Consider the following 120,322-nt stretch of genomic DNA (forward strand, 5'->3'; position numbering starts at 1 on the left):
ATATTAAAAAGCAGAGATATTACTTTGCCAACAAAGGTCCATCTAGTCAAAGCTATGGTTTTTCCAGTAGTCATGTATAGATGTGAGATTTGGATTCTAAAGAAAGCTGAGTGTCAAAGAATTGATGCTTTTGAACTGTGGTGTTGGAGAAGACTCTTAAGAGTCCCTTGGACTGCAAGGAGATCCAACCAGTCAATCCTAAAGGAAATCAGTCCTGAATATTCATTGGAAAGACTGATGCTAAAGCTGAAGCTCCAATACTTTGGCCACCTGATGGGAAGAACTGACTCATTTGAAAAGACCCTGATGCTGGGAAAGATTGAAGGTAGGAGGAGAAGTGGATGACAGAGGATAAGATGGTTAGATGGCATCATCGACTTGATGGACATGAGTTTGAGTAAGCTCAGGGAGTTGGTGATGGACAGGGAAGTCTGGCATGCTGCAGTCCATGGGGTCACAAAGAGTCGGACACAACTGAGGGACTGAACTGAAGTGATAAAATAGAATTTTCATCTTCTTTGTGATACTTCTCTCCCCACAGCCTCACAAATAGGTTGACTATTCTGTAAGATATTATCAGCCCAGAATGATAACCCTGTTTGGAGGAAGAAAACAGTGCACAGGACTCAACAGAATTAGGAGTTGGTGTAACTCAGGGCTGTATATTGTTATCTCTTTTTCAAAAGTAATTATCTAAATTGATGAAGTCATTATGTCCTATTGCTTTCAGCGCAGGTTGAAAATAGTTACAGAAATACTGGCATAACACCTTACTTATTTAAAAAGCTATATGTTAATAATTATAGTTTAAAATAAAGTATAGAATTAGCCTTTAATTCTATGATTCCCAAACTTATTCTTTAAAATTATCATGGTTTTTTAAAAATACATACACACAAGGAATCCATTCCAGTCTAATTAAGTCATTCTCTCTAAGACTCTTTGCATTCTCTGATTCCCTGTCTGTCCCAATTCCTTTCTCTGCCTCAGTCTATCTTTCTGCCTCTTCCTCTCTCTGTCTCTCCTTCTCTCTTTCTCTACACAGAAAGTGTCATAAAAACTTTCATTTATACAGTGTTTTGATAATGCTGCTTTTTCTCTTTTGCCACTTCTTAAATTGCCATAAAACTCAATAGTAAAAAGATTGTTTTACTAAAAAGTGAACACTGTATGGGCTTCTCATGTGGCGCTAGTGGGAAAGAACCAGCCCGCCAATGCAGGAGACATAAGAGATGTGAATTTGATCTCTGGGTTGGGAAGATCCCTTGCAGGAGAAAATAACCCACTCCAGTATTCTTGCCTAGAAAATTCCATGGACAGAGGAGCCTGGTGGGCTACAGTCCATGGGGTCACAAAGAGTTGGACATGACTGAGGTGAATTAGCCCCCACGAACATTGTACATTTGTAATGTGTACCCATTTGCCCAGTAAGGCCAAAATAAGACAACGTATGTTACTTAGGACAAATCCACCACTAGAAAAACACACAGCTTCATTTATTTACATTAGAGTCCCAAGAAATAGGACTTGGTGGCTGGTGAAATAAGTTGTCAACGCTTCCATGAACCCATCAGCATGGTCACCTTCATGAAGATGCTACAATTCAGTTCAGTTCAGTTCAGTCGCTCAGTCGTGTCTGACTCTTCACGACCCCATGAACACCAGGATCATTTCCATCTCCTACCTTCCCCTGCCCTGTCCTGTTTTACTTGCATCTAGTGACTCATGTTTTAAGGGAAATTAAAGAAAGCTTCTATTTCCAGAAAGGGCTAAAGCTGTAAGTTTATATGAAAGATAGCATGTCAAAAGTGTTGCCAACAAAAATTAATAAATCAAAATAACAGATGGGTTAGCCAAAATGAAAAAAATTAGAACTCTTGGGTGTCACACAAAACTTATGGAATGTCTGAAATTTTCTTATCCCCTCCTTTTTAAATTTTGGTTTCCTGCAGGATATCTCTCTGGCTTTTCAGCATTCTCATAATTTCCTTTGTCAACTTCCAGATTTCTTTGTAAAATATATCTGATGACTTTCAATGAGGACTTCACAGAAACAAAGCAACATTCAGATTCAAAAATGTTTTAAAATCATGAGAATTTGAGACACCATAGGAAAGAAAGTTGAAGAACTGTGAGCCACAAGTAATACCAGCAAAAAAGCAGAGATGAGGAACTGTATTTATAAATTAAGTAAGTTTAAATGCAACATGAAGACAGGACTAGAACTAAACTGGGTCTGTAGGAGTCAATCAGCTAAAGAATATGTTGTTTTTCTGAACAGACAAAAAGATGAAGATTTTGCTTTGGTCTTTGATTTGTTTTCATTCTGGCAGTTAACATCTATTTTCTCTCAGTACAAGACAAATACTATAAAAAAATGGCTTTTGATTATGCAAGAGTAGGTTGCTTGTTTACCTTTTCAGGTCAAAGTTAGGGAAAAGAATTGCTGCTTCATTAGATATCAGACAGCTCCATACAAAGGGACTTTTAAAAGAGGAAAACCAAAGATGTAAGGAAATAAGAAGATTGGTTAGGTTAAAAAAAAATAAAGTTTGGCTTGACATTTCCCAACATTGGTTTGAAAAAAAAAAAATTAAACAAATCCATTTGAAGCAGGTATGGCAAAAAGTGAAAGGATATGAATGACCTTAGTTTTAACTCTAACCTCTCTGACCCTATCAAAGCCTAACGAGGTCAGGTGACTTTCTCGGGATCATACGGAAGATTGCAGTCTTCATCAACTCAGTCTGGTTCTCTTTCTGTTGCATTATATGCCTAACAATTGTTCTTCAAAATATCATTAAGGTAGATACTATTTCTGTCCTCAGTCATCAGTATGGGCTATTGGATTCTTTATCATTAATAGAAGTTAGCTAACAATTATATGGAAAATTCTGAATTCACTTTTATAAAGTGTGTGTGTGTGCTGCGCTCAGTCGTGTCTGACTCCATGGACTGTAGCCTTTCAGGCTTCTTTGTCCATGGAATTTTCCAGGCAAAAATACTGGAGTGGGTTGCCATTTCCTACTCCAGGGGATCTTCTCGACCCAGAGATAGAACCTGCGTCTTTTGCATCTCTTGCATTGGCAGGCAGATTCTTTACCACTCTGCCATCTGGGAAGCTCTTATAAAGTATGTCAGAAACATTAAATATCTGGAATTATATTACTTGGAGATATGAATAAAAATAGTTATACAATGTCATGAATGATAATCAAGGCCCTTACCATTTTGTGGACCATAAATAAACCAGAACAATTTGGAAATTGCTGTTCTAAAAGAAATGACTAGTGATGTCTTTTAAAATACATTTTTAACATTCTTAAGTACCTTTTAAAATTTGTCAAATATTTCTGAAGTAAAACCATCAAGTTCTCAAACAAAGTGAAGATCATATCTCAAGCCTAAGTAAATGTTCAGTCATTCTGTCAGGAGCAAATCATAAAGAAAACCTATAAAGAAAATACCAGATTGGTTAAATATGTTCCATATTGTTGGTTTACTCTCTGAAACACTGTTCATGATTCCTACCAGTCCTTACTGCCTACATATTTCTTTTTAATTTTTCCTTTTTATGTTTCCCAAGTTCACAATTCACACAAAGTACCCACTGAAGCAGATGGAAAAATGATATGCATAGTTCAGCGTTCTTTGGGGATTCAGATTGTTTTTTATGATTAAAGCCTTGATTACTCAAAGCACATAGAAGAGTTTGAAACTTGACATCAGGAATACGGGTGGGCCAGTTTGAAAAGTGATAAGGGAGCCTTGTAGGGTAAGTGTAGTGTGAGTCCTCAATCCTGGAACTCAGGCCAGAAAAAAGCCAGACAGCACTAGACACAGAGGTAGGGGGAGGAAAAAAAAACAAAAGACACTTGGAAAAGATGCGCAAGGTTGTGGTTTCCTGATAAATGAAGATGACATAGTACCACAGGGCTTGCTTCATTATATTATTGTGAAACTTGGACTCAAATAGAATGAGGCAAATTCACAAGTTAAAGTGTTTTTAAAGTGGCTTAATAATAATCACTTTGAGAAGAACAGAATACCCTTTCAGCAGTGTGACTGGAACTTTGATCAACGAACAGCTAGTCTTCTGTGAACAAATCCAAGAAGGACCACGTGGGGGTGGGCTTGGAGTGTACTTAATCCTAGGAAGATGCCTTTCTTTTTAATTATGATAGCTGGTGGTAGTGTTACGTGATCCAGTGTTTTTCAGGGATTCTGTAGGAAACTTGCCTTCAGTAAAGGATTTATAAAGGTTATAGGAGATAAGGCAAAGCTATTTGATCTCTTTTAAAAAATCAAAGGTATTAAATTTTTTAGATCTCCCCCATTTTCCTTCCTTATTCAAGAATCAGCTGCCAAAAGTACCAAACTCCACCTGGGCATACTGCCAACTGAAATAGAACTTTTTTTTTTCTCCATTTTCGGGCTTCTGGATTACTTGATGACCTGATTATGTATCATTTCACGCTGGATGATTTCGATACATGATTGGCTAAAAAGCTGGAATTTCTGTGTTGTGGGAATGAGAGATAGAGGAAGAGAGGGAAGGAGGCCACAGCCCATCTTGTGGTTGGTGAGTTTCCCCACCTTTCCTTATGCTGTCTGTAAATTTCATGCAAATGTAAGCTCATCCTACATTTGTAATTGGATGAGACTGTGGTGGGGTGGAGGGTCTTGACCACAGTTTGTGAACCATTCATCTACCACAGCGTCACATGTCTTCAAATGATTCTATCAGGGCCACCTGCTGGGCTGAGGTACCAGCTCTTCCTCTGAATTCCTAACCCATTTCTTTAGCAAAAAAGTGCTGTTTCTAGAACTATTCCAACAATTATTCATGTATTTAACCATGTATTTAAAACATTAATTTTTTTTTTTTTAGCACCTGCAATGTGTAAGGCCCTATTCTGGCACTAGGAATGCAGCGTTCAACAAAATAAGTCACTTATTTCACAGTGTTTACGTTCAGGTCAGAACAGTTCATTTTGAGAATAGAACATTTCATAAAATGGTAACATAGTTAATGAAAGTGTTCTGGCCCAAGGTTGGGATGCCAGCCTAGAATGAGTTTCTTGTATGGTTAGGAGTTAATGCTCATTAAGCACTTAACATGTGCCAGGCATTATGAATAGTACATTCACTTTTTCATTGTCTGGAGAGCTAAACTGGATACTTTCTACAGTACCCATTAAAATTCAGATTACTTGGTTGATCACTTTATGATTGACTTTCCTTTCATTTTTGCCTAAAATTTAAGATGTGGCAAAAAGACGTCTATATTCAAGAAGTCTCTTGAAATGACTTGAATTTGGGGGGGTGGAGGAGAGAACTTTCTAATAAATTATGTAGTATAATAGAATGAAGAACTAAAGATCCTCTTGTTGAAAGTGAAAGACGAGAGTGAAAAAGTTGGCTTAAAACTCAACATTCAGAAAACTAAGGTCATGGCATCCAGACCCATCAGTTCATGGCAAATAGGTAAACAGTGGAAATAGTGAGAGACTATTTTGAGGGGCTCCAAAATCACTGCAGATGGTGACTGCAGACATGAAATTAAAAGATGCTTGCTCCTTGGGAGAAAAGCTATGACCAATCTAGACAACATATTAAAAAGCAAAGACATTACTTTGCCAACAAAGGTCCATCTAGTCAAAGCTATGGTTTTTCCAGTAGTCATGTATAGATGTGAGATTTGGATTCTAAAGAAAGCTGAGTGTCAAAGAATTGATGCTTTTGAACTGTGGTGTTGGAGAAGACTCTTAAGAGTCCCTTGGACTGCAAGGAGATCCAACCAGTCAATCCTAAAGGAATTCAGTCCTGAATATTCATTGGAAGGACTGATGCTAAAGCTGAAGCTCCAATACTTTGGCCACCTGATGGGAAGAACTAACTCATTTGAAAAGACCCTGATGCTGGGAAAGACTGAAGGTAGGAGGAGAAGGGGATAACAGAGGATGAGATGGTTAGATGGCATCATCGACTCGATGGACATGAGTTTGAGTAAGCTCTAGGAATTGATGATGGACAGCGAGGCCTGGCGTGCTGCAGTCCATGGGGTCACAAAGAGTCAGACAAGACTGAGCGACTGAACTCAGCTGAACTGATAATAGAAAGATCTACCCCTATGTTCAAGTCCCACTTCTTCCACTAAACTTTCTGAGCTTCTGTAAGCTGGAGGCAACTCACTCCTCTCAGCATTATTGTGAAGATTAACTTTATTTAGCAAATATTTATGGCACATTTACTGTGTGCTAAGTACTGTCCTTTCTACTGAGGACATAGTAAGTAACATTAAGTCACTGCCCCTATGAGGTGCTTTAGCTCCTTGCATCTTTCCTTTGTCTTCTATTTTTGGAGGAGGTCATTTGGTCACTTGTGGTAGAACACAGGGTCTAGTTTTGAGTGAAACCCACTGGCCTTCTCCAGGTGACCCTGACCGTGTGAGACTTAAGTAGGTAGAGCCAGTTCTGAGCCAGATCTGTGACCTGTCAGGAAGGGAAAAGAGATGAGTATTCAGAATCCAGCCAAACCTGTTCCAGGAGTGGCAGTCACTGGGAAGGGTTTCCAGATCTGGCCGAATGGCCAAAACCTGTTGAACACAAGGTGAAATCTATTTGCAAATCTTAAGCAATGTGGTTTTAAAGGGTTTAAAAGCCCTGAATACTTAAAATGAGTAGACTCTCCTTTGCCTCCCTCCGTTATTCCTTCTCAGCACAATGACAATATTGTTCTAACCACTATACGTACTTCAATATCTTACTTATCTTTAAGAAGATCTTAAGCATAAGAAAAAGTTCATTCCTGGGGTGAATTAACTATATTTTCTTTGAACTAGGGCTATATAAATGTTGAAAAATATTAATGAATAAAACATAAATATAGTTCAAATTTTCTTTTCTATGATTAGAGAAACTTACCCACACTAAACTCTGTAAAACATACTGAAGAGATGACAATAGGAATGATGCAGTTCATAGAACTCAATGGCTTCTTAAATTAATGAACACAAGATATGTGAGGTCTTTTTTTCCCCCTCTTATCTTTCAAGTTCTTTATTTACACTTCACAAGCTCCATATTAGTGGAGTTTAGTGCTCTTGAAAAAGGATTTGCTGAATTCTCTGCAATTGTTTAATATGCCTAGAAGCATCAGATCAGATCAGTCTCTCAGTCGTGTCCGACTCTTTGCGACCCCATGAATCACAGCACGCCAGGCCTCCCTGTCCATCACCAACTCCCGGAGTTCACGCAGACTCACGTCCATTGAGTCAGTGATGCCATCCAGCCATCTCATCTTCTGTCGTCCCCTTCTCCTCCTGCCCCCAATCCCTCCCAGCATCAGAGTCTTTTCCAATGAGTCAACTCTTCGCATGAGATGGCCAAAGTACTGGAGTTTCAGCTTCAGCATCATTCCCTCCAAAGAAATCCCAGGGCTGATGTCCTTCAGAATGGACTGGTTGGATCTCCTTGCAGTCCAAGGGACTCTCAAGAGTCTTCTCCAACACCACAGTTCAAAAGCATCAATTCTTCGGCGCTCAGCCTTCTTCACAGTCCAACTCTCACATCCATACATGACAACAGGAAAAACCATAGCCTTGACTAGATGGACCTTTGTTGGCAAAGTAATGTCTCGGCTTTTGAATATGCTATCTAGGTTGGTCATAACTTTCCTTCCAAGGAGTAAGCGTCTTTTAATTTCATGGCTGCAGTCACTATCTGCAGTGATTTTGGAGCCCCCAAAAATAAAGTCTGCCACTATTTCCACTGTTTCCCCATCTATTTCCCATGAAGTGATGGGACTGGATGCCATGATCTTCGTTTTCTGAATGTTGAGCATAAGCATGTTAAAAATTAAGTTTAATAAAAGAAGAGAGAGAGAGAACTGGGCTCAGTGAGATCACCTCTAATCCTTCCTGAAGTTAATCTATTGATTATCTGTTCTTCTATCTCTGAAAGACGATGGCCATTTCTAAGAGAACTTGGTGATGCTGCAGACAGAATAGGAAACTGGCAAAAGGTGGCAATGTGGATGACTTGACCTTATTATGAAGCAACTAATTTGAGTACATAGAAGTCAAACAACTGCGGATAGTTTCCTGATTGTTGACTTTTACTCATTTTTGTATCCGTGCTGGAGATGAGTGTAATTTAGAAATTGGATGGACTTTGAACTGTGTTTTTCACCTTTTAGGCTAAGAATTGAACATGACAATTAGGGGTGGAAGGGCTCATGAATGATTTTGAGGTCTGAGTTGAGTTTTGCTTTCCTTTATTTTATTTTAATTTTCAAGTGATTGAGGGAAAGGGAATCAGTTGTGTTTTTTATTTGTTCAAGTTTCAGGAAAAGAATCTTTGTTTTACATCATGTTCTGGGACTTTTTCAACAGAGATGAATCAAAAGGACCCAGGGAAATGTGAATTGACTTTTTTTTTGGGGGGGGGAAACAGATAAGAATCTGATATCAAATGTTTTTGTCCAGAGTTCCATGTTGATGATAAGTTGAGCTGCTTCTAGAATTCCTGGGAAATAATTATGACCAGATTTGTTTTTGTAGTATTCACATGCCATCCTATTTCCCCACCACTCATCCACTCTTTCAGCCTTTCCATCTCATGGACGTCTTTTTTTCCCCCAAGAATAACCACATATTAAAAAAACAGATTCAAATCAGGAACATCAGAATAGTCAAAGCAGTCCTTTCTGAAAGCAAAATCCTATATCATTCTACTTCAACCCTGAATGAAGGATGTTTTTCTTATGTTGAGCTCTGGAGGATACATATTCTCAGACACTGAGCCAAAAACAATAGATTTGCCTTTCTTTCTATGGAACTTACACTATAGCCTAAGCTGCCCAAACAAACTCTGAACCATAATCCTGTTGGCCTCTTAGACAGAGATGGTGGAAAGCAAGGTTTTGTCCCTCCAACTTGAGGATTTTTTTATTTTCCCTTGTGGGTCTTAAAATTAATACGAGCAATATGAAAACACATTGACAGTTTAGTACAGCAATCAAAACTATTATATAGTAACAATAGAAAAGAACTCATCATTCATAATCGTTTCCATTTTTCAAGTTGAAAATTTCAGAGTTTGAAAAAAATTGCATCAGTTTTTTCCTGTAGTCCAAAATATCCTTCCTTGAACAAGAAGAACTATTGTATACCACTAAATTAACAGTAATCAGAAAAATCATTTGTTTCAGATAAACATCAGACTATGTAATTTCAAATATTTCCACGAATGCAATGATTAAAAAGATAATTTTGTCTTTCTAAGGCAATGACTATCAGAATAAGAGGTGGCAATTCAGACAAACCCCATTTTTCAAACCTCCATTTCTGTCTCCCCTACCTTCATTTAGCAAAGTCCTTTAGTCTTGTTTTACAAAAAAAGGATAACATAGCATAAGAGATAAAAGTGGGGACTTTCTAGATTTACACTTCTTCCTAAGCTCTAATTCTTAACACTTAGGCACTCCTGGGCCAATTACTTATCTTCCTGGTTCCTCTGTTTTTTTAATTGTGGAATGGAGCAAGTTGTGTCTGCTTTATAGAATTATTATGGGAATTATAAGTCTTTAGAACAGTACCTGCAACATGGCAAAGGATGATTATTTAAACTTCCCAATTCACTTTGTAACCTCTATGCCTAAAATGAAAATCCAGGAATAGTTTAAGAAATGTCTAAAATAGAACGTTCTCAACCTCAGTATTGTTGCCATTAGGGCTGAATAACTCTTTGTTGTGGGGGACTGTTCTATGCATTGAAGGAATATTTAGCAATATCCCTGGCCCCTAACCACTACATGCTGGTAGCCCCCTCCCCTAGTCATGACAAGCACGACAGACTCCAGACAGACGTGGTTAAATTTCCCATGGTGGAGGAAGGGACAGCTGTACAATCCCTTCCATGAAAATGGGCACTCTAGAACACTCCACAGTATAAAAAGTGCATATCTCCAGTAGATATTCTCTGTCAATGTAATTGTCTAAATGATTGCCCAAAGATTCAAATCAGCATCTATTTTCTCTTTAAAATTTAATTTTGAATAGGATAATTTAGTTACCTTTTATTTAAAAAAAAAAAAAAACTTGAAATAAGGGGGAAAAAAGGAAGGAAGGACGGAAAGAGGAAGATGCTTTATTATACAATAAGAATTCTTTATCATTTGAAGTCCAGTTTCTGCCTGTAGGCTACGACACTTTCAGCTTCTAGTAAATGAAACTTTCTCTAAAAAATGTTTTATTTAAAAGAGTAAAGAAAATATCATTAAATGGTTAAAGATCTGGGAAATTGCATTACATATTACATATGAACATTAAAAACCAACTACTCCTGTCAATGCTCATCTCCAAAATGAATTTTGTTGGGGGAAAGAAAGAAAAAAGGGAACTGGAACAAACTTGTTTATTTTTTTCATGAAAATTGACTTTATATCCTGCTCTTTCTTAGACAGAACCTTCATTATTACCTTAGTCTTATTCCTTTTTAGACAAAAATCTTACATTTGCTTCTGCTGCTGCTGCTGCAATGATTTCAACCAACCTCACTAGGACTCAGATTCACGTCAAGCTAACTCAGCAGTGTAAATTGTGGAGACTGAGTAGGAGGAAGACTTCATTCTATTCAGCAAAATACAACTCTAATCCCAAAATAAGACCATTAAGTCCTTGAGACAGATATAAAATGCATATGCAAATTTAATCTAAATAAAATGATCCACTCCAAAGTCAGTGTTGCATTCAAGAAACATTAGCCTAACATCTACAAGTCACTGAAAAAGTGAATCTTCCCTGGAAGTTATGTTCACATTGCACTACAGACCTCTTTACAATCAGTTTTGTCCATTTACTCACAAGCATTGCTACCCACAATGCAGCAATGGCTTCCGGGAATTTCTCCCCTCTCTCTGAATCCCCCCTAGAAGTCTGCCTATAACTCAGCCAGTGTAACTTCTCTTATTTCACTCATCCTTTCCACTTTCCCCATGTGTTTGTTTTCTTTGCACTGTAGTTCTCTGTCTTTTCCATGTCTATTTAGGTGTAAATTCCTAACTTTAAGAAGCCATCAAGAAGGGAAAGACAGAATTTCCACCATTTAGAGCAAAGGGAAGGAGCTGTGAATACTCATGAAACTAGATATATCATCAATATGTATGTGTATTACCCATCCTTATTACAAATTAAAGTGAGGGAGTTATCTGAATTATAGAATAATAAAATATGGAACTAGGCCTAGAGTAGGATACTAGATTGTGAAACTTGTATTAAAAATGAAGATAGTTTTTGTGAACTTTGCAGGAGGTGGCTTGGCTCAACTATGTTCCATCCATACTTTTATGACTGCACCAATAGCAAGTAAGAGGAAGGCAAGAATCAGTGCAGCTGACTTTGTTCAGTGCTTTGTCCCCCGTCTGCTTTGAAAGCATCAGGAAGATGCCAACCTCTACTTGATATTATTGTTATAGTGGCTTTCAACAATCACATAAGTGGCTAAAAGTCTTGAAGAATTACAGATAAATGGTTCACAACCTTTTAGTTTTTAATATATTCTCCATATATGCTTTGTGCTCTGAAATATTTGTCTTAAAAAAATAACTGCTTTACCCACTGGACACCTTCTATTAATAGAATGGCCAAAGTCTGGGACACTGGTTTTTATGGGAACGAAATTTTGCCCCACATGAATCTCTTTGGCATGAAGATTAACTTAGGCTGATTATTTTTAAGAAACAAAAGACTCAGGAAGTTTTTCTTTTTACCGCCCCCTTAGCTACCCAAAGAATATAGACAGAGGACCTGTTCCAGGAAGGGAGCTATCACTGTAGATAACCACAGTAAGAACTAATTGTGGTAGACAGGGAGGAGCCTAGCAAAATCTGTTAAAATTCCCCTGGTGTCGCATTGTCTCTACATGGCCAGCAAACATTTATTTACCAAACACTACCTTTTTCTGTCTCTATGTCAATTGCCTTTTTCCCCTTTGAAGAACCCTCCAACCCCATCCATGACAACCCCCAACAGCTACCCCCAGCATCCTTTTCTGTCTTTAGCTGAAGATGATATTCAAGGTGAGGACTTTTGCTATTTAAATAAGTTACTCAGTTTTCCTGGGTCCCTCTCTCATGTATACATGTTATTAAACTTTTGTTTGATTTTCTCCTATTCATCTGTCTCATGTCAATTTTTTTATAGAAATGTAGTCGATTCAGAATGTTGTGTTAATTTCTGCCATGCAGCAAAATGATTCAGTTAAATATAAATATATATATATATATATATATTCTTAAAAATATTCTTTTCCATTATGGTTTATTGTAAGATACTGTACATAGTTCTCTGTGATATAGAGTATCATGTCAATTTAATTCTTAGAAGTGGAGACGTCCCTGGTTGTCCAATGATTAAGACTTCGCACTCCCAATCCTTTTAACTGGTAAGACAACTTCACATTTTAAAAGTTACCTGCTGGTTCAAAGCAGCTACTGGAGCTCCAGGCGCATTGCCTGCCTTCCGTACAGAAAAGCAAAGAAGAGCAAGTAAGGTGCATGCTCTCCCCTTTAAGGACCCTTTTCATAAGCTGAATATGACTCTTCCATAGATACCTCACTAGCTAGATGGGTTAGTGCTTAGTAGCTAGAAGGGACGCTATCAATACACTCTTTATTCAGGATAGCTGTATATTTAGCTAAATATCAAGGGTTCCATCACTGATAGAGCAAAAAGGAACCACAGAATAACAAGTAGAGTATCTACCTATTACTCTTTCAAGCAAATAAAGAGAAATAAAAGAAATTCTACTCAAAGATTCATTTGGCTTTAAAATGCATTTCTCCCTCACTGAAAGATTAAGGATTAACAGTTCCAGCATTCGGTGGTAGAGTGAAGAATCAGAATCACCAAACCTACTCTGTACACAGGGATCAGCACTTTCATGCCTCAAGCACACAGGCACAGTCTATAAACAAGCTTGCCTCATCAGATAGCTAAAAGTCTCAAACATGCACTAATTACAGGGGAGTGCAGAGAGATGGACAGATTAACCTGATTAATCAACTAAAGGGGTCAGACCACTGTTTCTCTAGAAACATAAATTTATTTTTGGAGAAATCAGATTTTTTAGCAAAGTAATAACATCTCCATTCACTTTTCTAATAGAGAACATGAATTTATCTGTTACACCAATTTCTCAAATATTCAAAAAGAATAAAGTGGTTCATATGAGAATCCATAAAATCTTCAGAACACCAATCAAAAATACAGTATTACTACTGTCTTAGGTGAAAATTAATGTTGTTGCTCAGTTGCTAACTCATGTCTTACTCTTTCGACCCAGGAGACTGCAGCATGACAGGCTTCCTTTTCCTTCACTATCTCCTGGAGTTTTCTCAAACTCATGTCCATTGAGTTGGTAATGCCATCCAATCATCTTATCCACAATATTAAATATCCAGAAAAGATACATTCATATAGGAAAAAAGCAGATTATAGGCTGCCATAAGGAGAGAGTAGAGGAAAGGAACAGGGAGTGAATGGTTAATGGTTATGGATTTTTTTTTTTTTAGAGCAATGAAAATATTTTGGAACTAGATAGAGGTGATGGTTATAAAACATTCTGAATATACTAAATGCCACTGAATTGTATACCTTAAAATGCTTAATTCTGTTATGTGAATTTTGTGCATGCGTGCATGCTTAGTGGCTTCAGTTCAGTTAAGTTCAGTCGCTCAGTCATGTCTGACTCTTCGCGACCCCATGAACCGCAGCACGCCAGGCCTCTCTGTCCATCACCAACTCCCGGAGTTCACTCAAACTCATGTCCATAGCATCGGTGATGCCACCCAGCCATCTCATCCTCTGTCGTCCCCTTCTGCTCCTGCCCCCAATCCCTCCCAGCATCAGAGTTTTTTCCAATGAGTCAACTCTTCGCATGAAGTGGCCAAAGTATTGGAGTTTCAGCTCCAGTCCTTCCAAAGAACACCCAGGACTGATCTCCTTTAGAATGGACTGATTGGATCTCTTTGCAACCTAAGGGACTCTCAAGAGTCTTCTCCAACACCACAGTTCAAAAGCATCAATTCTTCGGTGCTCAGCTTTCTTCACAGTCTAACTCTCACATCCATACATGACTCTTGGAAAAACCATAGCCTTGACTAGATGGACCTTTGTTGGCAAAATAATGTCTCTGCTCTTGAATATGCTATCTAGGTTTGTCATAACTTTCCTTCCAAGGAGTAAGAGTCTTTTAATTTCATGGCTGCAGTCACCATCTGCAGTGATTTTGCAACCCCCCAAAATAAAGTCTGACACTGTTTCCACTGTTTCTCCATCTATTTCCCATGAAGTGATGGGACCAGATGCCATGATCTTCGTTTTCTGAATGTTAAGCTTTAAGCCAACTTTTTCACTCCCCTCTTTCACTTTCATCAAGAAGCTTCTGGTTCCTCTTCACTTTCTGCCATAAGGGTGGTGTCATCTGCATATCTGAGGTTATTGATATTTCTCCCAGCAATTTTGACTCCAGTTTGTGCTTCTTCCAGCCCAGCGTTTCTCATGATGTACTCTGTATGTAAGTTAAATAAGCAGGTGACAATATACAGCCTTGACGTACTCCTTTTCTTATTTGGAACCAGTCTGTTGTTCCATGTCCAGTTCTAACTGTTGCTTCCTGACCTGCATTTAGGTTTCTCAAGAGGCAGGTCAGGTGGTCTGGTATTCCCATCTCTTTCAGAATCTTCCACAGTTTATTGTAATCCACAGAGTCAAAGGCTTTGGCATAGTCAATAAAGCAGAAATAGATGTTTTTCTGGAACTCTCTTGCTTTTTCCACGATCCAGCAGATGTTGGCCATTTGATCTCTGGTTCCTCTGCCTTTTCTAAAACCAGCTTGAACATCTGAAAGTTCACGGTTCATGTATTGCTGAAGTCTGGCTTGGACAATTTTGAGCATTACTTTACTAGCGTGTGAGATGAGTGCAATTGTGCGGTAGTTTGAGCATTTTTTGGCAGTGCCTTTCTTTGGGATTGGAATGAAAACTGACCTTTTCCAGTCCTGTGGCCACTGCTGAGTTTTCCAAATTTGCTGGCATATTGAGTGCAACACTTTCACAGCATCATCTTTCAGGATTTGAAATAGCTCAACTGGAATTCCATTACCTCCACTAGCATTGTTCGTAGTGATGCTTTCTAAGGCCCACTTGACTTCACATTCCAGGATATCTGGCTCTAGGTGAGTGATCACACCATCGTGATTATCTGGGTCATGAAGATCTTTTTTGTACAGTTCTTCTGTGTATTCTTGCCACCTCTTTTTAATATCTTCTGCTTCTGTTAGGTCCCTACCATTTCTGTCCTTTATCGAGCCCATCTTTGCATGAAATGTTCCCTTGGTATCTCTAATTTTCTTGAAGAGATCTCTAATCTTTCCCATTCTGTTGTTTTCCTCTATTTCTTTGCATTGATTGCTGAGGAAGGCTTTCTTATCTCTCCTTGCTATTCTTTGGAACTCTGCATCCAGATGCTTATATCTTTCCTTTTCTCCTTTGCTTTTCGCTTCTCTTCTTTTCACAGCTATATGTAAGGCCTCCTCAGACAGCCATTTTGCTTTTTTGCATTTCTTTTCCATGGGGATGGTCTTGATCCCTGTCTCCTGTACAATGTCACGAATCTCCGTCCATAGTTCATCAGGCACTCTGTCTATCAGATCTAGTCCTTTAAATCTATTTTTCACTTCCACTGTATAATCATAAGGGATTTGATTTAGGTCATACCTGAATGGTCTAGTAGTTTTCCCTACTTTCTTCAATTTAAGCCTGAATTTGGCAATAAGGAGTTCGTGATCTTAGCCACAGTCAGCTCCCAGTCTTGTTTTTGCTGACTATATAGAGCTTCTCCATTTTTGGCTGCAAAGAATATAATCAATCAGATTTCAGTGTTGACCATCTGGTGATGTCCATGTGTAGAGTCTTCTCTTGTGTTGTTGGAAGAGGGTATTTGCTATGACCAGTGCGTTCTCTTTGCAAAACTCTATTAGGCTTTGCCCTGATTCATTCTCTACTCCAAGGCCAAATTTGCCTGCTACCTCAGGTGTTTCTTGACTTCCTACTTTTGCATTCCAGTCCCCTATAATGAAAAGGACATCTTTTTTGTGGTGTTAGTTCTAAAAGGTCTTGTAGGTCTTCATAGAACCATTCAACTTCAGCTTCTTCAGCGTTACTGGTTGGGGCATAAGCTTGGATTACCATGATATTGAATGGTTTGCCTTGGAAACAAACAGAGATCATTCTGTTGTTTTTGAGATGTACTGCATTTTGGACTCTTTTGTTGACCATGATGGCTACTCCATTTCTTCTAAGGGATTCCTGTCCACAGTAGTAGATATAATGATCATCTGAGTTAAATTCACCCATTCCAGTCCATTTCAGTTCTCTGATTCCTAGAATGTCAAGGTTCACTCTTGCCATCTCCTGTTTGACCACTTCCAATTTGCCTTGATTCATGGACCTGACATTCCAGGTTCCTATACAGTATTGCTCTTTACAGCATCGGACCTTGCTTCTATCACCAGTCACATCCACAACTGGGTATTGTTTTTGCTTTGGTTCCATCCCTTCATTCTTTCTGGAGTTATTCCTCCACTGATCTCCAGTAGCATATTGGGCACCTACCGACCCAGGGAGTTCCCCTTTCAGTATCCTACTATTTTGCCTTTTCATACTATTGATGGGGTTCTCAAGGCAAGAATACTGAAGTGGTTTGCCATTCCCTTCTCCAGTGGACCACATTCTGTCAGACCTCTCTACCGTGACCCACCCATCTTGGGTGGCCCCACACGGCATAGCTTAGTTTCATTGAGTTAGACAAGGCTGTGGTCCATGTGATCAGATTGGCTATTTTCTGTGATTATGGTTTCAGTGTGTCTGCCCTCTGATGCCCTCTCCCAACACCTACTGTCTTAGTTGGGTTTCTCTTACCTTGGATGTCGGGTATCTCTTCACAGCTGCTCCAGCAAAGTGCAGCTGCTCCTTACTTTGGACAAGGGATATCTCCTCACTGTCGCCCCTGCTGACCTTGAACGTAGAGTAGCTCCTCTCGGCCCTCCTGCACCCTCACAGCCACTGCTCCTTGGATGTGGGGCTGCTCCTCTTGGCTGCCTCCCCTGACTTCGGGCGTGGTGTAGCTCATCTTGGCCGCCTCCCTTGACCTCAGGCGTGGGGTAGCTCATCTCGGCCACCTCCTCTGACCTCGGACGTGGGGTAGCTCCTCTCGGTCACTGCCCCTGACCTTGGGCGAGGGGTAGCTCCTCTCAGCCACGTTTCTTTGCAGTCAGTCGCAGCCGGCACGCTTCAGCCAGCACACACCTCCTCACAGCCCTCAAAAAAGTTAGCAAGAAGGCAGCTGCAAGAATGAAGATAGAACTAATTCACATTGTTTCTTCACTCGGATGTTTCTTCTTTGTTGGTTTTTGAAGATCTTAGCTAATCCAGAGCACAGTGAGGTCCTTCTAGAGTCTTGCCAGAGATTCCTTGGGATAGGAGGTGGGCTTGTGAATCCACTCAGGAGAGGAGAGCCATTAATGTGAATAACAGTTGTTGCTATTGTTCAGTCGCTCAGTCATGTCTGACTCTTTGTGACCCCATGGACTGCAGTACGCCAGGCTTCCCTGTCCTTCGCTATTTCCTGGAGTTTGCTCGAACTCATGTGCGTTGAGTTGATGATGCCATTCAACCACCTCATCCTCTGTAGTTAACATTTATTGAGTCATGTCTGAGGCAAAGAGACATGACTTAAGTAATTTCCCCAAAGCTGGTAAATCACAACTTAGTGTTGGTAAGTTGTGATTCTGGGTTCAGCACCTGGGCAGGTTAGGCATTAACCACTAGGCATTTCTGCTTTCCAGAACCAGTAACTCCTAGCGTCTAGCCAAACCAGAAGGAGCAGAGAAGGCTTCCTGGTGAAAGCTATCCCTGATACAAATGTTGTAGGCTAAGTAGTGGTTTGGTGGGTGAAGAAGAGGTGGAAGTCTGGCCCAGAGCAAAGACCACCAGGAGCAAATGTTTCAAGCTAGTAGATAGCACAGCAAATTCAAACAATCTCAAGGTAAGCTGTATTGGCAGACCTAAGAGAAAACAAAGGAGTTTGGACCTATGGAGAAGAGACCGTAAATGACTTTCATGATCCACAATGAAACTTGCATTTTATCCTAGAGAGAGAGAGATCTGAAAGATTTTAACAGAGGGAATTAAAAAGGGTTTGGATCAATCCCTTTAATGACAATGTAGAGAATATGAGATTGGGGGTGGCAAAATTGGAATTAAGGAGATCAACTGAGGGCTATTGTGAAAGTTTAGGTGAAAGAAGACAAGAATGTGAATTATGGCACTGGAGAGGTGGGAACACATTTGAAGAACATTTGGGAGATGATTCAGTAAGATTCAGTTGATGTGGGGAATGAATAGATGTAAAGAGTGATTGACAACTTTCTGATGGGACCTTGGATAATACAACAAAAGAAGTGGGGCTGGGTGAGTCCAGCTTGAGCTTTGTGGGTTTGGAAGTTTTGTGGAGGATCTAACTGAATTTTTCAGCAAGTTCTGGGGTCTGCAGGTTAAAAACTCAAGAAAAATCCAGGGCTAGAGACAGATTTATTAGGTGGTACAAATGTAGTTGCAGTTTTGGATCACGAATTTTAAATCATCGTAACTAGGCACAAACACATCTTTATTAATCAAAATAGGAACCATTACAATTGACACATTTTTGCCAACAAGCAGTAAGTTTGTTTATTCCTATAACATAAAAATCTATGCTTTATGCTGGTTGTGGAAGCATTTTTCCCGGCAAAAAGTTGTTGAGGTGCTTGAAGAAGTGGTAGTCTGTTGGCAAGAGGTCAAATGAATATGGCAGATATGGCAATACTTTGTAGCCCAATTTGTTCAACTTTTGAAGCATTGGTTGTGTGACATACTGTCAGGCATTGTAATGGAGAAGAATTGGGCCCATTCTGTTGACCAATACCGGTGTTGCAGTTTTCGGTACATTCCATCAATTTGCTGAGCATACTTCTCTGATGCAGTGATTTCACTGGGACTCAAAACTGTAGAGGATCAGACCAGAAGCAGACCACCAAACAGTGACCATGACCTTTTTTTAGTGCAAGTTTGTCTTTGGGAAATGCTTTGGAACTTCTTCTTGGTCCAAGCACTGAGCTGATCATCACTGGTTATTGCATAAAATCCACTTTTTCCTCACATGTCACAAATCCAATAGAGAAATGGTTCATTGTTGTTGCATACAATAAAAGAAGATGATACTTCAAAATGATTATTTTTTTTTTATTTTCTGTCAACTCATTAGGCACCCATTTGTCAAGCTTTTCACCTTTCCGATCTGCTTCAAATGCCGAATGACCATAGAACAGTCGACACTGAGCTCTTCAGCAATTTCTTGTGTGGTTGTGAAGAGGATCAGCTTTGATGATCCTCTCAGTTGGTCATAGTCAACTTCCAATGGCCAGCCACTGTGCTTCTCATCCTCAAAGCACTCATCTCCTTTACAAAACTTCTTGAAACATCACTGCACTGCATTGTACTGTATGTTCGTTAGCAGTTTCTGGGCCTAATGTGTTGTTTCCAGTTGTGTTAAAGTTGTCTGCTTTACAAACAAGTCCATTTTGAATTAGAATAAGAAAATCGGTCAAATTTGCTTTTTGTCTAACATCATTTCCCTAGTCTAAAATAAATATAAAATAAACATAGAGTAATAAGCCATTAGCAAAAAAAAAAAAAAGGCAAGAAATGCACATTAAAATGATATATAACAAAGCCGCATTTAAAAATGTATTCCAATATCAAATGGCAAAGTTAAATGCAAAGCCACAATTACTTTTGCACCAACCTAATATGAGTCATCCATCCATTCACTTACTGAATGTTCATTGAAAAAAAAACAGGTTGCTACTTTAACAGAATGGAGGATTTTATAAGTCATGATAAGGAGTTTAAATTTTTCTTATAGCCAGCATGGATGAATGATAGGATTAAGCAGGAGAGAAAGATGCTCAAATTCAAATTTTAGAGAGATCTATTGGACAAATATATAGAGTTAGCCATGTATACATACCCAAGAAAATAAAGTGTATAAAATATGAGCAGCAACTTTTAAAGAGCAGCGTCAGGGATCATCAATATCAATTTAAGGGGTGGGCAGAGAAGGAAAGTTCACAGAGATGACAAAGCCAGAAAGATTGAGAGAGCTTGCATTATCATGGACATCTAGGGAGTAGGGTACCAAGGAAGTCTACATCTTTAGCAAGTCAGACAAACGACAGTGAAGGGCCCAGGAACCTAAGTAACAAAATATATCCACAGTGCCTAATGATAACGATTTCCTTGATAACTTTGGCCAAGCTACGATGGGCAGAGGCATGAACTGTGAATAAGAAAGTAAATATAAACTGATATTTGAAGAAGCTTAGTTTTACAAGAAGAGGGAGAGATGAAGAATCAATGGCTACTTGCCTTAGAATGGAAGAGACTGGAGCATTTTTATAGGCTAAGAAAAAGAATGCATTAAAGAGTAGTTAAAGGAAAGAAAAGGGATAAAAAGGCAGGAAAACGGGTTGGTTTTGTCTAATGGCATCTTTTTAGACCTAAATTAGACATTCACTTCCCAATTAAAACAACTGTATCTTTTGTAGGCAACTGGAGCAAAACAGGATATATTTATATGGATGTATCACAGACTGATCCTGGTTCTGGACTCTACCTTCCAAATCTTTTTACAACTCTCTACTACACTTGTTAAATATTTTTGGCCTGCTTCTGTTTAGGAGTGTTTGTGGGTATGATGGATAGATTCCTAGCTTCCTTCTAGACCTTGCCCTTCTCTGAATCACTTCAGATCCCAGTCACTCTGCTCTGCCTGTTTCCCACTATTTGAAACATTGTTTTACATTAATGTTTGTCTGTAGTTATATTTTATGACAAATGTGGGAAATGCTAGTACTAGCTGCCAGAATCATGGAAGAATTTCCTGTGAGAAAAGTAGTCCAAGAGGGAGAATTATACTTCCTCAGAGGCTCCACAAACTTCTTTCTGTGACAATACAGGGTCTTCTGAGAACAGGGAGGGCTGCAGTTCCTGGAATGTCTGGGTGTGGTGAATGTGATAAGGGTAGAAATGAGAGTCCCAGTAGTCACTTTTATTGGTGAGGTAAAAAAGTCATTTGGGGGCTTTCTTGGTGGCTCAGATGGTAAAGAATCTGCTTGCAATGCAGAAGACCTGGGTTCGATCCTTGGGTCTTGAAGATCCCTGGATAGGGAATGGCTACCCACTCCAGTATTCTTGCCTGGAGAATTCCCACGGACAGAGGATCCTGGCGAGCTATAGTCCGTGGAGTTACAAAGAGCTAGACACCAGTGAGCAGCTAACACTTTCACTAGTGACCCAGTGATTGGAACTGTACCACTTCAGAGGGCGCGAGTTCAATCCCTGGTCAGGGAACTAAGATCCTGCATGCAACATGGCCACACACACAAATCCTTGAACTGAATAAAAATGAAAATACAACATATCAAGTTTTAAAAATTTATATGGGAAAAGTAGTGTTGACTAAAAAAAATGTACAACTTGAGAGTTAAGTTTTACTTGGGGCAAAATGAGGACTGCAGCCTGGAAGGCAGCATCTCAGACAGCTCTGAGAGACTGCTCCAAAGTGGCAGTGGAGGAAAGTCAGTATATAAGGTTTTGGTGAAGGGGGAGTTCAATACCATGAAGCACTCAATTTACAAAAGGTTTTTTGTTAGTCCTGAGGATCTGATGTCACCATGAAGGGATTAAGTGATTCTCTAGATACGAGGAGATGCAAGGATTGAGATCATAGAATCTGTTCCCCAAAACATCCAATTATCTAAAGACCTGTCCCACCAGATTCCCTGGAGCACAGAGTGCCTCACTCCACCCTGAACTCCCTCAGGGGTTGTTGAAGGTCAACAGCTACAGCAGCACGGGGTTCAATATGAGTAGAGGCAGATGGCAAACGCCTTGTTGTTCAGTCATAGGCAATGCTCTTGGTAAGTGCCAATTTGTAGTTGACAGTAGTAAACTTAAGAAAGAAAGAAAAGAAACTCACTGTGTTCAAGAAGAATAGAAGAGCTCAGAAGCAGTGTGGGATATGAAAGACAATGAGAGATAAGATTGTGTGTGTGTATGTGTGTGTGTTTTTATGGCTACTGTGTTCTATTTTTTATTTACTTCTTTTTAATTGAAGTATAATCGCTTTACAGTATTGTGTTGGTTTCTACCAAACATCAACATGAATCAGTCATAGGTCTACCCATGTCCCCTCCCACTTGAACATCCCTCTCACCTCCCCTCTCATCCCACCCCTCTAGGTAGTCACTGAGCCCCAGCTTGAGTTCCCTGAGTCATACAGAAAATTCCCATTGGCTATCTGTTTTACATATGGTAATGTTATGTTTCCATGTTTCACTTCCTCCCTAGAGGGGCTTTTTCATAGGCCACTTGAGTGTTCTCATAATATGATGGTTAAATTCCCCCAACAGAAAATGAATAAGGCACCATAACCATATTTCCCTTATTATTCTCTTACTTTCTGTTTTGTAGTGTTCCTGTTTTAGGTACACTTCTTGTAAATGAATACAACTTGAATTTTATTCCAATTTGACAATCTTTATCTTTTAACTAGATAATTTCATCTATTATATTATTTGTTGATGCTAATAAATTGGGATTTACTTCTAGCATTTTATCTTGTACTTTCTATTCGTTTCATATTTCCTATACTTCTTTTTTTTTTTATCTCCTTTCTTGCCATTATGAAAATCAAAGAAGAACCAACTAGAAATTTTTAAAATGGGAAACATAGTAACTGAAATAAAAATAAAACTCACATAACGGGGTGAGTTCAGTACCAGGGTAATGATAACAGAGGAAAGAATGAATTTGAATATAGCTAGAAATAGAATATAGATAGAGATACAGACGATCCAATCTGAGAAATGGAGAGGAAAAAAAATGATTGGAAAAAATGGACAGAGTCTCAGTGGCCTTCCAGACAATACAAAAGATTTATCTCACCAAAGCCCCAGAAGAAGAGAAAAGAGTATGATACACACACATGTACCCACAAACACACAAAACTGAGAAAATAATGGCTGGAAATCAAATATTTAGCAAAATGCATGAGATACTGATTTGTTTAGCTCAGAAGACCCAAATAAAATAACTTCCCCAAACATGCCTAAATCACTAAACTTTAAAGACAAATAAAAATTCTGAAATTAGCCAGAGAAAAATGATGCACTGCTTATAGGGAACATCTATTCAAAAGACTACAGATTATTCATGAGAATCCATGAAGGCCAGAAAGAAGTAAAACAACATTTTAAAGAGCTAAAAGAAAAGAAATTTCAGTGCAGAATTCTATAATTAACAAAAGTCTCCTGCAGGAATTAGGAAAAAATAAACACTTTCTCAGAAAACTAAGAATTGAATTGTTTATATTAGTTGCTCAGTCATCTCCAACTCTTTGTGACCCCATGGACTGTAGCCTGCTGGGCTCCTCTGTCCATGGGCCTGTCCAGGCAAGAATACTGGAGTGGGTTGCCATTTCATTCTCCAGGGGATTTTCCCAACCCAGTGTTTGAAACTGGGTCTCCTGCATTGCAGGTGAATTCTTTGCCATCTGAGCCACCAGGGAAGCCAAGAATCGAAGAGAACTTCCTAAATCTGACAAAGGGCAGATACGAAATCATCATCATCATCATCATTATATATAACTTAAATCATATTTAAAGGTAAAGGATTAAATGTTTTCTCCTTAGGATCAGGAGTAAGACAAGGATGTTCACTCATCATTCTTATTTGACAGCATGTTGACAATCTTAACCAGGGCATTAAGTCCAGAAAAAGAAATACAAGAAAAAGGCATAGATATTAGGAAAAAAAGAAATAAAAATGTTCCTTTTCACAGATATGATGAGTGTCTACATAGAAAATGCCAATGAATCTATAATAAAAACTTCTAGAACTATTAATAATAAATAATCTTAACAAGGTTATAGGTTACAAGGTCAACAAACAACAATCAACCGTATTTCTACGTGTAAGCAATAAACTACTGGAAATTGCAATTTAAAAATAGGGACATTTATAAAAGTTCCAAAATTTGGAGCATAGTTAGGCGTTTAGCAATATGTATACAGGATCTGTATGCTGACAATTGCAAAACACTAAGGAAAAAAATCAGAGTATCTACTTATATGCAAAGTACATCATGAGAAACGCTGGGGTGGAAGAAGCACAAGCTGGAATCAAGATTTCTGGGAGAAATCTCAATAACCTCAGATATGCAGATGACACCACCCTTATGGCAGAAAGTGAAGAAAAACTAAAAAACCTCTTGATGAAAGTGAAACAGGAGAGTGAAAAAGTTGGCTTAAAGCTCAACATTCAGAAAACGAAGATCATGGCATCTGGTCCCATCACTTCATGGGAAATAGATGGGGCAACAGTGGAAACAGTGTCAGACTTTATTTTTCTGGGCTCCAAAATCACTGCAGATGGTGACTGCAGCCATGAAATTAAAAGACGCTTACTCCTTGGAAGGAAAATTATGACCAACCTAGACAGCATATTCAAAAGCAGAGACATTACTTTGCCAACAAAGGTCCGTCTAGTCAAGGCTATGGTTTTTCCTGTGGTCGTGTATGGATGTGAGAGTTGGACTGTGAAGAAAGCTGAGCGCCGAAAAATTGATGGTTTTGAACTGTGGTGTTGGAGAAGATTCTTGAGAGTCCCATGCACTGCAAGGAGATCCAACCAGTCCATTCTAAAGGAGATTAGTCCTGGGTGTTCTTTGGAAGGAATGATGCTAAAGCTGAAATTCCAGTACTTTGGCCATCTCATGCAAAGAGCTGACTCATTGGAAAAGAGTCTGATGATGGGAGGAATTGGGGGCAGGAAGAGAAGGGGACGACAGAGGATGAGATGGCTGGATGGCATCACCTACTCGATGGATGTGGGTTTTGGTGAACTCTGGGAGTTGGTAATGGACAGGGAGGCCTGGCGTGCTGCGATTCATGGGGTCACAAAGAGTCGGACACGACTGAGGGACTGAACTGAACTGAAGGAAAGGGAAAGGCATACCATGTTCATTGATTGAAAAGTTCGTGGCAGTAAACATAAAAAACTGATGGACAGAATCAATACAATTTCAATTAAACTATAAGTAGCATGTTTTGTAGCATATGTAAGCTGATTCTACAGTCTATATGAAAAATAAAGGAATTAAGATGTTAAAACAATTTTTAAAAAGAAGAATAGCAAATTTGGAGGAAACACTGAGTTTTAGACTTACTCTAAATCTACAGTAACCCAGAGAGTGTAGGATTAGTAAAGAGACAGACAAAGATCAATAGAACAGAATAAAGAATTCAGAAATAAAGGCATACAATAAGGTCAACTGATTTTTTGCAACAATGCAAATTCAATTCAGTGAGGATATGATACTCAGTTGTTGTTTAAATGCTAAGTTGTGTCCAGCTCTTTGTGACATCATGGAATTTAGCCTGGCAGTTTCCTCTGCCCATGGGATTTCCCAGGCAAGAATTCTGGAGTGAGTTGCCATTTCCTTTTCTAGGGAGTCTTCTCAACCCAGGGATTGAACCCATGTCTCCTGCACTGGTAGGTGGATTTTTTACTTACTGAGCCACAAGGAAAGCCTTATGATACTCAGTACTATTCAACAAATAGTGCTGGAACAATTGGACATTCTTATGTAAAAACAAACTTTGACTTAAACATCATTTCTTATAAGAAATTAAATTAGAGCTCTAAATATAAAATATAAAACTAAAACTTTAAGAAGAAAACATAAAAGTAAATCTTCCTGAAATGGAATTAGGTAAAAAGTTCTCAGACACCAAACCAAAAATGTAATCTACAAAAGAAAAAAAAAAAAAAATGATGAATTGAACTTCAGCAGAATGAAGAACATTTGCTCTGTGAAAAACACTATTAAGATAATTTAAAAATGAGCTAAATTCTGGGAGAAAATATTTGCAAATCACATAACTAGCAAGGATTTGTATCTAGACTATACAAAGAACACTTCAAAAATCAACAGTAAGAAAATAAACAACCCAATTTTAAAAATAGGCAAAAGACAAGTAGACACGTATCACCGAAGAACATAAAGGGAAAGCAACTAAATAGATGAAAAGATGTTCAACATCATGAGCTATTAGGGCATTTAAATTAAAACCAAAATGAGATAACTTCGCACATTTAATAGACTAGCTAATACAAAGTACTGGAAAAGATGTAAAGCAACTGGAACTCTCATATTACTGATAGGAAAGCAAAGTAGCACAACTCCTTCGGAAAACAACTGGCAATTTCTTAGGAAGTTAAAAATGCACTCCCTATATAACCCAGCAACCCCAACCCTGACTAATTACCCTACAAAAATTAAATCTTGTGTTCACACAAACTCTGTAATGCAACTTTATTTTTAATTGACAAAAACTGGGAACTACCTAAATGTCCCTCAATAGGTAAATGAATAAATAAACTATACCACATTCATACAATTCAGTACAATCAGCAATTTTAAAAAGTTGATTCTTGATACACACAGACTATGATGAATCTCAAAGGCATTTATGCTGACTCATGAAGTCAGTTCAAAATGTTACATACTGTGTGATTCTATTTAAATGACACTCTCAAAAAGACAAAACTATAGTGACAGAAAACAGGTCAGTGATTGCCAGGGATTAGGCTGGGGGAAAGGCATGGCCACAAAAGAAGAGCACAAAGGAGTTTTGGGGATGATGGAACTGATGTTCTGTATCTCGATTGTGGTGGTGGTTACACAAACCTGTAAATGTGTTAATATTCATAGAAACACCCCCAAAAGTTAATTCTACTCCCCTGTCATTTGTTGTTTAGTAGCTAAGTCAAGTCCAACTCTTTTGCGACCCTATGGACTGTAGCCCACCAGGCTCCTCTTTCCATGGAATTTCCCAGGCAAGAGTACTGGAGTGGGTTGCCATTTTCTTTTCCAGGGGATCTTCCCAACTCAGGTCTCCTGCATTGCAGGCAGATTCTTTACCATCTGAGCCACTAGGGAAGCCCAAGAATACTGGAGTGGGTAGCCTATCCCTTCTCCAGGGGAACTTCCCAGCCCAGGAATTGAACCAGGATCACCTGCATTGCAGGCAGATTCTTTACCAGCTGAGGTACTGGGGAAGCACAACGCATATTATATTGTAGTGAAACGGGCTTTCTGCATGTCTGTCTCCCCAATTAGATGATTGTCCTTGTATTTCTAACATCCAGTACAATACTAAACATATAGAAAACTATTCAGTAAGAGTTGATTGAACAAAATTAGTGATTGGAACATAGAATTAAATCTCATAACCTTATAATGGTTAAGAAACCCTTGGTGCATAGGGAAGAAGCAAGATTTAACCACACAGCAATGGGATTGGGGTGGGCTGGCAGTCATGAGATACTCCAGAGTGGTTTCCAGAGCCTCCTTTTGTTTGTTGTTTTTGGTGTCTTGTTTTGATATGGTTTTGGCAAGAACAATCCCTTGTGCACATAAAAATCTTGCTCAGAAGCTTAAACAAATAAAACATAATTTAAACACACACAGACATGCACAGACACCCACATTTCTGTGGCTGAGAAGACCTGCTGAGACTTAAATGACCCTGAGGACAGACTTTGAGAAGCGAAGGAAAGGACACCCTCTACAGCTATTTCCAGCTTGAAAGTTCCATGAACCAGATCCTAAAGAGTGAGAGTGGGAGGGGTGTGTGACTCTGTATGACATAAACAAAGCCTGTGTGTGTGTGTGTGTGTTTAGTCACTCAGTTGTGTCTGACTCTTTGTGACTCCATGGACTGTAGCCCGCAAGGCTCCTCTGTTCATGGGATTTTCTGGGCAAGAATACTGGATTGGGTTTCCATTACCTTCTTCAGGGGATTTTCCCGACACAGGGACCAAACCCGTGTCTCCTGTGTCTCCTGCATTGTAGGCAGATTCTTTACCTGCATGTGACATGAAACAAAGGTTCTCCTGGCAAAGAAGAGAGGTGACCTTCTCAGCCCACCATTCAAGTATGTCATAGTACTACAGATATATATACTCTGTTATACTCCACAAGGCAAGAAGGAATGAGTCAATACATTGGAAGCTGTATCAGGTTTCTTTCTACTAAAGATGACAGAATAGCACACTAGAAATAGCTAAAGAATTGGGAACTGATTATTTGAAATAACAAGAAAGCCAAAAATAGGGTGAATCAGTGACTATGTCATGGTCAGGGACCCAGATGCTGTCTCTTGCTCTGCCATCCCCTGCAGACTGGCAGGATCTCACTTGGTTGTAAGGTGATTCTGTAATCTCAGGAGCTGCGTGCAAAAATGACCACATTTGGTGACACTCAAGAAGAGTGTTTTCTTCCCATGAGGCCTTTCTGGAAGATGGTGACTTTAAGGGAGCATGGAGGAAGTTCTATGACTTCTACCACTTGGGGTAAAAATAGAGAACTGAAATCCAACTAAGCTTCTGGCTACTGATGCACTAGAGAAGCATGAGGACCTAGGACACTGTGACTTCCTTTAAGGTCCTGTCTATAAGAGTCAGCAGTCAGGGTCTCAGCAACAGACAGACAGCACACGGAAAGTAGTACCTGAGAAGATTTAATAAAATGACTATTTAATTTTTAAAAAAATTGACATGTAGTTAATTTACAGTGTTGTACTAATTTCAAGTCTACAGCAAAGTGATTCAGTTATACATATAAATATATATTATTTTTAAAATTGTTTTCCATTATAGGTTGTTACAAGATATTGAATAGAATTTCCTGTGCTACACAGTAGCTCTTTGCTGTTTACCTATTTTATATAGATGTACATCAGAGAAGGCAATGGCACCCCACTCCAGTACTCTTGCCTGGAAAATCCCATGGATGGAGGAGCCTGGTAGGCTGCAGTCCATGGGGTCGCTAAGAGTCGGACACGACTGAGCGACTTCACTTTCACTTTCCACTTTCATGCATTGGAGAAGGAAATGGCAACCCACTCCAGTGTTCTTGCCTGGAGAATCCCAGGGATGGGGGAGCCTGGTGGGCTGCCGTCTATGGGGTCACACAGAGTCGGACACGACTGAAGCGACTTAGCAACAGCAGTAGCCGCAGCATTAAAAAGTATTCTTTAAAAAAAAATTGTCCAACCATTTAAAAATGTATGCAGCTCAAAGCTACAGAAAAACAGATGGCAGGCTGAACTTGGCTCATGGACCATGGTTTACCGATGCCTTGTGTTGAAAGCTGCTGTGACCAAGGAAGCAGCCAACCTTAGTGACACTGTAAGACAGGGGCCACAGGAATAAATACACTGACCTCACTCTCTTCAATTATCCTGAACTGCTCTCACTGCTTCCTATTAAAAAATCCAACAAGAGCCAGTCTTTCCAATGGAGATGTCTCACATTCAAGAATCCCTATGTCCCTCCATATTCCATTTATGACAATTTCCCCAACTTCAGTCCTATAATATCTTATTACAACCAGTCTGGCATTGGTAGAGAAAAATATAATTTTTTATGTACAAATACACCAAATAGGCTTCCCTGGGGGCTCAGTGGTAAAGAATCCTCCTGCAATGCAGGAGGTGTGGGTTTGATCCTTGGGTTGGGAAGAACCCCTGGAGAAGGAAATGGTAACCCACTCCAGTATTCTTGCCTGGAGAATTCCATGGACAGAGGAGCTTGGCAGGCTACAGTCTGTGGGGTTGCAAAGAATCTGACATGACTTATTGACTAAACAGCACACCAAATAGTTTGTTTACTGTTTTTTATTTTACTGAAGTCTAGTTTTATTTTCCTGACTGAAACTCTTACATGTTCCAGTTTTTTGTTTTTGTTTTGATTTTCATTTTATATTGGAGCATGCTTGATCACACTGTTGTGTTAGTTTCACTTGCACAGCAAAGTGATTCAGTTATACATATACATATATCTGTTCTTTTTTCAAGTTCTTTTCCCATTTAGGTTATTACAGAATATTGAGCAGAGTTCCCTGTGCTCTACAGAAGGTCCTGTTGGTTATCTATTTTGAATGTATCAGTGTGTACATCCAGTTTTAAATCTTCCTGTTCCCCACTCCACCATATAATCCAAGTAGATTCAAATCATCTGGTGTTAACTCCATCTTCTCTTAACTTCAAAACTGCCCTTTCTCAGAGAATGATAGCCTTTTAGTTTTACCAAAAGATCATGGTTTTAATTGTAATTTCATCCTCTTCTCCTATTCAAAGACCTTATCATGTTTTAATTTGCTAGAGCTGTGTAACAAGTGCCACAGGTTGGACAGCTTGAACAGTAATCTATATTTTAACAGTTCTGGAGCCTGGAAATCCAAAACTTATGTACCAGTAGCACTGGATTCCTCTGATACTTCTCTTTTCGGCTTGATGGCCTCCCTTTTGCTGTGTCATATGATCCTGTGACCATGGTGCTTTCTCTGTGTGCTCTACGCCTGTGCCCCTAGGTTTCTCCATATATCCTCATCTCCTCTTAAAAGAACACCAGTCAGACTGGATTAGGGTCTAAAGGCCTCATTTTATCTTAATAACTTTTGAATGACCCATCTACAAAATAGTCACATTCTAAGGTACTGAAGATTTAGGCTTCTGTACCTGAATTTTGGGAAACAATTTAGTCCATAACACGCTGCAATTTATTTATAATCATGATCCTCTGCAAAATATAACAGTGTGCAAGCACGCACATGCACATGAGCACAGAATTCTAATCCTTCCCTTTTTACAAGTTCTTTAGGGGTTTACTAGTGGATTTATCTGAAAGATAAACTCTCTTATTCCTTCCTTTTGATCACATATTTTTCCCAGCCTGGAATGCCCTCTTCTGTCCAGCAGTTTAAGTCTAACCCTTATCTCAAGTACCAGTGAAATTTTCCCTCCTTTACCATTCTTGTCAAATTCCTTTACATATCAGCAATGACTCCTTCCTCCAAATTCCTATAATCTCCACCTCTACTCCTATATGACTTAAACTTCTACATGGGACTTAGATGTCCTGTTGACCTAAGTAGATGTGAAACCCATTAATGAGGTCATAAGTTACTATGTATAATGGAGAAAATAAACAATTACTATTGTAAACCATAATTCCTTTGAGGGGATTAGCACCCATAGAAAGAAATGTCGGGTTTCTTCCAGCCTGTTGTTATTTGTGGGCTAGACATTTCGAACACATTGCTGGGTTTTGGACATCTGTGAGTGGACCAGGAATCAAGTTTTATTCATTTTTCAACAATGATTTATTCAATGCCTGTGATGTGAGGTTGGAAATCAAGACTGAAAAGATCAAAATTGCTCTTTGTATTAGAGCAGGAAGAATATGGAGTTCTTGGAGGTGACCTGGGAGGAAGAGAAGAAAAGAGGCAGTAACAGTGGGCAAGGGTTACAAGGCTGCATCGTTTAGCAGTGACAACATTTTTTGCTGGAATGGCCAGAAGTTCTTTAAGCGTAGTAACATTGCATTTTGAGTTGCTTACATTTTTGAGAAGTACATGCCTCTATCTCTGCAAACTGTTTAGACTATTGAATTCATTTGTGGGTTCAGTGTTTGTGTAAATCAAGGAAAGGGGCTGAATTTCATGTCTGCATTGAATCATTATGGAAATGGGACAACCACATCAGCACAGCAGAATGATTTCCCAGACAGGACATGTGCAGCAGAAGCAGGATACTGGAGTCAGGTAAGCACGAAAGCATACAATACCTAAGAATTCACAAAAATTTTGCAGAAGGAATTGGTCATTTTAACGGTTTTACCATAAAACACTTGTATCACACAAAAAAGTCTAAAGATGAGCACAATGAATAACCTAGTATATACCAGCCAGCCTAAGAAGCATATTATTAATATACTTGAAGCTCCTTGTGTATCTTCTTCAGTAACATCTTCTCCCTCCAACACGAAATATAATTGCCATCTTCAGTTTGATGTTTACCATCTTCAAAGGCAATGAACTTTCCTCAAATAGCAAAATGGGGTCTAGTTCAATCTTATCTACCAGTAAACTGGAAAGGCAGTTCTGACATGCAAAATTTAAATATATAATCTTTTCATACATCCCCCAATGCCAAGCAAACTGGTATATAATAGGTACAAATCAGGCACTCAGTAAATACACACTAACACATACATGTGATGTGTGTACTCAGTCACTTCAGTTATATGTGACTTTTTGCAACACTGTGGACTCTAGCCTGCCAGGCTCCTCAGTCCATGGGATCCTCCAGGCAAGAATTCTGGAGTGGGTTATCATGCTGTCCTCCAGAGGATCTTTCTGACCCAGGGATCAAGCCCTGGTGTGTCTTAGGTCTCCAGCATTGCAAGCAGATTCTTTACCACTGAGCCACTAGGGAAGCCCAACATATACAATACATAAAACATTTATACATAGAAGATACTTAACTTAAAATGTCTGTGTATATCTTGAATATTTGTTTCCTGCTTCAAGCTTATTCAACTTTATTTCATTTTAACAAATACATACAAATCAATACATTCATAAAAACAATTTTCATAAAAACATAAAAAACTGAAATATGTAATATGCTCCATAATTTCCCTGAAAGCCCTAAACCAATTTTCCTTTTGGCATTGGGCACCCAGTTACAGCATTTAGAACTAAAAGTTCAAATTGCTTTGCTTTTCTGCTCAATTGCAATTAATTTTGAAACTCATGTTCACAAGAACATGTTTTTCTCAAATCTCTTGACTATAACTAGTCATAGAAGCACCGTTATTCATTGCTTGAGGTCATCTATGTCATTATTTTTCTTTGTGGACACTAAATCCTTTTATCAGCCGATATTGCATTTAGTATTTGAGGTTGAAATATAAGAAACATGTGAAATTCACTTATTTTCAAGCTTGTCCAGTGTGTTAGGGGAAGAATCCTTAATTTTCTTTCTTTTAAAAGATGATACCAGCAACCCATGAAATATATCTTTTAAAACACTGAAGCAGAAAATAAGCCATGTCCTTATCTAAGGAACTTATGTGATTGCTGATAAATAGAGTGCTGTTTCTGCTGGTGATTTTTCAAAGTCAGAACTACATGCAGCTATAAGGAACTGGTGTATCCCAAGCAATCTGGGAAGCCAAGCTCCAAAGGAAAAGGGAACTCTGCCCCAGCTACCTCTTCTGCAATGTGGTAGTTTTCAGGGTTCTTAGGAACTCACCACAGTTAATGCAGGTACTGTGCCAAAGATGTGTGAAGCAGGCATCATCTTTTCATAAGATATTCACAGAGCCATCCATGGAAATAAGACATCTGCAAAGTAGGGAGCCATCTCTGGAGGTTGGAATGGTTAGAGGAGATTGTGGGGCCAAGATATTAAAGGAAGAAACAGGACTCTAATGTGAGCTTTCAGGTTGGGTCATTTTTAGGAGGAGTTTCTATGCAACAAAACCTAAAATTAATATTGGGAGGAATACAAATAAACTGGCCCAGCTGGAATGAAGTTGCTTGTTGAGCAGCCCAGGTGGCGCTAGTGGTAAAGAACCTGCCTGCCAATGTAAGAGACATAAGAGATGAGGGTTTGATCCCTGGCTCAGGAGGATCCCCTGGAGGAGGGCATGGCAACCCACTCCGGTGTTCTTGCCTGGAGAATTCCATGGACAGAGGAGCCTGGCCAGCCACAGACCATGGAGTCGCAAAGAGTCAGGCACGACTAGAGTGACTTACCATGTCAAACAGCCCAGAGAAGCAGGTGGGAGAGGAAGAGGAGACTGCAGCCAGTATATGAGGTCTTGATGGCCAACTTGAAAGCAAATGATAGAAATCCTTTTTTGGTTGGGAGAGGAAGAAGATGAAAAATAGCACTTTGGGGGTGTACAGAAGAACTGTAGTGGAATGAAGAAAGATAAGTCATATTTTTCACATTTCTTTTCTTATGTTTTTTTCCTAGATGATGGTGTCACCTCCTTGAAATGCCTTGTGATCCAAAACTAAATCATCTTCAACTCCTCGTTATAATTTCTCTTCCCCACCAGGTCTTCATAATCTGATTTTCTGACACTTTGCACACACAGCCTCAACACCAACTGCAGAGGAGTCTCTTAATAAGTGCTTATTGAATGAATATGTGAGTGAACAATGGATTATGTTTCTCATGACCTCCCCTGCCTTTCCTTCTCCCCAGGTTCTCTCTGTTCCCACCTTTCCACCTGGTCTTTTATGCTAGCTTCTTTTCCCTCCAATCCATCCTTCATGTGGCAATTACAACGACTGTCCTCAAGCACAATTCTCAAGTACCTGGGACTTCCCAGGTGGCGCAACGGTAAAGAATCCACCTGCCAATGAAGGAGATGCAAGAGATGAGGATTCGATCCCTGGGTCGAGATGATCCCCTGGAGTAGAAATAGCAACCCACTCCAGTATTCTTGCCTGGAAGACTCCATGGACAGAGGAGACTGTCAGGCTACAGTCCATGGGGTCACAAAGAGTCTGACGTGACTGAGCGCACATACCACATTCTTGTCTCAATACCAACAATGTCAGTACTTTGCTAAAAACAAAAACTCAAACACAAAGAGTCTGGATTCTTATAGGAAAAACAAAGTGCTAATTACTTAACAGGACAGGGCTTTCTGGGATAAGGCTCCAGCCCATCTGTTTAGCCTCACTTTCTAATTCTCCAGCTACGGGAAATCCAACTACACAATGTCTTCCCTAATTGCACAGAAGAGGTTGCCATTGTCATGAAAGGTAAATAAGTTCAAATACATAAATTGCTTTCAACAGCCCCAAGTGCATAAGTTCTTAATGAGCATAAGTTGTTGTTTTTAACATTTCTGAGTGTTTTCTTTCCTGGTAGCCTAAGTACTCACCACCTCATCTCTTTTGGATAAAATGCTACTTCTTCAATAAAGCCCAGTTCCAATGTTGCCTTCAAAGGCTAAGCAATCTTTTCTAATTGCTGAGTTGGAATCGCTCTTCATTTCGTCCACCTATACCTCTATATATCTCATGTGGCACTTAAAACACTCTACTGAACAGTGGCAGGATGAATAGAGAATTTTCTCCATACACACAATCTTTGTATGGGGCAAGATTTGAGGATCATGAAATATCTAAATGAAGCTGATGCCACTGGTTCAAGCAGCCATGAAGACCATTCTGAGATACTGTGCTCGTCCTTGTATTGTGAACTGGAAGGAGCCAGATGAGAATTAGAGAAACAATACCATAACAATTACTTGATTAAGAATAAGGTTGAAGTCAGCCTGAAAGGAAGGAAAGGCTTTTCTCACAATGAACCTGTGCTCTGCTCAGAAACAAACACTGTGGTGAAGTGTGCTTGCTCTTAAATAATTCATCAGGAAATTAGATGATTCCTAATTTTCTGCCTCAATGATGGAAAAATTGACTCTCTTTCTCTTAGCCCACAAAAGAGCTCAGCTCATCTACCAGCCCCTTTGGAGTCACCAAAATTGAGGTAGAACCAAGTTTTTGACCCAAACCTGAAGTCTAAAGTTTTACAACACAAAATAATTTCTGTCTTGATGGGGAGTGGGAGTGGGGGACACCGAAACCACCAGAGGATGCCTGGGAAGAGGGAAGAGTCATTCTAACCCTTGTGAGGCCCTCCTCATGAGTGTGGTCCAAGGAGATGAGTTAATCAGATTTAATTACAATTAATCAATTAATCACAATTCCCAGCCCTCTTTGCCATTGCTCCATGGAATCTATTCAATCCTTCAGTTAAAAAAAAAAAAATAGTGAATTTCCCTTTTAGTTCATTTTATGTCAGGTCTGAAGAGGAATGCAAGAAGTGACCAGTATCTAGCCCCTGACCAACCTATAGGCTCCCACTGAGTTGAATTAAGGCAGCACTCATGACCTACCTGGTTTCAGATTTTTCAGTGAATCCACGATCCACACAGAAAGAGCCGTGAATAAACACGTCTTCAGCTTTCTTTTTCAGTTTATTTTCCATTATAGGTTATTACAAGATATTGACTATTAATTACCTGTGTTATACAGTGAATCGTTGTTGCTTATCTATTATATGTCTAGTAGTTTGTATCTATTAATGCCGTATTTCTTATTTATCCCTCCTACTGCTCCCTTTCTCCTTTGATAAACATAAGTTTGCTTTCTATCTCTGTGAATCTGTTTTGTATATAGATACACCTGTATTATTTTTTAGATTCCACATTTAAGTAATATCATATAGTATTTCCTTTTCTCTGCCTGACTTACTTCACTTAATACAATATTCTCTAGGTCCAGCCATGCCACTGCAAATGTTATTATTTCATTCTTTCTATAGCTCACAGGTATTCCACTGTGTGTGTGTGTGGGTGTGTACAAATTGGAATATATCCATTCATCTGTCAAGGGGCATTTAGGTTGCTTCCATGTCTTGGCTATTATAAGTGGTGCTATGAGCATTCAGTTCAGTTCAGATCAGTCGCTCAGTCGTGTCCGACTCTTTGCAACCCCATGAATCACAGCAGGCCAGGCCTCCCTGTCCATCACCAACTCCTTTTCCTATTTGGAATCAGTCTGTTGTTCTATGTCCAGTTCTAACTGTTGCTTCCTGACCTGCATACAGGTTTCTCAAGAGGCAGGTCAGATGGTCTGGTATTCCCATCTCTTTCAGAATCTTCCACAGTTTATTGTGATCCACACAGTCAAAGGCTTTGGCATAGTCAATAAAGCAGAAATAGATGTTTTTCTGGAACTCTCTTGCTTTTTCCATGATGCAGCGGATGTTGGCAATTTGATCTCTGGTTCCTCTGCCTTTTCTAAAACCAGCTTGAACATCAGGAAGTTCACGGTTCATGTATTGCTGAAGCCTGGCTTGGAGAATTTTGAGCATTACTTTACTAGCATGTGAGATGAGTGCAATTGTGCGGTAGTTTGAGCATCTTTGGCATTCTTTTCTAATTAGAGTTTTCATCTTTTCCAGATGCATGCCCAGAGGTGGGACTGCTGGATCTTATGGTAGCCCAATCTTTAGCTTTTTAAAGAAACTTCATGCTGTTTCACATTGTGGTTGCACTAATTTACATATCCACCAACCATGTACAAGGGTTCTCTTTTCTCCACACCTTTGCCAGCATTTATTGCAAATCTTATCTTTTTAATCTTCACATTCCCCACACTCAAGCAGCTCATGGATCTATTTCTCAATAATGTTCCATGAGTTGAGTTGAAGGAGGCCCACGAGGAGATGAAGAGTAGCTTAGAGGAGGGGTTGGTGGTGCTGGCAGTGGCTATGGACAGACCCTCAGGAAGTGTCCATGTGCCATGGGACTCACACCAAAACAGGCTAAAAAATCATCTTTGCTTGTGAAAGCACAGCTTTCAGCCTCTCAGTATGAGCATTTCAACTTTCTATTTCATCTTCTCACTCCAGGAGGAAAAGGAGCCGTCTGTGTGGGTTTCCTGCTGGATCTATTTCAGGGCCACATTCCTTTGGAATTGCCTCACTTCTTGACATACAGGGAAATGGGAAACTCACCTAGTGAAGCAGAAACTCCCATCTCCTGAACTTATCATGAAAGAGCCCTAAATTCCCTTAGAATTCACTTACAGAGCTTCCCAAAGTTGTGGCCCAGGGCATTTTTGAAAATGAAACCAGACACGGGAAGTTCACTGAAGCCCTTCATTTTTCTATTAGATTTTGCATTCCTTGGAGATAGGATCCATGTTTCTGCCCAAGCTCACTAAGTCTGTGTGCTTAGTGAATGCTTGATCATTCGGTTGATGCTGTTAAGATTTTCTGTTATTGCCAAATGTGCTCAGGTACTTATTTATGTGATATGACTTCAAAGACCACAGGGAAAAAATAAAATAAAAAGATCATTCAACAACTCTCAGTTCAGTGACTGAAAAATTCTTCAGCCATCAAATTACCTTCCACTTGATCCAGCCATAGGATTTAAAATACAAATAATATTCACTTTTTCTTATTTGTTAAATGTAAACTGTTTGCCAGGGAAAACTGAGATTTCCTTAAATCAAAAAGCCAATAATTCTGCTCAATTTAGTTTAGGAATAACCTCTTCTACTTGCTGGAGTATAAAATGGCAACATGCTCCAGTATTCTTGCCTGGAGAATGCCATGGACAGAGAAGCCTGGCAGGCTACAGTCCATGGGGTCGCAAAGAGTCAGACAGGACTGAACATGCATGCACATGCACTCTTCTATTTGCAAGATTTGTACAAGGTTTTGGGGATGAGAGGGTCATGTATAAATGGGGGGGGGGGGGGGGGGGGGGAAGCAGGTTTACAGCAAATATTGCTGTTCAGTTACTACCTGTGTGACATTGGCCAAGGCAATGAATCTGGGTCTGTCTGCCCCACATGTGGAATAATGGGATATATAATGGAATAATAATACTCTCTACTCATCATATTGATTATATTCTTTGCATCCAAAGACAGAGAAGCTCTATACAATCAGCAAACTGACTGGAGCTGACTGTGGCTCAGAACATTAGCTTCTAATTGCAAATTCAGGCTCAAATTGAAGAAAGTAGGGAAAACCACTAGGCCATTCATGTGTGACCTATCAAATCTCTTATGATTATACAGTGGAGGTGATGAATAGATTCAAGGGATGAGATCTGGTAGACAGAGTGCCTGAGACTATGGATGGAGGTTTGTAACACTGTACAGGAGGTGATGACCAAGTGAGTGACAGTTGCTCAGTCATGTCCGCCTCTCTGCAACCCCATGGACTGCAGCCGGCTAGGCTCCTCCATCCACGGAATCCTCCAGGCAAGAATACTGGAATGGGCTGCCATTTCCTTCTCCAAAATGACCAAAACCATCCCCAAGAAAAAGAATGCAAGAAGGTAAAGTGGTTGTCTGAGGAGGCCTTACAAATAGCTGAGAAAAGAGGAGAGCGAAAGGAAAAGGAGAAAGGGAAAGATATACCTAACTGAATGCAGAGTTCCAGAGAATAGCAAGGAGAGATAAGAAAGCCTTTGTAAGTGACCAGTGTAAAGAAATAGAGGAAAACAATAGAATGGGAAAGACTACAGATCTCTTCAAGAACTAAGGTAACATTTCATACAAAGATAGACCCAATAAAGGACAGAAATAGCAAGGACCTAACAAAAGCAGAAGAGATAAAGAAAAGGTGACAAGAATACACAGAAGGACCCAGTTAATCACAATGATATGGTTACTCATCTAGAGCCAGACATCCTGTAGTGAGAAGTCAAGTGAGTCCTAGGAAGCAGTACTATGAACAAAGGTAGTGGAGGTGATGGAATTCCAGCTGAGCTATTTCAAATCTTAAAGGGGATGCTGTTAAAGTGCTGCACTCCTTATGCCAGAAAATTTGGAGAACTCAGCAGTAGCCACAGGACTGGAAAAGGTCAGTTTTCATTCCAATACCAAAGAAAGGCAATGCCAAAGAACATTCAAATTATTGTACAATTGCACTCATTTCACATGCCAGCAAGATTATGTTCAAAATCCTTCAAGCTAGACTTCAGTGGTACGTGAACCAAGAACTTCCAGATGTACAAACTTAGTTTAAAAAAGGCAGAGGAACCAGAGATCAAATTACCAACATATGCTGGATTATAGAAAAAGCAAAACAATTCCAAAATAAAAAAAAATCTACTTTTGCTTCACTGACTATGCTAAAGCCTTTGACTGTGTGGCTCACAACAAACTGTGAAATATTCTAAATAAAATGGGAATATCAGACCACCTTACCTGCCTCCTGAAAAATCTGTATGCAGGTCAAGAAGCAACAGTTAGAACTGGACATGGAACAATGGACTGGTTCCAAGTTTGGAAAGGAGTACGTCAAGGCTGTGTATTGTCACCTTGCTTATTTAACCTATATGCAGAGTACATTATGCAAAATGCCAGGCTGGATAAATCACAAGCTGGAATCAAGATTGGTGGGGGAAATATCAATAATCTCAGATATGTTGATGATGCCACTTTAATGGCAGAAAGTGAAGAGGAACTAAATAGCCTCTTGATGAAGGTGAAATAGGAGAGTGAAGAAGATGGCTTAAAACTCAACTGATCATGGCATCTGGTCCTTTCACTTCACAGCGAATAGATGCAGAAAATGTGGAAACAGTGTTATATTTCATTTTGGGGGGCTCCAAAATCATGTAGATGAATAACTGCAGCCACAAAATTGAAAGATGTTTGCTCCTTGGAAGACTAGCTATGACAAACCTAGACAGTGTACTGAAAAGCAAAGACTTCACTTTGCCAACAAAGGTCTGTCCAGTCAAAGCTGTGGTTTTTCCAGTAGTCATGTATGGATGTGAGAGTTGAACCATAAAGAAGACTGAGCACTGAAGAATTGAGGCTTTTGAACTGTTGTGCTGGAGAAGACTCTTGAGAGTCCCTTGGACTGTAAGGAGATCCAACCAGTCAATCCTAAAGGAAATCAATCCTGAATATTCATTGGAAGGACTGGTGCTAAGCTGAAGCTCCAATACTTTGGCCACCTGATGCGAAGAGCTGACTCATTGTAAAAGACCCTAATGCTGGGAAAGATTTGGGGCATAAGGAGAAGAGGGCGTTAGAGGATGAGACGGTTGGATGGCATCACTGACAATGGACATGAGTTCGTGCACACTCAGGGAGATAATGAAGGACAGGGAAGCCTGGTGTGCTGCAGTTCATGGGGTCGCAAAGAATGGACACGACTCAGTGACTACACAACAACAACACACATATCAGTCTTCCCTGGTGGTGTTAGTGGTAAAGAACCCACCTGCCAATCCAGGAGACATAAGAGACATGGGTTCAATCCCTGGATGCAGAAGATGCCCTGGAAGAGGGCATGGCAATCCAGTATTCTTGCCTGGAGAATCCCACGGACAGGGGAGCTTGATGAGCTACAGCCCATAGGGTAGCAAAGAGTTGGACACGACTAAAGCAACTTAGCACACAAAGCACACTCACAGGTCCGCTTTGAGGATTAATTAAATAATATGTGGACTGTGCACAGAACTTCACCCATGGTCAGGATTTGATGAATGACACTATTATCGCTGTTTTTATTATTCTGGTTTTTGAATCTGTTTTTCTTAATACAATGACTGTTGGAAAAATTTTTCAGAGATGTTAACAGTGATTAACACCCTGGATCAAATTACTTTAGCAAAGTAGCTGGTGAGTCATCAATCTGGGGTATGAAGAACAGAAGGTAGAATTTTTGACACTGATATAAATTTAGGAGGGAAAAGCTCTGGCGAAGGGTCACACAACTGGACTTGGCTCTGGGTGTCAAGATGACATGGATTCACCCAGAAAGAGTTAGTGGTTACTGAGAAGATATATGTTGGTTGCATCTTCCATTTGGGTCCAGCAAGAATTGCACAAGCGCTACCATCCATGGACACTTCCTATCCTTCTCCATGAAGTCCTACAGGTTTGAGGAGTAGAGAGAATTGCTTTACATTGTTGCTGCCATTGTCTTTTTCCTTTTTCTTACTTAAAGTGAAGTTGGTAGGAAAGAAATTTGAGATCGAAACATATTAGTGTTTAAGATATTGCTTTCCTTCAAAACCTTGAACAAATATTAACTCGTTCATCATCTCATTACCCCCTGAGAGTTGGGAAAACAGAGTCCAAATAGAGGTTGGAATGTTCTAATCTTGTGAGATTTATTAACTGAAGGGTTTAAGATTTTAGGAAGCTTTTCTAATTCTGATCTCTCAATTGTTATCATAGGATTTATTCAAATTGCATTTGCAAAGAGAAAAAGATTAATGCCACACTGTATGATCCTGTAGATCAAAGGAGAAAGACAAACAGGAGGAGAGGGATGAAGAGAAAAGGAAGGGAGGACCAAGAGGCAGAGAAGCCCCTTAACATTTCAAGTGGAAAAATGTTAGTTGAAATGATACTTGTTAACCACAAACATTTGGGAGTAAATCATAGCGAAGATTTTCTCTGTAAATGTTCAAATTTCAGTGTGTAGTATACAGCTGGCTGTGTAACTTTATTTAATATTTAAAGTTGTTTCAAAAAACAGCAGTGAAAGAGATTGGCCAGTTAGGACAGAAATAGAAAGTAGAAACTCAGAAGGTTGGCTAAATCCTGTGTATGATTATTGGGGTGAGTCAGAATTCTTGATTTTGATGAAGGGTGTCCTATACAGGTCTAAGAAATGGATGTCACACTCTTGGGGGAATCACCATGTGTCACCAACTAGGAAACCCCAGCCAACTTCTCTGCCCCAGTAAGGCATCTGTTCATCTCTTTCCACAGGACTGGACGTTACGATTTCTCCATTGTCCTAGACAGCTTTGCAATAGGCCAGGCCTCCGGATTTCCCCCCTTCCTGCCTGTTTCTTCCACATTCTTCACCCACCCTCAAACCTGTTTCCTTTTTAGGATTTTATTGATAGAGAGAGAGAGAGAGATGGGATGGGGATAACAAACAGGGGAGGTTAAATAGTTGACTTTGAAGTCCCAGAGTCATTGTCTGGAGTATGTAGAGAGCTATCTTATTAAAGATTGTGATGTCCACAGCAGAACCCACTTCTCTGCTGGAAAACCAATAAAGCCCTTGCCTTCCCTCTGTGCCCAAGGGGAAGTCCAAATCTGAGAGTAACAGTAGTGTTGGTGATGGGAAATTGAGATGTTTCCAAGACTAATGAACATAATTTACAGATCAAGGGAACTCCAGAGAAGAGAGATCCAACTCTGTCCCTTTGGCCACTGGAAAAGTCACCTGGGGCCGGAGATGATGATAGTGTAACCCACACAAATGTCTATCCCACCTAATCTGTTCTTCTAGACTTTGTGGAGGGCGGGGTATAAGCTGTTTCACACTTTTTCTCCAGCAGGGTAAGTGAACAGTGAACACAAAATGAGGTTCTATGTTGCTTTATGGTTCCCACTGATGGTGTTTTTCAAAGTGTATTAGACGGCTGGCCAGAAAGAAGTTTTCCCCATCACCATCTTTGACGCTTACCTCCTTACCCTCTCTGAACAGATGATGCATGGGACCCTGGTGAAGTTTCAAACATTCAGGAGAATGTCCCTAAGCCATCAAGAGATAGGGAGATATGACTCGAGTGCTGCATGTCTCCGGAAGCGAGTCCTCTGGAGTGAGCACATGGTCTTCCTGCAGTACCCTCCACTCCCCCTTGTCTCCCCAGGTCTTCTTCACTTTTAGAGCTCTACCACACTTGTCACTTCTGACTCCACCTTCTTTCCCCTGGATGCCCAGTGGCTGGTTCTTTTCATGTGTATTAAAATTCCTGAGGCTCAGCGTGAAAGGATATGGCTTTCATGTCCACTCCATCACAGAGAGGAATAAGATCCAGGCTCAGCATGAAAGGTTGTTGTTGAATCACGCGAATACACCGGGATTCTTGGCCCCCGGAGGAGAAGAATTCAATCCGGGGCCAGAGACGAGGCTTGATCGCTCAGAGCTTTTGTGTAATAAAGTTTTATTAAAGTATAAAGGAGATAGAGAAAGCTTCTGACATAGGCATCAGAAGGGGGCAGAAAGAGTACCCGCTTGCTAGTGTTAATAATGAGGTTATATAATCCAAAGAATGTCTGGAGGTTGTAAAGACCTCCTCCGACCTACTCCCATAATTTACATTTTAAGATAACACTGTCCTCAGGCAAGATACATCCTTGTAAAGACCAGGTATACTCCCATAATTAACATTTTAAAATAACAGAAGGTTGAATCCAAAGACTGTCCTTAGGCAGGATACATTATTGGTATATAATCCTAAGGAATGTGGAGAAAGAAAAAAAGTTTGTCCTTTTTTCCTTCTTGAGAATTCCAGACCCCTCTCTCCTTGGGGACCCCTAGACTCCCTATCAACCTGCCTAGGAAATGACTCTCTCAAGCAGAAGGGTGAGCTCTAGAGCCGTGGAATGGGAGAGACAACAATGGGAACAGCCTGGGAGGGACTGGCTTTCTCCCACCTTATCTAAAATCATCCACGTTTCATCACCATGACATGTCATTTCCTACTGATGATTATACCACTAACTCCATCTGAGAAATCCAGCTCCTTCCTGTTAACATGACTTTGACCTTGTTTTATGAAAATGATGTTCTTCACCTTATTATGCTTATATGAACTGAACCTCTTCAAGACTTGGGTTTCCTAATAAAGTCTACTGCCACTAATGAACAATGAATAATGCAAACCCGGACACCATCTTTTATCTAAAGGGTTTTTTCTCACTTGACACTCATTATCTAAGTGATACCAATCACAATGATAAGAATAAAAGAAAGCATTCATCATCTTGATCATGCCACACATAAACTCCACAAGGAAGGTATCCTCATTTCTAGAGAAGATTGCAGAATTCAGAAAGGATAGGTCATTTGCTCAAAGCCACACAGCCTTCCCAGGGTAGATCTGAAGGCAGATCCATCTGATTTTATCTCTGTTACGTTCCACTGTGGCAATAACACATCTTGGCACATGGTCATCACTTGCCCTCCCAAACCTGTCACAGGCATTTAAAGACGGTGATGACACTTCTCTCTGGAACCAGCCTGTGTTCACTGCAGCATCTGTCTCCACATCTCCCTCGCAACTACTTCAGTTTAATCAGCATCGTTGCATAAGATTGTCATGGGGTTTGTCATCCCTATCTTGAGCCATTCTTTCACAGATCACTTCAGTACCACTTTTCACCTCTTAATGGAGACACATCATCACAGGATAATGATCACATGTATCTGAGAGAACAACTTTCCTGGTAAAAGATTGACCATGATGGATGAAAAGAACACTTGCCTGTATCCTAGTAGAAGCCTGGGCTACCTCCCTCCCAGGTTTGGCAACAGGAGGTTTCTGCTGAAGAGACAGAAATGAGACTTGCCACAGGTCCCATGTTCAAGACCATCATCAGCTCTAAAATGTGCTTTAGCACATACCTATGTGTGCATGCACACACACACACACACACACACATACACACACATCTTCCACTGTTCCTGCTCTTACTCTGTACATGACATTCAGAGTGTGAGAAAACCCTAACATTAGAGCCCACTCCCCTTGCCTGGCTGCTCAGATGGTAAAGAATCTGCCTGCAGTGCAGAAGACCCGGGTTCAGTCCCTGGGTCAGGAAGATGCCCTGGAGAAGGGAATGGCAACCCACTCCAGTATTCTAGCCTGGAGAATTCCATGAATTCCCAGATGGGCAGTGAAGTTCAAGGTCACCACCCTAAATCACTGACAGAGGTCATAGCTGAATTCAAGTCTCCAGGCTTCTTCTTATAAACGATGCACTATCCTGGACAGTCAAAAGAAGTAGTTTACCCACTAGCCTTTTCAGAAAATATTAAAACTCAGTATTTTCATCACTGATCCCAGAATACATATAAAACCTGTCTTGTTCTGAACTGGAAAGATATCATAGTAAAACAAATGCCAAAACATCCAAGAGTTTGCTCCTTGGTATTTCAAGTTCCTGGATTGATCTACCAAAATTAATTTCATATGGTTCCGATTCATATATTTTAGAAGTTCATCAATATGTTGGCTGTTTAACATATTACTTGATGCCCAAGGAAACTTTGGAGTCTTTCTTCAATATGTTTCCAAAGCATTTTCCTCTTATAATTAGGAAGGCAAGTTTGGCCCAGGCTAAGTGACCTTGGATACCAAACACCGAAATAATCTCACACATAGATGGCAAGTAGGGTTTAACTGTGGCCAGGCTGACTCTTCCCACTCTGGGTTGCAGCTGCCACACCACACCACCTCACCTCTGTCCGCCCACCCCCAGCTCCTCCGCGGTGGTTGACGAGCGGGAAGAAGGCTGATCTCATGTGTCTACCAGGCCTGTTACTCATAAACATCCTCATCATTCCCAGATGCTCTCATATTCTCTGTGGAATAATAAGCTGTGTCCCTCTTGAGCCAACACCCTAAAACTGCAAATGGCCCTTATGGAGCCCTACACAGGGGACCACAGGACCCTACAAAATGTCCTCCAAGACCAAGAGGTTAGGTCTGAGGGGAGCAAACACGCCCTTCCTACTGGCCACTCACACCAGCCCACATCCAGTTCTTCTGGGTGAGATATGATAATGGAAATCACAGAATTGCTCTACATCACTGCTAATAATTTAAAACCCTGAACAATATTCTATTTCACATAATTCTAAATGATTCAAAACGTTCCCAAGCAAGTTTCATCAAATAAATGGTAACTTTTGAGTGCAATTATTTTCTGACTTCAAGGCCAGCACTTTGCCTAAACTCAGATATTAATATATTCTTTCCAGACATGAGAACTATGGGAGGGATATGGACTATATCATAATATGTGGGAGAGATTTTGTGGTCTCTTCCTTTATTTAAAAAAAAACCTAGTCTCTAGGGATATGCTTATAGTGCAACACTTATCAAAATGATATATAATATGAAGGCATATATAAATATAGTTGAAATAAAATGAGCCTTAAAACAAAAAAGGTAATTAAAAATATTAAAAACAGAAACCAAAGTTCTTTATCAGCAGAGCCTGAGAAATTGTCTCCTTGACTGATTCATGTAGAAGACCCTGCCCTTGTGAAAAACAAAATACACAAACAAATAAACAAACAAAAAAACCCATTTAAACCCCTTGCTAATATAATGTTAATCAAGTTTTACACAAGATGAATGGGAAAAGAATCAGCCTACAGTAGCCAAATCCATTCTAAAACTGGGATTTTTTTCAGTTTTGGGGCAGTTAGGGTTGCATTGGAAAAACACTTGGTCCATTGAAAATCACATTTATGCCTTTCTATAAGTCTAGACAGGCAGATGGACCAGTTCTTTAAAAACAAAGTCTTTGTACTTATTTCTTTATTATGAGATGTTTATCTACATCACTCGGGGTCTTTGGAACAATGGAGCAGTTTCCTCTTTCTGCAAAGTTTGGCGTCATTATTATTTTGAAAGATACTGCTGAGTTATGTTCTCTATATACTTCTAAAAGAATTTGCTTTTGAAAAGAAGGTTGTGGGGTTGGGGATGTTGAGGGGGAGGGTAAGCCAGACCCTCTGCTCCACTCCCTTCCTGGCTGTGAGAAAGTTGTGAGCCTGGGAGTTTGCACAGTTTGTTTTCGACCATTTCATCTAGTCTGAAACCAAAGAAAGATCTATTTCTGGAGAACAGACCACAGCATGAGAAGGAGAATGGCTGAGGGCGTGGGGGTGGGGTCTGAAATTCTGAGAAGTCAGCATTTGGCTCCAAAGTAGCTGAAGGAATGAGGATTCTACAGAATGTGTGTTTTCTCTTTCTGGTCTCTCTTTTTTTGTTTCCCATCAGGAAACGCAGTAGACATTTGTCACTGGCAGCTCTTCGGAGACTTCAATGTTCCTTCCTCCTGGGGTCCAACAGGGGACTTCAGACGCGAAAGAGTCAGATTTTGCAAACCAGCAGAATTTTTGTGCAGTGTTTATCAGCCAGGCTGAGAAGGCAGACTTTGGGAAATAGTTTAAACAGTTCATAAATCAGATGTCATTGAAAATGATAGAGTCTCCTTTCTGAAAGCCCTGGTAATCTTCATTTCATAATCTCTTAACTGGGGCAAAATTGTAATGTTTATAAGGACCAGGGGTCTAATGAAGTCAGGTTGCCTTAGGTCACTCAATGTAATTTGCTTTTTTTGGCCAAATCATGAAACGGAACTGCGTTCTGCTCCCGGTTACATTGATATGATATCATCTCTTTTGATATTGTCAAGTGTGTTATGCCAGGCTGCATAGCATTACCGACAACAAAATTCTTTGGAAAAAAATCTTTTTGTTTGTTGGTTTTTGTACACATCAAACAACAGCAGCTAAAATCAGCTGGAGTTTTTGGCTGGCCAGCAAGTAAGTGTTTTTCATATTAAATTTTTAAGAAGCCCTAGGAATAGAATGCAAAACATTTTTACCCCCTTTGCTTTGAAACTGGTGGAGTTTGTAGGGTTTTCCAAAATTACATTTGATACACTGATCAAAATGCTGTTCCATATGAAAACCCTAAAGGGTTGCCTAAGACTTTCCTTTAAACTTAATGTATTGTCAGTTGATAGAGTATAAGGAGCAGGAAGGACTGATGGTTTTCTTAACTCCAAAGGGAACCAAAGACATAAGGAGCTCAGAAGAATGGAGCAAAATGTGGCCCATGGGGAAAGATCAGGCAAATAACAAAGAGAAAAACAGAGTCAAGTTCTAAAAGGCAGCCATTCCCCAAGCACAAACCAAGAGAATTGTTTTTCCTGGTTGTACAATCACAGGAAAGAGTTAATCAAAGCTGGAGGATAAGTGAAAAGTGGCCAGGTGCCCACATCCCAGGGTCTGAGTCCAAACCCCGTCAATTGATCACAGTCCTTGGTTTTTCACAGCTCTTCTTTTGCAACAGCATCTCTTCTTTAAAGTGACAGTCTTAGTAGATTGTTCCCTCCGTGATGCCCCCTGTTCTCCAGGGACCACGAAGATTACACACTGTCAGACTGGAAGGAAGGAAGGAAGGAAGGAAGGCTGGAATTGGCTGATGCACATCACAGCACAGACACAGTAGGGATTCTTGAGCCGTGAAGATACCAGGCATTCTGGCACATGACACAGGCATACCAGGCACATGACCACCATTTACACAAACTGGATTTCTCATAGACTAGTTGTCTGTTGATGATCTAGGTTATGGAGAGAAGAGAACCCGTGCTTAGTTTTATCTTGCTTCTAGGCAAAGACTGGCTGGGGACTGGGCTCTTCTTCCCAGTGACTTCCAACTCTCTTAATCTTTAATCTCCCCAATCCAACCTTCATCGTGACTGGCTGCTTCAGAATGAACTTGGTCGCCAGTGTGGTAAAACAGAATCATCCGCTGAGATCATATTCCAAGCCAAACCCAGTGTTTTATAGTCTTGTTGTATGATTTATTTGGCCCTGGGGGAATCCTACTGAAAGTGCTGAAATGCCAGACTGACATTTCACTTCAGACTTACAACCACCTACACTCCAAGCAGGATTTATCTCTGACAGGATGCTTTCTCCTGTTAAAGCCAGTGTGCAATGCTTTCACCTGCTGAGTAATCTTCTATGTCCTAATGGGAGGAGTAGGGGCAGCAAAGAAGTAAATGTAGGAAGGAGAACCAGAGCTGTGTTCATACCCTTGAGGACAAAGAAATCGTCCTTTGACAAGTTCAGTGAAAAATGCCTAATGGATCCATCAGTTTCCATTCATCGACCCAGAGCCACAGTTAGGAGTGAGACTGAAATAGGAGAACCACAGAGGGAGGTTTGAGGTGATGTCTCTGGAACAGCAGCTGGAAGGATTTTGTAATAATTCTGGTACCACACCCCCAGATGCAACCAGTCTCTTGCTTCCACTCACCATTATCAAATGCCATTGGATCCCTATTTCTGAAAGTTTTCAAGCCCCTCAGATGGAAGACCAAAGAAGCCAATAACATTTAAGGCTACCTTTTATTCCACCCACAAATTTGGTTTAAGGGGAAATGTTTGCATTTCTGCCATGACATGAAGTCGGGTTTTCCACCATGTGGACACCAGTGTGAATGCAGCAGAGACACTCCTTCATTAGAAAGACCCTTCATTGCTGTTGCCAGCACAGCGCCACAGCAAAAAGTTACATGATAATTGCTTTTGATGATCACAATCAATGGATATGAGTTTGAACAAACTCCAGGAGACAGTGAAGGATAGGAAAGCCTGGTGTGCTGCAGTCCAAGGGGCCTCAAAGAGTTGGACAAGACTGAGAGACTGAACAACAGCTGAGTAAATAAAAAGAATTTCTCTACTTCTACCACCCCATATCCTGAAGATGAGATCTCTGGAAACTGGGATTGTTCCCTCACATGTCCTTGGGTACCAAGCTCCCACAAAGCAGGATGGAGAATCATCACTACTGATCTATGGGTGCAGCACCCAGTCCACACTGGAGGGAAAGTTAGGGAGGAAAACAGAAGCTGTCGTCTTCTGGACACATTACTCTCAAGGATTAAACGTGAGAATGGAGTTTAGGAAAACTCAAACAATGAATAATTTTCTTTGCAAAAACAATACTTAACCCAAGGTCTCCAATATCTCCAGGGTTCCAGGAGGTGTCCAAATTCCGAGAACCATCTACAAAGGAAGAGACACCGAGACTGAGTTTGCAAGGAAGATATATTTCTGTTGCTTTATTTCAGGCCCTGGTTACAATGGGTACAATTATTATAGGACTGAAAGATTGAGGGCAGGAGGAGAAAGGGACGACAGAGGATGAGATGGTTGGATGGCATCAATGACTCAATGGACATGAGTTTGGGTAAACTCTGGGAACTGGTGATGGACAGGGAAAGCTGGCGTGCTGCAGTTCATGGGGTCGCAAAGAGTCGGACACGACTGAGCGGCTGAACTGAACTGAATAGTTATTTTCCCTTACAGTTCTTACCTAGACATATAATTCCTTAAGAATTGCAGACTAATTCCATTATTAGATGTGGTAGCAGATAGCCTTCATTTACAATGTTTTTACTAAAGAAAAGTATTCAACAGTTTAAAGTCCAACATCTGTTCAGTAAATGAGACAATAGAGCAGACTACAGCTAGTAAGATAAATGATTGTTTTACAAGGGAGCTGCTCGTGGCGTAACATCTCTTATAAGGATATTAAATTCTCAGTCAGAGAAACACCATGGCTATTGGTTTAAAATCAGCTTTTTCAAATCCAAAACATTTGAATGAGTTTTGTTTTTTTTTAACTGAAACATTCTTAACGGATAATAGCTCAATCTCTATCATGCTTTAAAAGGAAACGCATTACCAAACCCTCTCAGAATCCTCCTCATGCCTTACACGGCATGGTGAGTCAGCGATGTTTTTTTTCATTCCAAAGCATTAGAGAAGAGACTGAGGGAAACTGTCTGTAACTACTCAAGGCAGCATCTTTAACCTTCTGCCAAATACTGGGTTGCCAGCTGGCAATTCCTAGTTCTCTTTAGTCCTGCAAAGGATCACGTATGTGTCACGCAAGATAGACATAAGTTGTTCTGTTTTACCCTGAATCTTCTGCAAGAATAAACAGCAAAGGGCATCACCCCTATTAAGGTGCCTGACAGTGGAAGCCACAGGGTGAATTGTGAAGTCATTTCCCCCTCTATCCCTCAACCAAGAGCCTAGTACTAACCCCAGAGCTGCTTCTGAAGAGCCTAAAGTAAAAGCATGGTACTGTGCATGCCCCCCTGCACTTAAAAGGTGGGCAAACCACCTAAGCCACTCCTCCAGTGACCCCTGGACACACCTCTACTCTCACCCCATTTAAGGAACCAGCTTGCACCCTGCCTCGGGGAGCAAGCAAGGGAACCTGTTTGTTGCTCCCCGCTGCTGCAGCAGGGGCCATAATAAAGCCTTGCTTGAAAAAAAAAAAAAAAAAGAGCATAGTAGTTCCCAAAGCTTATTAGCCTCCTCCATCACCCCTAACTTGGGATTAAAATCTGCTCTTTCTGGACAGAAGCTCATGTTCCATAACGGTGATTCATAGATTTGATTCATTTGACTTTAGTCTTTATTATTTTTACCTGTAACCCCTCTACTATCATTTTCCAGTATTTTACAATTATGCATGCGTGCTTGATTTCTCAATCCTGTCTGACTCTATGTGACCCCATGGACTGTAGCCTGCTAGGCTCCTCTGTCCATAGGATTCTTCAGGCAAGAATACTGGTGGGTTGCCAGTTCCTCCTCCAGGGGACTTCCTGACCCAGGGATCGAACCCACATCTCCTGCATTGGCAGGTGGATTTTTTACTACTGAGCCACCTGGGGAGTCCCATCTACAATCATACTATCATTTATTTTGATATAATTTTTCCTAATTAAAAGGGAACCATACAAATAAACCTAATAAAATCAAAACAGTATCATCATAATTTAATTAGATTCTATTACCTGCTAAAAGCAATGAACTCAAGGCCTGTTCGTTAACAGGGGGGTTAATATATGTTGGAAAGGTGCTAACGACACAGTAGTACCAAAGTAAAACTGTCCCTTAATCTGTTCAGAAGGCTTGAGCAAGAATCAAAGGAGACGTTCTCGTCTTATGTGATTCCACTCCATTTAATATCATGTCTGTTTTAATCAAGATCATCCTGGATACCATTTAGAATCATCTTGTAAATTCCACACAATGGGAAACAGGACAGAGCAGTGTTTCCCTAAGTGTGTATCTAGGAGATAATCTGGCAGCAGGTGAAATGTGGATTCCCTAGCTCCATCTGCAGAGTTTTCTGGATAAGGTTCTAGGAACCTGCATTTTTAGCAAGCTTCCCAGATGATACTTATATAGACAAACGTTAAAAAAAAAATTAGCCCACATTTGTTATTTTCAAATATTTATTAGCCAGGGTTTAACTGGTGGTTAAGATGAGAGGATGAGATAGTTAGATAGCATCATCGACTTAATGGACATGAACTTGAGCAAACTCAGGGAGATAGTGGAGGACAGGGAGGCCTGGCATGTTGCAGTCCATGAGTCAGACACAACTTAGCAACTCAACAACAACAACAACTGGTAGTCTAGTGGCTAGGACTCTGTGCTAACAAATAAATAAAAATAAATATTTAAAAAGTTATTAGCCAAGTGATCCTTTCCTCCAATGAAGTCCTGCAGAGAAACTAAGATATAAGGCAGAGAAGAGTGGGACCCTCTAGTTGAAGCAGGACAGGGGGACAGAGGGTCAAAATTGTAGCTTCATCTCCTCCTGGCCCATGGCAGCCCCCGGAGCACTTCCACAGAGCTCCCTGGGTTCCCGCAAAATTGGGTGTGAAAACTTGTGTTCTCTTTACTTCTCCTTTCTCCAACCTTAGCTTCCCCCTACAACCAAAATTGTCTGTGGCTTGTTTGTTTTCAGATTGAGAAATCTTCTCTATCTTCCATGTTACCTAGCAAAGAAGCATGAAAACCAAACAGAAATGTAGTGAATTGTACTAAATTAAATCTGAACTCATTTCATCACAAAATAAAAATGCAAACATCCTAACAGCTAAATGGATTTAAAAACAAACAGATACTTTGCAAGATAAAATATTAATAGTTAATTAACATATTAGAAAATGTTTGGTCTCATAATAATGAAACAATGTAAATAAAATAAGAATGAAATTTTATTTTGTAATCATCAAATTAGCAAAGTTTTTTTTTTTTTTTTAAGCAAAGATGTTTTAAATGATACTCAGAGCAAATGGAGGAGCCTGAAAGGCTGTAGTCCATGGGATCGCTAGGAGTCGGACATAACTGAGCGACTTCACTTTCACTTTTCACTTTCATGCATTGGAGAAGGAAATGGCAACCCACTCCAGTGTTCTTGCCTGGAGAATCCCAGGGATGGGGGAGCCCGGTGGGCTGCCGTCTATGGGGTCGCACAGAGTTGGACACGACTGAAGTGACTTAGCAGCAGCAGCAGTGCAAATGAGGATACAATAAGACTGACATTCTTGTACACTGGAAAGCTAATGACTACAGACTATTTGGCTTTAAATAGTTTAAAGCCAATATTTTTAAATTTTTAAATATTTTTTAAATATTTTTCCTTTAATGTAAGGCTTTACTCTCTATGTGAAGGAACAATCTTATATTCAGACAAAGATCTGTGCCCAGCTCTGGAACTAGCCAGTAGCTATGGTTATACAACATTGTGAATATACTGAACTGCATGCTTTAAAATGGTTACAATGGTAAATTTATGCTATGCATATTTTACCTAGTTTTAAAAATATATATATCTGTGCACAAAACTATTCATTTCATTGTTTCTTAAGATAACAAAACTTTTGCATGCTGAATATCCAGCAATAGTTATTGCTATATTATGGTGTTTCTTGGGAAAAGTTTATGATATAAACTTAAGTGAAAAAAAAAAACAGGATGTGAAGCTATATATACAATATTACCCTCAGCCATTTCTTTAAATATAGAATAATCTAGAAAGAAATACACCCATCCCTTGATGTCTGGAGGGGTTTGGTTCCACATCCTCCTCCATACCCTGCCACCCACCTACCAACTCCCCACTGACACCAAAGTTCAGATGTTCAGGTCCCTTATATAAAGTTGTTCAGTACAGAGGGCCATAGATACTGACAGCAAATTGCATGTCAAAATATCACCAGTAGTGGATTCTAGAAGAGTGCTAGGATTATCAACACTTCTTCCTTTCTCTTCACATTTTGAAAAGCTTTTCAAATGTTTTCTAAAATCAACACATGTTAATACAGAAAAACCTGAAGCAAACAACTGCAAAAGAAAATACACTATGAATGAAGCCGTATGGTAATCTCCATGAAGTGCTACTGACTAATAAAAGAGAGAGTGTTAATCCCTGATTATAAAGTATTCTTTACTTATTAAATCTGGCACAAATGAAGATACAAACTAATAATAATAGCTAACATGTGTCTAGTACAGGCATTGTTTGAAGCTCATAGCATATATTAACTTATAACTGTTTAAGATGAATACTACAATTGTTTTCATTTACACCAGATTTAACAGAGGCATAAAGAAGTTGAGTAGAAGACAGCAGAGGAAACCAGGATTTGAACTCAGACATTTGTCTTCAGAGTTTATTAACTTAGTCACTACAGTATACTACCTACAGAGAAAAAAAATTTAAGGTAAAAAAGAAGAAAGCAAGGATGTGTATCAGTATCCTATTGTAGTGGTAGGAAATTATTATAAATTTGGTGGCTTAAAACATAAATGCATTATCTTATAGACCTGGAGGTCAGACATCTAAAGCGGGTCTGTCTGCAAGGCTGTATTTCTTTTGGAGACTCAGAGGATTATCTACCTACTTGCCTTTTTGAGCTTGTAGAGACTGCTCGTATTCCTTGGCTCAGGGCCCCTTCCTCCGTCTTTAAAACCAGCAGCATCTTTCTTCCACTCGAATTACTGCTTTAGTCTATCTTTTGACTCTTTTGCCTGCTTCTTCTAAAGAATCCTGTGGTTACATTACACACACCTGATAATCCAGGATCATCTCATTTCAAAATCTTTCATTGAATCATGTCTGCAAAATCAGTTTTACCATACTGAAAGTGAAAGTGTTAGTCACTCAGTCGTGTCTGATTCTTTGTGACCCCATAGACTATCACCCACAAAGCTCCTCTAGTCATGGAATTCCCCAGGCAAGAATACTGGAATGGGTATCCATTCCCTTCTCCAAGGTCTCTTCCTGATCCCTCTTCCAGGGATCGAACCCAGTTCTTCTGCATTGCAAGCAAACTCTTTACTTTCTGAGTCATTAGGTAATACATTTACAGGTTCATGACATTAAAATATGAACATCTTTGGGGCCATTTTTCAGCCTACCATGGGAAGGAAGGAAGGTCTCTGTTCTAGTTTCTATTCATGTGTAACAAAACACTTTTTTTGCACATCATAATTCTGTGGGTCAGGCAGTTGGGCAGTGCCCATTTAGGTGATTCTTTTGTTTTCCCGTGATTTTGACAATGGTAACAGATTAGGGTCTTAGGAAGAATCACTACAAACAAAGCTAGTGGAAGTGATGGAATCCCAGCTGAGCTATTTCAAATCCTAAAAGATCATACTGTTAAAGTGCTGCATGCAGTATGCCAGCAAATGTGAAAAACTCAGCAGTGGCCACAGGACTGGGAAAAGTCAGTTTTCATTTCAATCCTAAAGAAAGGCAATGCAAAAGAATGTTCAAACTACCACACAATTGCACTCATCTCACATGCTAGCAAAGTAATGCTCAAAATTCTCTAAGCGAGGCTGCAACAGTACATGAACCGTGAACTTCCAGATAGATGTTCAAGCTGGATTGAGAAAAGACGGAGGAACCAGAGATCAAATTGCCAACACCTGCTGGATCATCGAAAAAGCAGGCGAGTTTCAGAAAAACATCTACTTCTGCTTTATTGACTACACCAAAGCCTTTGACTGTGTGGATCACCACAAACTATGGAAAAGTCTTCAAGAGATGGGAATGCTAGACCATCTGACCTGCCTCCTGAGAAATCTGTATGCAGGTCAAGAAGCAACAGTTAGAGCTGGACATGGAACAACAGAGCAACTTCCCAGTGGTTCCAAATTGGGAAAGGAGTACATCAAGGCTGTATATTGTCACCCTGCTTATTTAACTTAGATGCAGAGTATATTATACAAAATGCTTGGCTGGATAAAGCACAAACTGAAATCAAGATTGCCGGGAGAAATATCAATAACCTCTGATACACAGATGACACCACTCATGGCAGAAAGCAAAGAGGAACTGAAGAGCCTCTTGATGAAGGTTAAAGAGGAAAGTGAAAAAGGTGGCTTAAAACTCAATAACCCCAAAGTTACTTCTGCTTTATTCTGTTGATCAAGTAAGTCCTTACTGCTGCTGCTAAGTCACTTCAGTCATGTCCAGCTGTGTGCGACCCCACAGACGGCAGCCCACCAGGCTACCCCGCCCCTGGGATTCTCCAGGCAAGAATACTGGAGTGGGTTGCCATTTCCTTCTCCAATGTATGAAAGTGAAAAGTCAAAGTGAAGTCACTCAGTCATGTCCGACTCTTAGTGACCTCATGGACTGCAGCCTACCAGACTCCTCCGTCCATGGGATTTTCCAGGCAAGAGTACTAGAGTGGGGTGCCATTGCCTTCTCCAGTAAGTCCCTAAGAGTGGCCCAAATTCAAGTGGAGAGTAATTAAAATCCACTTCTCTACAGTAGAAACAGAAAAGACTGAAGCTATCTTTAATCTTCTACCACCATTACATATAAAACTTCAGTTAACAAGGGGTGCATGATGAAAGCCATTTAAACTGTGGATGGGCAGAAGGGGTAATTCAGCACCTATCAAGTACTCAGAGAACAGTATGATGTGTTTATATTAGTCTGGGAAATCATCTTGAAATCCCTCTGGTTTTAAAAATGATGAATCATACTTAGATACATTTTTTGTTTGTTTTTCTATCATTTTTCAGTGTCAAAGTCTATGGAAATAACCATTGAGATGACAAATAATAAAAACTCACTAGTATTTTCTCCCATTCTGTGGCTGTCTTTTCATTTGTCTATGGTTTCCTTTGCTGTGCAAAAGCTTTTGAATTAATTAGATCCCATTTGTTTATTTTTGTTTTTATTCCCATTACTCTAGGAGACAGATCAAAAAAATATTGCTGCAATTTTTGTCAAAGAGTGTTCTGCCTATGTTTTCCTCACAGACTCACAGACTTAGAGAATAAACTTATGGTTACCAGGGAGGGGAGGGTAGTGGGGAAGGAGAGATTGGCAGTTTGAGATTGACGTGTATACACTGCTATATTTAAAATAGGTAACCAACAAGGGCTTATTGTATAGCAGAGGGAACTCTGCTCAATATTCTGTAATAAACTGAATGGGAAAAGAATTTGAAAAAGAATAGATACATGCATAACTGAATCACTTTGCTATACACCTGAAACTGTGTGCTCAGTTGCTCAGTTGTATCTGACTCTTCGCAACCCCATGGACTATAGCCCACCAGACTCCTCTGTCCATGGAATTTTCCAGGCAAGAATATTGGAGTGGGTTACTATTTCCTCCTCCAGGGGGTCTTCCTGACCCAGGGGTGGAAACCACATCTCTCATGGTATCTACTATATTCTAACATAAAATAAAAACATAAAAAACAGATGTTTTCATTGTTTCATGTATAAAGCTCTGTTCTAGGTTCTTTAAAGCAAATTTATTTAAGGTTTGCCTAGAGAATAAAGTCATGTCTCCCACTAAAAGGTGGGAGACAATAATCACTAGGTTAAAGCCAGTCTTTTTGCTCATCGCCATGTCTGAAATATAGCCTTCTATTTCTTCTTTGTCTTAATAGCATGCATAGCCTGTCTGGATTTTTCTTTTCCAACATAGTACTGGCTGTAATATTGATATATGTGGTATATTTGAATATATAGCTTTCTTTTTTTCTTTCCTGGTGACTGCAGCCATGAAATTAAAAGACTCTTACTCCTTGGAAGGAAAATTATGACCAACCTAGATAGCATATTTAAAAGCAGAGACATTACTTTGCCCACTAAGGTCCGTCTAGTCAAGGCTATGGTTTTTCCTCTGGTCATGTATGGATGTGAGAGTTAGACTGTGAGGAAGGCTGAGCGCCGAAGAATTGATGCTTTTGAACTGTGGTGTTGGAGAAGACTCTTGAGAGACCCCTGGACTGCAAGGAGATCCAACCAGTCCATTCTGAAGGACATCACCCCTGGGATTTCTTTGGAAGGAATGATGCTAAAGGTGAAACTCCAGTACTTTGGCCACCTCATGCAAAGAGTTGACTTATTGGAAAAGACTCTGATGCTGGGAGGGATTGCGGGCAGGAGGAGAAGGGGACGACAGAGGACGAGATGGCTGGATGGCATCACTGACTCCATGGACGTGAGTCTGAGTGAACTCTGGGAGTTGGTGATGGACAGGGAGGCCTGGCGTGCTGTGATTCATGGGGTTGCAAAGAGTCAGACACGACTGAGTGACTGAATTGAACTGAATTGAATTCACACAAAACTTTTGATTTGTAATAAGAATCAGTATTGCATAGAATGCTGGTGACTTTATAAATTATTTCAAAACTAAATTTCAATAAGCACACACACCTTGCTACATAATTCTTATCTCATTTACATCACCTTCAGTATCCATAATTGATATTAACACCAAAATCAATGGATTTGGGTTAAGTAAGTACAGCTTGTTGTTGTTCAGGTGCTCAGCCATGTCTGATTCTTTGTGACCCCATGGACTGCTGCATGTCAGGCTTCCACGTCCTTCACCAACTCCTGGAGCCTGCTCAAACTCATGTCCATTGAGTCAGTGATGCCATCCAACTATCTTATCATCTGTTGTCCCCTTCTCCTGCCTTCAATCTTTCCCAACATCAGGGTCTTTTCTAATGTGTCGGCTCTTTGCATCAGGTGGCCAAAGTATTGGAACTTTAGCATCAGTCATTTCAATAAACAGTCATGGTTGATTTCCTTTAGGATTGATTGGTTTGATCTCCTTGCTGTCCCAGAGACTCTCAAGAATCTTCTCCAACACCACTGTTCAAAAGTATCAATTCTTTGGCACTCAGCCTTCGTTATGGTCCAACTTTCACATTCATACATGAATACTGAAAAAAACATAGCTTTGACTAGACAAATCTTCATTAGCAAAGTCATGTCTCTGCTTTTTAATATGCTGTCTAGGTTTGTCATAGCTTTTTTTCCCAAGGAGCAAGCATCTTTGAATTTCATGGCTGCAGACACCATCAGCAGTGATTTTGGAGCCCAAGAAAATGAAGTCTGTCATAAGTATAGGTATATGGGTGAATTCATTGATTCAATATCAGTTTATTACTACCCTAAATAGTAACCAGCCTGGTGGGTGAGACAGCCACTGTGTTATGCTGGAGCCAGCTCAGACCAGGTCATACTGGCTCCCAAGAGCTAATTCTTTGAGTGGCTTCCTAATCCAGCTTCAGTGATGTCAACTTTAGTAGCTTGAAATCAGCCATGATGAGAGTCCTTACATTATGGAAACTGGCAAATTCTATAAATCTGGGCTTTTTGTTAAACATTTTCCAGTGCACTATGGCAATACATAAACATAGCTTAATAATGTGATAAGTGCTAAAGATATGCATAAGATGTAATAGCAACACTAAGAAGGGGAGTTGAATCTAGTTGGGAGGGGTCACTGAAGGCTTCCCTTTGGGGACTAAACTCAGATATCACGTCCTCTGAAAGGCCTCCGCATACACCAACATAAAGCAACCCTGCTCCTAATTACCTTCAATATACTATACATGTCTTTCAAAGTGTAGTTGCTCAGTCGTGTCTGACTCTTTGTGACCCCATGGACTGTAGCCCACCAGGCTCCTCTGTCTATGGAATTCTCTAGGCAAGAATACTGGAGCGACTGCCATATCCTCCTCCAGGAGATATTTCCAACACAGGGATTGAACCTGGGTCTCCTGCATTGCAGGCAGATTATTTACCATCTGAGCCACCAGGGAAGTCCTCTTTCAAAGTGAAGTGAAGAAGTGAAGTTGCTCAGTCGTGTCTGACTCTTTGCAACCCCATAGACTGTAGCCTACCAGGCTCCTCCATTCATGGGATTTTCCAGGCAAGAGTACTGGAGTGGGTTGCCATTTCCTTCTCCAGAGGATCTTCCCAACCCAGGTATCGAACTCAGGTCTCCCACATTGTAGGCAGACGCTTTACCATCTGAGCCACCAGGGAAGCCTAAAGTAGTTGTCGCAATTATTTTTCACTTTGTTGTACTTGTTTCTATGTGTGTCTTGGAGAAAGAAATAGCAACCCACTCCAGTGTTCTTGCCTGGAGAATCCCAGGGATGGAGGAGCCTGGTGGGCTGCCGTCTAAGGGGTCGCACAGAGTCAGACACGACTGAAGTGACTTAGCAGCAGCCATGTGTGCTTTACCAGAATTTTGCCTTCTTATCTGTCTTGTATCATTGGCAAGACAATAGGCACTCAGAAATTTTTGTTTGAAAAGCAATAAGAGAGTTTCAGTAGAGTCGGAAAGGATGAATAGGAATCAGCCAGGCGAAGAATGAAGGGTAGAATATTTTGATCACGGAAAGCAGAAATAGAAAGAGCACTGTGGTCATGGAAAAATAGCATGTGCATGAAACCAAAGGTCCAAATCAGGGAATGGCCAGTGTAGTGCTGAAAGACATTCAGGCCACATGGAGCTCCTAAACTATCCCTTGTGAACCATGGCGACCTACGAAGGCCGCTATTCAACTTCCATCACCAACAGATGAATACGGGCATGGTTATTCCAAGTTACAACAGACCCTGAAGACGACGACTAGATCTCCCCTAATTTAGAGTACTCAATATGTGAAGCACTGGGTACCATTTAAATGAAAACAAAGAAAGAGCAAAGTGAAAAGGCAAGGTTAGTTTCTACAATGTGCACTTTTAAAATCCTTCTGCATATGATGGTGGTCCCTTGGCAGTACACCATATACTCAATATTCTGAAAAATACATTGAAGGCATTATTTGTATAAAAGAAGAAGCAGAGGACTCTGTTCCTAAGGAGTTAAACTAATTTGATTACAGATATTGGGCAGTCACTCCTCAGAGAGCTTTGGGTCAGTGCCTCCCCAATTCCCATGTTGCCCAGAGTCTATTAGTCGAGGAGGTAGGCTCTCCAACTGAATGAAAAAGGATTACCTAGTCCAAACAACAGAGTGACTAACTCTGCTGGGCAGAATTAAGAAAGGTTCCAAGGAAAGTAATGTTTGGGTTGGCCCTGGAAAATGAGTAGGACTTCAACAGGCAAAGAGACAGTGAAGGGGGCACTTCAGACAGGAAGAACACTCTGGTCCAAGCCACAGGGTCTGAAATCTGGGTGTATGTATATTTAAAGGTTCATGGAACAGTCACACATAGGGCAACTTACACAACTCTGAACAGAACAACTGCCAATGTGCTTTTGCAAAATAACATTCTAATTTTACTTTGGTTTTCATAATGACAAAGTGATTCACTAGTTCCTATTACACATGGCAATTTCAAAATGATAAAACACTGAGAACCCTTTCTTAATTATAAAAACTCAAAAAAAGGGAACTTGAACCAAATCCACTCTTCTATTCTGCAAATATGTGACCACAAGAGATTCTTGGCTACCCTGTACACAGCATCCATTGAGCATTGTTTGAACAAGCTTAATAATAAGAGCATCTCTGCTTTATAAATACAGTGAATCCTCATACATGCACCATAACTTACTTTACAGATTTAGATTCCAGTTCAACTTATGCCTGCCAAGACACAATCAACTACAATTGTTAAAAGCACATTACTTGAAGAAAACTCAAAATGCAAAAATAACTGATTTCCAAAAGTAATATATTAAAGAGTCAATTGTTTTACATTCATTTCACCATTTAGTTCAGCTCAGTTCAGTTGCTCAGTTGTGTCTGACTCTTTGTGACCCCATGGACTGGAGCACAGCAGGCCTCCCTGTCCATCACCAACTCCCAGAATTTACTCACACTCGTGCCCATTGAGTCGGTGATGCCATCCAACCATCTCATCCTCTGTTATCCCCTTCTCCTCCCACTTTCAATCTTTCCCAGCATTTCACCATTGGTTTCACTTAAATTATGAGATTTTAAATGGAGTTTAATTTATCATACTGAGTTTAATTTCATACTGAAATATATTTTACGTATAGAGTAAAGCATCCCAGAGGTTTTTTGGTGGCCAGCAACAGAGAGTAATTCTGGCTAGCTTAAGCTGAAAATGAAATTCTCTTAAGAATAACGTGCAAATCACCAGATAAAAGAGAAAGCTGGAAACAGATCTCGAAAAAACAGAGGACATGTCCTAGAATCCAGATAGCAGGCACTGATGAAAAATGCCACGGCTGATTGTTTTTCTGACCTTATTCACTTACCTCAAGCTTCAAAGTTTCAAGATAAAAGACGTGATTAAACTAATTTGGGACAGTTGCCCAGAGGAAGCCAAGTACCTTAAATTGCAGGTCCAAAGAGGTTCACAGACTCAGAGAGAATGGTTTCCATAATGGAACCTGATGCAGTTAAAATGGATGTTGGTGGCCTGAAGACAAGAACTATCCATGCTAATCCCCAAGGATACTCTGTGATTGGTCCTGACTCACTGTACCAATTTAATACAGAGCTTCCACTGAGTTTTGTCTTTGTCCCTCACTCTTCTGTGACCTTTTTTCTGAAGACATCACTTGCAACTTTTAGAATCTGTTTCACTGAGGAATCTTCTAGAAACAGTTGTTGGTTCTTATGTGATACATTTTATGCACGAAGCAGTTTACTTACCTCTCTAGACGTTGCATGAATAGTGTCTGGCTGCAAAACATGAGTGGCTCAGCTGGTAAAGAATCTGCCTGCAATTCGGGAGACCTGGGTTCGATCCCTGGGTTGGGAAGATCCCCTGGAGAAGGGAAAGGCTACCCACTCCAGTATTCTGGCTTGGAGAACTCAGTCCATGGGGTTACAGAGTCGAACATGACTGAGAGACTTTCACTTTCTTTTCTTTCACAAAACATGAACAAATAAACAGAAATTTATTTCAACTGTTTTTTTCTTATATTAAGGTGATACTCCCATTATACTAATCAGATAGTTTAAATATATCCAAAGAATGTAGAACGTTTTTAAAGTAAGTTTTTAAAAGTTTTAAAAGAGAAAGCATTAACAGATAAAGGCTTTTGGTCTTTGGTGTCAAACATTGTATGCTGACATATGCCAACATATGTCAAGCATATGCTGGGCTATGCTAGGTTGCTTCAGTTGTGTTTGACTCTGTAACACTATGGACTGTAGCCCACCAGGCTCCCCTGTCCATGTCATTTTCCAGACAAGAATACTAGAGTGGGTTGCCATTTCCTACTCCAGGGGATCTTCCCAACCCAGGGATCGAACTAGTATCTCTTGTGTCTCCTGCATTGGCAGGCAGGTTCTTTACTTTTTCACTTAAGTTACTAGTAGTTTCAAGCACTGTGTAAATATATCTCAACCCTCTATATGAATAAGGGCTTTCCTGGTGGCTCATACAGTAAAGCGTTTGCCTGCAATGTAGGAGACCTGGGTTCAATTCCTGGGTCGGGAAGATCCCCTGGAGGAGGAAATGGCAATCCACTCCAGCACTCTTGCCTGGAAAATCCCATGGACAGAGGAGCCTGATAGGCTACAGTCCATAAGGTCACAAAGAGTCGGACATGACTGAGCGACTTCACTTTCACTTTCTATATGAATACAGTTTTTCATTAGAAACCTATAGTACATAGGATATGTTGTCTTTTTCTGTAGAAAATAAATTAGTCTTGTCAATATGGGAAACTGAGGTGAAGTAGAATGACTTTAACCACAAGTACGTAGAACTGCTAGATAAAAAGTTTAAAAAGATGAAAATTTTTTTGAAGGCCCTGCTGGGCTCATCAGAAATAAAGAGGACTTCCAAGAGCACAGAAATGAAGAGGGGTCAGAAAGGCTGAGAATGTACATAACAGTACTGCAGTGGCCCTGGGAAGGGAGGTGCGGAGGAACTGACATCAGACTGAGAAAGAGGTCCTGCTACCTCCACACAAGGACAGGACGTGAGGCCCTGGGACTGAACAAGGAGGGCAGCTGCACCTGAGACCTCTTCATGAAGCTGGAACCCTAAAGTGCTACAGTCTCAGTGTAAAGGAACAAAAGTACATGTCTGAACCCAGGCAAGCAGCAGTGAGGCTTGCCTCTGCCCTATGATCTGGGCGAGCAAAGGACAATTTCCTACACCCCTGAAGCTCCAAGCCCATGCCACACCTAGGTATGGAGTCTGACTCTACACTTTCCCTGGGATACGGGATTCCCCAGTTTGAGACTGATATAGGCATTGCTTCTGGGCCAATTTCAGAGTTCCTTGAAGAAACAAATGCAAAATTTCTCTAGCAGTAAATCCACTGGGAATACCATAAGGAACTCCCACAGAGTTTATTTTCCCACAGAAGAAAAATAAAGCTGCTAAAGATAAGGTTTGCTGTTGTTGTTGAGTCACTCAGTCGTGCCCGACTGTGACCTCATGAACTAAAGCCCGCCAGGGTCCTCTGTCCATGGGATTTCCCAGGCAAAATTACTGGAGTGCATTGACATTTCTTTCCCTAGGGGATCTTCCTGACCCAGGCATCGAACCCACATTCCCTGCATTGGCAAGAGATTCTATACCACGGAGCCACCTGGGAAACTGCAAAGATAAGGTTACAATTTGTAAACTATGTAATACATGAAATAAGGATCTAACATGATTGAGGGTCCAAAGGTCCCTCAGAAAATTCCCACAAGAAAGCAAATATTACTTCTAAATAACTTTATGCTCTCTGCAGTTTAAATGGCTAAAGGGATGAAATAAAATAGGAAGGAATAAAATCCATGATGAAAAAACAAGATACTATGACAAAAGAACATGCACAATTAAAAAATCAAATAGAAATCTGGAAACAAAAGATAAAAATCTAAAAATTCAGTGGATTGGTTAAACAACAGACTGGACCCTGATGAAGGGAAAATTAGCCAACGGGGAAAAAAAATCTGAGGATACATTATTTTTAATGTAGCATGCGGAGACATTTTTTAAAGGCAAAAGCTAAAAATCCAGAAAATAAGATAGAAGTTAGACGTCCATCCAAAATCTATTTAATAAAATTTTTAGACAGGTTCATAAATAAAATAAAGAAGATTCAGAGGTAATATTTGGAAATGAAAAATAATACAAAAACTCACACAGAAGATACACAAGATTTGTCCCTAGAAGGAGATAAATATAAGTTAGTCTCCACTTGGATGAATTGTAGCACAAAAAGAGAAAATCTTAAAATCAAGGGGGGAAATGAATATTTACTCAAAAAAAAAAAGAAAGAAAAGAAATAGAACTGACAGCAGACTTCTTACCAGCAACAACAGAGGCCGAAGAAAATGAAATCCTATCTTCAAATAGGTAAGAGAAAATAATCTTCAACCTAGAATACTTTGCCAAGTTAAACTGTCATTCAAGAAAGAAGCCAAAATTAAATATTAAGACCAACAAAGAATGAGAAATACTATATAATAAGGGGAAATGGAATCAAGGAGTAAATGGGAATAAGAAGAACTGTTAAGCAAAGTTGGTAAAAAAAAAAGTGTGTGTAAATTTAAATAAACACTGAATGTAAAAAAATTTAAAATTTTTCATTTGGAGAGTTTAAAAATAAGGTAATCTAAAACATCAGATGTGAAAAATATGACTAGTTATGGTCAAAAGTTACTAGGATCTTTTTATTGGTCAGAAGGGTTAGTTTTAGACTATGTAATTCAAGTATGTGTGTCAAAAATATACTGATAACTACTTAAACAGAAAAAAAGAATAGAAGTGAAATGCAGAAGAATGTAAAACTCATAAATTCGTATAAGAGAAAAGTAGAAATAAAGAAAATTGGATAAATCCAATTGAAAGAGAAGAAAGGAAATAAAAACATAAAACCCATTTTTAAATCAAATGTGTTGGAATTATATCTGCAGATTAGAAATAACTTAATTTTCAGAAAATATGAATAAATTATAAAATACATTATGTTAATAATCATTAAAAGTGTGATAAAGTTAACTATTAAGAGATAGAGGTCTTATGATTGAATTTAAAATAGTCAAAATAATAATCAAGGTGAATGCTTCTTGCAGAAGATTCATAAGGACACGAAAGGCAGAAAATAAAGGATTGGAACAATACATACCAGGCAAATTCTAAACAAGAGAAAACTAATCTATTGATATACACAGAATGCAGACAACAGTATTTTGAGAACTAAAGAAGGCCACTGTGCTGTGCTGTGCTTAGTCGCCCAGTCGTGTCCAACACTTTGAAACCCCGTGGACAGTAGCCCATCACGCTCCTCTGCCCATGGGGATTCTCCAGGCAAGAATACTGGCCATGCCCTCCTCTGGGGATCTTCCCAACCCAGGGATCGAGTCCAGATCTTCCACATTGCAGGTGGATTCTTTACTATCTGAGTCACCAGGGAAGCTGATTACCTAATAATAAAGATAATAATTAATATAATAATAAAATAATAGCAATAAATAATGATAAGAAAAAGAAAATAAATAAAAAGAAGGCCTTACTTAATAATAAAAAATAATAAATCTCCAGGGAAATGTCATAATCCTGTGCATGTTTTGTCCAACATCCTAGTTCCAAAAGTGTAAAACAAAAATTAAAATAACAAAAGAAGTTGATGAATACAAGGCCATGCTAAAATATTTTAATGCCTCTCTCTCTCTCTCAGAAAGATTTGATCTCTCTATCCAGATTGAAAGATATAAAAAAAATTCATGAGTATAGAAATGATTTGAACAAAACAATAGATATGATTGAGCAAATGGAAATAGATAGAACCCTACCCCAACAATTAGATTATAAACATTATTTTCAAGAACAAATAGCAAAGAATTAAAAATTAGACTAGGCGACAAAGCAAATCTCAAGAAATATCAAAGAACTGGTATCACATGGACTACATTCTCTGACTGCAATGCCATCAAAATAAAGCTCAAAAAATCACATACATTTGGTAAATTTGAAATTTCCGAATATGAGTCAGAGAACTCTAACGGAAAATTAAAATGCAAAGAAATGGTTAATGATGAATATTGCAGCTTTAATATTGTATTTTATTTTTTGTATTGTATTTTTGCTTTATTGTATCTTTAAGATTTTGAGTTTTTTTATAAATAAGAGATCTGAAACAAGCATAACAAAGCATTAGGAGTTTTAAAAACTGGATGCTAGATTCATGAATATCTGTTTTATTATTTTCCACATATTTGAAATATTTCATATTTATTTTTAACTTAAAAATAAAGCTACTTATTCTGTTTCACACAAATGTTGTTTTTACTTCAATCAATAGAGAAATTGGTTTTGGTTTGGTTTTGGCTTTGTTTTTCATGTGGTATGTACAGAACCTAGAAAAAATGCTTCCCTCAATGAACACAAGGCATGACCCAATCTGGGGCACCTCATTGTCCCCAGTCTCCATGTCTCATCATCACCAGGAGGTCAAGGCCAGTTGCTCCCAGCCCGGACTCTGAGGTCACCTTCGAGTCTGTCAAAAATAATTCCTGCTGATGAGTAGAAAAAGCTGCAAAGCCCATCATTTGAAAAGAGAACAATTGCTAAAATCACCCACGTACAGAGTCAATCCGGAGAAGATAATGGCACCCCACTCCAGGACTCTTGCCTGGAAAATCCCATGGGCGGAGAAGCCTGGAAGGCTGCAGTCCATGGGGTCGCTGAGGGTTGGATACGACTGAGCGACTTCACTTTCACTTCACTTTCATGCATTAGAGAAGGAAATGGCAACCCACTCCAGTGTTCTTGCCTGGAGAATCCCAGAGACGGCAGAGCCTGGTGGGCTGCTGTCTATGGGGTTGCACAGAGTCAGACACAACTGAAGTGACTTAGCAGCAGCAGCAACAGAGTCAATCGTTGGGGCAGATCATGTGGTTGACCACAATTATACTAACCCCTCTTAAAAATATTTTATTAAATACTTCTGATATAAAAGCAAAATCTGCCTAGGAGTTGAGTTTTGGTAAACAGTCCTCCTTTTTTCGTATGTATTTAAAAGAGCTGTTCTAAGCAAGAATGAGAGCTCCCTACTCCCTATGACTCAGAGCTTAAGCAACCTTCGCATTCTCTTTCCCAGTTCCCCCAGTTAAATCCTGGGTGATTCCTGTTATCAGAATTTTATACCATTACTGTCCCATTTGAGTAATGTGTGTCCTTTTTTTTGGAGGAAAAACATTCTCACAAGGCCCTAATTTTGACAAAAGACTTCCATTAAGATGTTATATATATAAATTATGTATATTAATATATATTATATATATGCTGCTGCTGCTAAGTCACTTCAGTCGTGTCCGACTCTGTGCAACCCCATAGATAGCAGCCCACCAGGCTCCCCCGTCCCTGGGATTCTCCAGGCAAGAACATTGGAGTGGGTTGCCATTTCCTTCTCCAATGCATGAAAGTGAAGTGAAAGTGAAGTCGCTCAGTCGTATCCTACTCTTTGCAACCCCATGAACTGCAGCCTACCAGGCTCCTCCGTCCATGGGATTTTCCAAGGCAAGAGTATTGGAGTGGGGTGCCATCGCCCTCTCTCTATATATATATATGCTGCTGCTGCTGCTAAATCGCTTCAGTCATGTCCAACTCTGTGCGACCCCATGGACAGCAGCCCACCCGGCTCTTCTGTCCCTGGGATTCTGCAGGAAGAACACTGGAGTGGGTTGCCATTTCCTTCTCCGGGATATATATATATATATATACACACACACACACACACACAAATGAAAAACTAGATATAAACTCATTAGGCTAAATAACGATAACACCAAAACAGATTTACAAATAGAGATAAAAGTACCAAACCAAAAAAGTTCAGATTGACAAGTTTAATGTGGCAATTTGTATTGTGCTAAAATTGCATTGCAGGTAGAGACAACTGACTTCTTGCTAGTCCTGTTAATTTCAGTCAGTGGAAGACACTAGAGGCCATATAGGGAGACAGAAGGAAGGAAGAAGTCAAGCTACTTGTTCCTCCTCTTTTCTGATTCTGGTCAAACAAAAAAGCTCTTCCCTCATTGTCCCACCTCCTGCTGCTAGTTTCCACCATGGTTACTGTTTGCATCCAGCAGCCCTGGTTTCCTGCCCCTGATAACACTACCTCCCCTTCCTCTCAGAGAGGAAGAGAACTGAAATAGTCAACGTTTAATGTTTCCCACAGAAATGAACAGACCACAGAACATTCCTTGTCCATCCCTCTTCAGATCAGCAGGACATGGGAGATTTAGCTTTTAACTGGACCAGTGAGTTCTCAACCCCACATGCGCTTCAGAATCATTGCAGGGACTTTTGAGAAATGCTGCCATTCCTTATTTCAGATCTAGCCTGGTAGTAGCTTGCTGCTATCACTAACCCCTGTGTCACCTCTGTATCCCCAAATGATCTTTTTCATCTCTTTCAACATCACATTTTTAAGCTAGTCCTCCATATTAAATTCCCTTTATTAGATGTAAAAGTGAAAGTGTTAGTCCCTCAGTCATGTTCAACTCTTTGCGACCCCATGGACTGTAGCTCGCTAGGCTCCTCTGCTCATGGAATTCTCCAGGCAAGAATACTGAGAGTGGGTTGCCATTCCCTTCTTTACTAAATGACCTGGCACAAGTTCTCTTTTCCTGGTTGTCCCTGTGGATACACAGATGATAACAGCTGGAGAGAGTTCAAGAGTAATCAGATTTCTTTTTTGTCCACTTGTTTTTTATACCAATTATTATACTTTTAACTTCCTTCCATTTTACATTCAGAAAAGTTCCTAAATATAAGCTCCATGGAGAAATCCCCCCAAAAGTTCATGCTATTGTTTCATGTAGAAATTATTTCTGTTCTTCAAATTTCCTGTGACTCCATAAATCATCAGGGATTCAACAGGAATATGTTTACTCCATGAAGGAAGAACACCAAATGATGGATGAGGTCTGTCTGCAGACTCCAATTTGAGAAGAATGGCTAAACTATCTCAAATATGTCAACCCCATCCTCTCTAAAGCAACCAAAAGTGTAAAAGAAAAATCCAGACATGTGTTTACTTTGAAAAATGGCAGATAAATTGAGGTAACCAATTCTTTTTTTCCTTTCTAGAGTTCCCCCAACATTACACAATTCATCACTATTTTGCCTTGCCGAGTTGCCCTACGAGAACAAGGAAGATGGTAATGCCCATGCTCAAGGATGCAAGAAAGAGAGGAGGGATTTTAAGTCAGAAAGTTTCTCTCCAGGGGGTCAGGATGACAGAACATCTTATCATTTCTTGATAGGATGACTAATATGTCTTCTTTCGAATGCCAAGTTTCTTGCTTTCTCAAATGTAGTTTTTAAGTTAGCTCAGTGCCAGCTCCTACTTTTGTCCGTTCTCAAGGGCCTGGGATATTCAACTGGTTGAGAAAAATATGGTTTCTCCTGAGATTCAGAGAGGAGGAGAGCTGGAATATTCAATATTTAATGTTTCCCACAGAAATGAATCGACCATAAGGCATTTTTCACTGATCTTCAGACCAGCAGGACATGAAGGTTGAATTTTTAAAGGCTTCAACTAGTGGTCCTCAGGCCCACATGCACATCAGAATCACCAAAGGGAGTTTCAAGAAACGCTGACACCAGGTTCCATTCCAGATAATTAAAATGGAATCTCTGAGGAATAGGTCCCAAGTATTGATATTTTTTGAAATCTCCAACATGATTTTAATGAAGAGTGAAGACAGAGAACCACTGGCCTTGACCAAGAATTAGGAGTTAATCCTAAATTATATTACTCTATGTAAGTATGTAATTGATATATATAGTTGTTATGTATAAATACACTTTAAAAAGTGTTAGCTGCTCAGTCATATCTGACTCTTTTTGACCCCACCCCATGGACCGCAGCCCTCCAGGCTCTTCTATCCACGGACTTCTCAAGAGTACTGGAGTGGATAGCCATTCCCTTCTCTAGGGGATCTTCCTGACCCAGGGATCAAACCGGGTCTCCTATATTGCAAACAGATTCTTTATTGACTGAGCCTATTTAAGTATGTAATTGATATATACATAGTTGTTGTGTATAATTGAATATAAAACTTTCATTGAGGTCAGTATTCTCTATAGGGCTTTCTCCAGTTACTTCCTCACTATTCTTTTGAATGAATTACTTAGTGATACTAGAGATTATGATGAACCTGAGATTTTGTTTTGCTTGCCAATTGATAAAAGAAACAAAAGAGGAAATGTGCAAGTTCTTTTGGAGGTGAGGGCAGTAGGTCCTGATTATGGTGAACCTGCCAGAATCTGTGGATGTCTGGACTATGTGACTCTCACCCCAAAAGTGGCTTTCAAAAGACCGTGTATGCAGTCCAGTATCAGTCATCCATGTTGTGTTTTCACCTTTCTTGATAGCGCCAGCCTGTTACCAAATGATATCAGACACAACCATGCCTTTCTCTGTCATGTTAGGAAAGCTCCACTGTGTATTGTCCAGAATCCAAGGTTCTATGGAGTTGAAGTCTTAGCACTCACTACAACATAGCACATTATATAGATATATATATAGTTCCCTAAACAAAAATTATCTGGCATAGAATAGACAATGGCTTAACCCAGGGGTACCCTAAAATTTTTTGATAGCACACCCCGGAGTAAAATATCAAGCATTCCTAATGGAAGTTTAACATTTTTTCCTATAACCCCATGGCTCATATTACTCCCTCCTTGAAAGTGAAAGTTGCTCAGTCATGTCTGACTCTTTGTGACCCCATGAACTATAGAGTCCATGGAATTCTCCACTCCAGAATACTGAAGTGGATAGCCTTTCCCTTCTCCAGTGGATCTTCCTGACCCAGGAATCAAACTGGGGTCTCCTGTATTGCAGGCAAATTCTTTACTAACTGAGCTATCAGAGAAGCCCACTCCCTATTCCCCCTCAAAATCCTCAAACTCCAGAGACCATTGATTTAGTCTACTGTATAATGCTGCCTGACAAAAAGTTATTACTTTTGTGATTTGAGTTATCCCAGAGTATAAATATTATATCTGAAGTTCTTACTGAGGATTGCAGAGCAGTACATACAAAGTAAAGAGCTAATTCCTCATTATCACCACAAGTGACTTCATGAGAGTCTAAGGAAATAGATTGGTACCAAATGTTTCCCATTACCATCAGGGTCAAGCCTCTGGGGCTTCCGAGGCTCTAGTCAGATTTTGCCGAGAAATTTTGCTGTTGTTCAGTCACTAAGTCATGTCTAACTCCTTGCAGCCTCATAGACTGCAGCACACTAGGTTTCCCTGTCCTTCACCATATCCCGAAGTTTGCTCAAACTCACGTCCATTGAGCCAGTGACAGAATACAACCATCTCATCCTCTGTTGCCCCCTTCTCCTCCTGCCCTCAATCTTTCCCAGCATCAGGGTCTTTTTCAATGAGTTGGGTCTTTGAATCAGGCGGCCAAAGTACTGGAGCTTCAGCCTAAGTCATTTTTTGATCTCTTGGTACCCAGTTCCATAATTTGTTCAGTGGTCACTATGAACCAGAAAAGCAGCCTCTAAGAGATCTTTCTTAATGAGATGTTCTTCAAAAGAAAACACTGGGGAAACTCTGGCCATCATCTCAAAGCAGATTATCTCTCCACAATAAATGGGCGAGAAGTGGTAAATGTTCTCAATGAGGTGTAATTTACAGGCAAAAAAATAAATAAATACAATGAAAAAGAATAGCAAAGTCTTTGGCAAGTGCATTGATGTTTAGAAAACAGGCACAGAAAGACTTTCTCAGGGTCACTGAAAGGGGATAAAGAGCCTGGAATGAGCAAGTGCAGGGAGGCAAGGCATGGCATCGGAAGATCACGCAGTTCCAGTCTGGTTTTGCCGAGGAGGAACCAGATCTGCCCAGGGTCACACAGCAGTTTCATGACAAAGCTGAAAACAGATGGTGGAATCCAGGCTCACTGTCCTTTCTTTGAGTCCATCATATAATTACTCCCTTAATTACTTATCTCCTATCCTCTTTTCTCTGTCTTAGACAGAAAGGTCCAAACAGCTCCCATGACATCTTGCAAGTCATCCTCACTTCACAAGGACTCCTGCCTTCCCATGGGGTGTTTCTCTTTCCCTTCCAGTGCACTTCCCAAAGGAACAGGCCCTATGATCCCAACTGCAGGGTTCCCTTCTGTCTCATAGAACAGTCCTTTTATCATTTCAGTGTGTGGGCTGCCTGCCTCTAAAAATAAAATTCCATTTGTTTGGTACAAGGAAAATCAATTATGGTACAGTTCTCACTGTTAAAATATTCTCAAGCAATATTTTAACTGACTCCTAAGTTCTATTTTAAAACATCATAATCACAGAAGCACAAGATGCTGGAGATGAACAGGACTGCATAGTTTATCCAGTGTGGTGCTTTACCATTTGGGGATCATGAAACCCCTTTTGGAAATATGATGACTGCTATCGGAAACTCTCCCTGGAAAAATGTACATATAATGATACATATGCAGACATATGACAAAAGTCATACAAAAATCTGCATCTAACATAGTGCATGGACCCAGAGGCCAATCCCTGGTTTAGATTCCCCCTTTCCTTGACTTACAAGGAAACTGAGTCTCTAAGAGAAAAATCATCTGCTAGGAGCAAAAAGCTAATTAGTGGAAACAAGTCTACTAGGATGTAGGCCTCCTCTTCCTAGACCAGAGGCGCAGTGTATTACAACATGAAAATCCTGCGACTAATATGTAAACCAGGGCACTTTAGAAGTGGAAAGGTGGTCTGTGAACAATCAGGCTAAGACAGCACGTGTAAGCTGGAACCATTTGGAGCAGACCAGAACACGTGGTCACTCCCATTACACCAAAGTAAAAAGTCTCTTGAGCCCAACACTTTTGTGTCAAAGGACCAGAATCTCCCAGGAAAAAAGAAAACATGAACTTCTTGCAATATAGCCTCTGGATCTCTATTCTGCAGCATTTTGAAAAACACCTACCCTCCACCCGCTGATCTGAGTTCTCATTAAATGTATATCACACGTTTCATGAATATGACATATAAAGGAAATTATTATAACACTTCATAACAACAAGGCTTAGGTTTCCTTGAGGCCTCCCCAGGGGCATCTCAATCAATTTTAGTTTTATCAGCAACACAGTAGCGAATGTCAGAACTTTTTCATGGCTGCTGTTTGTAAAGTCAGTTTTACTCTAGAGGTTTGACCATTTCAGTCTGACCATGCAGAGAAAGGATAAGGAAAATTGATTCCATTGTAAAGAGTCTCCCTGAAGTTCTAAATAATTCATATCAGTCTCAACCTTCAGACATTATCCCAAACAGTAAGCATATTCTGAAAGATTCCATGCTTCCAGCAAATCCCCTGGTCAAACAAAGTCTCCCTCACCCCCACCCCCTCACCGTGCTCATTGGCTGGCCTTGCATCTGAAGGGTCAGGCACCTGCGTCCACTCATCTCCTTGTGCTTAGTATGTTAATTTCAAGACTTTTTCTTTTTGAGTCTTGTTTTTAACTTAGTGACACTTTATCTTAGCAGAGTCTTCAGTTCCAAATTACTATACTATAGTCTGCTGGGGACCCAGACCAGTGGCTCTCACTGGCTGAGTATTAAAACTATGTAGACAGCTTTTCACAAAAAAAAAAAAAAAAAAAGCTCCCATGCTTGGGCTCCACCCCTAGAGATTCTGATTCATTGATTGGAGGCTAGGCCCAGGCATGGTCATTTTTTTTGCCAAATCTTTCCTTGTGATTCTAATATACAACCGGAGATGAGAACTACTGCCTTAGAGAAAACCCAATGTGTGCTCCATGAGCCATGTCAAGTGAGTTACTTCTTTTACCCTAATGCTAAGAGAGTACACAGGGGCCTGCTGCTGGCTCGTATGGGAGATGAGCAGGTAGGAGGAAGGAATGGCTTACAGAACTAATGGACAGCCCCTTAGGAGCTCAAGTATATAGGCATTCCTGTCCACAACCTTGTTCATCCCAAGATTTAATATGTCTTCAGCATCACAGGGAGGATCCTTGAGAAGGTTTTCTCCTTGACGCTAGGGTACAAGAAATACCACATTTCATTTTCTAAGTCATTTTGTGAATGACTCAGCCACATCTTCCCATGTCAATGGGGAATTTAACTTTATTCTTTTTTTTTTTTTTCATACAACTTTTCCCTATCTCTTTCTGCCCATACTCCCTCGAATATACCTATAAGTAATCAGCCTCAAGGAAGACATTGTCCAAGAAAACTGATGGGCTTTTTTCCTCCCACTCCCCCGTATGTCATAACCATCATCCCTGATGTTCATTGACAAGTCCAGTGGTGAAACAAGTCAGTTATTACCTCACACCCAACAAAGAATCACAGAGTAGGTGATTGGTGGTGTCCGATAGACTGATTTATCTACGGGATGAGGTAGGAGACCAGGAACCTAGAGTATTGGTTGTTGGGAACAATGGTGGAAAAAAGAAAACATTGAGAGATGTATTAAAACTGAATTTTCAGAAAAGAAACATTTCTGTTTCTTACAAGCTTGCCCCCTTCTTTTTGTAAGTATCCTCCCATACTGTGTCAATGCCGCAGAGAGAATTTTTTCAGTTACGTGAGCATCCTTTCTCATAAAAGGTTGCAGATAGGCATTTTGAAAGCCAGTCGACCCTCTCTTAAAGAAAGTCAGTGGATGAAAGGACCAAAAATTTCACATACTCTCAAGCTCCATTTATGGGAAAATAGACAATGGATGTGGAGAAGGCAATGGCAACCCACTCCAGTACTGTTGCCTGGAAAATCCCATGGATGGAGGAGCCTGGAAGGCTGCAGTCCATGGGGTTGCTGAGGGTCGGACATGACTGAGTGACTTAACTTTCACTTTTCACTTTCATGCATTGGAGAAGGAAATGGCAACCCACTCCAGTGTTCTTGCCTGGAGAATCCCAGGGACGGGGGAGCCTGGTGGGCTGCCGTCTATGGGGTCGCACAGAGTTGGACACGACTGAAGTGACTTAGCAGCAGCGGCAGCAGACAATGGATGAGATATGCATTAGTTATTGAGAGAAAAATGACCTCAAAATGAAGAGCCTTAATATAACATTTATTATCTCATGGTTTTTGAAGATCAGGAATCTAGATCCTGGCTTACCTAGGTTCTCTGCTTCAAGATCCCTCACAGACTGCAGCCAATGTGTTAACCAGGAGCTGTGGTCATGTCCAGGCCTGGCAGACAGGGTGGGATCCAACCCCAGACTCACTCATGTGGTTATTTGCAGGATAAATTTCCTTGAAGGCTGTCGGGCTGCAAGTCTCAGCTTCTTGCTGGTTGCTGGCTGAAGGCTACCTGAGTTCCTTGTCAGGAAGACCTCTCCTTAGGGCAGCTCACAACACAGCAGCTGACTTCATCAGAGGAGATAAGCAAGAAGACACAGAGAGAGGGAGAGAGAGAGAGTAAGCAAGGCAGAAGTCACGGAAGACTGTTGTAACCTATGATGCTTAATTTTATATGTCAATTCAACTAGGCCAAGGGGTCCCAGATATTTGGCCAAACATCATTCTGGGTGGCTCTGTGATGGTGTTTTTCAGTGCAGTTCAGTTCAGTCGCTTAGTCATGTCCGACTCTTTGTGACCCCATGAATCACAGCACACCAGGCCTCTCTGTCCATCACCAACTCCCGGAGTTCACTCAGACTCACGTCTATCGAGTCAGTGATGCCATCCAACCATCTCATCCTCTGTCATCCCCTTCTCCTCCTGCCCCCAATCCCTCCCAGCATCAGAGTCTTTTCCAATGAGTCAACTCTTCACATGAAGTGGCCAAAATATTGGAGTTTCAGCTTTAGCATCATTCCTTCCAAAGAAATCCCAGGGCTGATTTCCTTCAGAATGGACTGGTTGGATCTCCTTGAAGTCCAAGGGACTCTCAAGAGTCTTCTCCAACACCACAGTTCAAAAGCATCAATTCTTCAGCCCTCAGCTTTCTTTACAGTCCAACTCTCACATCCATACATGACCACTGGAAAAACCATAGCCTTGACTAGACAGACCTTTGTTGGCAAAGTAATGTCTCTGCTTTTCAATATGCTACCCAGGTTGGTCATAACTTTTCTTCCAAGGAGTAAGCGTCTTTTAATTTCATGGCTGCAATCACCATTTGCAGTGATCTTGGAGCCCAAGAAAATAAAATCTGACACTATTTCCACCGTTTCCCCATCTATTTCCCATGAAGTGATGGGATCAGATGCCATGATCTTCGTTTTCTGGATGTTGAGCTTGAAGCCAACTTTTTCACTCTTGACTTTCACCTTCATCAAGAGGCTTTTTAGTTCCTCTTCACTTTCTGCCATAAGGGTGGCGTCATCTGCATATCTGAGGTTATTGATATTTCTCCCAGCAATCTGGATTCTAGCTTGTGCTTCTTCCACCCCAGCGTTTCTCATGATGTACTCTGCATATAAGTTAAGTTAGCAAGGTGACAATATACATCCTTGACGTACTTCTTTTCCTATTTGGAACCAGTCTGTTGTTCCATGTCCAGTTCTAACTGTTGCTTCCTGACCTGCATATAGGTTTCTCAAGAGGCAGGATGGTGTTTTTAGATGAGATTAAATCCGAGGTCAGGGGCTGCAGCCGAGAGGAGCAAGGAGTGGCGGCTGCATGGGCACAGGGACGCCAAGAGGAGCTACTCCATGTTCAAGGTCAGGAGGGGTGGCCATGAAGAGATATCCCTCGTCTAAGGTAAGGAGCAGTGGCTGCACTTTGCTGGAGCAGCCGTGAAGAGATATCCAACGTACAAGGTAAGAGAAACCCAAGTAAGATGATTGGTGTTGTGAGAGGGCATCAGAGGGCAGACACACTGAAACCATAATCACAGAAAACTAATCAATCTGATCACATGGACCACAGCCTTGTCTAACTTAATGAAATTAAGCCATGCCATGTGGGGCCACCCAAGACGGGCGGGCATGGTGGAGAGGTCTCACAGAATGTGGTCCACTGGAGAAGGGAATGGCAAACCACTTCAGTATTCTTGCTTTGAGAACCCCATGAACAGTATGAAAAGGCAAAATGATAGGATACTGAAAGAGGAACTCCCCAGGTCGGTAGGTGCCCAATATGCTACTGGAGATCAGTGAAGAAATAACTCCAGAAAGAATGAAGGGATGGAGCCAAATCAAAAACAATACCCAGTTGTGGATGTGACTGGTGATAGAAGCAAGGTCCGATGCTATAAAGAGCAATATTGCATAGGAACCTGGAATGTCAGGTCCATGAATCAAGGCAAATTGGAAGTGGTCAAACAGGAGATGGCAAGAGTGAACGTCGACATTCTAGGAATCAGCGAACTAAAATGGACTGGAATGCTGCTGCTGCTGCTGCTAAGTCATATCTGACTCTGTGCGACCCCATAGACAAGAGCCCACCAGGCTTCCCCATCCCTGGGATTCTCCAGGCAAGAACACTGGAGTGGGTTGCCATTTCTTCTCCAATGCATGAAAGTGAAAAGTGAAAGTGAAGTCGCTCAGTTGTGTCCAACTCTGTGCAACCCCATGGACTGTCACCTACCAGGCTCCTCCATCCATGGGATTTTCCAGGCAAGAGTACTGGAGTGGGGTGCCATTGCCTTCTCCGATGGACTGGAATGGGTGAATTTAACTCAGATGACTTTTTTATCTACTACTGTGGGCAGGAATCCCTTAGAAGAAATGGAGTAGCCATCATGGTCAACAAAAGAGTCTGAAATGCAGTACTTGGATGCAGTCTCAAAAATGACAGAATGATCTCTGTTCATTTCCAAGGCAAACCATTCAATATCACAGTAATCCAAGCCTATGCCCCAACCAGTAACGCTGAAGAAGCTGAAGTTGAACGGTTCTATGAAGACCTACAAGACCTTTTAGAACTAACACCCCAAAAAGATGTCCTTTTCATTATAAGGGACTGGAATGCAAAAGTAGGAAGTCAAGAAACACCTAGGGTAGCAGGCAAATTTGGCCTTGGAATACAGAATGAAGCAGGGCAAAGACTAATAGAGTTTTGCCAAGAGAATGCAGTGGTCATAGCAAACACCCTCTTCCAACAACACAAAAGAAGACTCTACACATGGACATCACCAGATATCAACACTGAAACCAGATTGATTATATTCTTTGCAGCCAAAGACGGAGAAGCTCTATATAGTCAGCAAAAACAAGACCGGGAGCTGACTGTGGCTCAGATCATGAACTCCTTATTGTCAGATTCAGACTGAAATTGAAGAAAGTAGGGAAAACTACTAGACCATTCAGGTATGACCTAAATCAAATCCCTTATGATTACACAGTGGAAGTGAGAAATAGATTTAAGGGCCTAGATCTGATAGATAGAGTGCCTGATGAACTATGGAATGAGGTTCGTGACACTGTACAGGAGACAGGGATCAAGACCATCCCCAAGGAAAAGAAATGCAAAAAAGCAAAATGGCTGTCTGGGGAGGCCTTACAAATAGCTGTGAAAAGAAGAGAAGCGAAAAGCAAAGGAGAAAAGGAAAGATATAAGCATCTGAATGCAGAGTTCCAAAGAATAGCAAGAAGAGATAAGAAAGCCTTCCTCAGTGATCAATGCAAAGAAATAGAGGAAAACAACAGAGTGGGAAAGACTAGAGATCTCTTCAAGAAAATTAGAGATACCAAGGGAACATTTCATGCAAAGATGGGCTCGATAAAGGACAGAAATGGTAGGGACCTAACAGAAGCAGAAGATATTAAGAAGAGGTGGCAAGAATACACAGAAGAACTGTACAAAAAAGATCTTCACAACCCAGATAATCATGATGGTGTGATCACTCACCTAGAGCCAGATATCCTGGAATGTGAAGTCAAGTGGGCCTTAGGAAGCATCACAATGAACAAAGCTAGTGCAGTGATGGAACTCCAGTTGAGCTATTTCAAATCCTCAGAGATGATGCTGTGAAAGTGCTGCACTCAATACGCCAGCAAATTTGGAAAACTCAGCAGTGGCCACAGGACTGGAAAAGGTCAGTTTTCATTCCAATCCCAAAGAAAGGCAATGCCAAAGAATGCTCAAATTACTGCACAATTGCACTCATCTCACACGCTAGTAAAGTAACGCTCAAAATTGTCCAAGCCAGGCTTCAGCAATACGTGAACTGTGAACTTTCAGATGTTCAAGCTGGTTTTAGAAAAGGCAGAGGAACCACAGATCAAATTGCCAACATCCACTGGATTATGGAAACAGCAAGAGAGTTCCAGAAAAACATCTATTTCTGCTTTATTGACTATGCCAAAGCCTTTGACTGTGTGTGGATCACAATAACCTGTGGAAAATTCTAAAAAAGATGGAAACACCAGACCACCTAACCTGCCTCTTGAGAAACCTATATTCAGGTCAAGAAGCAACAGCTAGAACTGGACATGGAACAACAGACTGGTTCCAAATAGGAAAAGGAGTTCGTTAAGGCTGTATATTGTCACCCTGTTTGTTTAACTTATATGCAGAGTACATCATGAGAAACGCTGGACTGGAAGAAGCACAAGCTGGAATCAAGATTGCCAGGAGAAATATCAATAACCTCAGATATGCAGATGACACCACCCTTAGATATGCAGAAAGTGAAGAGGAACTAAAAAGCCTCTTGATGAAAGTGAGAGAGGAGAGTGAAAAAATTGGCTTAAAGCTCAACATCCAGAAAATGAAGATCATGGTATCTGGTCCCATCACTTCATGGGAAATAGATGGGGAAACGGTGGAAATAGTGTCAGATTTTATTTTCTTGGGCTCCAAGATCACTGCAAATGGTGATTGCAGCCATGAAATTAAAAGACGCTTACTCCTTGGAAGAAAAGTTATGACCAACCTGGGTAGCATATTGAAAAGCAGAGGTGTTACTTTGCCAACAAAGGTCTGTGTAGTCAAGGCTATGGTTTTTCCAGTGGTCATGTATGGATGTGAGAGTTAGACTGTGAAGAAAGCTGAGCGCCAAAGAATTGATGCTTTTGAACTGTGGTGTTGGAGAAGACCCTTGAGAGTCCCTTGGACTTCAAGGAGATCCAACCAGTCCATTCTAAAGGAGATCAGTCGTGGGTGTTCATTGGAAGGACTGATGCTAAAGCTGAAACTCCAATACTTTGGCCACCTCATGCAAAGAGTTGACTCATTGGAAAAGACTCTGATGCTGGGAGGGATTGGGGGCAGGAGGAGAAGGGGACGACAGAGGATGAGATGCTGCATGGCATTACCGACTCTATGGACATGAGTTTGAGTGAACTCCGGAAGTTGGTGATGGACAGGGAGGCCTGGTGTGCTGTGATTCATGGGGTCGCAAAGAGTTGTACATGACTGAGTGACTGAACTGAACTGAACTGAACTGAATATTTAAATTGGTAGACTAGGGACTCCCTGGTGGTCCAGTGGTTAAGAATCTGCCTTGCAACGCAGGGAACACAGGTTTGATGTCTGGTTGAGGGACTGGGATCCTACCTGCTGTGGAGCAATTAAGCCTGGACACCGTAACTACTGAGCCTTCACTCTCTGGAACCTGTGGGCCACAACTAGAGAGCAAAAGATCCCACATGATGCAATAAAGATCCCGTGTGCAGCAACTAACACCGATGCAGCTAAATAACTAAATAAATATTTAAAAGAAATAAAGTGGTAGACTAAGTAAAACAAGTCACCCTCCCTATGTGGGTGGGCCTCATCCAACTGGTTGAACAAAAAGCCTGGATCTCACCCAAATAAGAGAAGGCCTTCAAACTGGGACACTGTTTTTTTCCTGTCTTTGGACTTGAACTGAAATATTGGCTCTTCCTGGGTCATGAGCCTGCAAGACTTTATACAGTAACCACACTATTGGCTCTCCCGGGTCTCTGGTATTGGATCTGGCTGAGAGTGTCCCAGGAGTATTTGGTAAGTCTCAGAGCTGGTGATCAAGGCATGGCAGGAAGAGGCCTGGACTTGGACTCAGAGGAACCGTGTTCAAAGCTCTGCAGAGGCACTTGCTGCCTGGATAGACTTGGGTCATGCTACGCAGTCTCTCTGAGATGAGCCTCTGCCTTCTCATCTGTAAAATGAGCATAGCAACACCATTTTCAGGTTCATCCCAGGGATGCTGGGAGCATTAAACTAAATCACATTTCCTTAAGAGTGTTCTACTAAAAGCTGGTCTTGTAGAATGGGACTAGGTTAAAAAAAAAAATCTACTACCCTTTCGATCTGGGAAATACTGGGTTACACAATGTTAAACAATTCTTTTTTTCTGAATCTTCTAGAATCTATAGTGAGATCCTTAGCATTCTGTGCCTGCAAAATGAAGATACCAGGCAGTGCTAACCAAATGTATTTGAACACAGCACTCGTTTTCCAAAAGAATTACATGGGATTTGTGTTAAATAATGAATTAGATAGTTCAAGTACAAATCCCTGCCCATAGATCCTGGCAGACCACCCACATGTAATCAGTACACGTAGACTCTGAATCAGATCATTACACACCAGTCATGGCAGCAAGCCACAATGGGACAGGCCAGGACTGAAATCACAGATGGCCAGCATTTGGGTAACAGAGTAAGTCTTCTGCTGCTAAATGTGCCTGTCCTGTGGATAAATGAGGGGCCTATCACGTAATGCTATGATAGACTATATTATGAGGCCATTAGGCCAGACCACACTCCAGTAGGAAGGGAAGGAGGGTCACTCTTGAGAAGAGAGGCTAGTCTCATACCTTTCACCCAGTAAGAGCCAGGGAAATGGCATCCTGAAGGCAGTCCTTAGCCAAAAAAGGAGAGAATTGCTAGTCTTTTTTGGATCCCTCTGAAGCTCAACCTCATGGTCTCAACCATGAGCAAGTCAAGGAGGCATCCCCTGCAAGATATCCCAACCTAAAGGAACATGTTCCTTTTTTCTTGATATTCCTCTTTTTCTTGATATTTTTGTTTAAAAGAAATCTAGCCTTGGGGGATGGCAGTGAAGGAGCCTCCAGCTGTGCTGCAGGGACCTGAGATGAGTGCTCAGCTCCTGGATCAGGAGAGGCAGAGAACCATGTGAGGCCAGTGTGATCGCATCTAGTATGACACTGGGGTGAGTCCCTGGTTCACATCCCTGGTCCTTTTGATGCCAAAGGCTCAGCTTCTCAGTACACTGGTGACTGCTGAACCAAACCCTGGGGACAGAGTTTTGGGTGAAGCAGATAAGGATATCTTTATTGCTTTGCCAGGGAAAGGAGGTAGCAGCTGGCTAATGCCCTCAAAAATATGTGTCCCTGCTTGGGGAAGATAGTGAGAAGTTTTATAGTAATTGCTCAAAGAGGGCATGATCAGCTCATGGACATTCTTCTGATGGGTTAGTATTGAGACAAGTGGGAGTCAACATTATCAACCTTCAGATCCAACTGATCTGGAGTCTACATGCTTGTGGGCAGCACACCATAACTGTCTCACCTGGAGGGGCTTTCAGTATCTGTAAAATAGGTCAAAGATACTGTTGTGTATATTCATTGCTGGGTAAACAGAATCTTGTCCCAAGTCTGCTCTTGGCTGTTTGTTTACTTCTCCCTGGTCTCATATCCCCTCCTTTCCCTAATGAACAACTGCTTCAATCTGCCCATTGGAACTCAGGGAAAGTCATGGAGGATGAATGAAGGCTGTTTCCTATAATCAAGTGAATGGAGGACATAGCAAGGTTTTCTGCCCAGGAACCCCACAGGGCCCTGCATAGTATCACTTTCCTGGGGACTGACCTTGATTCCTAGAGGTAGACCCCAGTAGCCAAGTCTTTACTTGGAAACATGAACCAGAGCTAATTTTTTCAGAGGTGAATGCCTAAATGAAGCTAAGCTAATCAGATTGCTTCTCCAGGGAATATGGAGTTTTGAGTTAGGAGAAATAGACAGTGAGGGAGCCACAGAGTGTCCTAAATTGCAGGTCCAGGAACTCCTGAAGTTGAGATCTTCCTTACTTCTCACCCTCCTGGTGCTTTATTTTTAAACTTAGAACTTCCCAGTAAAATTTTCTTTTTACTTAAACTAGATAAAGTCCATTTCTTTCTCTTTCACCAAATAAGTCTTCATTAATACATGATGGCAGTAGTCATCCTTTGTGAAAGTGCCCCAAGGGCAAGGCAAAAGGTAGAGAATAAGAATGACAGCTGGTAAACTTGATAACCCTCCCATCTGTAGGTTTACCATACAATGCTGAGCTGGGAGGCTCACCTAACTGAAAAGGGGGCCTGCTTATCACTTGTGAGATTGGGTTATATCTCACAGCTCAGAGTCTTGGGAGATGGGATGAGGCAGGAGCCTTGATGGACAAGCAGATGAGCACCAAGCAAAACACAAGCCTCACACTGTGATCTCCCAGTCTTCCTCTCCACAGTGTCACACCCCTGGGGCCTCTGCTCAACTCCTGAGCTGCCAAGAAGAAAGGGCAGCAGTGAAATACGAAGTAGGTCAGGGGCCCACAGCCCTCATCCTGCACGTAGCAGCATGTGGGGGTGGAGGAAAGGGTGTTTGTTTGTCTGTTTCTTCATGGCAACTCACAAACCTACTCCAATACAGATAAAAATGAAATGCACGAAATCTTTCCTAACTTTCTGACTCAGAAATGTTACTAAATGTGTATATCAGATGGAGACAGAATCCCCAAATCCTACTTGTGTGTTAGTCGCTTAGTCATGTCCAACTCTTTGTGACCCCATAGACTGTAGCCCACCAGGCTCCTCTGTCCATGGGATTCTCCAGGCAAGAATACTGAAGTGGGTTGCCATTTCCTTCTCCAGGGGATCTTCCCGCCCCAGGGATTGAACCCAGGGCCTCCTGCATCCTACTTACCAGCCCCTAAACACTGTTTCCTACCTGTTGGACTAGGCTTCCAGGCAGAAAGATCTCCCACAGGTCACCGAAATGGGCTTTCCCTATTGCTCAGTATTTATTTTCTTTCTTTCTTTTTTAAAAAAGTTATTTATTTTGGCTGCACTGGGTCTTCACTGTTGCACTCAGTCTTCAGTTACAGCTCTTGGGTTTCTCTAGTTGTTGCATGAGGACTCTAGGGCACGCAGGCTCAGTAGTGGAGATACACTGACTTAGTTGTGGCATGTGGGATCTTAGCTCCCCATGGACCACTGGACCACCGAGGAAGTCCCAGTCTTTTCTAAAATAAGCTAACTGGAAATCCAGTGCATACTCACCTTTCCCATATCTCCTCAGCTTAAAGGAACCAAGCACACCTGGAGATGCTTGGTCAAAATTTATGATAGATTATTGATTAACTAACCCACTCCTATCCTCTCTCTAGTACCCTCTCCCATCCCTCTCCTCAGTTACCCCTGTGACAGGACATGACTGGGTGTCCCAGGATCAAAGACAAAGCTACAATTCCTATGGGGTGCCTACTTCTGATGGGCTGAGACCATGATTCAGAAAGAAGGGCATGGATAGATTGGCCTATCAATCGGGAATAAGAGAGAATTGGTCATGCATTCCGAAGTAGATCTATTGTCTGGTCCCAGTAAACACTGTCTGATTATACTGGTTTACTTAGCAGTTGGGGCTTCCCAGGTGGCACAGTGGTAAAGAATCCACCTGCCAATGAGGGAGATGTAGATTCAATCCCTGGGTCAGGAAGAGTTCCTGGAGTAGGAAATGGCAACCCACTTCAGTATCCTTGCCTGGAAAATTCCCTGAACAGAGGAGACTGGCAGGTGATAGTCCATGGGGTCACAAAGAGTCAGACATGATGGAGTACACACACACACACACACACACAAACACACACACACACACAAAGGGGAAGGTAATTCTTAATGAACATTTCTAGGAGGGCCCCAGGTTTAGGTTTACCCGTATGTTTATCCCCTGACTTTAGCTGTGCTTAAAAACTGGTTGGAAGTGTGGGGGGTGTGAAGGTAGAGGGAATGAAGGCAAGTGTAGAACAGAGAGAATTCAGAGGTACAGTGTAAGGGTCAAAAGAATTTGTCACCAAACTTTGCAAAAGAAATAAAAATGTCTCCTTTCTTTGCTTTTTAATCCACCTTAACTGAGTGTGGGCTTCATATAAATTTATTTTCTTAACCTGTATTTGGAAAAATCATAGGTTGCTAGAAGAAGAAGGAAAACAAGTAAAAATAAATCATCCCCACCTCTTCATTCCCTGCCTATTGCATTTTCACGCTGAGGGGAAGATGGGGACAAAGCTATTAAATTATTCCAACTCCTACTTCAAAGCTCCTGTATCAGGACATGTCTTAGTCAATTTGGACTGCTACAACAAAATATCATAGACTGGGTGGTTTCAATACAAATATTTATTTCTTGTGGTTCTGGAGTCTACCACCAGGGTGCCAGTACGGGTGGGTTCTGGTGAAGACTTGCTTCCTCGTTTGTAGATGGCTGTCTTCTTGCAGAGAGTAGAGAGAGGAAGCAAACTCTGTAATGTCTCTTAGAAGGGCACTAATCCTACTCATGAGGGCTCCGCCCTCATGACCTAATACTCTCCCAAAGGCCCCACCTCCTAATACCATCATGTTAGACATGATGTTAGATTTCAGCATATGAATTTGGGAGGATACAAACATTCAGTTCATAGCAAAAGATGTCTGTGGCCTTGGCCTCAGGCTTCTTCATGTAAAGTCCTTGGAGTACTGCTTGACTGGCACATAACAAGTACTGTAGACTCATTTGAGTCTTGTAGTAGTATTTGCAGGGCTTCCCGGGGGGTAGAGAATCCACCTGCCAATACAGGAGATGCAAGAGATGTGGGTTCGATCCCTGGGTCAGGAAGATCCCTTGGAGTAGGAAATGGCAACCTACTCCAGTGTTCTTGCCTGGGAAATCCCATGAACAGAGGAGCATGGTGAGCTATAGCCTATGGGGTCACAAGAGTCGAACATGACTGAACACTCTTGCACAGTAGTATTTGCATTAGTGCTTATATCTTCAATGTAGAATTTTTGGTCCATAAACCAGTTAACCATAACCATAACCATAAACCACCTTCTCTCATGTCCTTGCCCTCAATATCATCCAGGGGCTTATGGCCTATAGATATTTATTCAGGATGTTTTGATTAAAATCATTGCTTCCAAAGAAGAGTTGGAAAGATTCACTTTTTAATGTAACTCTTGGAGAAGGAATTTAATCAAATTACTCTCAACTCTTTTTGTGTGTGGTTATTTACCTAAAGGATTTTTAAATTTTTGTTTATTTTTAATTGAAGGATAATTACAATATTGTGTTGGTTTCTACCATGGATCAGCCATAGGTATATATATTTCCTCTACACTCAAATCTTAATGACGAGAGAAAGAAAAATGTGCAGGCAGTCGTCACTCCTGTCCTTTCTAACATTTCATCCATTTTCTGGCCTGATGGAGCTGACAAACCCCTATATTTCACTTTTCACTTCATTGATGCACTCACTCAACAGTCTTCCTGCTGATTCATTGATTTCAAAGTGAACTTGTCAACATTGTGCCTTACTGATTCAGGAACATTGGGTGGAAAAAGAAGGTAAGTGGTGGCCACACCGTGATGGGAGAAGAAAAAAAATGATTCATTTCTTGCTGTTCTCCTTTCAATGACATTTCCAGGACTGCAATGTGGCTAAAAGCTGAGGCAGCCTACATGTGGTCAAAGACATGTTTGTGTGCTTCGTTATTGCAGAGGATCACAGACCTCGACAGGAGAGGCCCTGTCCCATTTAGGACGAGCAGTTCGCAACAATCAGGGAGTAAATGCAAAACAATGGAAAAGGCAGCTGTTAATGAAGCAAATACAAAGCAAAGTTCAAGAGGGTTCTGCAATAGATTTCAAGCCTGAACTATCAAACTTTATTCACTCCCCATAAGTCTGGATTTCTTCAACCTGAAAATATAAATTAGGTCACTTTTCTATAATTTATAATGACTTCAAGCCTCCCTTTCCAGGGAACCCTCAAAGGTGTTGGTATTTTATGTGCTTTCCTAAATCAGTTGCTCTCTGCCTCCTCAGGCTCAGGTCATCAATCTCCTCTCTGCCCACAGGCCCCTTAGCCCACATGCCAGTTATCTTTCATCCTTCCAGGTGCCCTGCCCCGTGGTGAATGCTGCTTCATTGAGCCCTCAGGGCTGGGTTGGGGAGGGACAGGAAGAAAGGAACTTGTTTCATCCTAGCCCCCTGTTGTCAAGTGTTCAAGGCTGTTTCCTTTGCACAGGTGAGACCAAAGCTGTGATTTCTGACAAGACTTAGTTTAGGGAAGGGAATTATAACCTTGCTGGTCTATAAGCAATCCATGCACCAGAAGTCACAGCATCACCTGGGAATGTGCCAGCAATTCTGTATCTCAGGTCCAACCTCTGCCCTCTTAAAACACAATCTGCATCTTAACAAGCTCCTCGGGCAGTCCATTTGCATATCAAAGTTAGAGAAGTATGAATTTCAACATAGGAACTTTCATCTGCATGCCAGATATCTACCATTCACCTCTCCACCCTTTTCTCTTCCGAGATGCTGAACTCTACAGACCTCAACCACAGGGCTCCAGTGCTGTCTGGCTGCTGGTTCACTTTGGCTAATGAAAAGCCCCTAGCAGGAGATCAGAGGAAGGGGGACAAGGCCTGTTTCAGGCTGGCTGTCACCCTCTCCATTGCTAACTTGCCTTGAGGCTCAGACAAAGAAGTCTGGTTTGTTCTATCCAAGATCTTCTGTTGAGAATTCAATTTCCTTCCCCAGGAACTGCCTGCTTTCATGTACTATTAGTAGTGTGAATATCCACTCTTCTCAACCACTATTACGCTTTCTCCTTTAGTCCCAATGGGGTAATAATGCTAAAACATAGTGGTCCAACATTTGCACATTTTCCAGCATCCAGACGGTCTTCCCTGGTGGCTCAGCGGTAAAGAACCCCCCTGCAATGCAGGAGACTTGGGTTTGATCCCTGGGTAGAGAAGATCCCCTGGAGTAGGAAATGGAAACCCACTCCAGTATTCTTGCCTGGAAAATTCCATGGACAGAGGAGCCTGGCAGGCTATAGTCCACGGGGTCACAAAAGACTTGGACACGACTGAGCGACTAAGTGACGACAATAACAGCAGCATCCAGACATCTGCAGTCCTGTCCCAACTGATCAGTAAAAACTGTAGATCCTGCCCTTTGAGCAGTGTGTCCTCTAGCATGAGGGCTGGGTCTGCACGTCCTTCTAGTCAACGTATCCATCTTAACCCTCAATCTCCTGCAAAATTACTCAAATAAGAATAGATACTTTTCCTATTTTCCTAAAACACCACTATTTTTGAGAGCTATAGAAGGGCCTCTGCTCTTGCCTATTTAAGATCCACTCTCCAAATCAGGAGCCAGAAGGCTCTTCCTAAACCATCCATCAGACCTCATTATCTTTCTGCATAAAAGCTTTACATGGATTTCGCTTGGACTGAAAACACAAACTATGGTGTGGCAGGTGAGTTTCCCCAGAAAGTAAACCCTGAGATGGAGGATGATGTACAGAATTATTTGGGTAGTACTCTCAGGATCAGCTCCGGTGAAGGATGTGAAGGAAGGAAGATTGGACAGAGAGAAACTAGGCTGCAATGAAACCACAACAGAAGCCTCAGTTGAGCAAGAGCCAGGAGGATGGTGCAGAGTGGCCTTTATTGAAGCAAACGGGGTTGAGCCTTTGTATTTCAGTGCCTACTCTTAGGAAGATAGCACAACCTTGGAGTTCCAGGCTCTCTTCAGCCAAGGGCAGCTGCTGAAACCCGCACGCCCTAGAGCCCATTCTCTGTAACAAGAGAAGCCCGTGCATCGCAACTAGAAAAAACCCCACACAGTGAAGACTCAGCACGGCCAAAAATAAATAAATAAATTTAAAATGTCTACTAAAGATAAAGACTTTGTTGTTCTTCTTTACCCCTTTTCCCTAGAGCCTAGCATAGTGATGGAAACACAGTAGGTGCGTGAATGAGTGAATAAGCAGTGTATTCTAAATTTGAGTACTTTTTATACTTTTCTGCCTCTGGAGATATAGCTTTCTCTGACAGGAGTGCATTCACTGTTTTTCCTCCTAACAAATTTCTACATGGCTCAAATGTCAACCTTTCTGTAAAACATTGCACATCTACCCCTGTGACACTGCCCTCGTCCTTATCCTGTCACTCTAAGCTCTCTGTGTCCAGTTCTACACTAAGCAACGAGGAGGCCACAAGAATAGCACAAACTTTTATTGAACGCCTACTATGAGCCCAGTATTGTTCTATGTGAATGAAACAGACAAGATCTTTGCTTTTGTGAATTTATATTCTAGTTGGGGGAAATGGTCATAAACAAAATAAGTCAGTTATATACTATAGCACGAATGATAGAGGACACTACATATTATTACAAAAATTAAAGAGAGTCATTAGAAGAGAAGACCTTATTGAGACCTGGAAAGGTATAGCAAAGAGTTCTGTGGATATTTGAGTACAAGCTATTCTAAGCAAAGACCAAAAACAATGACCTTGTGGTCAGAGTTCACTTGGCTTCTCTAAGCAGCAGCAAGGAAGCCAGTGAATTAAGAACAATGTGAGTGAGTGGAAGTAGTAGAAGACATTTAAGAGGTAATAGGAGTCAGATTGATGGTGGGGTCGGGCAGGGAGTGGCTTGTAGGTCAAAATCAGGGAGATGGGAGCCATCAAAGGTCCTGACATGAGTTTTGGGAACAGGTTGTAGGGAGAGAGCAAGAGTGAAAGCTGGGGAACCTTTGGGGGCCACAGAAGTGACCCAGGTGAGAGATGATGGCAGCTTGGACATAAAGGCATCAGTGGAGGTGGTGAGAAATGGTCAGGCTCTGGATATATTTTGAAGACAGAGCTATCAAGGTCTGTTCTTGGACTGCACATGAGGTGAGCATGAGTCGACAATGATTCTTGGGTTTCTCATCTAAGTATGGTATGACCATTCCCTGAGATGGGTAAGATGGCAGGAAGGTTGATGAAGAGGAGAGGAGAAATCAGGACTGTGGTGAGTTTGAGATATCTAATAGGCATCCAAATAGAGATTTGAAGTTACCCACAAACTAGGAGGAAAACTTAGGGTTCAAATAAAGGAAACATTTTATTAAAAATGAGTTACTGTAGCAAATGATATGATAGATCAATAAAAGGCTTTACAATAAGTGATAAAAGCAGGAAGAATTCAGCTACAGTACCAAAACATGGATTTCATGGATATGTTCTTGGAAAATACTCAAATTCTAGACAACACATGGATTTTTCTTATGTTACATGATAGCTACAGTTGGAGATAACTCTGTGTAGGAAAAATAAAAGATCAGGCTTAATGATCTTTAGATTCTTTTTTTTTCTCCTTCTCTTTCTTTTTCCTCTTTCCTCTCTCTTTTTCTCCCTCTTCCTTTCCTCTTTCAATTCTCTGTCTCCTGTCAATTCCTTAAGCTTGTCAATGGCCACTCCATACATTCTCACTACTCATCAACTAACTTATGTTGAACTCTAGTCATATGACCTAATTAAAACAAAATATATGTATTTTAAACAATTTTTTCTCCTCCAAAATCAGATTTTCCCCTATCAGTGTGTGCTTGATGGGCTAATATCTTCTGCTTCTGTTAGGACCATACCTAACAGAAGCAGAAGATATTAAGAAGAGGTGGCATGAATACACAGAAGAACTGTACAAAAAAGATCTTCATGACCCAGATAATCATGATGGTGTGATCACTCACCTAGAGCCAGACATCCTGGAATGTGAAGTCAAGTGAGCCTTAGGAAGCATCACCACGAACAAAGCTAGTGGAGGTGATGGAATTCCAGTTGAGCTATTTCAAATCCTAAAAGATGATGCTGTGAAAGTGTTGCACTCAATATGCCAGCAAATTTGGAAAACTCATCAGTGGCCACGGGACTGGAAAAGGTCAGTTTTCATTCCAATCCCAAAGAAAGGAAATGGCAAAGAATGCTCAAACTACCACACAATTGCACTCATCTCACACGCTAGTAAAGTAATGCTCAAAATTCTCCAAGCCAGGCTTCAACAATACATGAACCATGAACTTCCAAATGTTCAAGCTGGTTTTAGAAAAGACAGAGGAACCAGAGATCAAATTGCCAACATCTGCTGGATCATGGAAAAAGCAAGAGAGTTCAATAAAAACATTTATTTCTGCTTTATTGACTATGCCAAAGCCTTTGACTGTGTGGATCACAATAAACTGTAGAAAATTCTGAAAGAGATGGGAATACCAGACCACCTGACCTGCCTCTTGAGAAACCTGTATGCAGGTCAGCAAGCAACAGTTAGAACTGGACATGGAATAACAGACTGGTTCCAAATAGGAAAAGGAATACGTCAAGGTTGTATATTGTCACCCTGCTTATTTAACTTCTATGCAGAGTACATCATGAGAAACGCTGGGCTGGAGAAAGCACAAGCTGGAACCAAGATTGCTGGGAGAAATCTCAATAACCTCAGATATGCAGATGACACCACCCTTATGGCAGAAAGTGAAGAACTAAAGAGCCTCTTGATGAAAGTGAAAGAGGAGAGTGAAAAAGTTGGCTTAAAGCTCAATATTCAGAAAATGAGGATCATGGCATCCGGTCCCATCACTTCATGGCAAATAGATGGAGAAACAGTGGAAACAGTGGCTGACTTCATTTTTGGGGGCTCCAAAATTACTGCAGATGGTGACTGCAGCCATGAAATTAAAAGATGCTTACTCCTTGGAAGAAAAGTTATGACCAACCTAGGCAGCATTTTAAAAAGCAAAAACATTACTTTGCCAACAAAGATCTGTCTAGTCAAGGCTATGATTTTTCCAGTAGTCATGTATGGATGTAAGAGTTGGACTATAAAGAAAACTGAGTGCCAAAGAATTGATGCTTTTGAACTGTGATGTTGGAAAAGACTCTTGAGAGTCCCCTGGACTGCAAGGAGATCCAACCAGTCCATCCTAAAAGAAATCAGTCCTGAATATTCATTGGAAGGAGTGATGTTGAAGCTGAAACTCCAATGCTTTGGCCACCTGATGTGAAGAGCTGACTCATTGGAAAAGACCCTGATGCTGGGAAGGATTGAGGGCAGGAGGAGAAGGGGATGACAGAGGATGAGATGGTTGGATGGCATCACTGACTCAATGGGCATGAGTTTGAGTAAACTCCAGGAGTTGGTGATGGACAGGGAGGTCTGGCGTGCTGCATCCATAGGGTCTCAAAGAGTCAGATAGTAGCCTATCCCTTCTGCAGGGGATCTTCCTGACCCAGGAATTGAACGGGGGTCTCCTGCACTGCAGGTGGATTCTTTACCAGCCGAGCCACCAGAGAACCCCTGCTATCAGAGTTCTGTGAAAATAATTGGAAGAAATTAGTTAGTGCCACTTCACATTTTGAGGGGGAGGACCGGGAAGCAGAAGAGAGCATCTCACAATATACAGTTAATTAATAAAACTATTCGGAGTCTTAGAAAGACCACAGGCTGGTGTTTCCATCATGAAATAGGAAAATGGATATATTTGAAAGGACAACTGTATTATTCTTGCATATATTCACTGAGAGTTTTAAAAAAATGGTTTATAACTTTTCTAAAAGTTTTGGCAGTAAAAAAATCATTTCACATATTCTTTCATTGGTAGTAAATATACAACCAAGTTTATGTGGGCTTCCATTTTTAAATTACTGCTTATTAGAACCCACATTTGGTTCCAATCTCTTCCATTTAGAAAGATACAGTGTTTGGTTTGGCTCTTTTTTTTTTTTTTTTAAAGGAGTAGGCTTTATTAATCTAGCTCTCTAACACTAGAGGCTAAAATTCAACTGGATTATAACTAACTATATAAAGAGTGCTGCCGGCAAGCCACAAGGGGTTGGGGCCTGGCCACAGACATCCACCAAGATCAGCCTCCAAACACATAATTGGCAGGACTTTTGTCCTTTCATAGTGTTACAGAAGATAACAATGTGTTGTACAATTGATGTTATATTAAATTTGCTGAGTTACAGTACCATAAGCCTAAGTTTGTGTGTGGGTGTATGTATGAAAAAATATAGATCAAACAGCATTTATACTTAGTACTACAAATGGGCTAACAATTTAACATTAACAATCTGAGATATATTGGCAAATGTAGCATATTTATTTATTCCTTTGATAAACATGTTTTCAAATACATAATTACTGAAGGCACACATCGATTTTCCTGAGTGGTAAGAATACCATACTGAAAAAACACACTTAGTGACTGCCCTTAGAAATTTTAGTTTACTGGGAAATATGGGCAATAAAAGAAGTAATTAAAATGAGGTGCCATGAATGTTACAAAAGGAGAAATTTGGGGAACAATAGAAGTACAGAGCACAGAAACAAAAAATTCCTGTTGGAGGAAGTGATATTTTTGGCTTCATCTCAGAAATTAACTAGTGAATGTGACGTGTATGTGTCATGGTGTGGTGGGTATTGAGATCTTCTTCACACCATATTTACTTATAATTTACTATGTCTCTTTTGGAAAACATATATTGCAATTTTTTTTTTTTTTTGGTGTTGCAATTCTTTTTCTTTTTTGGAAGGAGAAACAAGAGAAATCAATGATAAGCAATGATACTGCCAACGCCCAGTTCCGTCATTTACTGTATCTACACATTTCCCTACTGATAAAAAGACACAATCTATTCTGAGAAACCAACATCTCTCCTAGAGAGGTTAACCGAAGCAGCAAAAGCTGACAGGTACAAAATAAGTCAAATATTAGGTGTGACCAGATCCTTATCCTGGACAATGTTGTGATATGGAGATTTAATTTTACCCTGCAGTTTGATGGAACTTTCATGGCCAGAGTCAATTTCAAGTAAAATTATCTGTCCCAGCTTAATCTAAGTGAAAGGAAACATTTTAGAGATTTTTGTAATGAGCACTACCTTCCAGACAGGGAGTTGGCCCACCCCTGTGGCCTGCAGGCCAAATCCTCCTTGTTTTAGCTATTTAATCACACAAAGGATCCCTGAAGGCCCACTCAGATGAGCCCAGATGAGCTCAGGGAAAACAGAGGGAGAAGAGCGAGTCTGTCCTCGGCAGGCACAGGGCGGGTCACTTGGCTTAGATGAATCTACTGGGCTTTCACATCTCTCAACCACCCCCTGTGCTCTTAGATGTCATCATTTTACCCTCCTTCTCAGAGCTGCCTTGTAAAATTCATGGGAAACTTTCAGAAGCTACTGAAGAAGTAACAGGGTAAAAAAAGCACCATAGATGTGTTCACAGCAGCTGTGAAGTAGGTTCAATTTTTAACAGCTATTCTGAATTCTCTTCTTCACATGGAAATAAAATTGGTAAATTTAAGCACTAATCTGGACATAGGAAAAGAATATTAGACACTTACAAGCAGCAAAATCATTTATGAGAGTTCTAGGTACATCATCTTATTATGCACATAATAAAAAGATGAGTTTTGAGCAAACAATTTAGTGATAATAAAACCAATAATTCCATCTGTCACTGACAAATAAACCTATGGTTTAAAAGGCCAAAAGACTAAAACAGAAAAGAAGAAAGAAGGAACTTCCCAGCAAGTTTACTGGCAAGATACACATGACTGAATTTTTTTTAAGTAGACACACATAGGTGTGGAAAGAAACTGCAGAGAGAAAGGATTAGGACAGTTCAGTTCAGTCGCTCAGTTGTGTCCAACTCTTCGCGACCCCATGGATCGCAGCATGCCAGGCCTCCCTGTTCATCACCAACTCCCAGAGTTCACTCAGACTCACGTCCATCGAGTCAGTGATGCCATCTAGCCATCTCATCCTCTGTCGTCCCCTTCTCCTCCTGCCCCCGATCCCTCCCAGCATCAGAGTCTTTTCCAATGAGTCAACTCTTCACATCAGGTGGCCAAAGTACTGGAGTTTCAGCTTCAGCATCATTCCCTCTAAAGAAATCCCAGGGCTGATCTTCAGAATGGACTGGTTGGAGAAGATCTCAAGAGTCTTCTCCAACACCACAGTTGAGAAGCATCAATTCTTCGGCGCTCAGCCTTCTTCACAGTCCAACTCTCACATCCATACATGACCACTGGAAAAACCATAGCCTTGACTAGACAGACCTTTGTTGGCAAAGTAATGTCTCTGCTTTTGAATATGCTATCTAGGTTGATCATAACTTTCCTTCCAAGGAGTAAGCATCTTTTAATTTCATGGCTGCAGTCACCATCTGCAGTGATTTTGGAGCCCCCAAAAATAAAGTCTGACACTGTTTCCACTGCTTCCCCATCTATTTCCCATGAAGTGATGGGACCGGATGCCATGATTAGGACAAAGAACCTCAAATTTCTTTAGGATCCAATCCCTCTGGTTTAATTAAAAGAAAAGATACAGAGAAAATAGTGGGGAGATGTGAATTCTGTATAAAATTTTGGATTCCCATCCAATTTAAGAAATGTTTAGAGAAGATAAATTACATTGAGTGATGCAAAGATGAGGGAGAGAAGGAAGATGGTTTAATCAGAGAGAAGGAAGAAGGGAAAGAGTCCACAGAGAGAGAAGTCTGAGAAAAGCAGAGGAGGGGCAAGTGAGGTTCTTGCTGAGGGAGTGTGTGTGTGTGTGTGTGTGTGTGCTAGTTGCTCAGTTGTATCTGACCCTTTGTGACCCCATGGACTAGTCTGTCAGGTTCCTCTTTCCATGGAATTCTCTACTCAAGAATACTGGAGTGGGTTGCCATTTCCTTCTCCAAGGGATCTTGCTGACCCAGGGATCGAACCTGCGTCTCTTGTGTCACCTCTGGTGGCAGGCAGATTCTTTACCATGTGAGCCACAAGAGAAGCCCGAGGGAATGTTAACCAACAATTATTACCAAAGGACAGTTTTTTAAGCTAGAAAATAAAAAGAAGAAAAGTCCTGCTCAGTAATTCTCAGAGATAGCCTTTAAAAACAGCGAGGTGTTCTCATGGTTCCTCTCGTGGATTTGCACTGAACTACCCCATTTATACCAGCAGTTGCACACGGGGATCTGTTGTCCAAATATGACCGGCTCCGTGTATAATTTTTCTGCGTAGTGATTTTGTATTTGTATGTTTATGGGGGGATTTTTGTCAACATTTAAATTTTGGCACTATTTACATTTTTTCTTTTTTAATAACAGATTTCTAGTTTCTGTTGAAAAAATTGAAAAATCTGGCAGGACTGATATCATTTGCCCAATTTTCCCCGATCATCACCAGCCATGTCATTTATTTCTTTTGACTGCCTCTGCAGACATTTCAGCCTGTGCTCTCCTCATCTACGCTTGTACCAGCATCAGGCATTTTCAGGACCTATTCAGAAACAGAAGGGGCCCTAGAGAGCACAGGATGACTGACTCCGAGATCTCTTTCTTACTTTCTTATTACAGAAATTTAAAAATTCTGTCAGTGCAACTAGAGATTATTATACTAACTAAAGTAAGTCAGAAAGAGAAAGACAAATACTGTATGATATTAATTATATGTGGATCTAAAATATGATGCAAAGGAACCTACCTATGAGACGGAAACAGAATCACAGAAGTAGAGAACAGACTGGTAGTTGCCAAAGGGTAGGGGGTTGGAGGAAAGATGGAGCAGAAGGTTGGGATTTAGCAGATACAAGTTTTTTCTGTATAGAATGGATAAATAACAAGGTAGGTCCTATTGTATAGCACAGAGAACTATATTCAGTATCCTGTGATAAACCATAATGGAAAAGAATATTTTAAAAAGGATATATATATATATATATATAAAAAATGCATGCATTGCATGCATACTCAGTCACTTCAGTAGTGTCTGACTCTTTGCAGCCCCCTGGACTATAGCCCGCCAGGCTCCTCTGTCCATGGGATTCTCCAGGCCAGGATACTGGAATGGGTTGCCATACTGTCCTCCAGGGGATGTTCCCAACTCAGGAATCGAACCCACATCTCCTGCATTGGCAGATGGATTCTTTAGCATTGAGCTACCAGGGAAGCCCATATATATAACTGAATCACTTTACTGGACAGCAGAAATTAACACATTATAAATCAACTATATGTCAATAAAAATATCGATAAGAAAATAATTAAAAATTCTGTCAAAATTACTTATTTGCCTATCTATTTTCCTACTAGATTTAAAACTCCACCAGAAAAAACAAACTGTTAAAAAACCTCAACCAATGTTTGATCCATCATTTCCTTCCCAGCATTTAATATAAGCAGTAAGGGATTCAATGAATCTTGAAAGCCACAGACAATCCCACAATAACCAAGCACTGGACCAGAGGCCCAAAACAGCTCAGACCAACACCCATGGAAACTCATGACTCACCGGAATACAGTCCTTCTGCCTTACGGAAACTAACTGCTTCTGTTCCGACCCACTTGATATGCAAGTCGACAACTGGAAAGGAAAATGTGAGTTTGTCAGTATGGCAAGATACTTCTGAACCAAAAGCAAAACTCCAGGATAAGAGTGAGAGGCGATAAAATAAGCTATATATTCATAGTAGAGTCAAATTTTATGCACAGCAATATAAATGTTTCACAGGGGAGGGAGTTGGGGCAGGTGGAGAAAACGTAGTTTTCATTAATGTCTATAGTGATCTCCTATTGCCTTCAACCCCCTAGTCCTGCTGATTCAGTGGAATAAATCTGTTAATAAAAAGAATGTTTTAAGAAATTATTAAAACCTCAGTCTCTTGCAATCTAAAGCAAATGCATTTGTAATTAGTCCAAAGTTTGAACACGCTATTAGACCATTTCATTTTTCTCAAGCAGTCTTCCTTCCTCCTCCTCTGTCTCAGTGTAACATCCAGACATCATGTTGCTCAGGGTCTCTGGTCACACAGCTTTCCTCTCAATCACCAGGGAATGATGTTGATGATCTCATGCAAGGTAACTGCTCTGATCTGGCCCTGGCTACTCTGAATTGTGTTGCATTCTACATTGTGGCACTCCATATTCTTGCCTGGGAAATCCCATGGGCAGAGGAGCCTGGAGGGCTACAGTCCAGGGGTGTGGCAAAAAGTCAGACACGACTGAGCACAGCACCACCACTACGTTGTGGCTAATCTTACATATCCTTTGGTTAAGTAATGGTTTTGTACTGTGTTTCTATTCTGATGCTAACCACCGTAGTTAGCACTAGATTCTACAGAATTAAGGACACAGTCCCCAACAAGACTACCTTCAGTGAAGATGCCAGTCACAAGTGCAGGGATCCCCAGGACACCACAAGCCTGACCAGCTGGCTCAAATCCTGGGAGTTCCCAAGATCTCCACTCAGGTTTGATCATTTGCTAGAATGACTAACAGAACTCAGGAAAGTGCTATACTTACAACTACAGTTTTATTATACAGGCTATAAATCTGGACTGGCTAGATGAAGAGACACTTAACATGAGGTCTGGAAGGGTCCCAAAGGCAGAGCATCTGTGCCTTCTCTCCATGGAAACCAGAGTGTGTCATCCTAATCAGTAAGTTCCACCAAGCTTAAAACTACACTTATCAAACTCGTCTTTAAATTCCATCCTCCCCTCCCCGTCTGCAACATCCACAACCACACACTTTGAAACTGTAATAAAACACTAGGTTACAAGAGAAAAGGGCTTGAAGCATATAGACAATTTTCCTCCCCAAATTGTCTAATTTTGATAAAATTAGGAGATGTAATTCGTGCTGCAATTCATGGGGTCGCAAAGAGTCGGATACGACTGAGCAAGTGAACTGAACTGAACTGAATTCATTTACATATTAGGAAATTCATTTTACAAAACGGACCCTTGAATATATCAAGTACTGGATACCTCTGTTGAGGGGAATGATGAGACTTTTACTTTTATACTGCATATAAAACATGTTTCACTTTCTTGTATTTTTGTGTTTAAAATGTTTTAAACAGATAGAAAAATTAGTCAGTCAAAATACATTCTTCCTCTTGTTTTCGAACAAGGATGTAGTTTCAAGAGGGACATAACTGGGATAATGAGAAAAGAAAAGGGTCCCATCTAGTTGCCCCAGATCAGTGCCTCTGAGACATGAGACCCAGGTCACTCTTGCATCCATAGGTTAATACAGGGGGAACACAAGTCAGGTGTTGATGCCATCAGGATTCTGATGGATTGTTAGTAGGATCAGGATGCCTTCTGCCTTCTCCCCAGACTCACAGAGCTCCTATGGACTCCTGTCTCTGAAAGTTTTCAGTCCTTCCAAGTTCTGTTGCACAATTTCTCACTCAGTCATATTCATACAACCCCAGTTCATGTTCCAAGAATTTGTCTGTTGATTTGAGTGTTTGGTTCCATAGCATACATTTTGCCATAGATGCTGTATTATAAATGATGGTTAAATCCTCAAAACTGCCCACGAAAAGCTCTTTAAAGTTAATGTATTTGAAATATATACTACAGATAGTACCATATTAACTATGCTTAACCAGCATGTATAATAACCATGTTTATAGAGAGGAAAACATATTTCATTTTGCAACTAGAGATGCCAGGATTGTACCTGGAGAGAGGAGAATTGAGAGTAAGAGGAAATTGGTCAGGGGGGAAACCGAGGACTTCATCACTTTATGGACATCAGAAGAAGTACCTGACCTGGCCATCTTTTGCCCTTAATCTGTTCATCTTTTATCCAGAAATGATAGTTTGACTTTACTTTGGAGAACTACCCCTATCCTTCTCCGTGTATGTGCTTTGGATGGTCTTACCTTCCCTATGACTCCAAGGTGGGGAATGCATGACCCAGGCAGTCCTGGCCACAATTTGCAGTTCAGCGATGGCCATGGTCTTTCTCTCCAGTTAGATCACAGACAACAGGAGGGCACATAGCATGACCTAAACACATTTGTATCTTCCAGGCGACATAGCACAGTGCGGAGTACTAACAACGCAGCCATGTCCAGGTAAGGAAGAGAAGGCAGCTGATCCGAGACCATGTGTCAGGCTTTTTACATAGCCTACTGAAGTGTTATGTAACTTCCTGGAACAATAATTGTTGCCAATTAGTGTTTTACCGGAAACCTGTTATATTCTGGAAATAAAATCTAAATAATCATATTAATTTTAAAATATTTAAGTTTTTTAATAGGACTATGATAAGAAAAATATGTAATTCTCCTTAACAATTTATAGTGGTACATAGCTCACTTGCCATAAGAAGGAACAATAATAATGTCTGCTCTACCTGACTCACAGGTTAAAAATCCTCTCTTGAGAGTTTTAAAGATTAAAAGGGATACATTTTGTGAATGAACTATGCACTATACAGATAGTATTATTATTATTATCATTACTGTTATTATTATTGCCATCTCTTATCCATTCAAATCAATTAAGACATGAAAAACAAGTCAGGACTGATTGAAGCCATGTAAGCTACAAACTTCTCTATAATTTGAGGTGAATGAATAAATTAAACCATATCTCACACACACACACACACACACAAACTCACACAACACCTGCCAAAGAATCTTAAATATGATTATTTCAGGATGAGATGGTTGGATGGCATCACCAACTCGATGGACATGAGTTTGAGCAAACTTTGGGAGCTGGTGATGGACAGGGAAGCCTGGTGTGCTGCAGTCCCATGGGGTCTCAGTCGGACATGACTGAGTGACTGAAATGAACTGAATATAAATAAAATAAGTGATAATTGTGTCCCTAGGGAAGTGATGAATTTTCTTATAATTCGGCAATGCTGCTGTTGCTGCTAAGTCGCTTCAGTCGTGTCCAACTCTGTGCGACCCCATAGACGGCAGCCCACCAGGCTCCTCTGTCCATGGGATTTTCCAGGCAAGAACACTGGAGTGGGTTGCCATTTCCTCCTCCAATGCATGAAAGTGAAAAGTCAAAGTGAAGTCGCTCAGTCGTGTCTGACTCCTAGCGACCCCATGGACTGCAGCCTACCAGGTTCCTCTGTCCATGGATTTTTCCAGGCAAGAGTACTGGAGTGGGGTGCCACTGTCTTCTCCAATTCGGCAATAGAACTCCTTAATAATAGGAATTTGCATTCATGTTGTTGGTTAACAGCTTTGCCTTAACACATGAAAGTATTCATCTCTATTCTAAACATCATTTTTTAGTAGTTGTTGTTTTTTGCCCAAATAATATATCTATTCTCTCAGATTGTTACCGGAGGATCTCTTTTAAAAACTGGCTGTGATTAGCTTGGCTTTGAGTTTGTACCGCAGGAGCCTCAGAGACCATACAGAAACCTTGATTTCCCTGGTACAAGTCTGTTCCTCATTATCTAAAATATATCCTTACTTGGAAACTACACCCACGTTCTTTCAAATATCATCCAGTCTGACACAGTATAATGATCTTCCCTATCTGAGGACACAGTAAGAGCAAGTGGCAGGAGAGGGAAAATGAATCAGTGACTTTTTGTCCCTGACTCTGCCCTGGGCATCCTGTCTCATTATCTGGGAGAAAGGGCAGAAGACTGCTTACCTCCCCATAGAGTACCTACCAACAGCTTAAAATATTCAGCCAGTGGTCTGAGCCTTACTTTCAGTGAGTTCTCAAAAAAACATGCGGCACTGGAGCACCTGAAGAACCAGCACGGTTAAACCATGGATGCTTTCAAACCAAGCATCTTGCTTTCATTTCCATTTGTTTAAAAAGTAAATCAATGAATAAATAATAAAAAGCTCCGGACAGAGCATTGTATAGCAAGGCATTTGTCAAAGAGCCAAAGAAATCTGGACATCATCAATTACACTGGAAAAGCATATTGTAATGCAGGATTAGGGCAATGAGGCCAGTACAAAACTCCAGCAGGGAAAGTCAGCATGAAATTCCACTCGTAAATTCAGCAGCAACTCTGACTATAACCAGTCCTTCAGCTATGAAATGAGAACCTCTTAGAAATCACTCTTCTTTTCATCTAGAGGCAACACGTGCTAAGTCCTTCAGTCGTGTCCGACTCTTTGTGACCCTATGGACCATAGTCCACCATGCTCCTCTGTCTAAGAGGCTTCTCCAGGCAAGAATACTGGAGTGGGTTGCCATTTCCTCCTCCAAGGGATCTTCCAGACCAATGGGTCGAATCCGTATCGCTTATGTCTCCTACACTGGCAGGCAGATTCTTTTTACCACTAGGGCCATCTGGGAACCCACCCAACTCTAATTCCAGATCTGCCCGACATGGACCAAGAAACTTGAGTAGAGCATTCCAGCAAGTGCCAAGGACAGTTCCCTACACATGGTGCACATTTGTGGCTAACTTTACATCTACCTCTCTGTTCCTAAGATTTCTTATTTAGAAAATCGCCCCATTAACACAGTAAATAACATTCCCATGCTTACACTGTGTACCACTACATCATTCTTCCTGGTTTAGAAACTATTCTCATATTCATACTCTCATGAAACATTCATATTAACTGTGGAACAAAGATGGAACAAGTGTTATTATCATGTCACAGACGAGATAAAGCTCAGGTTCATTAACTAGCAGTCACACAGCTATTAATAGTAGGTTGTGTAGCTATTTAACTCTTCATAGAGTTGTTGGATAACTTCCAAGAGAATGCACCTAAAATTACCCGGTAGGTAGGAAAGACCCCGTAAGTAGTAGTTACATGGAGAGGTAGGACACAGTAATTAAATCATAGGTTTTGAGTTTTGTATCTAGGCTTCATCACTTATCAGTGTTGTGACATTAGGAAAGCTTCTAAACCTTCTCGAATTCATTTCCCTCACCTGTGAAACAGGAATAAGAACTGCTACCTCATTCAATTGTTGTGAAAAGTAGATGAAAAACCATAGACAAAGCACACAACACATAACTCAGATTCTCCAAGCATGTTATTACCTCTGTAAGTGATAAATGTGAAAATAAAACAAGATAACTTACATGATGATAGAACAAAGTCATGACTGAAAACACTTTGAAGGAAAAATGCAAAGCAAAGAGAATGGATGAGAAAAAGAAGCAGACTGACTGAAAGTAAAAATCATTACTTCATTATAATAACTTACTAATTATTTTTGCTATCGAAAATCCATAGTATCATGAACCTAGCCCACTTCAAATGAGATAATATAATGGGGAAACAATTGCAAAGGACATGAGAGTGGAGAAAGAGTTGAGGAGACAGGAAACATACTTCAATTCTTAAAATGCCTTAGTCTTAGAATCATCTAAAGTTATTACAACTCTATATAAGGAAATTTAGCAAGAGGCAAAGACAAGAGAGAAGTTAAAAACACAAGGTTACCAAAGTGTGAGGGAGCAATTTGAGAGGAGTTGGGAAGAAAATGTTGACAATAAATTAAAGCCTTAAAGGAAGGAGATTTACCGAGCAGATTATGCTGATCCATCAAAAACAAGGCGTTACATCCACCACCTCCTTTTACTCTCAGGATCACTATCACTTATTAAAAGTGAGTTGGACATCTTTTACTGTGCAGCTATCTTTGTAGAAAGGTCTTCTCATTCTTTCTTTCCAGGAGAAGGTCACATCTGTCTCCTGGATTTCTGTACAAGAGATGCTGAGCAGCCTCTGCCTCCTCCTCAAACTTCAAAATGGCCGTTGAGGACTTTTTCAGACTCCGTCCAGGTGGGCAAGATGGTTTTGAGAGGCCAGGGTCATTTTTAAGAACCACAACTCCACTAGTAGCATTATGATGCTTATTTCTCTCCAAGGCCTTTCTGGCACCTGAAGGAATTTTTCATATTAATTTTCTAATGATCTATCTTGGAAGGAGACAGTAGTAGGCTTCCTCTTTTGTACTGTTTCCTTCAAAAAAATGCCAGATAGTTTTAATGGATTAGCATTTCAATCAAACTAATCCTTTCTTTATAATAAATTTTAATGATCTTGTAAAAGGCAGCATTGAGTTCAATCGCTCAGTCATGTCCGACTCTTTGCGACTCCATGAATCGCAGCACGCCAGGCCTCCCTGTCCATCACCATCTCCCAGAGTTCACTCAAACTCACGTCCATCGAGTCGGTGATGCCATCCAGACATCTCATCCTCTGTCATCCCCTTCTCCTAATGCCCCCAATCCCTCCCAGCATCAGAGTTTTTTCCAATGAGTCAACTCTTCGCATGAGGTGGCCAAAGTACTGGAGTTTCGGCTTTAGCATCATTCCTTCCAAAGAACACCCAGGACTGATCTCCTTCAGAATGGACTGGTTGGATCTCCTTGCAGTCCAAACGACTCTCAAGAGTCTTCTCCAACACCACAGTTCAAAAGCATCAATTCTTTGGCGCTCAGCTTTCTTCACAGTCCAACTCTCACATCCATACATGACCACTGGAAAAACCATAGCCTTGACTAGACGGACCTTTGTTGGCAGAGTAATGTCTCTGCTTTTCAATATGCTATCTAGGTTGGTCATAACTTTTCTTCCAAGGAGTAAGCGTCTTTTAATTCCATGGCTGCAATCACCATCTACAGTGATTTTGGAGCTCCAAAAAATAAAGTCTGACACTGTTTCTACTGTTTCCCCATCTATTTCCCACGAAGTGATGGGACCAGATGCCATGATCTTCATTTTCTGAATGCTGAGCTTTAAGCCAACTTTTTCACTCTCCTCTTTCACTTTCATCATGCACATATATGTGTATGCTACTGCTGCTGCTGCTAAGTCGCTTCAGTCGTGTCCAACTCTGTGCGACCCCATAGACGGCAGCCCACCAGGCCCCCCCCATCCCTGGGATTCTCCAGGCAAGAACACTGGAGTGGGTTGCCATTTCCTTCTCCAATGCATGAAAGTGAAAAGTGAAAGTGAAGTCGCTCTGTCGTGTCCAACTGTTCGCAAACCCATGGACTGCAGCCTACCAGGCTCCTCAGTCCATGGGATATTCCAGGCAAGAGTACTGGAGTGGGGTGCCATCACTTTCTCCGATATATGTGTGTATGTGTGTGTATTTGCATTATATTCATGTTCATTATACAAAAAATACAAGCCAAATATAAAAAATAAAACAGAATTAATTGGTTGATTCCCTGACTAATGTGTGTGTGCTCAGTTGTGTCCAACTCTTTGTGACTGCATGGACTGTAGCTCTCCAGGCTCCTCTGTCCATGGAATTCTCTAGGCAAGAACACTGGAGTGGGTTGCCATTTCCTCCTCTAGGGGACCCAGAAATTGAACCTACATCTCCTACATCTCCTGCACTGGCAGGCAGAGGTACAACATAGATATTATGCCTGAAATTAAATTAAATGGCATCTGAGTTTTCAAAGTCAAGGCAAGGGGCCCATAAGGGTACTTGCCAAAGGGGGTCTGTGGACACTACCTGACTTGGGCAGTCAGTGCCATGACTTCAAGTTCTGCTAAAGGGGTCCCTACAATAGCCCCCTAAAGAAGGAAGTGTCCTTAACAGTGGCTGATGTACAAATTTCCATGTCTATAATTTGTAAATCTTCCCACTTGACGGCAACTTGCTGGGCTATGATAGATACTTCACCAAGATCAGCCAATGTCTAAAATGATTCATAGCCTCTGTGAACTGAAGATGGAAATAGGTGTTCAGCTGAGGAATCAGAAAGGTAAACACAACAAAGCTGAGTTATATTAATGACAAACCATAATCCATGAATCATCCCACGTGGCTGGACAGAAAAATGGCGATTCTTTGAGTTTCTTCATCATCATGAGATTTGGCTGTTACTATGGTTTCTGGTCTTCCCTCAGAGCCTAGTAATTCCATTTCTCATGCATTTAAGAGGCCATATGGCTAAGATTTCTTATTTACATGTGTATCCTCTAACCACTTAGGCCTATTCCTTGGAAAGAAAAAAGCATAGTGAGCACAATGATTCTAAGAGTCTCCTTTTTTTTTTTCTCATGGAAACTTTTAATTAGAAAACCTTGACTCTCTCAACACTCAACTAATCCTGCCACAATGACTCTCTGCCCAAACCATGGGTGTTTACCCTGGACTGCCTTCTATTCATCTGTATGCCTTGTCTCCCAAATCAATTATGAGTTTTTGGAGGAGAAAGAACTCTGTCTGGATCTGGTATAAAGTTGACCAGTCATTTTCAAAATGGTCTGGACTAAAGATTGCACTTCATCAACACTTTCTTCAGTGGGTAAGCAAACACCCTCTTCCTCCAGGGATAAAAATGACGCAAGCATGTTCTATTTCTTATCTTTTTTGCTTTTTTTAAATTAATCTCTCCCAGCAAGCCTACATTCCCAAACCATTTGCACAATATATTCAGTATGTTTAAGGGATCAGAAAGCTTCCTAGTCCACTTAGGGGTATGTTGACTGAGACTTGTTCCTGTATACTTCTAGTATATTTTTTTAAAAATCTTATCTTTTTATCTTATGTCTTTGAAAATCTACATTTCTCATGTAGATCTTAAACATGACACATCATCACAGATACTATATTTGAGCATTTTGGTCAAAATTCTCTTTGTTTTTTACCCCATGATTTGTATAACCTCAAATAACTGTGGAATCTGTCATACACTTGTTCCTGCAGGAGAGATAAAAGCCAGTGAAAGCAAACCTCACAGTGACCTCACAGGAATTCAGGACTCCCCAGCACTCAGCATTCACAAGCTCACTAAGTATATCTCAGCTTGACTTCCAGGTGCAAAACAGCAGATCCAGCTCAGCATTATAAGTCAATTGTTTGTTCACAATATTCACACCTTCCTTGCACAACCAGTATGTGCCAGGTGCTTTCTAGCAACACTATTCCTCCATAAAGAGCACTGGCAGGAATAAAACATTCAAAGCAGATAATACTAGGTTTATAAAATAAATTGCAGCAAAGTACAGGCTAGAAATGGGGCTGTACCTATTTTTTTCCCACTATAACTGTTTATTAAAATATCCTGTTTACAATCAATACTAAAAACAGATTGAGGAAAAGAATTGATACATGTACATGTATAACTGAATCACTTTGCTGTATACCTGAAACTAACACAACACTATTAATTAATTATACACCAATAAAAAATTAAAAAAAAATTTTTAATGCTGAAGATTAAGAAAGATTGAATCCTAATGAAAGGAAATGTAAATATGTGTAGATATATGCTTTATGAGGTTGATTTTTATGTAAGATTGTATAAAAGCTGTGACTTGGATTTAGAGGTGGGTACTTTGCACCATAAAATACTTTTTGATCAATGTAACCCCACTTCTCACTTCTGATAAGTCAGGGGTCTGACTAGAGTCTTCTCTGAACTTAGAGTTTTTTGGGTTTGTTTGTTTGTTTGTTTGCAGAAAGGATACAAGTTTCTCTAGTCACTCTTACCTCATGCACAGCCACTAGCATTATCCAAGAAAACACTGACATTTTATGGTGCTAAGCACCTTGGTCAGTATCCCCACTCCTCTCTTCAACTTTTTACTTTCTTTCCTAACCCCATTCTCCAACCTCCATCTCCATCTTCCCACTCAGCAAAATAATTCTACTTGCGTCTTTTTTCCATAAGGATGTGTTTCTCTTATACTTGCATTCTCCTACTGCTTAACGAATCAACTGCAGCTGGCCTTATCAAAAAACATAAGCCACACGCTACACATCAGAATGGTTTAACACAGTGTCAGATTCTGACCTGCGTTTAGCTTTGGCTCTGTAAACTTACCCTCGATGCCAAATGTCACGTTTGACGTAGAAGCAAGTGCTATGCTGTTTAGATGTTCCTGACAGCATCTAAATCCATTACTTCATTGAGATATTTTGCTCAATGTCTTCTTCCTTCTATGGATGAATTAATTGTGCCCAACACTGGCCATCCTCACTCCAGAGCCCAGCCAGCTATGACAACCCAGTCAACAACTCTGGGATTGAGTCCCCCTCCCTCTTGATTTATGGAGGTTCAGACAATCTGTACCAGCAAGAAAAGAAAGTTGCATTGAAGGGAAAGACGACCAGGGTAGATTTTACTCTTTTACTTACGGTAGCTTGACTCATAGGAAAGTGATGTTTTGTCAGTCAAACATGGTCAAACAACAATTTTGTGATTCAGTGCAATGCATAAAACAATGCAGTCACAGTTCAACAAAGTCACAAACACTATCGTACTCCACGAGAGTGAAAATGAAAGGGGTCTTAAAAGATCAATGCCTGCTGTTATACATTAAACCCCACAAGTATGGAAATGCTCTTTAAAAGTGTATATGCTTGAAGGCTTAGCCTTCAATGCTTTTATTTTTAAATACTGAACAAGAGTGACAGAACCCCTGCTCCTCATCGGAGGAAATGAAAGCACCACACCCAGACAAGCAAGATGGATGGAAAAACATGAGAATGAAGAACACTTTTCTTATTTTGCTCCAGGATCCAAAGGACTGATTCAAGAGGGTGCTTCACTGCGGTTGATAACTCATCCAAACACGAACCTCAGAGGGGGCACCACCCTCCCACAGGGTATGGGAGGAGAGACTGGCCCAGAGAGGTATGACTAATGCAAGGTCATCCAGGAGTCCGCAGGCTGAACATGTCGTGAACCTCAACGCTACCAATGTCTGGCCTTTGCTTCACCAGGAGCTTCACTTCCTCTTTAAAAGACATCACCAAGGAATACAAAACCAAAGGCCTTCAGTGCCCCAGCCAACCCATTTAAGGAAGAAACACAGACACTCCTTTCAGCAGATCTACTCCTTTGAGAAATCCAGACATTTGATGGGCAATAATACATCTTTCAATTTTTTCCTTCCAAGGTCATCTTCAACTTCATATTCCCCAGAGTTTGCAATGTAAGAGTCTCTCCTATAAAACAACATATGCCTGTAAGCATATACACTAAGTATCTGAGTTCTATCTCAAATATAAGAATCAAGCAAAACTTAAAGCTCAAATATCTGTGGTGAATTAAGGGTACAGTTAAAAAGTTATTCCAATAAATGAAACTTTATTTAGACTATCCAGGGAAAATGCTACTATAAGGTTGTAATTATTATAGCACTGTATACTTTGGTCCCATTATTTCCAGACTTTTGCCCCAAAATATGGGTTTTAAATCAAAATGATATTCAGATTCTTTGAAAAAGAAATTCAGCTTAAATGATGGGCATGCTACACAGATACTGTGTGTGCATATCTGGAAAACATACATGCAAACTGGCCCCCAGAGCTGGGGCTCTATCCTAACAAACTTTTGAAGTTATTTAAATAGCTTACTTCAAATCCATTTAAAAAGAAAAACAAAATGGGAACATAGAGTTACCATCTAACCAAATCTCTCACCTCTAAATAAATAGAACAAAAGGATAACATGCATAATTGAAACCCACAGGCTCCCAAATCTTATTTAAGGCACCACTTTTCATATTAATTTTTACCATACTTTGACCAGAACCCCTAAAAATAAGAACCATATGTTCAAATTCTCCTTCTCCACATTTCAAACTTTATTCCACTTAACAAATATTTATTGAGCACCTAGACGATGCACATCACAGGGCTAAATGCTGATGGAAACATAAAAATAAAAGAGGGAATCATCCGCTTCCAGGAAAATAATATCCCAAAGAGAGAAAAATCACGAGACCATTAAGTCAGTTTCTCACCGTGTGCTCCTAACAACACACACTCCTTGATTTAACAGTTTTTATATGAAAAACCAGTTCCACAGCCAAATAGATTTGAGAACTGCAACACTGAGCAAAGTTAAATAATTTTTTGTAGCACCTTTCAGAAGCTTGACTGGGCACATATGAATTATGAAGCTGTAAGACAGGGAGTCTGTAGGACTTCCTGTGTAGCTTGATCATGGGGCCGGTTTTATGTGCATCACCTTCCACCAGGAACATTTGGGGAGACATTGGGCTAAGTGATTCATGGCTTATTGTCTGTTCACTTCACTTGGGAAGTCTAGAGGACAAAGACCAGGTGCAGTGTTTGGAGATCTCCCAGGGGAGAGTGAATCCTGAGCTGGACTCTGAGAGAATAGAATTTGGAAAAATAAAAGAGGAAAGGAAAGGAAGGGAAGGAAAGATAGAGATTTCTTAGAAGAGAACACATGAGTCCCACAAAGTCTAGAGCATGAATGAGCATGGCACATTTAGACGTCGACAGAGAGAATGGACTTCCTGGAGAGAAGGGCTCATGGGAAGGAATGAGGAATGGCAGCATAAGAATATAAAGGCTGAATGAATGAATCTGGTGTTAGCTAATTTTTCCAATTCTCCCAACAACCCTGAAAGATAGGCATTATTCCTGTGGTCATTTTACAGATCAGGAAACTGACTTAAGGAGAGTAAGATACTTCCCTAAGGTCTCATAGCCAGTAAATAGCCAAGCTGTATTTGATCCCAAGTGCATCTGATCAGTGGAGAAGGCAATGGCACCCCACTCCAGTACTCTTGCCTGGAGAATCCCATGGACAGAGGAGCCTGGTAGGCTACAGTCCACGGGGTCGCTAAGAGTTTAACATGACTGAGAAACTTCACTTTCACTTTTCACTTTTCACTTTCATGCACTGGAGAAGGAAATGGCAACCCACTCCAGTATTCTTCCCTGGAGAATCCCAGGGGCAGGGGAGCCTGGTGGGCTGCCATCTATGGGGTCACACAGAGTCGGACACGACTGACGCGACTTAGCAGCAGCAGCAGCATCTGATCAGAAAAACAGTGGAAATCAGTTGGATAGGACTTCAAAAGCCAAAATGGGATGGAGGTGTATTTTCGTATTAGAGACATTAGAGGTTTCCAAGTACCGCAGATTTCTCAGAAGGGAATTGGCATGAAGCTGGTGTTTTAGAAAGATAAGCTTAACAATGGTGCCCAGGATGGATTAGAGGAGGAAGGAAATCGAATCTGGGATGCCATGTGGAGGTTGTTTCAGTGACTCAACAAAAAGCTGGAGGAGCCTGAGGCAGTGGAAGTGAAGTGAGAGGACCAGTTGCTTGCGAGTGTAGTTTGGCCATTCAGAGTGGGAGAGGGAGAAGGAGCCACATTTGGTGGCTAATTGAATGTAGGTGTCAAAGGAGAGGAAGGAATCTAAAATGATTCCCCCCCTTTCTTGATTCTCTTCACCCCCAAATGAAGGTTTAAACACTGAACAATTGGAAGGATCCCTGAGACAGAAAAAGATATTTGATGGAGCTACACGATAGGAAGTGGGGCTGGGTTATCACAGAGGAACCACACTGAACAATTGGAAGGATCCCTGAGACAGAAAAAGATATTTGATGGAGCTACACGATAGGAAGTGGGGCTGGGTTATCACAGAGGAACCACATACACAGGTGCATATATGTGTTTCCTTAAACAGCGACTATTAAAAACCAGGACTACTATCCTTCAGAAGTTTTAAACTTTTGAGAGAAAGAGAGACTCTAGCAGGATAGACATTAGAGTCTTATGTAATGTAATCATATACACAATTGTATACATCTCATCCCTTTGGCAAAAGAGAGTCATAAGTTCCACCCACATTCCAGAGGAGGGGAACACATAAGAGTATAAGCCCAGGAGCTTGGAATTATGGATGCTACCTTAGGAATCTGCCTGCCACAATCCTTAGCCAATTTGGACTATTTTTGCCTGTTTTTGAATTTATGTATTTGGGATCATACACCATGTATTTGTTGTGTCTATTTCACTTTTTCTTCTCTTTTTTGTTTAGATGCATACCTACTTTTCTCAAATGATTTACTGTTTTTTAAGATTTATCTGTGTTTTGTATGTGGTTATGATTTACTCATTTTTATTTCTGTGTAATAAAAATGAGTACTTTGGCTACCTCATGCGAAGAATTGACTCGTTGGAAAAGACCCTGGTGCTGGGAGGGATTGGGGGCAGGAGGAGAAGGGGATGACAGAGAATGAGATGGCCGGATGGCATCACTGACTCTATGGACGTGAGTTGAGTGACTCCGGAAGTTGGTGATGGACAGGGAGGCCTGGTGTGCTGCAATTCATCGGGTCACAAAGAGTTGGACATGACTGAGTGACTGAACTGAACTGAACTGATGATTTACTCATTTTTATTTCTGTGTAATAGTCTATTTAATGAAAACCAATAAATTACTTTTTCATCCTAAAAAAAAAAAAAGAAGACGTTCCAAACTTTCCTTTAAAGGGAGAGTCTTTATTCTCAAACTTGGTTGAGAATCACTTATTTCAAAGTCAAAGGGAGAGTATCCAGAGGTCTAGTTCTAAACTGAGGGACCTTGAGCAAGTTCCTTCAACCTTTTCAACTCCAGTCTCTCATCTCCAAAATGGAAATGATGACTTAAGAAGAGCATTCAAGGCAGTAAATCCTATAATTCTCATAATCAGGACCAAATGACAGGTCTTTGGCTAGAGTTAAATGTCTTTGGGATGAGCTGTTTTCTGGTGCTTCCCACCTCTCTTTTCCAGAGGACCTAGCATATGTGAAAACTTTCATAGTCCTGAGACACAAATCCAGTCTTTATTCTGAGTGGCCTCTGAGCCACACACGTGAAGTGACCAGTAAGAGTTAGATTGTGACCAACAGCTACACTTCCTTCTAACACAAAACGAGTTTTACCAAGTATTCCAGACATCTACTAGATGAACCAGTCTCTACAGAGAAGCCACACCTGTTGCTTTCTTATCGATATATGAATGAACTGAGACCCAACACACAGTAAGCGCCTAAATCTCAATTACAATGCCTCCATCCCACTTGTTTATTAGTTAAAAAAATAAATAAATAAACTTGTCCATGAATGTGTAATGATTGCACTAAAGGCATGTAAATTTTTCATGAAATGGTCAGACAACCATTGAAAACCTCGGTTCAAGTCACATTAATTTCTTTTACTGAGTTCACCTTTCTCCTCGTAAGAGAAACATAAGCCCTTGCTTTTTGATTGGCTACAAACAGAACCTTTTGAGAGTCCCAATGTGGAGCTAATTTCTATCTCTAGGATCCTACCAGCATTTCCAAAATTCTTCATCAGTTTATATCTTCACAAGCCCTTTCAAACAAAAGGTAAAAATGAGATCAAGAAAGCTATAACATGACTACAAAAGGTGAGAAACCTTGCCTGGGGAACCCACAGATTGTGCACAGAATGAGGACTGCCAGAATTATTGAGATGGACACATCTTTCTTGCTGTTTCCTTACATGAGCCCAGCTAGGTGCTGCTTTATGTCAATAGCATGGGTCAACTCCCACAGGCGTCTGCTCACATGGAAAACAGATAATGTACAGACCACATGAGCACTGCTTCACACTGTTTTCTCCCTGGAAATGAGAATGGGACTATGGCCAAGTTGGGGGCTCAATGGAAAGAATGAAAAAGCCCATTTTCTGAAACAGTCAAGGAGACTGGGGTCTGTCAAAATGGAATCCATCACTAACACTCAGTGATGGCATGCACTTTCTTTTGGAGTAAGGATGAAGCTGGAAGGATCCCAGAATCTAAAGTTGGTTTTGCCCAGAACAGATCCCAAGACAACGATTTGAGTGCGAGTAGATAAAAGAGATCCTTGGAAACACGGGAAGGAAAATGGGAAAGTAAGCAAGGGGAAAAAAATAATACAGAGGGAAGACGCTGTGTGTAGCTGAGGCTTAATCCCCCTGGGTACCACTAGGATACAGGATGGACTGCATCCCAGAGTTGTCCCACTGAAGGGTGAGGACACAGGAATATTTATCCTCCACCTCCTTCTTGTCACTGATGAGGACTACTACAGGCACAGTAATTCCCTGGCAAGTCCTGATTGCCCTCACATAAGCCAAGAGAAAGTTCTCAAGCAGGATCACTGTGCCTGCAGGGAACATTTGCTTCCTCAAGCACTGAAAAGACAAGCGCCAAACAGACACAGCGGGGGCTCCGAAAATGTTTGCTAAAGTGTGTTGAAGAACTTTTAGGTATAATTGAAAACCAATAGGAGAGCGTTGAAGAGGTGGCGCACAGAGGATTTTTAGGGCAGTGAAAATATTCTGTAGGATAATATTATAATAGTGGATTTTACATGTTATTATACATTTATTCGGAGAAGGCAATGGCACCCCACTCCAGTACTATTGCCTGGAAAATCCAGGGGACGGAGGAGCCTGGTGAGCTGCTGTCTATGGGGTCACACAGAGTCGGACACGACTGAAGCGACTTAGCAGCAGCAGCAGCAGCAGCAGCATACATTTATTCAGACACATAGAATGTGTAATACCAAGAGTGAACCTTAAGGCGGACTATGGACTTATAGGTGATTACCATGTGTCAATGTAGATTCAATAATTATCACAGAAGTACCTCTGTAATAGGGGATGAACAGGAGAAGCTATGCTCGTGCTGTGGGCTTCCCCGGTGGCTCAGACGGTAGACAACCTGCCTGCAATGCGGGAGACTCGGGTTCACATCTCTGGGTCGGGAAGATCCCCTGGAGAAGGAAATGGCAACTCACTCCAGTATTCTTGCCTGGAAAATCCCATGGATGGAGGAGCCTGGCAGGCTACAGTCCATAGGGTCGCAAAGAGTTGGACACAACTGAGCGACTTAAAAAAAAAAATGCATGTGCTGTACTTGATACCTCTGCATCCTCTTCCAGTTGTACTGTGAGCCTAAAACTTCTCTTAAAAAAATAAAATCTATAAACTAACAAACAAAAACTAATGAGAAGTTTGTGATTCCTTTAAATGCCATCCAGCTCCAGTTAGGATCACCTAATGGAGGGGCATTCTCTTAAAAATATGATGGCTGGGAACAGGGCTGAAACCAGCTGGGTGTGGTTACTGTGTTCCATCCTGTCTGCCTCTACACTTGATTCCTATAGTAGCTGTTTAAAGTGCTTTCCTCCTTCCAGGCCCACCTGCCTCCCACTCTCCCCCCAACACACATGTGCCAAGCCAAGCAAGTGAACACTAGGTTAATAAAGTACATTCCCTTAAATACTTAATTAAATGCAATACAATCATTGTACTCTTAAAATCTTTTGTGAAAGTGAATCTACAAAGCAGAAACAATCCTTTGTCATATCTTACACCCCAATCTGGATGCCACAAATTGTGACCATGCAGTGAAACAATTTCTAGAATATATTGTTAAGATAGAAAAAAAACAAACAAACAAAACATAAGCAAACAACAACAAAAAACAAGATACAGACCAGGGTGGAATGTAAGCTGCTGTTTGTGTGAAAGAGGGGGAAGGAGAGAGAGAGAGAAATGGACATATGAATGTATATGTCTAGACAGAATATCTCCAAAAGGGTCCACAAGAAACTAGATACAGTGACTGTCTTTGGGAGGGAGATTTTTCATCATTTGCCATTGCATATTATTTGAATTCTTATCATGTGCATGCTTTATTGTTATCTTCAACTTGTATGAGATAGATAAACAGACATTTAAGATGTGAGGTAAAGGAATAACGATAAATATTGTTCCAGTTTCTAGCCTGCACCTTCTGCTCCATCCAGACTTACCTCTGCTGCTGCTGCTGCTGCTGCTAAGTCACTTCAGTCGTGTCCAACTCTGTGCGATCCCATAGACGGCAGCCTGCCTTCAAATGAGCAATATCTAGTACAAATATTTTAAGTCTGTGAGTCTAATAAGTGCTTTCCTCGTCGTGGCTGCTTCTTCATAGTATGTGCAGCTCAAGTGTCACTTGCTGTAAGAAATTTCCCCCTCATAAACCCAGACCAATAGGACCACCCACCCACAACACCAAATCCTACAGCCTTCCTTTATTTCACAGCAAGCACGTTTGATCTGTAGTAAAGAAGTTGCCTTATCAAGGACAGAGTTTGCCAGTCCAAGCAACTTTCAGCTAAACCAGGGAATTCTCAAGCAGTGAGGACCTTCTTAGTATCTTCCAGGTGTCAAAAGCTAACTCTAGACAACATACTACAAAGAGAGGATTGGCACAGGACAGGAGGTAAAGTGGGAAAGACCCCTGGTCTAGACAAGAGAAAAAATGCTGGTGACTCAAAGAAACGGCCCAGAAGTCACCCTCCATTAAGTACCCGCCTCAACTAAGGCATCTTCCAATTTCTGCCCTGGCTGGCCCTCACTGTTCAGTCTTTTTCTTCACTTTTTCCATACTTCACATACTGGTGGTGTTACTTCTTTAAAATTCAAAGTCTTAGGATCCCAAATATTCTGCCTTTTGTTTCACTATTAGTGAACATACTTGCTTTTTTTATATAAAAGCAAATCTCAAGCTCAAAGTTCCTTCCTATAGATATAATTATTTTCCCTTCTCAATTACAACAGGCTATTGTTTCCCCTAGCTGGTTTTACAGGATAAAATTGGAATATAATTGAGAGCATTAGTCACAAATCAAAATTTATTTCCATCAAGTTTCATACTATCTAAACATGTCTAGTTTTTCTCTCTCTCTCTTTTCTCTCTCTGCTTTTAAGTTTTCGTTTTGTCCAAATGAAGCAGTTGGTGGCTCAGAAGCTGTTTCATGCTCAATATAAAGTTTACCTCTGTCTAAGTCTTTACTTTTCTGGCCTTGGTACTGGATTCACAGTTTCCGTAGAAAGAAAGCTATCCAACTACTTTTGGAAGAACAATGCCTTTTGGTAATCTACCAGAATGATTCCATGTTAAAGTTATTACAGCTTTTCAGATATCCAACTCCTTACACATGATAGAGTGGAAAATTAAATAGAAATGTCCCTAGCTTGCCAAAGGCACTCTGTGCACCGTTATAATCATGAAAATAAGATGCCCATTTTAACTTTTGTTGTTTTTGTTTAGCTGCTCAGTCATGTTCAACTCTTCTGCGACTTAATAAACTGTAGCTCGACAGGCTCCTCTGTGCCTGGGATTTCCCAGGCAAGAATACTGGAGTGCGTTGCCATTTCCTTCTCCCTGGGATCTTCCTGACCCAGGGATTGAACCTGCATTTCCTGCATTGTAGGCAAATTCTTTACCACTGAGCCACTTAGGAAGCCACTCATTGAACACATATTGCCAACCGATTCAGTAGTTCTAAAATCTCTTTTGACTTTTCAGTCATCGTCTATCATTTTAGAGCAACACCCATTGTTTACAAAGATTGAAGCTTGAGACTTGTTAGGTTAAAATAAGTAATTTCTGGAATCTAAACAAGAAAATTTTCCAGGGCAACAGAAACAACATAAAATCACTTCTCAGTAATTTCCTTCTTCACCCTGTCAGTGATATTCTGTATAACATCTTCTTCCTTTGTACTATTAATTGAATAACTAGAGATGGGGAATTTTCTCAAGTAATAAAAATAAGAGAACTACAGCCTGGGGAAGTGGGGAAGGGCAGGGGATGTAACTGTCCCTGAAAGCACCGCATTTGGCCAAGTAAACCATCAGTAGTGCTTATTGAATCTAGCACAATGACAAGAAGGTAGAAAAGAACAACATGAGACATTGAATTGAAAAATTAAGAAATAACCACTGCTGAAAAGAACCTAATTGAACATAAGCATGCTCCCTTTCTGTTCTGGTTTCAAAAGTCTTTGAGCAGAAATAGGGTCCTAATCCTTTATAGATGATGCTGAGTCCCCATCCCTCAGATCAGTCTGCAATCTCTTCTGGCCAGCAATGGGAGCTGGATGCAAGGCAGAGATAGAATGGCCAATGAGAGGTAATAATGTAGTTAGTGGTAGGATAATGGGACAAAATAGGATGCAGAGAAACTTAGGAGAAGACAAAGGCCTTTGGTTTCCAATTAAAAGATACTCTAGAATCCATGGTCCATTTGGATAAAAATACCCAGTTACTTCACGGCAAATAGATGGGGAAACAGTGAAAACAGTGGCTGACTTTATTTTTCTGGGCTCCAAAATCACTGCAGATGGTGACTGCAGCCATGAAATTAACAGATGCTTACTCCTTGGAAGGAAAGTTATGACCAACCTAGACAGCATGTTAAAAAGCAGAGACATTACTTTGTCAAAAAGGGTCCATCTAGTTAAGGCTATGGTTTTTCCAGTAGTCATGTATGGATGTCAGAGTTGGACTATAAAGAAAGCTGAGCCCTGAAGAATTGATGCTTTTGAACTGTGGTATTGAAGACTCTTGAGAGTCCCTCGGACTGCAAAGAGATCCAACCAGTCCATCCTAGGGGAGATCAGTCTTGGGTGTTCACTGGAAGGACTGATGTTGAACCTGAAACTCCAATATTTTGGCCACCTGATGTGAAGAGCTGACTCATTGGAAAACACCTTGACATGGGGAAAGATTGAAGGCAGGAGGAGAAGGGGACAACAGAGGATGAGATGGTTGGATGGCATCACCCACTCAATGGACATGAGTTTGGGTAAACTCCGGGAGTTGGTGATGGACAGGGAGGCCTGGCGTGCTGTGGTTTATGGGGTCGCAAAGAGTCGGACACGACTGAGTGACTGAACTGACTCATAAATATTTTTTAAAAATGAAATAAACAAAAATTCTGCATTTTCCACCATTCCTTGATCCCAGACCTAGAGAAGAATAAGTAAGGTCTCCAAATAAGGGCTGAGACTGGGTAGATGAGTGGACACTTAGAGCTCAAGTCTTTCCTTCAGACTCCGGAGAGTTGTAGCCATCCCTGACATATCCTTTGAGTCCTTAGAACAATAAAAACAATAACAAAAATAAAATAGGGAGGGAGGGGATATATGTATACTTATAGCTGATTCCAATAAGTCAATTCTTCGCATGAGGTGGCCAAAGTATTGGAGTTTCAGCCTCAGCATCAGTCCTTCCAATGAACACCCAGGACTGGTCTCCTTTAGGATGGACTGGCTGGATCTCCTTGCAGTCCAAGGGACTCTCAAGAGTCTTCTCCAACACCACAGTTCAAAACCATCAATTCTTTGGCACTCAGCTTTCTTCACAGTCCAACTCTCACATCTATACATGACTACTGGAAAAACCATAGCCTTGACTAGATGGACTTTTGTTGGCAAAGTAATATCTCTGCTTTTGAATATGCTATCTAGGTTGGTCATAACTTTCCTTCCAAGGAGTAAGCATCTTTTAATTTCATGGCTGAAATCACCATCTGCAGTGATTTTGGAGCCCAAAAAAATAAAGTCTGAGAAGGGGATGGTAGAGGATGAGATGGCTGAATTACATCACCGACTCAATGTGCATGAGTCTGGGTGAACTCTGGGAGTTGGTGATGGACAGGGAGGCCTGGCGTGCTGCAATTCATGGGGTCACAAAGAGTCGGACACGACTGAGCAACTGAAGTGAACTGAACTGATGATGATTCATACTGTTGTACAGCAGAAACTAATGCAACATAGTAAAGCAATTATATTCCAATTTTTTAAAAATACATAAA

The 120,322-nt window shown here is 40.7% G+C and overlaps 1 long non-coding RNA gene across 1 annotated transcript; it reads right to left on the bottom strand.

Moving 5' to 3' along the window:
• Window positions 1-52,024: 52,024 nt before the first annotated feature.
• LOC132343292 (uncharacterized) lies at window positions 52,025-102,169 on the bottom strand. Its single transcript, XR_009492031.1, has 4 exons — window positions 100,857-102,169; window positions 98,472-98,543; window positions 76,352-76,602; window positions 52,025-53,011 (listed from the first exon to the last, which is right to left on the bottom strand). It is a non-coding gene; the product is annotated as an uncharacterized lncRNA (long non-coding RNA).
• Window positions 102,170-120,322: the final 18,153 nt, after the last annotated feature.

The sequence above is a fragment of the Bos taurus genome, chromosome 2, assembly GCF_002263795.3.
Source record: "Bos taurus isolate L1 Dominette 01449 registration number 42190680 breed Hereford chromosome 2, ARS-UCD2.0, whole genome shotgun sequence".
Taxonomy (NCBI): Eukaryota; Metazoa; Chordata; class Mammalia; order Artiodactyla; family Bovidae; genus Bos; species Bos taurus.